At 42.7% G+C, this 113,684-nt stretch overlaps 1 protein-coding gene across 1 annotated transcript; it reads right to left on the bottom strand.

Annotated features, from left to right (window-relative positions):
* Window positions 1-11,740: 11,740 nt before the first annotated feature.
* On the bottom strand, window positions 11,741-108,412 carry RAB31 (RAB31, member RAS oncogene family). Its single transcript, XM_054017989.1, has 7 exons — window positions 108,137-108,412; window positions 62,992-63,071; window positions 57,260-57,341; window positions 32,388-32,459; window positions 31,019-31,125; window positions 25,108-25,217; window positions 11,741-15,916 (listed from the first exon to the last, which is right to left on the bottom strand). Exons 1-7 carry the CDS (start codon window positions 108,173-108,175, stop codon window positions 15,819-15,821), a joined length of 588 nt encoding a protein of 195 aa, XP_053873964.1. The 5' UTR covers window positions 108,176-108,412; the 3' UTR covers window positions 11,741-15,818.
* Between the last annotated feature and the right edge of the window lie 5,272 nt (window positions 108,413-113,684).

The raw sequence follows: 113,684 nt of genomic DNA, 5'->3' as shown, positions 1-113,684 counted from the left end.
GTATCCAGATCAGACAAGCAGTCCTAAAGTGTGGTTCTAGTCTGAGACGTGACTCTGTAAAAATTGTATTGTTGGGTTCCATATTAATTGCATCTCTATTATTTATTAATCATTCTAATTATTATTTTTTCTTGTATTATTGTAGTGCCAAGAAGCCCCAGTCATGGACAAGGACTCTGCAGTGCCAGGTAGTGTCCAAATATATCATTTTCATAACAAATTTGATATATTAACAAATAAAACTGTGTTTTTTCTAAGTGGCAGCCTTGAAAACTCACACTGGGAACTGGAAGTCAAGCTTCAGATTTTCTTCTCTGACATCTAGTAATCTGTAATGCTCATTCTGCCCTTGGTTTCACATGTCCATTGGGTCACATTCTGCTTTCATATGTAGTTAGTGCAGCTTAGTTTGATTGTCTTCAAATTATGTCCACAGTCCTCCTTAGTGCTCAAAGGGGTTGCACAGGTGCAACTAAGTACTGTATCTGCGGTGGGCCTGCACATTCCCAAGGGTCTGAGCCACATCGTGTTAAAATCAACGAGTCTTTCCATTGACTTCAATGAGCATTGGATCAGGCCTTATTTGAATGTGTAATATGGAGCTGCAGTTGGAATTCAGTTACCAGTTCTGTTGATTGTATTTGAGAATGAGTGGAATAACAACCTCTCTCCCAGAAGTATGTAGGCTCTGCAGTACTTACAGGAGAAGACAAACAAAAAAGGTAAAGAGCCCTTACTTTTGTCACTAAATTAAGCAGAGCTGTGACCTAATATATATGGGGAACAGATCCATTGAGTAAAACATACCATTAATAAAGCAACTTCTTGTGACGTTACACCCCATAATGCTTTATGGGAACATGCTTATGATTGTATATATGACATAACTGGAATATGTTTTATGCTACATATGCCATGTAACATATCTCTGTAAAGATTATGATCTACTAAACACATTCATCCTATTTGTATGCATGTATCATTTTTGTATTTGAAGTTATGAATATTGGCTATGTACTTGTTTAATTTTAAGTAGCCTCAGTGAAGCAGTTGGTCAGCTTCCTGAGAAAAAGACTATTCTCCGTAAGTGCCCAATCAAAAAACACTTAAGCCAACAATGAACTTGGAGACATCAATTCACATCTGAGCTTTCCCAGGAATGTGGCCTGGCTGGTAAGGAACTCAGTCATGCATGGACATGTGACTTGCCCAAGTCATTTGTAGCTGGATTCTACACAGGGGGAGAGAGGGGTGTTCACCCACAAGAGAAAGTCTGTTTAAACCCCTGGGAGACCCCTCCATTTTGTCTTCAGCTGGCTCAAGAGATAGCCTCTCCACCCCCAAAGGATACCTGAAAGAACCTGGAACAAAGGACAGTAACCATGGGGGTGTGAGTGATTTCTGGACCCAGACTAGAAGGAGGCTAGTCTGTAAAAGAAGCTTACTGGAAAATCTCTGAGTGTGAGATTTCATCTGTAATCACTTTCTTACTGTATTAGGCATAGGCTTGCGTGTTTTATTTTATTTTGCTTGGTAATTCACTTTGTTCTGTCTGTTATTACTTGGAACCACTTAAATCCTACCTTTTGTATTTAATAAAATCACTTTTTACTTATTAATTAACCCAGAGTATGTATTAATACGTGGAGGGACAAACAGCTGTGCATACCTCTATCAGTGTTATAGAGGGCGAACAATTTATGAGTTTATCCTGTATAAGCTTTATACAGGGTAAAACGGATTTATTTGGGGTTTGGACCCCATTGGGAGTTGGGCATCCGAGTGTTGGAGACAGGAACACTTCTTAAGCTGTTTTCAGTTAAGCCTGCAGCTGTTGGGGGACGTGGTTCAGACCTGGGTCTGGGTTTGCAGCAGACTAGTGAGTCTGGCTCAAACCAGGCAGGGCACTGAAGTCCTAAGCTGCCAGGGGAAACAGGCTCCGAGGTAGTCTCAGCACATCAGTTGGCAGTCCCAAAGGAGTTTCTGTGATCCAACCCGTCACACGTCTCACAACACTTTATGCAGTCAATATGCTGTGGGCCAAAGACAAAGTTTCTGTAATTTTCCAAATTTGGTTTGTTGCAAATGTGTTCCATGTTTGCATTTAACTAGTCATAGACTAGGCTTATAGGCATTGCATTTTTACCTGAGAGATGATTTATGAAATATTCATTCCTTTGGCAGTCAGGAAAAAAGCCTGTATAGTTCTATTGATGGGATCTTTGACAACCTTGGGTTTAATTATTTATAGAGCTACTGTGCAAGTGATACCAGTGAGAACCTGTTAGGTTGCAACATGCAATTGATACATTGTGCATAAGCGAGGGCTAGCATATTCTTCCCTGAGACTTTGTTTTGATGCGTTGCAGCGTCACAGAAAAAAAAAAACATTCCATAAGATTTATCTCTTTGTGGCCAGGCATTAGGAATGTGCACAAAGCTTTGGAACACGTATTCAGGTTAAACAACAAGGAGTTCTTGTGGCACCATAGAGACAAACACATTTATTTGGGCATAAGTTTTTGTGGGCTAAAACCCACTTCATCAGATGCAAGTGGGTTTTAGTCCACAAAAGCTTATGCTCAAATACATTTATTAGTCTCTAAGGTGCCACAAGGACTCCTCGTTGTTTTTGCTGATACAGACTAACATGGCTACCACTCTGAAACTTATTCAGGATAGCAGCCATAAACTCTGCTTCCCAGTCTACAACCATTAGTTCCCTTCATGCTCCCCTTAAACCATTTTAATCTTCACTCCCGTACATTGACTTAGTTTACTTAACATACAGTGATATACACTACGTTGTTTCTAAGCCTACATACCTCTTACACTTTTTTTAAAAAGTTGAAAGATCATTATTAAGGTTGCAAAGTCAAGCACTCATAAACTAGGAAATGCCAGAATTCAGATTGCCTAAAGCAGAGTCCCATTATTCCATTTTTTCAGAATCACTATTTAGAATAGAGCCCATACTTCTGGAGACTTTTCTCCAAAATTCCTAGATCACGATTTCAGAAGGTGTGAGTAATCATTAGTAATTCAGTGACACGGGATAAAATAAATAAATATGACATGTCTTCAGGTTTTTTCCTTTAAGTTTGTCTCCAATGAGAAACTATATTTTAAATCTCTTAGGTTCATCTTCCGGAGGGAAAATTTAGCTGGATGGAGGTTTCTGCATGTCTGTTTGGGTCACTGATTCAAATAGTTTTAATAGGGTTCAGTAACCTCTTATTTCCCCGCTATTGGTGTGAGGTGTAGGCCTTGCCAGTTTATAATTCATGAGGCTTTCCTTTGGTTGAAATCTGACTGGGGAGAATATTAAATTAAATGCCTCTTATATCCAAGAAGTGGCTCACTGGAGTGGATCACCATAATGTAACCTTCAGGGTCCCCAACTCTTTATTTGGACAGTAGCAAATCAAGTGGAATGAACCCAAGATAAAGAGCCATGAGCTTAAAACATTAAGACAACATGGGCTTTTATGCTTTTAAAGTGTAATTGTCTTGGTCCCACAAGACCCCTTAATGGGATTTGAGTAGTTAGTGAAATCCAATCAATCACTCCATTTTGCTATCAGCAGATACTAGATAACCATACTAAATTTTTCTACAGTTGCTTTACTGGGAGGCTTGGACCATCATAAGGCACCCATGAAACCCACCCTACTTACAGGGCCTGCCAGTACAGCCCCCAAAGTGGCCAGTGCTGTCTGAAGGGATTGGGGATGGGATGTGCCAGTTCAACACAGCCCTGTGCAACTTCCACCAGCAAGTCCCTAGTGGATCCTGACCACCAGCTAAAACTGCCCTTCTCAGACATTTTGATTATCACTACAAGTTTTTTTCCTTCTGCTGATAATAGCTCACCTAATAGCTCACCTTAATTAATTACCCTCGTTACAGTTGGTATGGCAACACCCATTTTTTCATGTTCTCTGTGTATATATATTTTCCTACTGTATCTTCCACTGCATGCATCTGATGAAGTGGGTTTTAGCCTACGAAACCTTATGCTCAAATAAATAAATTTGTTAGTCTCTAAGGTGCCACAAGTACTCCTTGTTCTTTTTATTCTTGATTCCAATTTCTGAACTGAAATCAGGAGGCATAGAGATCAAGAAGGAAATTATATAAAAATAAACAGACAATCTTGTAGATCAGAATCTTGCCTTTAAAAATCTACATTAGAGGGAGGCTTAATTAACCAGCATAAAAGAAAGGAGGAAAGGAAAACCTAATAGGCCAAATTGTCCTGTCTGCTATGGCTACTTTGTGGCTCAGCTAGCAGATGGAGTATTCCTGTTGCAGAGGCATAAGAAGAAGAAGCAGGTATGTCAGAGTAACTCCACTATACCTGATCCTTCACTGGGATCGTAAGCCAGTCTCTGCTGCTGCTCTCATGTCTGCTGCTGGGCTGGTAAGGTTCAAGGAGCCAGAATTGGCTTGCTGCTGCTGCTACCCTCTACAGCTTGGAGAAGGGCCAGATTTAGGGGCAGTGACCCGGGCAACCACTTGGCGTGTCAGGCTTGGGGGGTGCAGGGCTTGGGGTGCTGTTCTTGTTGTTAGTGACAAAAGAGAGAATAGAATGTTTGAAGAAAAATGTTTCAGGTATTCCGTGTCTGGATTCATTTTTTACTGACCTAGAATGTTCTGGACTGTTGTAGAATCTCATGAACCTTCCAGACTTTCTGAGAGCTACATTGTCCTCTAACTTCCTAGAGTGCAGTGTCAGCCACACCCTCGTACGTATATAAGGGGTGGGACGTCACCAGTCAGTCAGTGAGATATCAGAACGAACTGAATTGAAGTGACAGCCCAGCTGTGATATCATGAATCTTGTTTTAGTGTACAATTGCAAAAGTGTACTTGTGTTTTACAACTTGAAGAGTGTAAGTAGTGACTAACAAAGGACATATTTAATGATATGCCAGAGATATCTATCAAACCCCTATCAATACAACAATATAAAAGAAATACTGTTACTTCTTTTGCCATGCTTACCACATAATGTTTGATGACTTTCTAAGACTGTGGAACATAGACTTTTGAGCTCCCTAATACTGTGATCACAGCAATTACAGACCAATAAGTCTAATGTCAGTGCCGGGCAAATTAGTTGAAACAATAGTAAAGAATAAAATTGTCAGACACATAGAAGAACATAAATTGTTGGGCAAAAGTCAACATGGTTTCTGTAAAGGGAAATCATGTCTTACTAAACTGTTAAGAGTTCTTTGAAGGGGTCAACAAATATGTGGACATGGTGTATTTAGATTTCCAGAAAGCCTTTGACAAGGTCCCTCACCGAAGGCTCTTACATAAATTAAGTTGTCATGGGATAAAAGGGAAGATCCTTTCATGGATTGAGAACTGATTAAAAGACAGGGAACAAAGGGTAGGAATAAATGATAAATTTTCAGAATGGAGAGGGGTAACTAGTGGTGTTCCCCAAGGGTCAGTCCTAGGACCAATCCTATTCAACTTATTCATTAATGATCTGGAGAAAGGGGTAAACAGTGAGGTGGCAAAGTTTGCAGATGATACTAAACTGCTCAAAATAGTTAAGACCAAAGCAGACTGTGAAGAACTTCAAAAAGATCTCACGAAACTAAGTGATTAGGCAACAAAATGGCAAATGAAATTTAATGTGGATAAACGTAAAGTAATGCACATTGGAAAAAATAACCCCAACTATACATACAATATGATGGGGGCTAATTTAGCTACAACTAATCAGGAAAGAGATCTTGGAGTCATCGTGGATAGTTCTCTGAAGATGTCCACGCAGTATGCAGCAGCAGTCAAAAAAGCAAACAGGATGTTAGGAATCATTAAAAAGGGATAGAGAATAAGATGGAGAATATCTTATTGCCCTTATATAAATCCATGGTATGCCCGCATCTTGAATACTGCATACAGATGTGGTGTCCTCGTCTCAAAAAAGATATACTGGCATTAGAAAAGGTTCAGAGAAGGGCAACTAAAATGATTAGGGGATTGGAACGGGTTCCATATGAGGGGAGATTAAAGAGGCTAGGACTTTTCAGCTTGGAAAAGAGGAGACTAAGGGGGGATATGATAGAGGTATCTAAAATCATGAGTGGTGTGGAGAAAGTGAATAAGGAAAAGTTACTTGTTCCCATAATATAAGAACTAGGGGCCACCAAATGAAATTAATGGGCAGCAGGTTTAAAACAAATAAAAGGAAGTTCTTCACACAGCGCACAGTCAACCTGTGGAACTCCTTGCCTGAGGAGGTTGTGAAGGCTAGGACTATAACAGGGTTTAAAAGAGAACTAGATAAATTCATGGAGGTTAAGTCCATTAATGGCTATCAGCCAGGATGGGTAAGGAATCGTGTCCCTAGCCTCTGTTTGTCAGAGAGTGGAGATGGATGGGAGGAGAGAGATCACTTGATCATTACCTGTTAGATTCACTCCCTCTGGGACACCTGGCATTGGTCACTGTCGGTAGACAGGGTACTGGGCTGGATGGACCTTTGGTCTGACCAGTATGGCCATTCTTATATTCTGTCTGTTTTCCTCCATAGAAAATAAAAGATGCCCCCAAAGAAGCTTTCAGGAGCCCAGTATAGAAAGCACTATTTAATACTGGTCCACCCAATGTTGGTGCACAGTTCAATTTCTTGATGTTAGTACATTTCAGTTATTCTTAAAATTAAAAACTTTCTATAAGCTTAGAGGAAATTATTTTTTTTTATTTGCTTATATATGGCATGAATAAATACAGATTTACAGATCCTAGTGTGCAAATTTAGAGTCTTATTTGACAGGGATAAATCATACATGCAAATTGTGCATCAAAGTCATGAAATGGTCTACAAATGCAATAAAAAATAAGGTATTCAAATATTTAACAAATGGAGGGGGGTATCAAAGATGCTCCTCATCTGAGGCGCCAGTTGGTTCTAGGGCTGGCTCTGGCTTGGACATAGTTGAGAATCAGGGCCAAGGGAGTTATGCCGTACCTCCAGGTATCTTAGCACTGCTCTGAACATTTTTGGATCTGGCCCCTTAGACTTACTAGTAACTAGATCAGTTTCTGGGCAAAACAGTCATGGTAATAAACATTTTGATAAAAATGTGCCTGTTTTAAATGTTCTAAAAGTTCCATAAATGGCAAAATTTGGGAGAATTAAAAAAAAAAGTGACAAATTTTCATATAGCACATTTTCTATTATGTGAATGTTTGTGAAATCAAAAAAGCCACCTTTGCCTAAATAATGCTTTTCACTTACTTAGCACTTTTACAGCCAGGATTTAATTATGCCTCGCAGTACCATGTAGGAGGTGAGAAAATCTCCAGTATAAGGCAGGTTGAATTTGGAAATCTTTGCTTCCTGAAATGGCCTAAATAAGCGTTTCCTCTTGTGTGCTCTGGCAAGGCTTTACAAAAAAGTAAGTCATCTCCAACAGAGCTGGCAGAAACAGACTGAACAAACTCTAGATCCTGTGAAGCACCAATGACATTAGCTGACTCATCAAGCTGATTTGCTAAGTACAGTAATCACTTTTGCTGAGTTTTGAAAGCCATTGCCCTCAGATATCCTCATCCATATCTCTGACATGATGTGAAATAATGTCAGTTGACAAAGGTTCTGTTTCCAATATGGTAGCTGCTTCAGGCCCTATAATTTTTTTAAACCATGCCTATCGCACAGGGAAGGATGCAATTTTCTGCATTAGCATGCACTTTTCACTGTTCTGTGCTTCAAATAGATACCAGATAAATGCATGAAGGACATACATGCTGACACCGATAGACTCAAGTCTTTTTGATTTTACAAAGCATCCGATATTCCCTAAAAAAAAAAATCCTCCAATTTATTTTTCAGTGACGGCCATTTCGCTACTTTTAAGCCTTTATACCCTCAGTAGCCTGCACTTCAGAATACACTGCATGCTGTGGTTTCAAATCAGTCAGTGCAAATCCATTTGGCACTTATCTGTCAGGCTTTTATCCATTTGTTTTTTTTATCATTTCAACTTTGAATTTCCCCCTCTTTTTTTGCCCCAAATTTTACATTTTGCACAACACCCCTGCATTCCCTCCACATCCTCTGCTGCAAGGGACTGCCACACACAACACAGGAAGCCTTCTACAGCATCACCGTTTCTTCCTTCTTCTGCAGGTCAACACTTTGCAAGTGCAAGGGTTTTCTTTTAGCAAGTGACTTTTCCAATTTTGTCCTGCTTCCATGCAAAGCATTCCCTCTCCAGGAATTCCACCAAAAAAATCAAAACTTTGGCATTTTGAAACAAAATAACAAAACATTTCTCAAGCATTATTAACAAAAAACACTTCAGTAGGTTATGTCCTGCTGATGTTAGGAAACTAATGTGTCTGCTGAGAGCCCTTTTTCTGGACTCAAACAAAACTGGAGCATTTTGAGTTCACCTATCCACCTCACGGGGAAACCTTAACATTCCTTTTTATATTCAAAATGGTCACAAAACCATGTCATCTTCCTTTAAGAAATGTCTCGTACACTACTGAGGAATTTTTGCCACAGATAGACTTATTATGTTTTAAGTTTCAAAGACTCCAACACAGGAAGATGTGTTGGTTTAGATGGCCACATAACATCCACATTTCCCCCTTCAGAGAGGAAGTGCCCTCTCAGAACAAAGAATAATCACTGCAGCAGCAAAACCTAGGAGGCTAATGGAGTCTCTAAAAGGAATGTTGCCAGGAACATATTGCACATTGCAAAGAATATCTAGCACAATAGAAATTAAGCCTTTACTGTGAATGTATGTCTTTCTTGGGGTTTACAGCAGATCCTTAGCATTCATTTAATGTTTTTTGTGGTACATATTTACATTGTAAATTAATGATGAATGTTGGCAGGGATTACATTTGTGATATTCAGAAATAATTCTAGGCTTGCTGATGACTTGATTTCTACGGAGCCAGCAGACTGGGAAAGGATTTCGAAATGCACCATGTCACCCATGTTGCGATCATTGCTCTTTCACTCAGATACCCAATGTGTGTTTGTCAGCAAAATACTTACACGCTGAAGATCACAAGTGTAGACTTTTAATTGTACAAGTTGTTTCCACCTAAATTTCACCATGTTTAAAACACCAAAGCAGGAATTTTGACATAAACTCATTCATTCTTTAATTTCCAGAGACAAAAATTACTAAAAACAAAACGTTATGCGATTCCAACCCTATCTCAAAAATCAGGTTACTTGGACAAGCAGAATATACCCATTTTCCCCAACCCTGAACATTTAGGCATCAAAGTTGTAACTTAGCTCTGCCAATGAGTCTGGAGGGAATCAAGGAGCTCCTACAAAAATGTCCCCCTCTTAGTATGTAATCAATCCTGTGTGGCAGGAGTGCTGTACTTGAAGAGAAGAAGAAGAGTGTGGAAGTGGGGAGTCTACTAATTTATTTTCCCATTTAAACAAATCATTTTACCATAACCAAGGGGGCAACACCACTGGGCAAATAATCTTACAACTAAGTGCACTTCACTGGAAACATATTTTTTCCCTATAATATACAACAGAGTATACTCATAGTATAGCACAGTGTTTGGCGTGTGCTGTTGGAAATGAGCGGTGGGGCACAGACCTTTTAGGGCAGCTGGTGTATCCTCGCTCAGAAAACTAGTCTGGTACTTTTCAAAAGAAAAACATCCTTCTCTAAATCACCTTTATGAGCCTCAGGGATAAAAGTAATCCCTGGCCAGAGGCATGTTAGCAATATTCAGAGAAGGAAAATCCATCAAAAACTGCCAAATCACCTCAACACTCTTTTTAATTTGGCAGCAGTAATTGACCAAGGAGCTTCCACAAATCCCTCCAGCGTATTACCCTACTGGTCTACCCTGGGACATTGTATTAGACCATGTGTTAACAAACATGATGTTAAACACAATTTAGCATTAAGGAAGACTAGGACTGCTGCGTTTCTAATCTTGTCAGTTGGCTATGGTTAATCCTTAATAATTACTCCTTATTACCAAAGAACAAAAATACACCCATACCCTATCATTGTCGTTATAATGTATTACTATTCATAAAACGAGTGATTCCGAGTACTGGCTGAAACACACAGTACTGACAGGCACAGTTTGGAAAGGTACAGAGCCAACGTACTGAGCCAAACTGCGTGGTAGATTTGCAGAATCAAGAGAGTAGAAATATGAACACTTTTGCAATATGAAAAATACTTAATATGGAGAGAACATTTGAATTCAGCTTTTCAGCATTAAAAAACTAGTATATTGACAACTGTATATCCTTTTTGACTCTCACACCCTTTGTTGCCTGCCCACTAATAACATGGTTTCCAGTAAAGAATTTAATTTTTGTAGTGAAAGACAATGTCCAAATAAGGAATCAAGTCATCACTGGTCCAGAAGTTTAATAATTTACCTAAACAAAAGCAGATCTTAGTAATGATCAAGAACACGGCTATGCGCAAATATATTATTAAAACTGAGTCCTTACGAACTGACCTGCATTAAATATTAGAAAAAAGAACAGGAGTACTTGTGGCACCTTAGAGACTAACAAATTTATTAGAGCATAAGCTTTCGTGGACTACAGCCCACTTCTTCGGATGCATATAGAATGGAACATATATTGAGGAGATATATATACACACATACAGAGAGCATAAACAGGTGGGAGTTTTTTTTTTTTATAATGGAGATATCCCATCTCCTAGACCTGGAAGGGACCTTGAAAGGTCATCGAGTCCAGCCCCCTGCCTTCACTAGCAGGACCAAGTACTGATTTTGCCCCAGATCCTCAAGTGGCCCCCTCAAGGATTGAACTCACAACCCTGGGTTTAGCAGGCCAATGCTCAAACCAGTTGTCTTACCAACTCTGAGAGGCCAATTAAGTAAGAGAAAAAAAAATATTAAGAGGCATTTATACAACTACTTTTAGCCATTTTACCCTTCCACTAACGTTTTAATGCTTTTAAGAAGATTACATAGTCAAGGAGAAAATAAACATAGCCAAGGAGAAAACTATGCCTGATGCTGTGCTTTAGGTTTGCCTTTCAGGGGTATGCACGTTTCACAACCTGGTGGCAGCCTCAACAGTTTAACAGATAAGACTGAGGGGGTGGAGGTCTGAAGTAAACACAGAGTATTTCATCAGACTTATTGTTCTGATCTCTTACAAGGTCATAGCTATGAGCAGAATGACACTCCTTGCAAAAGGAGATTGAAGCTGTAGTACTTTTGAAGTACGAAATGTCTTCAAACACATAGGGGATAAAATCTGTAGTGTTCAAATGGAAATATGTTTTTTTTTTAAGTTAGTAAACTTCACAAACAAGTGTAGGGTCCCAGATCATCAAAGTCCTAGAATACAGGACTGTAATAATGTAAAGTACTACTGGTATATGCATCAAAACTGCCTAACTAGAATTAGCTAAAACATCCTGACTAGAATGCAATGAACCTTATGTCAAATCTATGATATATTTATATATTGATTGATGGATGGATGGATTGACTGTAGGGCGCTCCTGTCCTCCATGCCGCCGCCCCCTACAGGGCAGCCGGAGCGGCACAACAAACAAACAAACAAACAAAAAGCAGCCGTGCCGCCCTAGGATTGGGCAGAATGCCGCCTCGAACAATCTGCTACCCCAAGCATCAGCTTGCTCGGCTGGTGCCTGGAGTTGGCCCTGTCTGTGACTTTTTTGTTTCTGCTATTGAACCCAGAGATGTTTCAAAATCAGAAGTATTTAAAATATTTATTAGTATTAATCACTGAAGGTTAAATAAAAACAAAACTACGTTTTAGGCAAAAATCTTATTAGATGTTATACAATTAATGTGTAAACAGAAGATAAAGTATTAACAGATTGCAGCATCCCATACATGCAGCGAGTGGGTCCAGCCCAGTCAAAGCCCTTACATAAACAAACAGAGTGATAACACTTAGCGCACAACTTTACACTGACATTTGGTCACTGGATCTGGTTTAAATAATGAAGGGTAGGATAGTAACATATATAATCAAGGTCTGATTACGAATCAGAGCGCTTTCATGTACAAGCTATCTAGGCATAATAATTACCACGTACGCTGGAGAGCAACATAAAATCGGGAAATAATGATAGGTAGTTTTTGTTATTAAATAATGCAGACCTATGTTACGATGCAGCACTTCAAACTGACCTGTTGTACCACGAATAAAAATAATCAGCTAATTAATCTTGTTTTTGAGGGTATGACTTTGGTACCTACTGGTGCCAGTTAATGGATCATAATTGGTTCTCCAGATTTCCTTGTCCTGCGTGGCAAACTTATATTCAGTAATATGCCATTTAATGCTTTAAAATGGCAAGTCAACAATGTACCTACATATATCTCCCTCTTATTGCTACCTTCTATCTTCAACCTTAAATTCAGAAAGGTGAAATGATCACTAATGAAATACATACTTACAGAATACAATATGTCGTATATGTGAACCAGATATAGCAGTGAAAAAAGTACTATGTGTCACTATAACAAAATATAAAACTATATTTATATATCTACACATACACACAGCATATATGGAAACTATTCCTTAATACAATTTTTCTAAAGTACTGTAAGTAATTCATGACATACCAGAAAACATGCCACCTGCAACTGGATGATCACAGTCTTGAGCTATGGTGCATACAAAAATTCCATATAACATATTCAAATTGCAGCTTATGCTTTAGCCCAGCTACTGGCTATCCTGCTGAAACCAATCCCTTGACAAGTCCAGTCTAGCTGGCTCACACAGAAGTGCTGCATTATTATTAGAGCAGATTAGTGATAGATTCAGATCTTCTGTATAGTAGCTTTTTTTGTTTTTAAACCAGCCAGTTTTTTAAACAACAGTAGGTAAGAATTATAGTTGGTGTTGAGACTCATTGCTCTGAGTTAATTTTTGGTATTCTGTAATTTTTCCAAGTATTTAAAAAGAACGGCAACATTTCACAAACAAAAAGGGCAACCACAAAAAGCTAACATCAGGATTTATCGAACACATACGCTCCTAAACCAAGCCATAACCTCATTCCAAAATACAGAATAAAGCAACATTTCAAGACTGAAAAAACACTGGCTGTGAGGAATAACAGTTGGAAGCTACTCTTGCATCCAAAAAACCATAGGTACACTGTATACTACAGTGACCTGTTATTCTCTCATCTCTGCCTTCATACTGAAACTGACCACAGCCCAAATTCTGAAACAGTATTCATTCAAAACTTGTATTGACTTAACAGTTTTTGACTGAATAAAAACAGAATAAGGACTTCAGGATTTGGTCCCCTGAAATGTAAAAATATCTAATGTAAACCTACTTTGGAAATACTAGAATTTTGCAAGTCTGTGTCAGCCAGAAAGCTGTCTCTACAATTTCTAATTTCAAACTATTTAACATAAGAAGACTCAGATCTGTTTCTGATCCACATATAACTCAATGCTAGCTGTGAAAGCTGGTTACGCACTTTAATACAAAATCTATATCACACAGATTGGCATCGTTTGCCAGTTCTTATTTAAATCTGAGATTACAAGGCAACTGCAGAATTACCTGAAGCTTGCAGCCATCTCGAGCAGATTTTAATGGGTTTGAGATGTCATGTGAAAATGAAGTTGGCCACATTTAGGTTTATGAAAACAAGTTAAAAATCAGTTTTATGCATGACTAATATAGCACAAAATCTATAAACATTTTATTAAAAAATGAACACTTGTAAATAGCCTTGCCATCTTTCCCTAACACGTAGCTAGCTATAGACTCTGCCTTTTTATGCTTAGTAAGCAGAGCTGCCTGTAGCAAGATGAACATTAGTCCCTTAAGTAATATTAATTTGTGTTGTTGATCAGTTCAGTATTTCTTTAGCCCAGTAAATAAGTTAGCACTACAATGACTAAGGACCTGATCCAAGTCCCACTGAAGTCAATGGAAAGCTTCCCATTGACTTCAATCAGGTTTAGATCAAGCCCTAAATAATCAATACTATCCTACCACCACATTAACTCGGTAGCAGAGCCAAGCTTTAAGCAGTGGTGGAACTAAGGAGTCACTAGTGGTGCTACTTTCAATTATTCCCGTTTGCTTTAAAAGGTGGCACACATACACCTAAAAGCTACTTCGGGGTAGCAGTCACCTGCCCTCCCCCAGACTATCTCTGCCACTGCATTGACTCACAACAAAACAGTAAGAATCTGTTTTTCTTTATAAGTATGTAGGTCCAGCTACATCCTGCTGGTAAATGATATATATTCTCTCTCCTTAGTTGGAAATAATTTTTCTCTTGTGTTTACTTTTCAAATAACTCCTCCACTGTTGTATAACAAATGTGCTAAAAGGTCAAATGTTTCTAACAAGCAAAAATGTATCATGATGTAGGATGAATTTGGCTTTTGATTTCATAATTTAAATTTCTTACTCTGCTTTAGCTCATCATTAAATTTAGTGGAGAAGAGAAAAAAATAATTTATCTACTCTATCAATCACAGAACCAAAGCATTACAGATGGAACAGACCAATAGTTTTAGGTCATCTAGTCCATAACTCCAAAGACTGGATTTTTCTCTGCACTGTGTTTTCTCGTGCTTTGTTTAATCTAGTTTTAAATGTCTCAAGCAATGAGTGTTCCATACCACTCCAAACCACCTGGGGAGACAATTCCACAATTGAACACGCTGCGCCTTTAGAAAAATCTACATAATTTCTTAATTTCATGCCCATGACCTCAGACTATACCGTACTCCCTTATACCACTTTAGCAGCAGGTGGCAGGATTCATCCATTGACAGAACCCTAGAGGGAGACAAGAATGGATTTTTGCTGACTCATTGTGGCAGGTGTGACTCCATCTTGGAAATGAGGGAGGTGGGATGCCTCTTTGGGCAGAGGGCATGGTGGCTTAGCAGTGAAGTATCTGCAGAAAATCGTAGCAACAGACAGGCTTAGATTGGTGTTTGCATTTTGTTGCAATTTGTTATTATTAAGGCCTAAGTCCTGGAAAGTGTGTACATTTTGACTAAATGTACTGGATGGGGTGTAGATTCTTTCTGGACCAGAATGGGAGCTCCATCTGCTTACAACCACCCTAAATAATTCCTCTTCCTCCGTGGAAATTTCATCCTTCAGGTACATGCAGATAGCAGAAAGTATGTCTCTCAGTTGACATTTCGCCAGGCTATCCATCTCATGTTGGGCCAAATTCTGTCCCGATTTACAACTTGTAAAAACTGGGCTCTCTCTCTCATGTTGGATCCATTTTTCTAGTTCCCGACTTCAATCCATTTCTTGATGATGGTTGATCAAATTATCTGACAAAACTACAGCTCTAGAAAAGTCACAGAAAAGGAGCCTGGCTAAAAGCAAAGGCAGAGAGGTATGCAGCCCAAAGTTCCGGTTTTAAATTATATGCACTATAATGCTTAAGATTAATTTAAAACACATTGAGTCCACTCTGATGTAAGAGGAGAGATTTTACAGCAAATCTAAAGTTTCTATGTAAAAAGCCATTTTATTTAAAAAAAAAAATTAACAGTCATTGGTTTAAACAGAGAATTGGAGTAATTTGACTCAGGAATTTTGGCAGGATTCTAGGGAGGATTTTCCATCTAGGTTTTGCAAAATCCTTTCTGCTTATGATCCCTGCATTTTTATTGACACACAGTATTGAAATTATTGCTTTCAAGGCAAGGTGCCATGCCACTGAGGTTGTGAAGCCCTTTGCTCAGTGAATAAGCAAATGGCGTTTTATTTTATTTTTTTCAAGTAAATCAAAACAGGTCATTTTGGGTCAACAGCACCGTCTAGTGGTCTGTGTAGTCTGCTTTCCAAGTTTGATTGCTCCATTGTTGCCATTTTCATGAGAGTCCAAGGGTGGAATTTGTCGACCTGAAATATATGAAGAAAATACTGAATTCAATATTCTGCTGTAGCAAAACACACAGATATTAGTAAAGAATTACTAAGTTTGCACTAAAACTATGTAAGTCAGATTTGAATGTGAAACAACTGTTTTCCATGTAGCTTGTACTTTGTTTCTCTAGTTTATAATTTGGTAAGTAAAAGGAGGCTTTGTCCCATTTTTAAATATATATACTTATTGTCAATTGGTGACATTTAGAACATAAGAACAGCCATACTGGCTCAGACTAAAGGTCCATCTAGCCCAGTATCCTGTCTTCTGACAGTGGCCAATGCCAGATGCCCCAGAGGGAATGAACAGAAGAGGTAATCATCAAGTGATCCATCCCATTGCCCATTCCCAGCTTCTGGCAAACAGAGGCTAGGGATACCATCCCTGCCCATCCTGGCTAATGGCCATTGATGGTCCTATCTTCCATGAATTTATCTAGTTCTTTTTTCAACTGTGTTATAGTCTTGGCCTTCACAACATCCTCTGGCAAGGAGTTCCACAAGTTGACTGTGGGTTGTGTGAAAAAATACTTCCTTTTGTTTGTTTTAAACCTGCTGCCTATTAATTTCACTTGGCCCCTAGTTCTTGTGTTATGAGAATGAGTAAATAACACTTCCTTATTTACTTTCTTCACACCAGTCATGATTTTACAGACCTCTATCATATTCCCCCTTAGTCGTCTCTTTTCCAAGCTGAAAAGTCTGTCTTTTATATCTCTCCTCAAACGGCAGCCATTCCATACCCCTAATAATTTTGTTGACCTTTTCTGAACCTTTTCCAAGTCCAATATATCTTTTTTGAGATGGGGCAACCACATCTGCACGCAATATTCAAGATGTGGGCGTACCATGCATTTATATAGAGGCAAGCATTTGTAACACTGAAATTGTTAAACATTTACTTCAATGAGGAAAGATATTTTATTAATAACTTGTAAGAGTATTAAAAGGCACAGGTTCTGTTATCTCTCCCACTTGAACACAAATGGTCCTAGTTTAGCAAGAGTTTAAATCATCTACGTTTTCAGTGCATACGTTTATTGTACCCCAGAGCTCTCCAAAGCACAAAAGCATTGTAAACAAGCAAACATGAACCATTAATGGAAAGGTGAAACAAAACCATTCTTTTAATTGAATCCCTCCCTCTGTTTCTTGGTCCCCTCAGCTCCCCAGCAGATGGTTTTGCTTGTCTAATAAGCCCAGGCTCCCGATTCTTATTTAAACTTATTTGAATTTAACAACAACAACAAAAGTTTCAGCCCTAACTGGGGTTCGCTTTAGGTCTCCCTGTATGCCGCTTTAATTCTGCTATCACTTCTGTTTCATCGACCAGATACATACAGGTGACACAGAATATGCCCATTAAATATGCTGCAACTAACAAGCCTGGTCATTCAATGCAGGCATATCAGGAGTGACTCGTGTGAAAACTAGAGTCTAGAATTAGGGAAAGTAAGAACCTGCTGGCTTTCATGGTAGCAGGTAAGAATGTTACATGAATGAGTTTGAAAAAGGCTTCCCAAGAGGGAGATGATGACGACCTTTTGGAAACATGGAGAAAAACTAATGTACTGAGTTCATGATGTTTCTGAAGTATTTGAACTTGGTTCCAGTTGACCCTGGAGCCCTGCCAGTTTTTCTGGGAGCCTAATCCAGTTAAGAATGTTGGAATGTGTAAACTTAATTTCCATAATATACCATTAAGCAAATGTTTTCTCAATGTTTGGATCTTTGAACAACAAGTTTGAAGAGGAGAGTGTAGATGTGCAAGTTCGTTTAGAGACTGTTTCAGAAATCCACTGTAAACATTTTATTATGTTAGTTCTAACTATTTTTCAGCCCAAGCTTCACAGTACTAGTCAGTTTAAAACTGTGAGTATTCTGAACTATCACAACCAATAAGAAGCCATTGGAGGAGACTGTTGCAGGCTTCACCAAAGTCAGCAATTATTTTGTCCGGTTCAGAATAGGACACAATACTCCAAGCTGTGAATTGCCTTTATTTTATTATTGGATTTTCATACCAATATAAAATACAATAACAATTGGAAATAATACAAAAAAAGAAATTCTCTACATATGCTGCGATTGGTGCTGTAATAAATTAAAGTGCAATAAGTAGAGTAACTTTATGGAGAATGTATGTTGTTGTTGTTCTGTTAATTCAACAAAAGGCAACAAAGTTTCAAATTCCTTTTCAGTCTTGTGGTTTTGATTTTTTTTGGTATGCAACTTTTCTCATCGTCATTATTGCCAAGATTTTGTTAAATCAAGATGATACTGTTGAACTAAATATTTTTAATCTTATATAGAAACTTGCCTCTGCTCAAGGGACTTCTAGGATCTGATTGAGTTATCATGAGTAACAACGTTGAAGTCAATCGAGTTACACTAGTATAAAATTCAATGTAATGAGATAGAATCAATCTCACAATGTGAGCAACAAACTGAAGTCAGTCTCTTCTAGTATTCAGGGTATGGAGCAACAGTGTTCATCTGTGAAAACGTCTCTCCATTATATAGGGTTACCATACGTCCGGATTTTCCCGGACATGTCCGGCTTTTTGGGCTCCAAATCCCCGTCCGGGGGGGAAAGCCCAAAAAGCCGGACATGTCCGGGAAAATCGGGGGGGGGGGGGGACGGGATGGGCCGGGGGCTCCGGGGCCGGGCCGGCGGTGCGGTGCCGGGCCGGGGGCTCCAGGGCCGGGCCGGTGGGGCCGGGCCGGGGGCTCGGGGGCTCCGGCGGGGCCGGGCCGGGGGCTCGGGGGCTCCGGCGGGGGCTCGGGGGCTCCGGCGGGGCCGGCACCGGTGGCTCGGGGGCCGGGCCGGCGGTGCCAGGCTGGGCTGGGGGTTCGGGGGACGGGCCGGCAGCCAGGCTGGGGACTGGCGGTGCGGTGCCGGGAGCCTGGGGGCCGGGCCGGGGACCGCAGTGCTGGGCAGGCCGGGGGTGGTCGGCCGGGGGCCGGGCCCGGGGCCGGCACCCCAGGGCCGGGGCCAGCCTGGGCCGCGCCTCCTCCCCCCACACTCCCCCTTACCTGCTTCAGGCTTCCCGCGACTCAAATGTTCACGGGAAGCAGGGGAGGGGGCGGAGACTTTGGGGAGGGGGCGGAGTTGCGGCGGGGGTGGGGCTGGGGCCCCGTGGAGTGTCCTCCTTTGGGAGGCACAAAATATGGTAACCCTACATTATAAAATAGATGAGCTGGAGAATATGATTAGAGTCTGAAATCTGTTTGGCTGCCTTTAGAGAGAAAATAAGATATTTGGTAATCTCATAGCAGAGGCAGTAACACATAAAGAATGTTTTAGAGAGCTGGCAAAAAGATCCAGATGATTAGTAGGGGAAAGATGAGCCTTAGCTTCAAATCCAAGTCAGTGGTGACCACAAGTTTTAACTATATGAAAGATTTTTGGTGGTCTCCGTTCATTTCTTAATAGGCATAGTGTCCATATCACAAAACCCCAATTGGATCTAGTTGGCATACACTAAGAAGGATCAGCAGAGAAATCAAGAACTGAATTGGTTTACAGAATAAATTACTCTTCATCTGTTTAGGTTGCCCCTCCAGAACAGGGGTGTGAAGCACATTACATGTGTTGGGAAGCCTAAATTGATGCCATCTATGCTATAGATGTTCTGTAGATAATGTTAAGAGAGCTATGTTCTGGACTATCAATCTAGTCACTAGTCTCATGGACAAATACATTCACTGAAACAGTTTTTAAAAATGACTAAATACCATCAAACCAGGACTGCCCTGCTTGGTAATTTCTGTTCACAATATACCATCAGAAGAGATGGAACTGTTCTGTTCCTTAAACAGAAATATTAATCCAGATCACAGACCTGGTCTCCTCTCCAGGTTTCGTAGAGAAGAATACATATTACCATGATGTAACCAGTTGGCTGGAGCAAATAGATATAATGCATTACGAGTCCAGATGAAACGTACAGGTTCACAGAGAAGAAGAAATATAAATGCATTTGTCCAAGAACTCTTTGAGTTGGAACTGGAGAAATCTGGAACTCTTGTGTGCTTCTACTGGAGTGATCCAATCAACCTTAGCTTTTCTGTTGTTCACATCACTGCCATTTCTAAGTGCTCTGCTTTAAAAGTAGGTTTTGTCATTTTAATTACTGGAATATTTGGTTTATCTTTGCTAGTGTTTAGAGGATTTTTTATATGTGGAGAAGTACAGATAAAAATGCCTTCACACAAACAGCTTTATTTCATTTTTTATTTTATACACTCAAGCTAGTTTATAAACATGCACTTCTAGACACTGATGCATGAGTCTTGAGATCCTCAAGTGGGTACGGCTTGGTGCATGAAAAACTGAGGCAAACAAAGATAGTTCAGGAGCAGGAATGTTGACACAGTCAAGCCTCTGATGTGTAACTCCTCAGTTTGGCAAAGAGGGAGCATCAAATCAACTGTATTCCACTCTCAAGTGTGCCTGAATTGGGCTGGGACTGCCCAGAATGACAGTCCAGGGCCTACTCTGATAGCATTCTACAAACTAACAGGGTGAAGAGCCAGCATTCTGGGAGCCTAAGTTCAGAGGCTGTCAATGTGAGGGTGCAAGAAGCAAGAGTTGGGGAAATTAGGAGCTGGGAGGAGGGAAAGTGAAATGGTGTAGAAAGGAAAGAAACACAGTAGAACCTCAGAGATACGAACACCTCGGGAATGGAGGCTGTTCGTAACTCTGAAATGTTTGTATCCCTGAACAAAACGTTGTGGTTGTTTTTTCAAAAGTTTACATCAGAACATTGACTTAACACAGCTTTGAAACTTTGCTATGCAGAAGAAAATTCTGCTTTCCCTTTATTTTTGTAGTAGTTTATGCTTAACACAGTATTGTACTGTGTGTGCTTTTGTTTTTCCGGTCTTTTTTTATCTCTGCTGCTGCCTGATTGCATACTTCCGGTTCCAAATGAGCTGTGTGGTTGCCTGGCCAGTTCCTAACTCTGAGGTTGTACTGTATAGGGCAGGGAGCAAGAGGGAGAGAACATGGACTGGGGGACAGCAAAAGGGCCTGGGACACAGAGAAAGGGTCCCCTTTGGAGGGAGCAGCTGCACGAGTCAAATCAGTTCCCAAAGATGCTCTGTAGACCTAATAAAGTTCCTTTTTGAATCTGATACTCAGTTGTAAACAGTATTACAGTATCAGCACCAGTGTTACCTAAATAATAATACATGTAAGTTTTGAAAAATACTAAAACACAGAAATTTAAGAATGAGGCTCTCCAGAAAATTATCTACGGTTCTGCTCTTGCAAAATAAGCCCAGTAATTAGCTCCAAGTATAAATCCCTGGGTATTTGTAATAAGATTATAGATTGTAACATGGGACTGTGCAAGGCTCTGTCTGTGAAAGGCTGAAAGGTCCTTACAGTTCAATTTAAGGAAAAAAGGTTTACATCCTTGCAAAGACACGAGATCAACAGCTATTACTTCAGACAACCCATGTGTTAAACATAGGCCCTAAAATTATGGATTTTCATCACAGCCTTGGATATAAACTGTTACAGTTCTTTTACACAGAACAAAATACTAAATATTTTTTTGTTCAAACCTGTTCTGGTTCTTCCATTGTGGTCTATTGTGTTTCCTGCTCCTACTGTATTTTTGGAAATTCATAGGGTTTGGGTTTTTATTAAGTTATTGTCATTCCTCACTCCTGATTTGTGCGGCCTCTACTCTAGTTTTGTGTCTTTGTACATAGCTAGTATAGTTGACATAAATGTGTGCATGTTTTTTTGTGGGAGTTTTTATAGCTCACCTCCCTTGTACCACCTTTACAGAAACACTATGGTTTGAATGGTTAGTTCTGTTTAATAATGCTTTTCGGTGAGTGATTTCCCCTGCACATGATGCAGGAAAATGGGCTATGCACTGAAAATGTGCAGAGACAGACAGAATTCTCCCAGCTAGGCTGCAGAATAGATATGACACAGCTGTTGCAGGTTACGGCTACATGACTGCTGTGCAGGACTCAAGTGGGGCCAGAATACTTTGGAAGGCTGTTCCAGCACTTTTTAATGGTATTGCAATATTTCTGATTGCACTTCCAATACTTTCTGACACTTCTTTTAGGACTGGAGCACTGCTGCTGTAGCCCACCTCAATGGAGAAGTTTATAAGTTGTACCCCTGCGGTAGCAGGTACAATGACTAAAGTCATCTCCTTAAATAGCAAGTCTGCACTAGAGCCAGGTACAAAGCACAGCTCCATGGGAGGGAGTAAGGACCCCATGCACAGGTTCATTGTGTTCCCCCATTTAGCTGAAACACACAAGTTCAATAAGGACAACCATGGGAGGAAGGAGTGGGCAAAGAGAGGGGTCATAAAACATGTGTGTCATGGCCAGGTCCTGGGCAGCCAGACCTAGTAGTCAGAGCCAGGACCCACAGTCATGAGACAGGAGTTGACTAGGTAAGGATACCAAGAGGACAGACGCAGAAGACAAACTGGACATCAGAACCACAAGTTGGGATTAAGAGTCAGGCTAGGTCAGGATGCCAGACAGTCAGAGGCAGGAGCCACACTGGACACCAGGAACTACACATCAAATGCCAGGAAATCAAGGCACAGGAGCAGGGTGGAGCCCAATTGTTCAAACAGCTTCCTGCTCCTGCTGCTGGCTTAAGTAGGGCCAGTGGGCCAATCAGCCACTCTGGGTCACCACCAATTGGACATCAGGGGCAGAACCTCACACTGGGGCTAGACTTCATGGGTCACAGGTAAGCCCTTATCACCAGGCTGCTAGGTGGAGGGTTGGAGGGTAGTTGTTCCCATGAATCCTGCAGGCTGGGTTTGAGATCTGTAGGCCATGACAATAGGTGTTTTATCCAACAGTTTTAGCATGTTATTTATGGCAATTTACCATCTTTTGCTGTGTTCACATATATATGCGCTATCGATTCCACATCCAAATACTACAAACCTACAAACTTTCTCCTTTCTCTCTTCTGAGTTCTGGTAAGGTCACAAGTATGTCCACTGAGACAATCTTTCTATGTATCCAAAAGATTATCTAGGATATTTAATGCATATGCTTGGGTAAATAGTGCATGTTAATTTCAGTTTAACTGATTTTCCATGTCAAATATAGCCATTATTAGGGAGTTGTCATTGCTACCCGCTGTAGCATTACCTATCAAAGGGATAAACTAATTATTAATGACTAAATTATAGAACATGGGTGAGTTTTTGTATTAGTACATTCATACATACTGATAGATTATATTGGACACAGACAATCAAGCAAAATAAACTGAGTAAGGGACTGGTTCTCCAAACCAGATGAATTACAAGCTCTGTAACCTTCTGAAAGGTATAACAGGCGAAAATAATCAATTAAGATTTTCAGATACATCCTGTTCAAGTGAAATGATTGGTCAATAGCTTCTCAGGCAATGTGTAGCAGACTGTGTGATTTTCGAGGAGCAAAGAAACATTTCACACATCTATTTATCATATACTGAGTTTGTGAGAAAAAAGGAAGCAGTAATAAGGCAGTAGAGAGAGTCACGGTGGGGTAGAATATGCTTTGTACTCTGTTTTTATTCAGGAGCTGATGACACTGGAATTCTTGGAATGAAAAATTAGTATGGGGTGTTCCCCTTTCCCTTCTCGCAATGTTGATTTCTTCCCCTTTAACAATCCTGGGGAGAAAACTTGTGCTGGATCCCAATGAAAAGTGACTATTTCAACTTATCCTAGTTATCCAGGAATATGCCTCCACGTAAAAAACCAAAACAAAATGACAATTAGATCAACAGTAACCTGCCCTACAGCGGTTTATGTATGGAGGTATGATAGAGGTTAGGATTTAGATACACTGAAAGAACTACGTGGGAGATGCTTACATAGCACCTACCCAAGCTATGCCCTATTCTAGTCTAGTCAAAGTTATTGTTAGTTGTGACACATGGCTAGAAAGGGTTAAACATCCTGCTGAATAAATGACTCAAATTCAACCCCTAAAGACATGTGAGGGGATAACTTTTGTGGTTTTGTGTATTTACATATATATGGGCAGTGGTCAACAATGTAATCAACAGTCCCTGTCTATGCTATTCTGATAATTCAAAGATCAAAAGAACATCCTAGCATTTAAATGAAGTTTCAGCATGGGAAATCTCTGTACTCATCTCTCTTTGAAATGTATAGCAAATCATCAGTGAATGGTGGAGGAACAGATTGTCTTATGTTAATTCATATAGCTAAGTACTTGTGATAGACTGCCTGAGGATAAATTGCCTTATGTTAATCTTTGTAAATAACTAACATCAATGCTTAGGAAATAAGAGCCTATTGTTCCCCGAAGGATTCCAACTTGTCAAAGAAGACCTGAAATTGTATAAGAGATCCTTGGGTCCTGATCCTTTTAATCTCAGATCGGCTTAAGCTTCATCAGGGGAAGTTTGAGTCGCAAGATGAGATCCCAGTTAAGCTGGTACACCCTGGATATGATATTGGACATTGGATTATAACCTATTAACTAAATTCTAAAGGAACTCTTTGCAACTACAAAGCTCACCATCTCTGCTATGTATCTAAACCTCAAGAACTGAACTCATGTCTGTATGTATATTGAGCTTTTAACCATACTCTCTCCCATTTCTTTTTAAATAAATGTTAGTTTAGTTAATAAGGATTGGCTGTAGTGTGTATTTGGGTGAGATCTGGAATATTCATTAAACTGGGAGGTAATGTGTCTGATTCTTTGGGATTTGTAGAACCTTTTCTTTTATATGATGAAATTTTTTTTTCCCCAGAAATTTTCATCATATTTGACTTGGGAACCTGAATGGAGGCCTGAGGCTGGGTTACTTTAAGGGAACTGTGTTGTTGGTTTCTGGACAACCAGTGCGGTAATAAAGAAGCTGTTTTATGCTGGCTTGGTAAATTTAAGTATTGAAAATATCCACCAGCTTTGGGGATTATCTGCCCCATTCTTTGCAGTTCACCCTAATTGAGTGACTTCAGCTGGCCCCCACTGGGGCCCCGGTCACATTAGTTCTATATTTTCATAAGCAGTGGACACACTACTGCCTCAGGTGTTTTCCTCTTCATGGAGAAAGAAATTTTTGCATGCAGTATGGCCGATCATTTTCAAAAGGACTCCAAACAACATCCACAAGAACTTGTAAATGTACTTACTGATGCCTTGAAAGAGTTCCTCAATGTTAATAGCATTCTTTGCACTGGTTTCAACAACAATTGCACCTATAGATTCTGCATATTCTTTGGCATCCTTCATAGGTACCTCCCTAAAAAAACGTTTTCGAAAGCAAACAAATTAGTGTGTATTTATAAAAAAACAAATATTCTGAAAGACATCTCAAGTCACATTGTTCCTAGTTTCAATTGCATAAGTTTAGATCTTCTCCTGGTGTTGACATTCCTTACTTCTCAAATGATAAATATTTAAAAGTCTCAGTCCTGCTTCCACTGAAGTCCATGTGAATTTTGCCATGTAATTTAGTATGAGCAGACCCAAGATATAAAAGCACATTAAATCTTTTGCAAAATATTTCACAACAAAGGTCTTGATTCCCTTATATGTGGTGATGTAGTCTCAAAATCATAATCCTTTGTTTCCTTCCACATTCCTGTCTCTCAAAGAGCTATCCCCACTTTTCTTATACACCTCTACTCCTATATAACACTGTCCTCGAGAGCCAAAAAATCTTACTGCATTATAGGTGAAACCGCGTTATATCAAATTTGCTTTGACACCCCCCCTCCCCGAGCGCTGCTTTACTGAGTTATATCCGAATTTGTGTTATATCGGGTCGCGTTATATCGAGGTAGAGGTGTATTCAGGTGGGATTATGAGCCAGCTGCCTATGTCAGAATAATCAACTTAACCTTTTCCCACCGAAACACAACTAAAAGGATGGGGGTGTTTCAGGCAAATAGTACCAGTCTATTACAATCATATAGATTGCAGAAATTTAAAACTTCTCACAAAGCATAAAAAAAATCCTAAACACAGCCTAGATAGAAATTATTTAACATGTTTTGATTCTATAAAAAATAAAGAATACTTTTGGTGGTGGTGGAGGTTTCTATCTAGTTGTTCATGTTCAAATATCAAGATATCAATCTGGGTTGTTGATAAGGATTTTGGGGCTTGATGCCAAGACCAAGTTTTGAAAACTAATAGACTTTAAGGTCAGAAGGGACCATCATGATCATCTAGTCTGACCTCCTGCACATGGCACACCACCAAACCTCACCCACCCAGAGAAAAGAAATGATCTTTAACTGCTATCATACCCCCCCCTCACTTGACAAAGATGCATGAGAAGAGATGCATAAAACATTAGAGAATGAGCATGCAGCTCAGCTCTGGAGATTCAGCCCATAAACAGGACTGTCCAAAGTGAACACACAAACAGGATGGTTTTTGGTTATTATAAATGAAGTTGGATTGAAAGGATCACATGTTTAGCTGTTTATAAGTGGCAGGAGATTGTGGCTGATTCCAACAGAAACACGCAAGCCACTGATTCCAAACCACACTAGAAACAAGAATCTTAGGGCCAGATTCTCCAGTCCACAAAGGTTAGTTTGTGCCACATAAATGGTGCAAAGAGGCCTTAAAACAGCTGGTGACAGCCAGTGGAGAATTCCCCTTGTGTAGGGAACTCTCCACTTGGGGAAAGCTGGTGGATGCAGCTCTACCTTCTCCTATGCCAGCTCCCACAGTCATGGTGCATGGGGAGAGAGCATGGAGGAGAGGATGCTCCACTACGCTTGATTCTACACTGACATAAGGTCTGTCAGTTGCTTCTTTCTACAATGATAAATTGAGTGTCAGTATTGCGACGACTTTACTTTGACCAAAATATGAGAGCTTGTTCCTCAAGCAATTTATTCTAAGCCAAGAGGTGAGTAAACATAAACTAACAGTATTAATAGTGGGAGAAAGAGCCAAGAAACGAGCAGAGACTTAAAAGGGAGTTGAGAAGGTTTGGATTTAGGAGCCCTGGAGAGAGAATACCTGTTTTGAAAGATGTTGACTAAACTGTTTGCAGTTAAAAAAAACCTCAGCATATACAGTTTAAAGCTTCTACAAATATTTATTTAAATAGAAAATGTTTTGTATGGACAGCGTAAATAAAGGCCCTGAATGTAAAGCTTGGGATTTCCTGACCCTGCATTTGGAGTACTCCAGAGAACCAAAATTTCAGAAGATATCTCAGTTTTTAGAGAGGAAGAGAGACAAAGTAGCTCATTTATTTAAATAACATTCTGATCTGAGCTCTTTCAACAAAGATTCTGTGATTGTGTCCAGGTTATTATCCATCAACCAGAGGGTAGAAACTCCAATATAAAATATTTTTAAAAAACAAATTCACTCTAAATTCTAAAGCCAATAACAAAATTGTAGAGATTTTAATAAACATCTCCATTCTCAAAGATGATATTCCCTGGGTGCCAGAGGGAGGGAATATATTTCAGCAAAGTGCCAAACCTGTTGATGGCCACGTAATAATAATACAAAGAATAACCACATGTCTTCTGGATGTCTTGATTCTAGGTTGGCAGCTAGCACCTATATATTAGAGATCTGTAAAAAAGAAACAAAACAAAACAAAACAAACCACCACCACAGGAGGGTAACGTGGTCATTGCTAGAAGTACCAGAGGAAATTATATTGGCCTTTTGCTAGTGGAAGTCAAATCTGTTCCTCTATTTTTCCCCAGTCATTTCTCCCCTTATTAGCTCCTGTGGTAAAGGAGACAGATGAATCAAGACGAGTGGAACTTGGTTCAGCCTGTACTCTTTTGCCCCCATTCACATTTGCCATAACAATGGCTGATACTCTAGAGTCTAGCAGAACATTTCTGGCAAAGAACTGGTAAAAATTCCATAAGGATAAATAGAGCTGCCAAAAGTAATGTAGAAATAGCAGGTTGCTCGTGTGTGCCCTCATTAGTTACATTATATTTTTTAAATCCTCTTGCACAGAAGTATTTGTATTTTCTATTCAATGGAATTAATGTGATAGGTTGATACATATATTTTACCTTAAGCCATTTCCAATGAAGTAAACTTTAAGACTAAAACACCAAAGAATATACACAACTGTATAAATTACATAGTCAATCAGATTTCTGGTAGAACGGTGACAAACAATTTAATGTATAAAATATATCGTGCTGTCTACCTGTCCTCAAAAGTCCTTTTATTAGAACACCAGCAAAATAGTTCAGGAACATGCAAAGTGGGAGAAAAATGTCATTGCCTGTCAGAAAAGACTCTCAAAACCTTTCCCATATTTGTGAGCATCAGGAGAAAATATTAGTAGAGTTTGACATTTTGTGGAAATATTAGACTACATGGCCTTTAGTGAGACAAACATGCATTGCACAAGTGTAAGGAGAATCGTCACCATGAAAGCTTCCCTCCTGAGGACTGGCACTCAATAGTTCATTGCCACATGTGTGGCACTAAGCTGATTCATATCACTATAACATCATACATTGTATTTTAACATACAGTAACTCCTCGCTTAACGTTGTAGTTATGTTCCTGAAAAAATGCGACTTTAAGCGAAATGATATTAAGCGAATCCAATTTCCCCATAAGAATTAATGTAAATGGCGGGGTTAGGTTCCAGGGAAATCTTTTTCACCAGACAAAAGACTATATTATATATATACTGTATATATACACACACAGTATAAGTTTTAAACAAACAATTTAATACGGTACACAGCAATGATGATTGTGAAGCTTGGTTGAGGTGGTGAAGTTAGAGGGTGGGATATTTCCCAGGGAATGCCTTGCTGCTAAATGATGAACTAGCACTCGGATAAGCCCTCTAGGTTAATACATTGTTGTTAATGTAGCCTTCACACTCTACAAGGCAGCATAACTAGAGGGAGGGGAAACAGCATGGCAGACAGAGACAGACACACACACCCTGTGTGTGGGTGTGAGAGAGATGTGCATTGTCGCTTTAAGTACGCTGACCCCACTCTAAGTACATTGCCTTTTTAAGTAGATCAGCAAGTTGAGACAGCAGCTGCTGCTGGCAAGCTCCCTCCGTCCTGAGTCCTGTCATGTCTCCCTCATGCTCTATTGAGATGGGGTAAGCGGGGGGCAGGATTAGGGGGGAAGGGGACACCCTGACATTAGCCCCCTCTCCCCTCCCTCCTCCGCACAGCAAGCAGGAGGCTCCCGGAGCTCCAAGGCAGAGAGCAGGAGCAGCACATGGCAGTGGGGGGAGGGACAGCTGAACTGCCGGCAATTGATAGCCTGCTGGGTGGCTGCCACTGCACAGGGAGCTTAGGGAGCTGATAGTGGGGCTGCCGGTCCACCCTGGTTCCAAGCCCCCACCAGCTGACTCCAACGGGCAGCTCTTTCTGCAAGCAGTGGACAAAGCAGGCGGCTGCCACACAAGGTTATAAGGGAGCATTGCGCAACTTTAAATGAGCATGTTCTCTAATTGATCAGCAACAAAACAACGTTAACTGGGACGACTTTAAGTGAGGAGTTACCGTATTAGATTGCTCCATCTGCACTATCTGATTGTGCTTTGTAACTGAATCAACAAACTTGGGATTCCTTAATTAATCAAGCAAAGGTACTATTGAGAGTATTAAAGCAACACATTTAAATTAGTCAAAGGGGACAAACAGAAAGGACCACAAACTTCACTTTGCATTGGTATGCTAAATTTAAAAAAACCCTTTATTTCTTTCCTCATATGGAGAGACTTGCTGCTTTCTGTTATTCACACTAAGAAGCTGGAAGCCATCTATCTAATCTTAGGGGACTCAGCCAGCCTCACTGTCTTAGCACAGTGAACTATCATGTAGAGGACCAAGCCAAAATATAAACTGTGTCCTTCGCTCCCAGGTCAAGAGAAGCTGGGAGCACTGTGCAGGAGGCCCTGGGGAGAAGGAGTGCCTCATGATTCTGTGCAATAACTCCTCTAGCTGGTTCTAGAGTGACACTGAAAGCCTGTTTACAGGGCTATAGTTCTCACAAATGTCTTCATTCAACAAAGCACTTGATCACATGCTCTGGGGCTTTGCTGAATCAGGGCCCATGTAATGACTTTAAGGGGCAGAGGAATAAATGTGAAACATGATGGGCAGTGGGAGAGTCCTTGGGATGCTAAGAGGAAAATAATCTAAACAACCATGGACCTTGGTCTCACATTGTTGAAGAAAACACATCCAACACAACTCATCCCTAAAATGACAAAAAACGCATTGATCACCACAAAGATCAACAGAATCGTACAACAGAACATATTTCCCATAGCTTCGAGGGTACATGTAAACCCAAACATGAGTTGAAAATATAAACGCAAATCCATCCTTGTAACGTGCCATGAGCAGTGTGATCTTGACTCTTCTACAGAGGAATGGAGTCAGACTCTAAGGAGAGTCTTTCTCCTCACACCTAGGACATAAGTCTGTTATTTGAGGATAGTGAGAGCCCTTATGTTCTTGCAAATGTACTTTCTGCAATAAGGCTATCATCCTGCATCTGGCATTAACCCTTCATTTGATTAAAATACAGCATTTCTAGCACTCCAGCATTAATCAGGCACTTTTGAGATATGCATGCAGTATACATTGGAATTAGTTATAGTACAACAGAATGAAAAGTCCCATATTGTATCAATCAGTGTAATGTGCCAGAGCCTGCAGCATGCACAGAAACAACATTTGACATCCTGCAATTCTGGTCAAACCAGTGGAAGTGCAGCAGAAAAGGGAGTTCAGAGTAAAATATTTTGGAGGATGTGATGCTGCTGTTAGTTGAACCTGATCCTGAATAATTGAAATCGAAGGTATTTATTTCAATGGGGGCTTCCACCATGAGTAGCAGTAGGGTTGCCAGTTTTGGTTGGATATATTCCTGGAGGTTCCATCACATGACATAATCTTTAATTAAAGATTAATCCCTTAATTCCTGGAGACTCCAGGAGAATCCTGGAGTGTTGGCAACCAAACTACAGATGATAATACAAACATGGTTGTGTAAGGGAGGAAAGCAGTGCATAACAAACAGCATTCTAATACCAAATAGATCCATTACCTGAGATCAGAAAGATCACATTTGTTTCCAGCGATGGCCATGACAATGTTTTCAGGACCATGTTCTTTTAATTCTTTTACCCATTTCTTCAAAGTATGAAATGAATCCTAAACCGAATACATAAAGAAACATCTAGCAGGATCTCCTTGATTGACAGACACAGTCATTTTTTTGAAGTTACAGGAAGGGCACACAGAAAGCCCTCATGTGACAACGATTTCCAGGGACTCTCATTAAAAGGCATGATTGATGTTACTGAACCTCAGATCTAGCTCTCAACTGCATTAATCCATCAAGCCAAATTTTCTCCTCGGAAATGCATGTGCAGCTTCTGCTGAGATCAATGGGAGTTGTGCATGAATCTCTGAGGGAAAGGTATGGCCTAGCATTTGGGATATAATGTACATCCCACAATACTATGCAATACTTGAATATTAAACTTTCAAAGAATGAAAGTTGCTGCACAGAATTCTGAATAAGGATGACACAACTAAGTTCCACCTTCACAAGGTCTACAGACTTTCTGACCAACTATGAGTAATTTCAGTTAAAAATTATAACCTACGGTACTGCTATGCAGCAATGACCAGTGTCAGCTAGGGTTGCCAAATTTGGTTGACATATTCCTGTAGGTCTCATCCTGTGACATAATCTTTAATTCCTGGAGACTCAAGGACAATCCTGGAGGGTTGGCAACCCTAATGCAGCAATGGGTCATTACGCTAATGCATTGGTGAACAGAGCCAGGCCTTTAGTGCTAAAAGTAAATCATTCAATTGGCAGGAGAGAAGAAACAGATAAGCAAAATATCGCAACCATTCATCCACTAATGCCTATTCTATAACTCAGCTTCATCATCTGGGATTTCTTTCAAAATCAAAATTTTATTCTTTGAATTTTAAGAGTAGCAATTTCTCATTTTCTCAGGGCAGGGCAAAGATCTCCAGCTGGATGACATGTGAACAGGGCTACTTTATCACCTGAAAATACACTTCCATTTCAATTAATAATGTTTGAGCCAAAGATTATTTCATTGCTTTGTTTCAAAGTAAAGCAACCCCAGAAGAGTTCAGCTCTCACACTGCAAATGCAAGCTTGTAGCCATATTTTTAAAAGATTAATTTCCCGTTTGTAAAATAGTTGGATGTTTTTTAGTAGTAGAAATTAGATATGGGAAAAATCCAGGAGGTCATCTTGTCCATCTCAAAGAGGCAAATTCAGAATTTCCCCCTGCAGTACAATTTCCGGAGTTTTGTGTAGTCCATTTTTAAATGACTCAGGGAATGGCGCTTCCGCCACAACTTTGCCAATACATTAAGTCATGAACCAAACTATATATAATACAGGAATTGCAAACAGAAAGCATTACCTGTTTTGTGATATCATATACTATAACAGCTGCTGCTGATCCTCGGTAGTACATTGGTGCCAAGGAATGAAACTGTTAAAAGACCAACAAAACATCATAAATCAATTAAAGTTTTTGCATGGTGCCAGGTCACAAAGACCTGCCAAGATTGCATCATATTCTTTCATCAGAGAAAGAGTGAGCTTCTTGAATGTTTGCCCAGTTTTAGTTTCAGTCAGACCTCTAAAAAGTGCTGTTCTTTATTCTGTTGGACTCATACAATTACCACATTGGGTTCTACATATTTTTCTTGTGGTGTTTTGGGTTCTTTTGTTTTTTTGTTTTTTGAAGCATAGTACATGATCTGTGTGAAAAAGGCTTTGGGGAGAAATTCAAGTACATAAGAACAGCCATACTGGGTCAGACCAATGGTCTGTCTAGTCCAGTATTCTCTCTTCCAACAGTGGCCAATAGTAGGTGCTCCAGAGAAAATAAAATGAACAGACCAGGCAATCATCGAGTGATCCATCCCTGTTGTCCACTCCCAGCCTCTGGCAATCAGAAGCTAAAAACACACAGAGCATGGGGTTGCATCCCTAACTATCTTGGCTACAAGCCACTGATGGACCTATTCTCCAGGAACTTATTTAGTTCTTTTTTTCAACCCGGTTATACACTTGGCCTTCACAACATCCTCAGCAAGGAGTTCTACAGGTTAATTGTACGTTGTGTGAAGTACGTCCTTTTGTTTGTTTTCAATCTGCTGTCTATTAATTTTATTTGGTGACCCTGGTTCTTGTTTTATGCGAAAGAGTAAACAACACTCCCTTATTCACTTTCTCCACCCCATTCACAATTACATAGACCTCTATCATATTACCTCATAGTCATCTCTTTTCCAAAATGACAAATCCCAGTCTTTTTAATCTCTCCTCATACAGAAGCTATTCCATACCCCTAATAATTTTTGTTGTCCTTCTCTGTACCTTTTCCAATTCTAATATACACCTCTACCCCAATATAACGCTGTCCTCAGGAGCCAAAAAATCTTACTGCATTATAGGGGAAACCGCGTTATATCGAACTTGCTTTGATTCGTCGGAGTGCGGGCCGCCATCCCCACCCCCCGGAGTGCTGCTTTACCGCGTTATATCCGAATTCATGTTATATCGGGTCACGTTATATCGGGGTAGAGGTGTATCTTTTTTGAGATGAGGTGACCAGAACTGCAAGCAGTATTCCAGGTGTGAGTGTACCATGGCATTATGATATTTTCTGTCTTATTATCTATCCCTTTTCTAATGGTTCCTAACATTCTGTTAGATTTTTTGGCTGCTGCTGCACATTGAGCAGATGTTTTCAGAGAACTATCCACAATGATTCCAAAATCTTTCTTGTGTGGTGACAGTTAATTTAGATCCCATTATCTGATATGTATAGTTGGGATTATGTTTTCCAATGTGCATTACTTTGCATTTATCAACATTGAATTTCATCTGCCATTTCGTTGTCCAGTCACGCAGTTTTGTGAGACCTCTTTGTAACCCTTCACAGTCTGCTTTGGACTTAACTATCTTGAGTAATTTTGTATTGTCTGCAAACTTTGATCCATGAGAGGATTTTCTCTCTTATCCCATGACTGTTTACTTTGTTTAAGATCCTTTGGTGAGGGACCTTGTCAAAGGCTTTCTGAAAGTCCAAGTACTCTATTTCCACTGGATCATCCTTTTCCACATGTTTGTTGACTCCCTCAAAGGCATGATTTCCCTTTACAAAAGCCATGTTGACTCTTCCCCAACAAATTGTGTTCATTTATGTGTCTTGATAAATCTGTTCTTTACTACAATTTCAACCAATTTGCCTGGTGTTGAAGTTAGGCTTACCAGCCTGTGATTGCCAGCATCACCTCTGGAGTCTTTTTAAAAAAATAGTGTCACATTCTCTAGTCGTCTGGTACAGAAACTGATTTAAATTATAAGTTACATACCACAGTTAATAGTTCTGCAAATTCATATTTGAGTTTCTTCTGAACTCTTGGGTGAATACCATCTGGTCCTGGTGCCTTATTACTGTTTAATTTATCAGTTTGTTCCAAAACCTCCTCTCTTGACACCTTAATCTGGGACAGTTCCTCAGATTTGTCATCTAAAAAGAATGGTGCAGGTATGGCAATCTCCCTCACATCCTCTGTAGTGAAGACGAGGCAAAGAATTCATTTAGCTTCTCCACAATGGTCTTATCTTCTTTGAGTGCACCATTAGCACCTCGATCATCCAGTGACCTTACTGATTGTTTGGCAGGCTTCCTGCTTCTGATGTACTTAAAACATTTGTGTCTTTGAACCTTTGTCTAATTACTCTTCAACTTCTTTTTTGGCCTTCTTAATTATACTTTTACACTTGACTTGCCAGAGTTTATGCTCCTTTCTATTTCCCTCAGTAGGATTTAACTTCCAATTTTTAAAGGACCTTTTTACCTCTAACCCCATCTTTTACTTTTTTGTTTAGGCATGGTGGCACTTTTCTGGTCTTCTTACTCTGTTTGTTAATTTGGGGTATACATTTAATTTGAGCCTCTATTATGGTGTTTTTTAAAAGTTTCCATGCAGCTTGCAGGCATACGACTTTAGTGACTATATCTTTTAACTCCCATTTATCTAGCTTCCTCATTTTTGTGTAGTTCCCCTCCCTAAAGTTCAGTGCTACTGTGGTGGGCTTCTTTGGTGTCTCTCCCCCTCCCCCCCAGAATGTTAAATTTAATTAAATTATGGTTTAATTTAGATTTAAGTGCAGGATAGGACTTACACCGGCAGTTCACAAAGGTGTAAATTCCAGCTATGGCCAACAGCATTCAACCCTGGGACTAAGCATGAATAAAACATTTACAAATCATTCTTATAAAAATAATAAATCAAAATGTATAGTTTATCATAAAATTGTAAATAGCTGACATACAGTTATCTTGTACTGCATCTATATTTAGAAGATACACGTTCTTTTAAATTTAATGTCTTTTTACTACAGCTTTAATTTAAAGAACAGCTTTTTTAAAAGAAAGGAAAAATGGTTACTGTAAAACAGCTGTACAAAAACAGCTGCAGTTTTATTTGTTTACAAGAGTAAACACAAAGTAACTGCTTTAGAAATTTAAAGCTTATGCTAGTACAGAGAAAGGAAACCTTTTTGCTTATTCACCTAAGACTGATTCTTATATATAACTAAAATAATCCTACTTGAAAAATCTGTTCAGTCTTTTTAATCTCATTGTAGCTACAAAAGAATATATTAGTTACTTATCCAGCATCATCTTGCAAATTATTGCTTGTTCACTCTCCCAGGTGAGTAATTTTTTTGACATGCAAGTAAGACACCATTAATTTTTTCATGATCAACATTCATCACGGTCAAGAGCAGACAAGCCAATTTTGTGCCTTGGCTGGAAAATTTGCAAGGTTAATATAATACAAAGGTGTATATAGAACTTTAAAAACACATAAGAGGACAAGAAGATCTGATTTTTCCAGTTACCTGTGTCTTGTACCATTTACACTTATAAAACGGAGTAGAGAGGAAGTATTGTCCAGTGGTTCAGGTACAGGCCTCGCCTGTGAACGACCTAGGTTCAATTCTGTAAAATGGGGAGAAGAGCACTTTCCTACCTCACAGGGGTGTTGTGAGGATAAATAAGTTAAAGATTGCAAAGCGCTTTGAGATCTATTGATGAAAATCGCTATATAAGAAATAAGCACTATTAGCAGGATAGATGGGAATTTTTTGTTGAATATTTTTTTTCAAATGCCAATTTGTCAAAACCAAAACTTTTTGCAGGAACATATTGGGTTTCATACAAAGGTTTCTCAGGTTCAGCATAATATTTCTTGGTGGGGGTGGGGGGGGACGGAGGTGGAAAGAGAGATGGTGAGAGAAATCCTAAAATAGCAAATAGCCCAGTGGCTTAGGGGTTCTCGCACATTCCAGGGGAGTGTCCTAATCACTGGGCTATTGGCTATTTTGGGGTGGGTGGGGCTCTGGGTTTTTTGTTTTTGTGTGTGTGAAAAAAAAAGCCTCAAAAGGTCTCAGTTTCATTTAGATGCAGAACAAAAACAAATTTTTATTTTTTCCACAAATGGAACTCCTGTTTTCCAGCCAGCCCTAGTGCAGAATTGACGTAAAATTTTGATTTGGTCCGTTTTTATATTCTCTTTGCACAGTTGTAAACAACTACACCATGTTCAAGGCAGTGGAGGATCAGGCCCAAACTCTGTGCCCCAAAGATTTTCTAATCTGATACAACATACAGGTGTCTGGAGGGAAGATGACAGTAACCGATGAGGGTGCTGTATGGTCTTCTACAGATTGGATTATTTGTTTTCATGTTTTCTGTATCTCCCCTCCACAGTTTTCTTGAAACTGCTGCAGAATTTCCAGTCTGTTTATTTTTTCCCCATGAAAAAACACTAGAGCATCTCAGAAACTAGGGGGCCTTGTTGCAGAATGTAGGACCAGCTTGACAGAGAATACACAAGGCCTTGTTGGTCTGAATCCCTGTGGAAAATCTACATGTCTGTATACATGCTGATTCATTTTTTCTAAATAACAATATATGCATAAGCTTGGAAACAGTTCTTGGTTAGTAGTCAATACACTAGTTCCAGAAGCCAGGTAGTTAATCTCAAGTGTTTAGCATTCCAGAAAATTAGCCCAGGAGACACAGCAGGAACCCGGATCATCTTCTTCTTTCATAAGTGTCACAAGTCAGTATCTAAGTTGTTCCACCACCTAACTGCTACATTATCAGAGGTAGCAAGGTGTTGCCATCCACCCTCCTATCTTCTAATTGTGCACTCCTCCACCACATGTTTGACGGTCTGCATTGCTGCCTCATGGTCACATTGTGAAAACAAGGATGAGCCAAATTTCTGCATTGTAGCAGCCACTGTGGCATTCCAGTCAGCAGCTCATTAAGCCTAATCCAGGAGGACATGTTTACTGTCTTTTCATGGCGATCCCTGTGTGAGTGGAACGAAGTGAAATGAAAGTCGATAAAATGCAGAACACAGGCTCAGGTTCTAAGCGACAATCAGCCCAAAAGAACTGCTCTCCAATGAGATCCCTTTCAATGCAGACCTTAGCACTGGGGCCTGTTCTCAAGATCCTGCATATTAATATTGAGGGATATTGGTGATGAAAAGGGATATCCTCATCCATCTAGCTATAAACTTTGAAACACACGTAATCTTGCTTCAGGAGACACACTTCACCACCAACATGCATCTTTCAGTTGCAGGAATCCCTGTCATGGCTCATCACCATCACAAGCAGTATGGGATGGCATCTTAACTTAACTTAATTATTATGTTAGAGAAGGGCTGGCTGCTCTCACCGTATCGACCTCTGGTCCAAATGGCATTGTAGAATAGAATGCTATAGAAGGTGATCTATTGTGAGAACTTCAATTCCCGCCATGTCAGTTGGGGATACTCTGACAACAACTCAGATGGACAGAGTCTGATGGAGTGAGCATCAGTCGCTGACCTACAACTCCTCTATGACACAAAGCAAAGGCCAAGCTTTCACAGTAGCAGATGGCCAACAGGCTTTTCATCTAGCATCGCCTTTTCATCTCATGGGCAACCACCACCAGTGATCATAGAGGAGAAGGTGCTTGAAGCTTTTTCAAAAACAACAAGGAGTCTGGTGGCACCTTAAAGACTAACAGATTTATTTGGGCATAAGCTTTCGTGAGTAAAAACCTCACTTCTTCGTTTTTACTCACGAAAGCTTATGCCCAAATAAATCTGTTAGTCTTTAAGGTGCCACCAGACTCCTTGTTGTTTTTGTAGATACAGACTAACACGGCTACCCCCTGAAGCTTTTTCAAAGACTCACCTCTGGCTGTCTTTGATCACCATAGGCCTGTGGATATCAATAACAAATAGTATACAGAAAACCCCGTGGAATTTTCAGAAAGCTCGGTAGGAGGTCTTTCAAGCAGAACTAGAAATGTCTGTCAACAAACTAGTTGAGCTGGACTCGACATGACCAGCCAAGATAAATTATTCCTATCAAGTTTTCTGCAAATTAATTCAGGTAGCTGCTAAGAAATCAATCTGTAGAAGCTATCACCGACAGCATACACCTGGTTGGTCATCAGAAGCAGTTAAGCTCTACCAGGAATTTAAATCTGCTGGTAATGAACAGGAGGCTGTTAGTAAGAATAAGGAATTCATTCAACTGCTGGATCAAACCCAGTGCGCTTGATGGATAGAGACAGTCACAAACATGGTCTTTACTTGTTCTAGCTGGAAAGCTTAGCACACCATCAAAAGACTTTCTGGAGATTCCAGCCTCAGCAAAAAGGAGTTTCCAGTCACTGCAAATGTTATCACATCCCAACCAGTGGCTAATGGCCACGCACAGAACTTGGATAAATCTTTCAGTTGTGCAATCAAAACTGAGGTTACAGAAAGGTGGCATGCTCTAGTGTGGATTCAAACTTGAGGCTCCTTTTTCAGACAAAGAGCTGGACACAGCCATAATGCTTTTGAAAATGGAAAGGCTCCAGGTCTGAATTATAATCATATAGAGGTCCTACTTCACTTAGGCCCAAAAGCTGGCTGCTTTGGTTCTTCAACCAATATTCCCAGGACAACTGCATCCTAAAATTCTGGCACAGGGCATAGGTCATAGCCATTCTGAAACCAGGAAAACCTATGGCCTGGGAGAGTCTCCAGGATCGACCAGTTGATCACGATCAACCGGTTGGTGACCACTGATTTACAGCATCAAAAGCACTCTTCAGTCTTCACCCCGACCTAAAAACTCCTGCCCAGGTTTCTTTCAGGTCAGCCAACATGCTTTCAGGGTATGTCGACACTGCAATTAGACAAAGGTGACCAGCCAGCTGACTCAGGCTTGTGGGGCTCCAACAAAAGAACTGTTTAATTGCAGTATAGATGTTCAGGCTTGGGCTGCAGCCCAAGCTCTGGGACCCTCCTGCCATGCAAGATACTAGAGCCTGGGCTCCAGCCCAAGTCCAAACAGCTATATTGCAATTAAACAGCCCCTTAGCCCAAGTCAGCTGGCATGGGCCAGTCCTGAGTTTTTAATTGCAGTGTAGATATAGCCTAAAGGAGCAGCTTAGAGTTTTTTGTCTCTCCTCAGTTTCTTTGTGTTCTGCCATTACAATCTCTCTCTCTCTCTCTTACACACACACACACACACACACACACACACATATACACACACACCCTACCCAAAACAATACTTGGCAACAGCTCCTGGGTAGGTTCACATACTCTTTGTCTCAGGTAGGACTTATGCTAACAGTTATGTTAATTGAAAGGTGAGTCCACACCTATCAGTTCACAATCCCATAACAAGGTTTCACCTAGTTCATAACAATATAAACAAAGCCTCAAAATTTGTTTGTTCTTTAAGAGATGGGGCCCCTCTGTTCTCATCTTTTACTTCAAAAATACCAGGAAAGTCAAGGCTGGTCTTCCCTAGTTTCACTGGAGGACTTCTTGCAGAGGTCTTGTGTGTGTTGTGGACTGCCATACCTTCATCAAAAGAGTTGAAGGTTTAACAAAGACATCTTTTGTCTCAAAAGCTCATTAGGCTTTTGGTTAACTAAAAATCCCTTCCCCATTCAATCACTCAGTCTCTTGTGATGTCATCATTTCACTAGTTCTACAGTCACCACAGAGTCTTCAAGTGTAGACAACACCTGAATTCCTAAATGTAAAAAACAAGAACCCTTCCCCACCCCTTTTTTTGTTGGTTTGTTTTTGCAATAAACTATTTCAGCCTTCTTTGTACATCCAAATAAAGTAAAAAAGGTCACAAGCCCAAACTTTTTTCTCTGCAGGTCACACTGAAAAGAGTATTAATAGCTCTTTCATCTGTTAGATGCCACTTTTTAATAAAAAATAATAATAAGTGGGTTTCAAATTAGAAGGTAAGTGCTCTAGTGTATATTTTAGCCATCAGCATTTGGGAAGTGAACTATCAATGGTGGACGTAAAACAATTCACCTATATCTGAATAAGAAATTCATTGAGACACTCAAACCTATTTATTCACTAGGCCAGTGTTAGGAAACTGACCATTCTATACCTTCACAATTATTTTAGTATACATCTCTGCTGGGAAGATCTTCTTAATGTGAATCTGCAGTGATTTTTGCTACTGCCTTAACTACAGAAAAATTCACTTAATCAGACTCTAAGGAAGTTACAAAAATTGCCATTTTGAAAAGACTCCTGGAAAATGTTTTGAAAATACCATTTATATGAATTAGTCAATGGTATAATCATGATATTTTAATGATAAAGGTGGCTTGATAAAATATACCTTGCAACTGGAGACACAGTGTATAGCAGGAAGTTTCCACTATTAAGGTAAATTCATTCATTTAATATTCCCATTTCTTGCAAGGCTGAGTTCTCCAAAAGTGCCACAGAAGCACACATTGCCTCTGAAATTCCCACTCCTATATTCCAGTTGTGACCTTCTAGTCTTAAGAACTTCCAGGCTTGCCAGCTTTACCAGCTCACAATATGGTTATTTCCTTCATTATTTTATACTAATATTTTTTAGACATAAAGCATTTTAAAAAAAGAAAAACAGTAGCCTAGATTTAAAAAAAACACAAGCTTAAGTTTTAGGATCCTAAATATCTATTTAGGCACATTTTAAGTGATCTAGTGTTCTAGTATTTTTTGAAAATAAGGTCATGTATTGGATTTAGAAGCCTAATTTTAAACTCCTATTTGAAAATCTTGCCTGGTGATTTTACCATGTTTCACATTAGCTCAAGTTATTAAAATAGCACACTTTATTATAGTTTCCCAAGATCAGTGAGAGAAAGCTACATTTAAACCATTTCATTAAGAATCTGAAATGGGCTAGTAATCTTATCATCATAATCACAGCACAGAATACTCTAACAGATGAAAAGAAAATTAATCTAAACTTATTTTGTCGCTGCTTTCAAATCACCTTATAAAAGTGTTATAAAAACACTATGGCATAGTACCGCTAATGAGACTCAACTACTAGGAAACCAAGATTCCCTCTCTCAACAAATTAACAGAATGTGCTTTTCTCCATTAGAAAACATGGAAAGACACCTTGTAACAATAAATAAATCAATAAAGTAAAAAAATGGTTCTTTGGAAAAAATCTTCATTATTTTATGCAATAATGGACCTTTTAAAAAGTGTAAATATTTTATCAGAAGCACTGATTTTGAAAGCTTACAAATATATATATTCAGTATTATGCAAATGATTATTTTTGTGTTTTTCTAATAGTAACCTTTCCAGAAATGACTTTTTAAAAGTCTTCTTGGATCTTCTCCTAGCTTAATTACCGAAATGAAATACTCATGCCAAATTAAGTATGAGAATACAGAATACTAATGTGCAACCTGCCAAGGACAGAGACAGAGGCCCAAAATGAGTGACAGGAAAAATAGTAGTGCATGAAGCTTTAAATCATGTGGGATTAACTATTGGAAATTAGCATTTTTATAGCCATGATTTCATGATTCTGCATTTCTGATTCTAATAATTTACCATAAAGTTGAAACCTACAAGGGGCCGCATCCTGCAATGCATTAGGGTAGCTTTATCTCTGCTCCTTTGGTGGAAAGCTGCCCCAAAGACAGTATGACCAGTGAGGCCACTCTAGCTATAGGCAAGCCAGACATCTGCCTAGAATGGGAGATTTGGCCATGATGAAGGGGTGACTGGGCCAAACCTGAGTGGTGCTGTGACTCTGTGCACCAGATCACAACACTACTCTCTTAAATTTGGCCCAGCTGCTCTTCTGCCATGCCTAAGGCTGCAGATTGCCTTGAGCAGCCTCTGTTAACCAGTCATCAGAGGCTCTCCTCCAGTGGCACAGAGCTGCTATACTGGTTCCTACACCACCACCCCTTCTCCCATGGAGTGGCTAGGGAAAAGGGGAGTGGCCAATGGTTTCCTACACTCTGGCTGCAGGTCTGGCCCCTGGTGTGTTGGCAATTTGTATAATTTAGGGCATCACTATCGCGGCTCTAACTTGTACAGTGCAGATCAGCCCAGAATAAGGGAAGAGCAAAGGTGGCTTTCCTAAATCCCATAAAAGCTTTGGTGCATATCCTGAGCAGTGATTAAAAAAAGCTCAGTAAGTGAGTACAACGGTAGCTTTGTAGTGCTCCTTCAGTCTCTCCATTATCCCTCAGCTTCTTCCATGCTAAATGTCAGTGAGGTGCTGACTCCACTAACAACAATTCCAAGCATCCCTATGGACCATTTTAATATTTATTTATAGGCATTTCTATTGCAATCTTCACTGTAGTATCTTCACTGCAATGTGGTAGCTGGGGGACAGAAGCATAGGGCCAGATTCTCCAGTGTGACTAATTTATAGATTCACAGATTATAAAACCAGAAGAGGCCATTGTGATCATCTAGTCTAATCTCTTGTATAACACAGGCCATAGGACTTCCTTGAATTAATTCCTGTTTGAACTGCAGCATATTACATATGAACTGCCGTATCTAGTGAGGTCTCACAAGGGTCAGTCCTGGGTCTGGCCCTGTTCAATCTTTTCATTAATAACTTAGATAACCGAATGGAGAATAAACATATAAAATTTTCAGATGACACCAAGTTGGGAGAGGTGGCAAGCACTTTGGAAGACAGGATTAGAATTCAAAACAACCTTGTCAAATTGGAGAATTGGTCTGAATTCAACAAGATGAAACTCAATAAAGACAAGAGAAAAGTACTTCACTGAGGAAGGAAAGACCAAATGCACAACTACAAAATGGGGAATAACTGGCTCAGCCGTAGTGCTGCTGAAAAGGATCTGAAAGTTATAGTGGATCACAAATTAAATGAGTCAACAATGTGATGCAGTTGCAAAAAAGACTAATATCATTATGGGGTGTATTGTATAACTGTCCCACTCTACCAAGGAGCCAGAACTCTCAGCACTGGTAAGGCCTCAAAGAGTACTGTTTCCAATTCTGGGAGCAACACTTTAGGAAAGATGTGGATAAATTGGAGAGAGTCCAAAGGAGAGCAACAAAAATGATAAAAGGTTTAGAAAACCTGACCTAGGAGGAAAAGTTAAAAAAACTGGGCATGTGTGGCCTTGAGAAAAGACAACTGAGGCAGGGGACCTGGTGACAGTCTTCAAATATGTTAATGGTTGTTATTAAGGGGATGGTGATCAATTGTTCTTCACTGAAGGTATGACTAAAAATAATGGGCAGCAGTGGAGATATGGGTTAGATATTAGGAAAAACTTTCCTATTGTAAGGGCAGTTAAGCTCTGGAATAGGCTTCCAAGCAGGGCCAGCTCCAGGGTTTTTGCCGCTCCCAAGCAGCCAAAAAAAAAAGAAGCTGCGATCGTGATCTGTGGCGGCAATTCAACGGAAGGTCCTTCGCTCCGAGCGGGAGTGAGGGACCGTTCGCCGAATTGCTGCTGAATAGCTGGACCTGCCGCCCCTCTCCGGAGTGGCGGCCCCAAGCACCTGCTTGCCAAGCTGGTGCCTGGAGCCGGCCCTGCTTCCAAGGGAGGTTGTGGAATCCCCGTCATTGGAGGTCTTTAAGAACAAGTTGGACCTGTTCAGGATGGTCTAGGAGGTTTAATTCATCTTGATTCAGTGCAGGGAGCTAGGCTGGATGACCTCTCAAGGTTCCTTACAGCTCTACACTTCTATGATTCGATATCTTCTAGAAAAACATTCAGTTTGATTTTAAGATTTCCACTGATGGAGAATCTACCACAACCATTGGTAAATTGTTCCAATGGTTAATTGCCCAAACTGTTAAAATGTTGCACCTTATTTCTAGTCTGAAATTATCTAGAGTAGACTAAAGAGCCTTTTATCAATCACCATCACATTACTATTCCCCGTGTAGGCACTTATAGACTGTGATCAAGTCACCCCTTAATCTTGTCTTTGTTAAACTGAACAGACTGAGCTCCTTGAGTCTATCACTAAGATATGTTTTCAAGTCCTTTAATCATTCTCATTGCTCTTCTGGGAGCTCTCTTTAATGTATCAATGTCCTTGAATTGTAACACCAGACCTGGACACAGTATTCCAGTAGCAGTTGCATGAATGCCAAATACAGAGATAATTCTGTCTATAGAGTTGGTGTATCCAGCCTGTGCCAGGGGAATTCTTCTGTACTACACAGCCAAAGTAGAGACTCCTATGCCACCCCTTGTTGACTGGGAAATGGCAGAGCAAAAGAGGCATGGCTGGAATGTCCCCTACTCTGCACTAATTCTGAACGGCCATTTCGGACTTTTACAGCCATTAACAACCTATGTAGCATAGAACAGCACTCAGCTTTCCCTTACTGATGACAGTGTAAGTGGCAGGTGCAACTTGTGAATCACACCGTGGATAATGTGGGAGATACAAGTGGCACTTTGGGCGGAGAGGCCCTGGAGGAAAAACCCTAGCAACAACCACACAGAGTCAGCAGGAGTCAGTCAGCATTTCCACACAACTTCCAACAGCTGCTAACTGGAAGGGGGCAGCAGAAGAACTTGCCACCCCATTATAAACTGCATTATTATACGTCAGGCAGTAGGTGATCATTCCTTTGGTCTATGTTGCATCTAAGGGTACGTCTATACCCAGCCGCTAGTTCGGCGGCTGGCAATCGAACTTCTGGGTTCGACTTATCGCGTCTTGTCTGGACGCGATAAGTCGAACCCGGAAGTGCTCGCCGTCGACTGCGGTACTCCAGCTAGACGAGAGGAGTACTGCGGAGTCAACGGGGGAGCCTGCCTGCCGCGTGTGGACTGAGGTAAGATCAAACTAAGGTACTTCGAACTTCAGCTACGTTATTCACGTAGCTGAAGTTGCGTACCTTAGTTCGATTTGGGGGGTTAGTGTAGACCAAGCCTAAGACCAAACAGAGGAACTGGAAGCAAACTAAAAGGGGCTAAATTCAGCAGGTGCCCTTTCAAGCATTTGCAAATGTCTCTAGAATCACAGGTTGAGTATCTCAAGCCTAGATTTTCCTTTTCATTCTTGTCAACTTATTCTCTGAATACTTATGTCTTACCCAAGGGGGCTAAGCCAGACCCCTTAGCTATACTTCAGACATTGCCCAGATCGGTTTATTAGAGCAGTGTCTTGTCTTCTCTGATGCTATGGCCCACCACAGAAATACTGCACAAGTTTAAAATCTTAGGTGTTGGAGAGGAGTTATGGAAGAGAAATAGAAACAATAAGTAGATTATCCTGAAGTGTAAGCTTCTCACACAGACATTGTAGGGATAGGAAATTCCTAACATTCTCAGCTGGCAAAGAGTGAATGGAAAATGTTATGCATGCATGCCATTCACAGATATGATTTAGCATTTTATAACCTTGAGTAGTTTTCTCTACATACAACACAGGGCTGTAATTCTAGTACTAAGGAAACTTTTAAAAATAGTTGCATGTATCAGTATTTTACAAACATTTGAAAATCAGCAGATGTCACTCCCACAAGTATTACTCATCTTCTTCTGGACCCAAAGTTCAACAGGACAGAAAAAAATATTTAAGAAATCTTTATAGGTGATTGGTAGTCTATCAAACCAGTCCAGCATTTTCTTTTCTCTTATTGATTTGTCAAAATAGACTGAAAAAGCCTCTTATTCACTCATATACATTGCCTCCAAAAGATGAGAGTTCTTGCAGTAAAAGAAAAAATATACAAGCATTTTAGGAGAGCCCCTAGGGGATATTTAAAATAAGCAGAAAACAAAGCTTTGAAATATTATAGAAATGACATGGTGTTCAGCCCTTATCAAGATCAGTCATTAAGTGAAACATCTAATGACATTAAATTTTGATTCTGAATTATTGTTCTTTGGTAATCTGCATGTGAGGTTTTTTGGTTTTATTTAAGTTTAATGAAAATATATATATATATATACACCCACACACTTCAAGGTAGTTACCTGGCTTTATGATCAGTCTTACAATGCTAAATGCCATGTTGTCTTTATTTGCTTATTTATTTTGATGACATTCCCTCCTCTCCCCCACCCCAACAAAATAAAATAAATAAATAAATAACATGAAATTGTGACAGAACTCATCTGTTGTCCTACCTTAGCAGCAGCTGTTAGAAGTCTGCATAAATCTGTATACTTGCTATGGCAGATATGGCTTGTTAACAATTAACAATATGCAAAGTGTACAAAAGGTGAGAGCTGCTTTCTAGAGAAAGGACAGAAAAGGTCCTAGTCCAAAGCCCTAGGGGCAGCCTAGTTCAGGTTATGTCTTCACTGAAGAGTTAACTTGAGTTATCTACATTTGAGTTAGGCCATCTTGCGTGAGAGTGGTCACGACATAGCACTAAAGCTAAACAAATTGGCTTAACATCACAGATTGTGTTAGCAGCTGACAAGTGCTCACTTGAGCTTTAGCCTATACCCCCAGACAACTTGAGTTTAAAGGACCACAGTGCTCAAGTTAAGGGGTTTGCATGAGCATGGAATTCAAGTTAGGGGCAACACTTCAGTTATAACTTGAGTTAATTCTGCAATGAAGACAAGCCCTTAGATGATTATTATGTTTGAGTTACCAATAAAGCTAAAGTCCAGGAATGGGGCAAGTCTGAACTCTAACTCAAGGTCTGTGTATTCTGAGGATAAGTTATTAACTAGGGCCCAGATCTTTATTTAAACATTGATTTCAATGGGAGTTAGATTTATACTTTCCAGGCTCTGGCGGAGCAAGAACCCTGTCGCCAAAACCCTGTTGCTGTAAAGGAGTGCAAGAGACACTATCTGATTCTCTGTTCAGAAGAAAGCCAGAAGTGTCTCAGCAGGTGGGAAAGAAGTCAAATGAGCTAGTGAAAGTCTGTAGTTTAGTGCATAGTGCTGCATTATTAGGAAGGCAACTGAGTGAAAGCAAGGTTCTAGCTCAGGGGTCGGCAATGTTTGGCATGCGGCTCGCCAGGGTAAGCACCCTGGCGGGCCGGGCCAGTTTATTTACCTGCTGATGCGGCAGGTTCGGCCGATCGTGGCCCCGACTCGCCCCCATTGGCGAGGGATGTGCTGGCCGCGGCTTCCCGCCGCCCCCATTGGCCCAGGACGGCGAACCGAAACGTTGCCGACCCCTGTTCTAGCTTCTTATTCTCTATTCTTATTCTTCTAGCAGGCAAAAGGGAGGAGGACTGGAAAGGTACAGTTTCTCTCCAACACCCCCTACTGGATGTCTATGAGCAGGCAGTGAAATCAGGGAATAGAATTTTGCTAAGTGATGGGAGCAACCAGTAGCTAGAAGTTGAAGCTAGACAAATTCAACCTGGAAATAAGGTGTACATTTTTAATAGTGAGGTTAATTAACCCCTGGAACAATTTACCAAGGTCTTGGTGGATTCTCCGTCACTGGCAACTTTTAAATCAAGATTGGACATTTTTCTAAAAAGATCTGCTCTAGGAATTATTTGGGGGAAGTTCTTTGTCTTAAATTATACAGGAGGTCAGACTAGATAATCACAATGGTCCCTTCTGGCCCTGGAATCTATGCACACAGTGTGAATAGCGACTTGTGGGTGGGGGAGAGAGTGGAGAAGAGGTCCCTGTGAGTGAAGGGGTGAGTAAAAGCTACATCCATTTGTATTGGTCTTTTTAGCCACTTATGAAGTTATTGCATATGGAATTATGAAAAATCCCTGAGCATGAATTCTAGCTGGGCTTAAACACCTGGATGCCCTTTTACTAAAAAACAGTAGCAAAAAAGTGTAGGCATGCATTTCCTTGTCTTGGAAACATAGCCTTCTGGCTGTCACAATATTCGTCAGGCTGGCAAAATGGAAAATTGGCAGCAGCCCAAGGCATACAGACAAAAACATTGTAATTAGAAACTACTTATGGCATCACAGACTGAAATACACACTAATAAAAACATCCTTAGCTAACTTGTGAGGAGATTGTTTGTAGGGGGGCAATCTTTGCTCATGCTAACAAAACTGTCATGAATTTTAGCCATGCAGTTCAGGGCAGCAATGTAAGTTTGATGAAAAGCACTAGAAAAAAAGACAAGATGGAGGGAAAGTGACACTCTGGAAAGTGGAATAAATGGGATGATTTGACAACATGTGATCACAAAGAAACTGGGACATCAGAGATTGATACTTAAGCAGGGAGAAGTAAAGGGATGTTTTTAAACGTGCTGCTGAGGTTTCAAATCCTCCTCACTAGAAAGGGAAGGATGGCTCAACAGCTCTCCTTTTTTCTGACAAAACAACCTACGCTCTCCTCAATAAGTGGTACTAGAAAGTCATGCAGCGCTGCCAGACGTCTCTCTAGAGGCTCAGCGCATCCACTGTACAACAAACTGAGAATTCATTCCCACCCCCATCAAGGCAGGAAGTCTGCTTCTGAACCCCCATTTGCTAACATATCATCATCATCATACTGCAAAAAATGGTTGTGGGCTTTTATTAAAAAATTGTATATTAAAAATGCAAATTTAGGAATTGGAATTTTCCCCAAGAATTTTCCATCTATGGTTACTTATGCAGACTCCTTTTATTTTTTTAAATCCACTTAAGGAATTAGGGGCAGAGCTGTGTTGTCAGTACTCAGTCCAAGCTCTGTGGCAGGTTGTTATATGTTAGGCATGGAAATTTCTCATTTTGTTTGTTTTTCCATCTTTTTTCTAAGCTGCTTTGTTCTGACTACACCATTCTCTCCTCCTCCCTCCGCCCCTGAAGAAATGCAGAGATAAACCTTCTTTCCTCTAAGGCAGCTGCTTTGATTGGTCCGGGGTTCTGAAAAGGGAAACTACAGATGCTTTTCACACTTTGTGCTTCAAAGCTGCAGAAGTGGAATGTGAAGCAGTCACTCCGCACTCCTGTCAAATGAGGAGTTAACAGTAACTCAGGCTCTCACAGGCCCTGCAGGGTGGGGCTACGAAAGTAATTGCTTCAGGAACAGGAAGAGAGATGTCTGGGCAAAGGCTGCAAGTACAGCTTGTTAAAATTTTCCAACAGAAAATGCCCTTTTGTCCAATTCAAAACTTGCCACAGGAATGTGTTTATTCTGATGAAATTTTTGTTTTGAAAAAAAAATGAGATATTTTGATAAGGTTGGATCTTATTGGAATGGAGCATTTTGATTTTTCATTGAAATGACTTTGTTTTAAAAATGTTTTATATTATAATTTATATTCTAAAATATACATTTGTAAAAACTGAAATTGTAATGAAACATTTCAACTTCAATTGACCCAAAATGAAATTTTTCAAAAAATTTGCTTTGTGGGAAAGTTTGAAATTTGGCAATTTGTTCTGATTTGGAACTAACACAAATTTTGAAGTTGCAGAATTTCCTGCTAAAAGGAAATTCTGGTTCCCACATAGCTGTAGCTGTGAGTCTGAGTTAAAAGACCCTGTGTTTTAGGGAAATAGCTTTTGTTACGTGTTGACTTTTTCAGTGATCTAGTTTTCTGTGACCAAGCTCTGGCTGGCCAGCCTGTGGGGTGACTGTGCTGAACTGCTTCTCCTGCTTACAGGCCAGTTTTTCATACACACTACGGCCAAAGTTTCCAAAAGTTTGAGCAGATACAAACAGTCATTTGGATGCCCATCTAGTGCCTCAGGTGGGTGCTGGGTACCCAACAAATGTTTAAGTTGGTTTTTACCATATCCAAGTTTCCCGAGTTTCTAGTGCTCAGTAGGATTTCCTAAAGCAGGGATCGGCAACCTTTGGCACGCGGCTCGCCAGGATAAGCATCCTGGCAGGCCGGGCCAGTTTAACTGCCGCGTCCACAGGCCAATGGGGGCGGCGGGAAGCGGCAGCCAGCACATCCCTCGGCCTGCACCGCTTTCTGCTGCCCCCATTGGCCTGGGATGGTGAACCACAGCCAGTGGCAGCCACGATCAGGCGAACCTGCAGATGCGGCAGGTAAAGAAACCAGCCCGGCCCACCAGCGTGCTTACTCTGGCGAGCCACGTGCCAAAGGTTGCTGATCCTTGTCCTAAAGCAGCCATACAAGCATCCTGGCTTGGAAATTACTACTAGGTGCTAATGTTATTACACATGACAAAATTGCATCTGCTAATGAGGTCTGGACACCTAGTGGTGAACAGTCCAAATGCAGGCTAGTTTTAGACAGCATGATGGGAAGAAGATGGGAGAGGATGAGGAGGCAAGAGGACAGGGTAACCACATAGCAAGTGTGAAAAATCGGGACAGGGGCAATTGGTGCCTATATACAACAAAGCACTGAATAACGGGACTGTCCCTATAAAATTGGGACATCTGGTCATTTTACAAGAGGAAGCCCAAACATTGATTCAAATGTCACTGGAGGATCAAAGGCAGAGAAGGAAAGAAGTTGGAGAAGTACAGAAGAAGGACAGAAGGACAGAAACAGGGAACTGCTCCTGAAGATGTTATGGAGGAACAGGCCTGCTGTTTGCTCCTTTAAGATGTGCTACATTTTCTGTAAACTCTAAGGAAGCAAATTAATCTATGTTATGTTCATATTTTTAGTTTAGGCTTTTCAGTGGCCTGATATAGCCAGAACTAGTGCTCAGACAACTTGGGCACAGCCAAATGCCAGCTCTAATTAGCCCTACAGACTTGAGCCCCTGGCGGAGTGCCTGCATGACTATTTGAGTCTGCCCAAGTTTTGAAAATGTTTTGACTTGAAGCTCTCTGTACCAGTTTCTCCATCTGTTAAATAGAGATATTACTTATGCCTTATTGTAAAGAACAGTGAGATGGATGGATGAGGAACAACTAAGTATGGTTGTTATTATTAGCTCCTGTCAGAACTATTGTCTGTTGGTCTTAACTGTCACTTTAGCTGAACCCCCCAGCAGGGCTTTGTTCTGCAGTCATACGCATTTCTGACTGCAGGCACTGGAGGGGTGGGGGAGAAGGAACTCAATCCTTCTGTCTGTTAGAGGGACTGGGGGTGTCCTCCCCCTCCTGCCACTATTTGCTCTGCTAGGGGGAGAAGAGTTAAGTGCAGCTGCTTCTATTCCTGCCTTGCCCTGAAATCTTCAGGGGGATCCATAAGTGCTGGAACTAGGGGTGCTGCCGCACCTCCTGGCTTGAAGTGGTTTCCATCATATACAGGGTTTACAGTTTGGTTCAATGGCTCTCAGCACCCCCACTATACAAATTGTTCCAGCACGCCTGCAGGATGTTGGGACAGTCCATCTTCTTGTACTCTTTCCCCTATTTATATCCGCATGGGAAAAGGCATGGTGGCTTTGGAGGTTGCATGGATTGGAGTGGAAGGCAGGGTGAATAGACCTCTGATTAGAGTCAGATAGAGTGAACCAAGTGCTGATCATTCTGCTTTCTTTGAAACCAGGGTGAGAGAGAAAGCAGCAGAAGAGCTTTCCGTATCAGGGCGTAGACGTGGCAGCAGTTTGGGCAGCTGTGGAACTGCAGAAGGCACCAAGCCCTGATTATAACACACATTTGTTCCCACATTTGGACTTACATTTAGAAGAATTAAGCCAAACCAAAACACTGTTGAGAAAAATATGTAAGTAATTTTGTTGCAGAGAACAGGAAGTGAGCTTGAACACAGATGCAGTTAGATGCAGCGTGATAGGAAAAGTGCATGCTAAATGCCTTATGATGCAATTTAAAAAAAAAAAAGCAAGATACCTGCGTGGAGGAGTTTACCATCTAGTTTCAGACATGCTACAACACAGGGGACAATAAAGAAGATGGGGGAGAAAGATCAGGAATGACACCAGCAAAATTATGCAGTTACTCATTTAGGACAGGCATACATCATGATGGAACAATGGATTGTGTTGTTTGGGGGTTTATCAGCTGTGACAGAGTCAGACTTGACAGCTCTAAAAGAGTAGCTAAAGGCAGGCATATTAATGTTAGAATAGTTAAAGCTCTTTTCCCTATGAACTGAAAGAGGTTACCTCAAGTTAATCATGGACACCTGAATCCAATTAAGGCAGCCTCTGACCTTTGAAAACCTCTTCCAGTGAAAGAGAGGAGAAGCAAACTGCAAAAGGGTTGTGTGCCGTAAGGGGAAAAGGCTTCTCCTAGGTAAAGAGCTGTTTTTTCTATAAAGGAAATCTTGTGTTTATTTCTGTTTGGGGAGGGGGCCTTGCATCCCAGCGTAACTGGGCCCAGAGTGGGCAACTGATTATCAGTAAGGCTGCAAGTTTGTCATGGAGGTCACAGAAGACACGGATTCCGTGACTTTCCGTTACCTCAGTGACTTTTGCAGCAGCCAGTGAGCCTGGCTCAGGAGCAGCTCAGGCAGCCCCTGTGCTAGGCACATTGGCTGCTGCTGGGGCAGTCTCGGGCCCCCGCAGCAGAGTCTGGGTGTGGGAGAGGGCTGAGGCAGGGTCTGGGTGGCGCTTACCTGGGAAGCTCCAGGGAAGTGGCGACATCTCCCTCGCTCAGCTGCTAGGCAGAGGCATGGCCAGGCAGCTCTGCGTGCTGCCTCCGCCCAGAGCCCCGCCCTCACAACTCCCACTGGTTGGGAGGCAGCCAATGGGAGCTGTGGGGGCGGTGCAGGCAGAGGCAGCGTGCAGGGCTGTCTGGCCACACCTCCACCTAGCAGCTGAGCAAGGAGGATGTTGCCACTTCCGGGGAGCCCCCAGATAAACACTGCCTAGAGCCTGCCTCACTCCGTCCCGTGCCCCAACCCCCTGCCCCCTCCCACATCCAAACTCTGCTGCTGGGGGGGGAAAGGCGCGGAGCCAGATAGGGAGCTTGCCAGCCCCGCCACCCACACCCTCCCACCAGCACCAGCAGGGGTCCTGGGCCATGCACCGCTGCCCGTGGCCGTCCTCCCCACCCCCAGCACCCAGGCCATCCTCCCCCAGCACCCGTGGGGCCCCCAGGCAGCCTCCCCCACAAGTTTTATTCACTAGTATTTTTGGTAAAAGTCATGGACAGGCCACGGGCCATGAATTTTTGTTTACTGCCGTGACTTGTCCGTAACTTTTACTAAAAATACCCATGACTGAAATGTAGCCTTAGTTATCAGCATTGGAGGCACTACTCCAGGAGAGTTAGGAAACATATTTTTTGTTGTTTAAAGAACCGGATAGGGCCAACCCTAGGGCCTACCCTGTAAATATCGTAAATAAACCAACATTAAGAATCAAACCTCTGAAGCAGGTGTGATTTACTCCAGGCCCCTTCTCCGCCCCCAATGCCAGAGGGAGAGACATTGAGTTTTGACCCGATGAAAAGTGTGTTGCCACATGTGGCATCAGAGGTGGGATTTGGCACAGCAGACTATCCCAGAATCCATTCTGGAGAATGGATGACACGATGAGGGTGCTGGTGCAGGGCACTGCAGCACAACAGGATGCTACCAGAGTCCAGGTGGCTGCACAGCAGGAGTCTGTACAAATATAGCAGGAGACAAACTAACTGCTGATAAACTAGGCAACATGGGACCAAGCCATCCAACAGGAAGTAGTGTGAGACAGCCAATGCCCTGACTGCTACAAGAGGTGGCCATGATGGAACTCGATCCTTAAAGGCTAGCAGCTACCTACAAAAGATGACAAGTGACCTCAAGGCATATCTCCTCATGTTTGGAAGAACAGCCCTGTGACATTCCTGGCCTCACTCCCTTACTGTGTGGAGAGGACCAGAAGCCCTATTATGAGATGGTAATGGAAATATCCAAGGAGATTCTGATAGATCAAGAGATTCCCTTTGTATCAAAGTTGATGAAGGAGCTGTGTGTGATGCATTGAATACTGGCCCTGTGCACTTCAGTTTACTATCCGGACTGATGGCCTGGTCAAATGCTTCAGCAGAACACTGAAGAGCATGATATAGAAAGTAGCAAGTCAAGATGGGAAAAACTGGGATACCTTGCTAGTCTACCCAATGATTGCTATAAGGGAAGTACCCCGTAGGGTGACCAGATACAAAATTTGTTAGTCTCTAAGGTGCCACAAGTACTCCTGTTCTTCTTTTTGCAGATACAAAGTGTGAAATATCAGGACCGGGGGAGGGGGTGATAGGTTACCTAAATAAGACAATACACCCCTAATATCAGGACATCTGGTCACCCTAGTTATATGGTCACTATCCCTGTGGCATATTGGACATTGCCAAGGAGAATTGGGAGGAACAGTCTAATCAAGGAACCAATGTCACTGAACATGTCATGCAGATGCAGGACAGAATATCCCAAGTCATCCCAGTAGTGCAGGAACATATGGAAAAAGACACAGAAGGCCCAACAAGCCATTATAATTGACAAGCAAGGGCTTAGAAATTCCAGACTTCTGATCAGGTAAAGGTGTTGGTGCCCACGATGGAAAGCAAGCAATTGGCCATATGGCAGGAGCCATACAAAGTAATAGAGGCCAAAGCAGGAGCAAACCATCAACCTATTCAAGCCCTGGCAACACACAGAAACTTATATGGTCACCCTAGAAACACTACTGCGGGAAAATAAGCCGCGGGAATGAGTCAAAATATCTCCAGAGTTACCCCTGTACAGCTTCTAGAAGTTGTCAAGATGATTGAATGAAACCAAGATTTGTTTTCAGAGAAGCCAGCCAGAACCACAGAAGCACATCACAAATCCAGGAGTGAATGTGAAGCTTAAACCATACGGGATCCCTGAGGATAAAAGGGAGGAAATCAGTACAGAAATTAAGAAGATGTTGGAGCAGAGAGCCAAAGTTTTCCATAATTACTGGTCCAGCCCAATCATTCTGGTTGGCAGATGGTACCACGAGGTTCTACAATGATTTCTGAAAATTAAATGAGTTGTCCCAGTTTGTTTCCTACCCCATACCTCAGACAGATGAGCTCATAGACCAGTTGGGAAAAGCAAGATTCTTGTCTACCCTCAACCTGTCCAAAGGCTATTGGCAAATCCCTCAAGCAGAGGGTGCCAAAGAGGAGACTGCTTTTTCTACACCAGAAGGCTTAGACCAGTACAGGTTTCTCCATTTTGGATTGCATGGGGCACCAGAAACCTTCCAACACCTCACTGATAAGCTATTACGCCCATGTGCCAGGTATGCAGCCACTTACTTGCACAATGTGATCATACACAGCCAAGACTGCGGAACAGATCTGAAAAAGGCTGAAGCAGTACTGGATACCCTGAGAAAAATGGATCTCATAGCTAACCCATCCAAATGTGCAATAGGGCTAGCTAAAGCCAAATACCTTGGGTACATCACAAGGAGAAGCGTAGTGAAACCCCAGATGAACAAGTTAAAGGTGATAAAAAGTTGGCCTCAGACAGTAAGGAAGAAGCAGGTCAGAGTGTTGTAGGAATAGTGAGAGTCTACAGATAATTTATTCCCCACTTCATTACCAGGATGCAAGAAATTGTATGCATAAAGGTAGCATGCAAAAGGGCAAGGAGACAACTTTAGGCAGACAAACAGGACATCAAGGCTTAAACTGGCATTATTAGCAGAGCAGAGAAGGCAATGGGATAGTGTGATAAGAAGCTAGGAGCTTGATCAGTTTTCTTACACCAGTATAAATCCACTAGGCCAAATCCTGCTGCACAAAACCCTTCTTCAGCTTGCTTCCCATACCTCTTATGTGTCATTCTGACAGTGCAAAGGGGGCATTCAGTGAAGCCAGCTTAACGGACTACCTGGATTTTGGCCCAGTATAGGGGAATTCTCAGGAGTCAGACCTGGCATACACAAAATACCCCCTTTTCACAACCCTCTCGGTAGTGGTTGTGTCAAGTATGACCAGACACTCAACGGCATTTTTCTGTTTGTGTTTGTACATAATGTGAAAACTTTGGAATGCTGCATCCCATCAAATTCCAAAACTTCAAGGGAAGTTCTAAACATCAATAGGCAGAATTCTACTGATTTTGGTGAAAACTAGAAAACAGGAAGGAGAAAATGTGGGACAGGTGGAGCCCTGGCATCTGGTTAGCAGAAGGAGCACAGCTTCACCCACCATTGTCATAGTCTATAAATCAAAGAACTGGTTGATGACAGCCATTAACGCCATCCAGCATAACAACACCCCTCATTCTCAGCTCTGATAAAGGCCCCAATACAGTTTTAAAATGCTGACACCCTGAATGATTTATCTCCCAGGCAGAAAGAAAAGAAACAATAGTGGCGGGAAATGGGGGTTGGGGGCACAGAATGGGAGGGAAGAATGGGGGTTGTTGGCATACATATGTGCTGGAACTAGGGATGCTGCCACACCCCTTGGCTTGAAGTGGTTTCCATCATATGCAGGGTTTACAGTTTGATTCAATGTATCTCAGCATCCCCACTATACAAATTGTTCCAGCACCCCTGCTGGCATGTGGGGAAGAGTAAATGGGGAGCACACACACAACCCCTGCCATGTGGCAGAGGGGGAATGAGGGAAAACACACAAAGCCCCTGCCTTGGGGGAAATGGATAATGCAGGGGCATGCAAGAAAGGGGGAAATGGAGGCCATACAGAGCTCTGGGCATGTGGTAGATGGGAGAATGGTGGGGATGAAGGGAGGCGTTGCAGGGAGTCCCTCAAATAGAGGGGGATAGGATGGCACACAGGGAGTTGTGGCTGTGGTGTGTTCAACTGCGCTCAAACTATGTGACCCTCTAGAATAGGAGATCAGAATCAGCCCATAAATCAATATACAGACAGAAGCAGAGTTCCACAGGGCTTTGTAGAAGAGGGCAGAGAATTGAAACTTGATCCAGTGGTCTCTGCTTTTAGGCAAGTCATTTAACCTGCTTGTCTCTGTTTTCCCATCTGTGAAATGGGAATAGTAATACTTAGTTACTGAGACATACTTCACAAGGTAATGTGAGAATTCATTAAACATGTTTGTTAAAGACCTGTGAAGATGAAAAGTGGCATATAAGTATTAAATATTATTTTTACAGAACATATCACACAGTGATACTCACCCGCTCCTGACCAGCTGTATCCCAGATCAGAAATTTATGAAGCTCATTCCCACAAGGAACAGTTTTAGTCATGAAGGATGCACTGAAATGAGAAGTACCAACTGTTTGTTATTCAGATCTAAACCCACTGTGAGGTTAACAAATGAAATTCACCAGACCAATATTCCAAATATATCAACTCTAGACTTTGGGCAGGTTTGTTTGGTTAGGCCAGGCCACTTAGGGTGGGGAAAAAGTCATTTTCTGGTACAGCGTCCATTCAATAGTATCCCCTGGATTTATTTATGTTTATGCAAATTAGGATTTCTCTTTTCCTCTGGTGAGGTTTAGAGGGATCCTTCTGGTTAGGCTCAAGAGCACCGGCACCATATGTGCCTGGGGCCCATAGCTCCTTTCTTCTCTGTGCACATGCCTGTCCATTGGGCAGCTGGCACTTCAGGTTCTTTTTGTTGTTGTTGCTGATCCTGGTGAACATCCTCTTGCAAGGAGTGGGATAAGTGTACATGTTATCACCCCACCAAGCAGTGAATGAGTGATTTCATATGCTAGTGTAGAAGACAGGAAAAGTAAGTGACTAGCAACAAAACAACGGAACAGACTATACACAAAGTGTTGCCAAAAGTACAATGTAAACAAACCAAAAAGTCCCGCCCCCGCATCCCCTCCAATCTTGGGCATAACAATGTTAGTTGTTACTTCTAACAATAATAGGTAGAATTTTTTCAGAGGGAAATATGATTTTTCAAAATTGTATCCCTTTAAAAAAGAATGCTAGACATTTATAGGTTTGCTCTGTACAACAGTGTTTGAGCTGAAGGAGGCCTGAAAGAAATTGCCCAGGCTCTGGTAGAATTGTGTTTCTTTCTAGACACTGCAGAACCATTCCTGCAAAGATAACTTTTATCCCTGACATATAAAGAGGCATCTGATAGGATGTGTTTTGCATTAGAAATACACCGGATTACATCACATGGCATGTGTTTTCGAAACATTTTCTAGGAAAGATACACCAGAGGTTCCCTGGATAGCCATCTGTAAATTGCTCAATTCAAACAGTGTTCCATTGGATACAAAAAGATTAAGTAACACAGGAAGAGCAGTATTTTCTTTGGTTATTTTGTGGGTGTATGTTTCCAACTATCATTTTTTTATTATGCAACACTTTATAGCTTTGAAAACAGGAAGTTCAGAACACCAGCAGCTACAGGAGGTCACTAGAATTGTGGATTTAGAACATTAGTTCATCTGGCCAAAAAAAAAAAAAAAAAAACCTTACCTACGTAGTAGTCCTACTTAGAAAACATAAGGCAACAAAACATATTAGCAATATTTAACTCAGTACACTAATGTGACAAAGTTTTTTTTTTCCAAATATACAATCTTTTCCCCCTAAACGTGACAATTATGAAAAGTTTCTATTTTCTTCTCATATGGGTAGAATATCTTTACTTTGATAAAGAATTGACAGTGCTTTAGAACTAAAGGACCACTAGGTTCCCATTAATTTCATCACTATGAGCAAATGTCTTCCTAATCAATACCGCCAGTGATGATGTTCTTCCTTGCCCCCTCCTCTCTGCCCAGTTTCCTCCATTTGTTAAATTCAGTCGTCCAAAACTGTATTGGAATCTGGTCATAAAATCCGCAGCTGGGACTCCAATTGTGCATCCAAAGGCAAAGGTCAACATGTTACAGCTGAAAGCTTTTAGCCACCTCAACATCAAACACAAATAAAGCTTACTCTTCATAAGGAATTTAAAGTAGAATAATTACAAAACAAGAGCAACTGTTCACACCCAAATAATTCGTTCATGGACAAGGTATATTAGCTTCCTCTGCCCTAGAGAAGTCAAGTGTCTTCAACATTTTCCAACTGATGCAGGGCTGAGGATTTGGCCATAAGTGTTGGAAAGAAGAGATCTCTGAATTAAACTCAGTTAAATGACTGACAGGAGCTAGCTTGTGATGCTTTGGATTTAGAAGCTCTGCAGTTTCTGTGAAAAATAGCTTTCAGAGTAGCAGCCGTGTTAGTCTGTATCCGCAAAAAAAACAGGAGTACTTGTGGCACCTTAGAGACTAACAAATTTATTAGAGCATAAACTTTCGTGGGCTACAGCCCACTTCTTCGGATGCATATAGAGTGGAACATATATTGAGGAGATAGATATACACACATACAGAGAGCATGAACAGGTGGGAGTTGTCTTACTAACTCTGAGAGGCCAATTAAGCAAGAGAAAAAAAACTTTAGAAGTGATAATCAAGATAGCCCAGTACAGACAGTTTGATAAGAAGTGTGAGAATACTTACAAGGGGAGATAGATTCAATGTTTGTAATGGCTCAGCCATTCCCAGTCCTTATTCAATCCTGAGTTGATTGTATCTAGTTTGCATATCAATTCCAGCTCAGCAGTCTCTCGTTGGAGTCTGTTTTTGAAGTTTTTCTGTTGTAAGATAGCCACCCGCAGGTCTGTCATTGAATGGCCAGAAAGGTTAAAGTGTTCTCCCACTGGTTTTTGAGTATGATGATTCCTGATGTCAGATTTGTGTCCATTAATTCTTTTGTGTAGAGACTGTCCGATTTGGCCAATGTACATGGCAGAGGGGCATTGCTGGCACATGATGGCATATATCACATTGGTAGATGTGCAGGTGAACGAGCCCCTGATGGTATGGCTGATGTGATTAGGTCCTATGATGATGTCACTTGAATAGATATGTGGACAGAGTTGGCATCGGGGTTTGTTACAAGGATAGGTTCCTGGGTCAGTGTTTTTGTTCAGTGATGTGTGCTTGCTGGTGAGTATTTGCTTTAGGTTGAGGGGTTGTCTGTAAGCGAGGACAGGTCTGTCTCCCAGGATCTGTGAGAGTAAAGGATCATCTTTCAGGATAGGTTGTAGATCTCTGATGATGCGCTGGAGAGGTTTTAGTTGGGGGCTGAAGGTGACAGCTAGTGGTGTTCTGTTATTTTCTTTGTTGGGCCTGTCTTGTAGGAGGTGACTTCTGGGTACTCGTCTGGCTCTGTCAATCTGTTTTTTCACTTCAGCAGATGGGTATTGTAGTTTTAAGAATGCTTGATAGAGATCTTGTAGGTGCTTGTCTCTATCTGAGGGATTTGAGCAAATGCGGTTATATCTTAAGAGCTTAGCTGTAGACAATGGATCGTGTGGTGTGTCCTGGATGGAAGCTGGAGGCATGTAGGTAAGTGTAGCGGTCAGTAGGTTTCCGGTATAGGGTGGTATTTATGTGACCATCGCTTATTAGCACAGTAGTGTCAAGGAAATGGACCGCTTGTGTGGATTGAGCTAGGCTGAGGTTGATGGTGGGATGGAAATTATTGAAATCATGGTGGAATTCCTCAAGGGCTTCTTTTCCATGGATCCAGATGATGAAGATGTCATCAATGTAGTGCAAGTAGAGTAGGGGCGTTAGGGGACGAGAACTAAGGAAGCGTTGTTCTAAGTCAGCCATAAAAATGTTGGCATACTGTGGGGCCATGCGGGTACCCATAGCAGTGCCGCTGACTTGAAGGTATATATTGTCCCCAAATGTGAAATAGTTGTAGGTGAGGACAAAGTCACAAAGTTCAGCCACCAGGTTAGCTGTGACATTATCGGGGATACTGTTCCTGATAGCTTGTAGTCCATCTTTGTGTGGAATATTGGTGTAGAGGGCTTCTACGTCCATAGTGGCCAGGATGGTGTTTTCTGGAAGATCACCGATGGACTGTAGTTTCCTCAGGAAGTCAGTGGTGTCTCGAAGATAGCTGGGAGTGCTGGTAGCGTAGGATCTGAGGAGGGAGTCCACATAACCAGACAAGCCTGATGTTAGGGTGCCAATGCTTCAGATGATGGGGCGTCCAGGATTTCCAGGTTTATGGATCTTGGGTAGCAAATAGAATACCCCTGGTTGGGGTTCTAGGCATGTGTCTGTACAGATTTGTTCCTGTGCTTTGTCAGGGAGTTTTTTTAGCAGATGGTGTAGTTTCTTTAGGTAATCCTCAGTGGGATCAGAGGATAATGGCCTGTAGAATGTGGTGTTAGAGAGCTGTCTAGCAGCCTCTTGGTCATATTCCAATTTATTCATGATGACGACAGCACCTCCTTTGTCAGCCTTTTTGATTATGATGTCAGGGTTGTTTCTGAGGCTGTAGATGGCGTTGTGTTCTGCATGGCTGAGGTTATGGGGCAAGTGATGTTGCTTTTCCACAATTTCAGCCTTTGCACGTTGATGGAAGCAATCTATGTAGAAATCCAGTCTGTTGTTTCGACCATCCGGAGGAGTCCACACAGAATCCTTTTCCTTTCCAAATGCAAGCAAATGGACATCATACCAAAAGGACTAAAGGTAAAAAATCCATTACAATCTACATATCACACAGACTATGCTGAGAGACTGTGTCACACACTCTCAAAGAAACTGTGAAACCACCTGATCAGCATCCTATACAGCAAACAGGGAAAGATTAAGAATGAGCTCTCAAAACTGGATACTCTCATAAAAAATCAACCTTCCACACAAACTTCCTCATGGATAGACTTTACAAGACAAACTTTGCCTCTCTACAAAGGAAAAAGGACACTAAACTATCTAAACTGCTACATGCCACAAGGAGCCACAACAGTAGTTCCCTTAACCCACCCAGCAATACTGTTAATCTTTCCAGATACACTCTTAGCCCAGCAGAAGAGTCTGTCCTATCTCGGGGCCTCTCCTTTTGTCCCTCCAGACCCACGAACATGATACAGTTCTGTGACCTAGAATCCTACTTTCAACGTCTCCGTCTCAAAGAATATTTCCAACATACTTCTGAACAGCATACTAACCCACAGAATCCCCCCTACCAGCACTACAAAAAAAAAGGATTCTGCGTGTACTCCTCCGGGCAGTCGAAGACATCATTTGAAACTAGAAGCTCTTGACAAGTAAAAAGGAAATTCACACAGTGCAATACAGGGACCTAAGAGGCTGTTGGTGAGGGATGGGTGCTACCATGAAGAAGAGGATGACTTAAAAGGAGAGTGGTAACAGAGAAATTAATTTATCTGAATTTATTGGGTCCACGACTCCTAGAATAGGAAACAACAGCTCAGGTTCTGTTCATTTACATTGGTGCAAATATAATTAAATATGGAGTTATTTTAGAAGAGCAGAATTTGGCCTCACGTCCTATCCTGCTTTCCATAAGAACTGAACAATCTGGTCCTGACTTACTCAGGTTTCCTAGTCACTCTAGCACATTGAAAGGGGACATTTAGTGGCATATGTATCATCACCCAGAGAGTAGACTCAAACCTAGCATTATTTATATTATCTCATAGTTGTACTCAGAGCTTAACAGAGGGTAAAAAGCTTCCAATCATGAGTCTGTACAATACAAAACACAGAGTAGTATGTGTGGGCGTGTCAGCTTCACAAATCAGGTGACTGTTCAGTAGTTGTTGAGAGGGAAGAAAGAAGCTTTCTGACTATTAATGGCGAGGCTATTCTAAATGTAAGGAATAACATGAGCAGAGAGCGAGGCAAGAAGGCACACACACACAAAAAGAAAAAAAAGAGAGAAGTTATGGAGTGTGGAGAGCAGAACAGGGCATCAAAGAAGTGAGGGGGAAATGTAGGGGAGTTATGCATAGTCTTGAACATAGGGAAGAGAAGACACTTTAGATAGAAGTAAGATGATGATTTTGGCAGCAGTGAAACATTTCAAGGAAAAGATTAGACAGGGTACTTACCCAATAGTAGGGCTAATATTGTGATCAAAATGATCCTGGACAAATCGACAAACTATACTTGATTTCCCAACCCCAGTATCCTGCAAATGAAAGAAAGAACAATAATAAATTCACAAGGTACAGATATCTGAACTTCAGTAGAAAAATTCACTGATCAGGTGGTAATATGAATTATGATTCTGCCTTTTTTTTTTTAACACACAAAAAAAGAACAAACTTACCCTACAGGCAAGTAGAGCAGATTAAGTGTTTAAAAAGAAAATAGTTCATTAACTATTTTTGTAAGTGTCACCATCATAACTGGAGTTATTCATTTAACTCTTCTGCATTTCTAAAATTCCATCCTTTTACAACCTCACAACTCTTTTTTTTGGCAGGGGCGGGGGAGGGAGTTTACATTAATAAATTGTCACTGATTATAAAAGTTTAAATTTAGCTATTTACTCATTCAAAATAAAATAAAAAACCACTGCATGTTAAAATCCATAGTTATTTTGCTGAGCAAAACCAACTTCCAGAAAATTAGTTTTGTGTGTGTTTGTTGTAAGGATGGACCAAGTAAGTATGCTTCCAAAATAAATAGCTAACAAAGTCTTTTCATTATGAGATAAATAAGAGCCTTTCTCAGCATTTATAGAATGTCTCAGGTGCTTTTAATAAGGTATGAAGCCAAGGACTGAGTGACGTTAACCACCCAAGATATGCAATAATCCCCTAGAAATGCACTTGTAGGATGCATTATGGAGTCTATGAAACTGAACGTATTAATAAAAACAGAAGGACAAATGCCTCAGTGGTTGCTGTCTGCATTGCTATGTGGGAGAGCCTGCTTTCATTACTGGTACCAGTCTCATTCTTCCCTGTCAGTAGGGATAAGTACTAGGAGTACTGCATACGAAGCATATTCAGAACCTCTGGATAAAATAGGGAAGGAAAGAAGTTCCTTGCACTATACCGCGGCAAGTCTTCCAGCCAAAAATGCATTTTCCAGTACTTCTTGACCACTCCATAGAACCTTAAAAGTACAGAGAGATGTAAGTAAATAGGGGGATTCCTTGGGTTCCAGTAGAAATGTACAGGGCTTCTTCTAGACGTTGAAAAGGTATCAATCCAGACCCTTCCATTTACTGAATGGACATTAACAATGAGAGCCTAGGCCCAATCCAACTCATTAAAATGTCAGTGGAAAGACTCCCACTGAGTACACTGAAATTGAATCAGTCCCATGATCAATAAGTTCAATTTGTGTCTAGATTTCTAAAACCATTTAATATATTTTAAAATTGACAGGTTTCCAAATTGAGGCAGGGCAACACTATTGGCACCATACAAATAATACAGAAAACTCGGCTGTGTCTTTTCTGTAATCATTTTTCCAGACCTTAAACTTTTTCAAAGATGGAAAAAACAAATCCACGTATTTAGACTCCCTCTCCCTTGTTTAAATAAAACTGTAATAATCAAGGGTGGGAAAACCTTTCTTACTAGAAAACCATCATTTAAACTCTCATCTCTAATTCAAGGCTGTCCTTACTTAGTCTGCTTCCAAGTCATAATAAATATTCACTCAGCACAGATGGTTGTTTATCTGCAATGTGCAATCGATACACAAAGGTCAAGAGAGAGCAACAGTATTTAAAACCAGCCTAGCAAATTCCAATCAATAGCCACAACAAACATTGCGGCTATTCCCAAAATTCGCCTTCATTATCAATTCCATCTGACGTTCCTGCACAGTCACCAAACCCAGGACAGCACAGCACATTTTAAGAAGTCTTCTGTGGCAACACTGAATAATATAATTATTCCAGATTTTAACCATGCTTTAGAAAACCAAAACGAGCTCAGAGGAATTGCATTTCCCTTTTGTGGAAAAGTTGCTTCTGCTCCAGAGTTTAAAATTAGACACCATCACAGTGACCTGATGCCATCTCAGTGCCATACATATTTATTTCCAGCTGCCTTAATAGGCCAGTAGCAAGTGCAATTACAGCCCAAAAAAAGAGAGGGATTTGGTCTTTGGCAGGACTGTGGCATCTACAAGCTGAATTTGAAGCTTACCTCATTTTGCTAGAAGATGCTAATTCTTTGACCAATTTTAAAGTCTTAGATTTTCCCCACTTCTCAGACATTTACATTAACCAAGCTTTAGCAGTTTCTATTTCTCTTACATCCTTCACAGCAATTGCAGCTAAACCTAGATATATGCCAGCCACCCAGCCTGCATTCAAGTAGCCTCCAGCTTAAAGGCACTCGCTGTCAGTCTGTACCCTTGTGACTGCTTTGACTAGCCCTCAGAATATATTTAGAGCAGTATTTGTGGGGGAGGAGAATAAAATGCTGACCATCATTCAATAGCTAGTTTTAAAACTATCTGGACAATTGTTAATATATTCTCCTGCACCTGTCAAATGGGGCACCCTCCTGCTCCACCACAACTGGAAAGTGGATTGGGATGTGTGAACATTCCATACAACACTCTGGAAAACTAGTAGAAATAGTTTATTGCAAATCAGAGTCAATCAAGTTTACTAAACATAGAGTAGCCATCGCCTTTCAGACAAACCTTGCAGGATTGTTGCAATGAAGCAGGTGGGAGGAGTCCCAGCTTGTGACGGCATCTGCTGCTTATCGGCAAGTAATACATGCATTCCATTAAAATAGTCTCAATACTAGAGCTGTAGAAAATACTTCTGCTACCATCTGCTTTAGGACTTTGCCCTGCTGTATTGCTCTTCTGTCTGTAAACCTTGTTCCCTCAAATCTGGTGATGTTCCTTGTTTTGCCACGAGGGAAAGACCCTAAACAGGATTTATTCAAGCAGGTAACACCAACAACCTTATTCTTCAGTTCACTGAGCTCTGCACTTCGCTGATTTTCATAACTCATGTAATCTGGTTCTTTTGTTTTAGTTAGACTGTGCTGATATACATATTAAAACATACCACACACACCAGATGGCAAATCATCAGCTGGTGGAAACTGCCATAGCTCTATTGACTTGGATGGAGCTAGGACAATTTACAGCAGCTGAGCATTTGCCCCCAGGAATCAAGCTGCACTCTAAGGAATGGAGTCTGTACTTACCCAGAAGTCGTCATCCCTGTAAAATAGGGGAGCTATGATGGGGGGAAGAGGGGAGGCAACTTTTTCTTTAAAATAATCACACAAAAAATGCAACTCCATGTGACAAGGGATCCAGGACATAAAGTCTGTTCTAATTAAAGGGATATTTGACACATGCCTGGGGTGCGGTGCAGAATTTATATATTCTCATTTTAACAAGTTATGCTTTAGAAAGGATATTAGGTGCATGGCTCATGGGACTAGTGACATGTTTTGCTTTCTATCTTGCTTCCTTTTCACATACTTAGTCATCACTAGTCTCCCAAGCATAAACTCATCCATAATATCAATATAAACTGAGATGTACAGAGATACGCAAACAGGACAAGGGAAAGGTTCAACAGCATCAAGTGAACCTCTGAATGTTCAATGGGAGAAGTACCCAGAGTTCAGAATTTTATCCACGTCTCCCTCTGATTTGCAAAACTGATCTGGAAATCTCATGAGACAGACCAGTTTTTATTTTATACAAAATGTGGATAGTTCCTGGCTGCTACCCTCCCATACTGAACACACTTCAACTTGACTCACAGAACTCGGCTCCCTCAAAGCTCAAGGCGTGCTCCCAGCTGCTGAGCAGACGTACCCTGAAGCTCACACATACACAGAGCATCACACAATCTGGCTCCTCTATGCTCACATCACTGTAAAGGAGAATGCTGGAAATATACAACCTCAAGTAGGATTACTGGATTTTAGCAGCCAATTTACAAACTAACAGGAATTTACACATAAATTGCTTATAATATATCACAAGTATAAGATTAGAGAAAGTAAGAGTCCAATATATTTCTAAAGTCACATTCCAAGGACGGACAGCTGATTGGTGTAACCATCCACTGTTCTAAGTCTCTATACATAGGCAAGGAAAGTTAAGGAAATAGAGGAAGTCGGTTTTTTTTTTTTTTTTTTTTTAAGTTTAAATTTGGAGGGATATGGGTTTGTTTTTTTTAAAACATAAATCTAAGCCTCTATCCTGCATACGTTTAAGAATGTGAGTAGCCCAAGGAGTTCAGCTGGACTAGGGAGTTACTCACTTGCATAACTGGGTCCTTATTATTTAACCTTTATATCGCAGTAGCATCCAGAGACCTCAGCCAGGTGAGGGGCCTAGTGTGCTGGGCACTTTACAAACATATACTGTGAAGAGCCTAAAGAATTTACCTTAATTATTCTTCTTGAAATGGTACAAGCACCAAACTCACAAAGAAACTACACATATGACTGCTCACTAAACAGCAGTCTTATAATTATGCAAGATGCAGTAGCAATTGTTTTATTCTTGACTACACAGTATCTTTCCAAGCAATGGGTGGGGTTTTTATATATACAGAATCCTATTAAGATGAATTATGTAAGAATCCATTTAGGACTATGGGATTTTGCAAACAAATACACAAGAATACCTCACAATATTTTACATAAAAGAACGTGCATGATAAGAACACACACTGAAAAAACAGCTTGCTTTGGAACCACAGGAGATCCTGTGACTAACTTCCCATTTTGGTTAAAAAACAAAAAAAGCTTTATATATGGGTGTGACTGCGGTGCAACCTGGACTGTGGTACCACTGAGTCCTCCAAAACCGACTAGCCTGGGATATCCCTCACACTGTGATGTTGATGGCAAGCTACAAACTTCTGGCAAGTACTGCACTTACACAGACATCCACAGGCAGGGATACATCCAACTGAGTTACATAAATGATCTCCTAGCCATTCATGAACCATCAATAGGGAGGCTCCAGCCAATTCCCCACAGCGCCCCAGCCTTGCACTGGTCAGAAGCAGGGGCAGCGGATTTGTCCTAACAGTGGAGGGGCCCCAGGCCTGCCCCTCCTCTTCCCCCGAGGCCCCACCCCCTGCAGCCAACCTGGAAGCCAGAGTGGGGCTGGGGAGCCATGGACCCACCTGCCCTGGGTGGTGGTGGGGTGAGAGTGGCCCCCAGTCTATGTCTCTGCCCTCTGGGTGCCTCGTCCAGGGCAGGTGGAGGGTCTGTAGCTCCCCACAGCTGTCTGCGCAGCTCTTACCCCAACCCGGCTCCAGCTTCCGGCCTGGCCTGTGGGCTCGGCCTCAGGGGCCAAAGAGCCACATCCGGGCCATAGTAAGAGCCACCCAGGCAGCTATGGGGAGCCACAGACCCTCCATCTTCCCTGGAAGTCAGGGACACAGGCTAGGGGCTGCTCTCCGGCCCCCATTTCGGGCAGGTGGAAGGCCCACAGCTGCCTGGGTTCCTGGGCCAATCTTACCTGGGCCAGGCTCCAGCTTCCAGCCAGGCTGAGGGAAGAGAAGGAGCAGGAGGCTGGGCCCATGGCAAAAAGTGGATGGGCCAGGCCAATCCACTTTCAAAAGTGGGAAGGCCATGGCCCCTTGGCGCCTCTTATTCTAGGACCCTTGGTCAGAAGCCTGACCAGTGTAAGTTCATTACCTAGTTTGCCACACCAACAAAACGGTAGTGGATGTGCAACAGCCCTTGTTAACCTGAGCTGAGATTTCCTAATCCCTTCAACCAAAACTCACTGGTTTAGATAAAATAGAAAACAGATTTACTAACTACAGAAAGATAGATTTTAAGTGATTATAAGTGGTAGACATAAAGGTCAGAGTAAACATGCTTTCTAAATCCAAAACTTTTAGTTTAAGCAAGAGTTTAATCATACAGCTTTTCTCACCCAGACAGATGGTATAAGGAAGTTACAGTTCCTTAATATAAGGCTGAGACTACCTTCCAGCCTGGGATCACCCTTCCCCATTTCAAAGTCTTTGTCCTCCAGATGTTCTTCCAGGTGTTGTATTGGGGGAGGGGAGTGGATGTGATATCATCGCTGGGCCTGTCTCCTCTTTTATATTTTCTTCCAGCTTGCTGGAAAGATCTTTGCTGTGATGTGGGGAATCAGGCACTCCCCATTGGTCAAGCTAGGGTTGCCAACTGTCTAATTGCACAAACCCAAACCCTGCCCCAACCCCTCCCCAAGGCCACTCTCCTGCCCAGCCCCTTCTCCGAGATGTCGCCCCCGCTCACTCCATCCCCCCTCCCTTCATTGCTCGCTCTCCCCCACCCTCACTCACTTTCACCAGGCTGGGGCAGGGGGTTGGCATGTGGGAAGGGATTTGGGGTGCAGGCTCTGGGAGGGTGTTTGGTGTCGGAGAGGGCTTGGGTGCAAGAAAGGGCTCAGGGCTGGGGTAGGGGTTTGGGGTGTGGGAGGGGGTGTGAGAGAGGGCTCAGGGATGGGGCAGGGAGGTGGGGTGTAGGAGGGGGTGTAAGAGATGGCTCAGGGATGGGGCAGGGAGTTGGGTGCGGGAGGGGATGAGGGGTGCAGGCTCCAGTCATCAGCGCTTATCTCAGGCGGCTCCCAGAAGTGGCCAGCACATCCAGCTCCTAGGGTTCAGGGGCAGCCAGGCAGCTTTGCGCGCTGCCCCTGCCTGCAGGCACCACTCCCGCAGGTCCCATTGGCCGCGAAGCTGCAGAGTTGGTGTTCAGGGCAGGAGCAGCATACAGAGAGCCCCTGACCGCCCCTGAGCCGGATGTGCCAGATGCTACCGAGAGCCACACGGAGCTAGGGCAGGTAGAGAGCCTGCCTTAGTCCCACTGCGCTACTGACTGGACTTTTGGCCTATTAAAAAAATCGCTTGGATTGCTTTCAATAGCAACCAAGAGATTGAGGCTGATTCCGGCAGACTCCCAGCAATCCGGGAGGGTTGGCAACTCTAGGTCGAGCAGTCTCCATTGCACATGTTCTCTCCGAGAAGTGTCTGGGATGGCCGTTGGGAGAGTGGATTCCCTTTAATGGGCCGTCAGCACATGTCTGGCTAGTCCTTCGTTACAACTGAAAGCTTGGCTGTCTAACATATTTCGGTAACACATATAATGCTTTATAACGTCACATATAAAGATAGCCCATACAATCCAACAGAATATTAATGTTCAACAGATCAAAACTTTTAAAACAAATACTCAAAATGCATACTTTGTACAAAACACATAATACACCTCTACCCCGATATAACGCTGTCCTCGGGAGCCCAAAAATCTTACCGCGTTATAGGTGAAAGCACGTTATATTGAACTTGCTTTGATCTGCCGGAGCGCGCAGCCCCGCCTCTCCGGAGTGCTGCTTTACCGTGTTATATCCGAATTCGTGTTATATCGGGTCACGTTATATCGAGGTAGAGGTGTAATTACATGACAGTGGTGAATACGAGGGTTCCAGGGTGCTACTTTGAGGTACAGCGTGCCACAAGATTTGTAGGGACAAATTCTGCACTGGGTAGATGACCCGTGCCTCCTGACAGTGGGAGGGCACAACCCCGGAACAGCTCAAGTCATGCCCCTCCTTGTAGCAACTCTCCCTTTCCAGAAAGCAGCCCCACCCCACCCTTCTGGGAAAGCAGCAGCCCCTCTGTGCAGCTCCAAGCTGTTCCTCTGCTTCTCCCAGCAGAGATAAAGCAGCGGCACCTCCAAGCAGCTCCCAGCTGTTCCTCTGCTCCTGCCTCTGCCTTTCCCTGCCCAGTGCAGCTCGCTGACTCAGCTGCTCTGAAGGGAGGGAGCCCTGCCGCACCATGTGATGAGCAATCTGTGCGGGAGAGGGGGCATGAGACCCTGCATCCCTCCCACATACACACACACACATATCACCTCTGTTTTAACTTGGGGCATAATTTGGCCCTACAAATTAAATCTAGCAAATTTCAGTTTGAAAAAGCTGAAGTACCAAACCCTGAAAAATCAGAGGATGTTAACGCCTAGTAACCGTTACTAATAGCAGCATATACAGAGTACATATACAGCAGCTATTTTTCAGCATTAGTAATACTTTGAAATGAGAGAGCACTTCAAAGCTCTTTACAAATACTGAGCCAAATTCAGTGTCTGACCCAATTTGCATTGAAGTTAATAGGATTCTTTCTATTGATTTCTACAGGAGTTGGATCATACCCTCAAGGAGAGTCTGTGCTGGTGTTCCCTGGACGAGGCACCTCAGTGGATTAAAGTCCAGCCAGTGACACAGTTACAATGGCACAAGGAGTGTTTCTCCTCCTCTCCATCAGGAGGCTTGCAGCCAACCAGCTCAGCCCTACAAGCAGGAGGCACTGGCTATCAGCAGCTGGGATGGGAGATGATCATTCCTAGTGGTCCAAGCTGGAGCAGTCATGACTAGTGGTCAGAGGCAGAATCAGGCATCCAGGGCAGGGGTGGAACAAGGCTGGAGCAGGACTGGGAGCAGAGCACAACATGAGCAGATCTCAGAGCAGGCTAATGCCTGGGGAGTTTGTTGCCACCATCAGACAGGAGACAGTTCCAAGCCCTGGAGTAGCCTTGAGCAGACTGAGCTGCTGGTCCTCCTGTGGTGCTCATATACCCATTCTGGGAGTCACATGACCAGCTCCTGGCTTGTGGATTGGCTGGGAGCCTACCACACGAGTGACTCATCACCTTACATTGGCCAAGGAAAGAGTGTGGCTAATGTACGCAGGTGATGAACTGATTCAGTGCATCCCTTAGCCAGACTCTATTGGTGTAGCTCCCATCGCACCCAAAGTAGAAATTAGCATTGCCCACCCCAGTCAAAACCTTGAGGTAGTACAGCCATCTGCCCTCCTACTTTGGGGGTACAATGGACCAGGCTAGCAGAGACAGGTGCAAAATATACCTATCTGCATCAGCAGTGGTTGTGGCAAATGTGGTCTGTTAATGAATCTGTTAATGAAGTATTGTTACCGTATTCAGACACAAAGAGATTGAGTGACTTGTCAATGTCACAGAGCGAGGACACGATTCTGCTCCCACTGACAGCATTCTCATTGATTTCAATGGGAGCCAGATTGGGCCCATACCTCAGTTAGAATTCAAGAGTTCCTTGTTTTCAGTCTCATGTTTATGCCATTAGGCAAATATCTTGGCTGTTTCAATACAGACTGACAATTAACAGAGCCACTTAGTCTATTCTGTAGACTGCTTAAGGCAAATTCTCTTTTTTGTCACACCAGTTGAGCTTCATTCACCAATGTGACAGAAAGGGAGTGTTGGCCCTCTCTTTTTAACCGGTAAAATTTCATCTATTTAGGTAAGATTTTTCTTATCTAAAGCAAATATTAAAAAGTCTGAAATTGTCAAAAGAAAAAACCCATTTTTTGCCATCCATAATTTCAAAACAATTTACATGATTTTTAAATTGAAACAAAAACTGCCTCTGGACAGGCAACCTGTATGCCAAGCTTCCAATATGGAAGGACAGTATTTAACCTTCTGGGGGGAAAAAATCAATGATTTTTTTCAAAAATGGAAATGTTGAGAGACCTTTCATTCTAGCTGCTCTACCAGCTGCTGTTGTATAATACAGCTAGACCAGACTTGGCAGTTGAGCTTTTGCACATCAAAATATCTGCTCTTTCTACTGTGGAATTTGGCTGTACTTTAGCCTATGATTTATAGCTTCTATTTCAACCCCTAAGCCATTCCCATTAGCTCATGTCAGCATTTTAATGGTCTCTGGCATATAAAAATTCACACTAGTTGTAACTATGTAGAGTGCAATCACACTGTAATATTGGTGGCTGATTAGCAGCTTATTAGCTACAAGCAAGCAAATTGTCATGCCGCATCAGAAAGCATTAGTAGATTTTTCCAGAAATCCATCTTAAGCTCTGGTCAAGGCTGGTTTCCATATCAAACACAGCTTCCTATCCAGCGTCTGGCACTCAGTATTCTTGAGTCACTCACTCTGCATCCTGTTTGCAAAGATGCCCATCCATCACCAAACAGCAGCTGAGGGGAGTGTCAGGAACAGGGCTACCTTTTCTCTCACGAAGCTGCTATATCTTCTAACTCCCCCTCCCAAATGATAATAAAATAAAGCTTTTTTATTTGCTGCCTGCCTTAGTACTTTATGCCTGACATTAGCAGTAATGTTTAATCGTTACCCAGATGAGCGGAAATGGGCAGCATTGCAATTTTTTCCACGTTTTACTAATACACTTGTGCTCCTGCAGCAACTTTGGAAGGCTCTAGTAGGAAGCTTGAAGAGCATTTGAACCTGACTGGATGTTTATCAGTTGTGTAAAGATACATGGAAGAATCATACACTACAGACTCCTGACCACAATTTTTTAATCCAAGAATCATTCTGCCCAGTAAACTTGCGCTAGCCTTAAACACAGCCTCTCTCTGTTCAAACAATTTTGTTTTACTGGTTGGTCTGAAGGCTCTGCTGGAGGCATAACTTACCACCCTCCAGGAGATTCAACTGGTGTGTTCTGGAACCGTCCCAGAGAGAATGCGGTCATTAGCAGTAGTGCTTAGTGAGAATTAGAAATAGCTTTTGCTGCATTCGAAGTGCTTCCATCTGCAGCTGTGTCAAATCAGCAAATACCACTACAGATTAAATGGACAGGTGAAAATCCAAGAGCAACCTTTAGACTGACTTGCTGGCTTTCACCTGACTCACGAAGGTACAAGGAGTCTATGCCCTTAAGCTGAGTCTGCAGTCATGAGGAGAAGCTATCCTGAGGTGCCCTAACTCTTCGCTTCTACAGTCAAAGGAACATATAATTTCAAAGTGAGGGTTATTTTTATTTATTTTTTAAAAGTTCATTTTTCCATCTGGCCCAGTGTGGATGCAAAGGACAGTAAGAGGTATGTGGTGCTCTTTTCAGATAAGATTTTATTTTTGAGTGGCTTCTGTGAAACAGACAAGAATCTACTCACTGAGCAGCACCTCCCACTCTCTGACTCTGGGAGTGGGGCAATCTCTGCATTCCACAGTGGAGGATGATCTTTTATCTCTATAGCTATCTCTCACATAGAACTGTAACTACTCAGCATGTCCTTCCCTCTTTATAAAAAACAACCATCTTTATACTTTGACAGAATTTCTTCCAAATAAGAGTTCTTTTTTCTGGAATTGGCACTTTACTTTATTCATTATCCCTGGCATTCTGCAGAACTTGTTCATGCGTGGCATTGTATTCTTGCTATGTAGAGTGCCGCGTGAGATTAGGCACGGTCTTACACCATCAATGCTGTGCAAAAGTTGCTGCGTAGTTCTCTGGGACAGTTGGCTGCAAGCGAGGCAGTGGAAACAGTGCCTGCTTAATGGCCTGTTAAATGCACAGTTGTGTACTCTCCTATGTAAGAGGGATTTACCAAAAGCCGTTTGATGCATCAAAAATTATGAAAAATTTGGCACATGCCTTCTCTCCCAGGATTTCATGTCTAGCTGGTATGTGATAATGCTCCCTTCTAATACTGGCATTTATTCCTTGTGGTCAAAGTACAAGCACAGTGATCCAGATTTGATTCTGTGTCAATGATGATGTTCTTATTCTGCAGGTTCCTCACTTTTTCAATTACATCTCCTGATAAGAAACACTGCAATTCTTTCTGTAGTCTGTCCATCAGCACCACACGTACATTCTTGGCTGCATGTATGATATGTTGTACGTCTTTGTTTACAGTCATTTAGTATATAATATTACTTTCCCTATCCTTCAACTATGTCTGTATATTTCTTCAGTAAAGCTGTGATGGTTTGAGTCAATTCTTCCGTAGTAAAACCACGTATATATCATTTTCAATTGCTGGCCTGATTCCAGGCCTAAAATAGGTGTTCTATGCCCTGTAATAGTTACAAAGCCAAGCCTACTTCTCTCTCATGTTGCAGAGTGAAATGACATATTTTCCCTGTAGAAATAGGAACTGCAATTCTTGCTTTCAAGCACATTTGTCTGCCTCATCATCTGTCCAGCTGTACCAGAGGGAGGAAGGATGGTCTTGTGGTTAAGAAGTCAGTGGCTTGAGACTTGAAAAAGCTGGGTTAAATCCCTGACTCAGCTACAGAGTTTCTGTATGACTGTGCTCTTAACCTCTCCTGTGTCTCAGTTCCCTACATGTTAAATGAGGATTATAAATATCTGTCAGGGATGTTGAGAGACTAAAATCCATTAATAATAGTAAAATGTTCTGCTTCTACAGTGATGAGGACCATATATGAGCCTAAATCAGAGATGGGCAAACTATGGTCCACAGCTGGTCTGTGGGACTGTCCTATCCAGCCCTTGAGCTCCTGGCCAAGGAGGCTAGCCCCTCCCCCACTGCCTCAGCTTGCCATGCTGCCAGCACTCTGGCTCCCTGTAGTAATGTGCTACTTACGGAGCACCAGGACTGGCAACTGTACGTAGTACACCATAAGTAGCACATTCCTGTGGGGAGCAATTTAATACACTATACCAGCCCTCCCTACAGTTTTGGAACCCTGATGTGGCCCTCAAGCCAAAAAGTTTGCCCACCCCTGGTCTAAATACACAGCTGGGGAGTCAGCATCCAAGGCCATTTTGTAAGCCATTGGTGTTCATTTGAAATAGAACAGCTTTTGTCTACTGGTGCAGTTGCTGTATGGATTCAATGCACATTGGTTTTCTTTGCTTGGTTTGTTTTTCTTTTACAGTACTTGCATTGGTTAGCAAAATGGTCACACTTAGAGCAAATCGGGCATTTTTGCCTGAGTGCTGGATAGTGTCTATATGCATGTCCACATCTCTAGATCTCACACAGTCATCTAGGCTGGACATCTGTTACAAAGTTTTGGCACCCTTACTTGTGTGATTATTCAACATGTAGTTTCCTTTCACATACAATCTGCACATCCCACTATGTGAGTAAACTCATGCATGTATAGTTTCTTGACTATCTTCTTTACTTAGAACAAGCATGGATAATTTGGTCTGTTCTGCCATGTTGCAGGTCTGTATGGTTTATTTTGTAAAGTTAACAATCTCTCAGGAAATGCTCACAGATCTTCCCATCACTATATACTTTTCATTAGTTAGGAAATCTCTTGAGGGACAATAACTTCAAGTATGACATTCGTTAATACTTTTGTGTGTCTTTTGCTCTCCCATAGGGAAAAATAATCTCTCCTTCTTCCAGGGAATATGGCAATGTTATTTATCACCATCTCATTGTTATATATTAAAGTAATGTCCAGAGACCTCAAGCATGATTGGGGCCCCATTTTATTAGGAATGGTATAAGCAAATATGAAGACCCACTCCCTGACACTAAGAACTTAAAAACTAGTAACATACAAAAGGTGGGAAGAAAGGAATATAATCTAGTATCTATGCATTTTATATCCGTATATACATTTACAATGTTTTCTGAAAATTATAAATATAAAAAAATAAATACCAGCAGTACCCATCTTCTTCTCAAGCCACTAAGCCTTAAACTGTTCTGACATCCTATTGCAATCTGTAATGTCTATGGGAGAAAGATGGAAGCTATTGGAAATGTCTGGGTCTGTGCAACAGCTAATATTAAAAATAAATTCCTTTCCTAGCAGCGCTCATTGCAGGGTATGCAGAGATGGACATATCAAGCAAAAATGCTTCCGAGGTTACCTCACATTGTCCTAAAATCTTAACTGAGGCATCAGTTTCAAGATGTCCATTCTTACTAGCTGCATTACATGTATGGCGGACATCTGGAGTTGCTCTCCCATAGGGAAAAATAATCTCTCCTTCTTCCTGGGAATATGGCAATGTTATTTATCACCATCTCATTATTATATATTAAAGTAATGTCCAGAGCATTTCAGACCAGCTTTACCTGTAAAGCCATTTTAAAGCCTTCCACATGTAAAATAAAGACCAGTCAAAAGAGAACTGTGATAGATGGAGGGGACATGGCCTATGGACTGATGCCCTGGCTACTTCAACAAACTTCTTCGAAATATCTCAAAACTGGCAACAATATAAAATACGGATATTAAAAAAAAATTCACAACTTAGCACTGCAGCTTGTTTGTGGATTTAAGTTTAGACTTGAAATTAGACGAAGGTTTCTAACCATCAGAGGAGTGAAGTTCTGGAACAGCCTTCCAAGGGGAGTACTGGGGGCAAAAAACATCTGGCTTCAAGACTAAGCTTGATAAGTTTATGGAGGGGATGGTATAATGAGTTAGCCTAATTTTGGCAATTAATTGGTCTTTGACTATTAGCGGTAAATATGCCCAATGGCTTGTGATGGGATGTTAGATAGGGTGGGATCTGAGTTACTACAGAGAATTCTTTCCTGGGTGTCTGGCTGGTGAGTCTTGCCCACATGCTCGGGGTTTGGCTGATCGCCATATGTGGGATCGGGAGGAATTTTCCTCCGGGGCAGATTGGCAGAGGCTCTGGAGGGTTTTTGCCTTCCTCTGCAGCGTGGGGCATGGGTCATTTGCTGGAAGATTCTCTGCACTTTGAAGTCTTTAAACCATGATTTGAGGACTTCAAATGGCTCAGACACAGGTTTGATACAGGAGTGGGTGGGTGAGATTCTGTGGCCTGCGTCATGCAGGAGGTCAGACTAGATGATCATAATGGTCCCTTCTGACCTTAAAGTTTATGATTCTATGATTCTATTTAACGCCTTTGGAATGTCCCAAGTAAGCAATTTATAAAACTCCCACATTTAGGCCAAAAAACAAAATCAATTTTATATTTCTCTGAGCACTGCAACACACTGTAGAAAATGCCAGTTATCCAAATTGTTTTGCTAAGCTGTGTGTGTGGACTCTAGAGACAACAGTCTGCAATCAATATTCTTTAACATTATTTACAAGCGATTGCATATTTCCAGGTAATTTGCTGGAACTTCTTCTTACACTTTTCCCTTCCCACCCAGCCACACATACTGCAAATTCAGTGTGATAACTATCCCTGCAAGAGAACTAAAGAGTTTTAAATTGAAAATAAAGAGCAGAATCTTAGTCATACTATGGCCTGGTTTTGTGATTTCACAAGGTTATGCAGAGAACACCTGTATTATTTACTAGATCCAGTTTCTTACTTCCTGAGCCAGCCTGGGTTAGGAGTGGTGCAGAGAAAAAGTACTTAGTCTTGTGTCTGATGGGAGAACAGAGTTTCATGGGGAGTTGTGACCCTTTAACCTAGCAGCTCCCAGACTGTGGTTCTTGGAGAGCTGGCTGGTGCACCTTGTTTCACGCTGCTTCTAGAGATGCAAAAGAGAACCTGGAACCCTGTAGTAATAACAGGAAATGAGGAGGCATCAACCTAGCTGCCTCTATTAGTGACCGCTATTCTATAGGATGTAGACGATAAGAAAAAGGAGTCTCACTCAGGGACTGGGGTTACCAGCTACCTGTGAGAAAAGAAAATACTGTTGCTACCCATCAAATATCAGCTGTCCAGGGCCTTGCAGGTCAGCTTTCCATCAGAAGAGAAAGTAGTGACATGAAATCTGGGTATATTCTTAGCCCAACCTGTTTATTTCGCACTATATACACCAGTCCTTGAACAGAGGTGGTCACAAACAACACACAGGCAATCCTCTCTTTCAGACAAAACACCAGCACCTGATTCCCAGTGAGCAACTCTGCCTCAAGAATTGACTCTAGTTAGAGATGAAGGCACAGAGCTAACTCCTGCTGCTTGCCACAGTGGCCTGCAAAAGAAACTCCATCAGAAAGCTATCAACAATGCAGCACTTCTGCAAAGACTGGACAGTGCTTCCCCACTAATAAAAAACTGTTAACTGTGTATTAGCACTCCCTCATGACTCCTGCCATAATAGCACAAAGAATGGAGGAAATGAGACAGCTAGACAATACATCCAGGATAGCAGGGTGAGAAAAGGGACCGGTAACATACAGTGTATTCAGGAGAAAAGGAAGCCAAGTGTCAGGGAAGCATATACATAGAGATCGCAGGAAAAGGGGACAAAGTGGTAGGGAAGCATGAACAGGGAGATAAAGGAAGGAGAGGATCGGGCCAGATGTAAGGTGAAGATGAAAATAAAAGTACAAGGAGAGCGTGCAATTAACTTTTTCCAGAAAGGACAAATCACTCATTGTCTACAAGACAGCTAAAAACGCTGACTTTCCTAACTATTTTTCCATGTGAGCACAGAGACTTTATGTGACTGTGAATAGCACCTGGTGGTTGTGGAGGGATGTCACACATCCCCAATCATAAATTTGCTGACTGGAGGGTTGCTCTGCGTGTCAACACAATCACAGAGGGAAACAAAACCAAAATGTAACAATGTTGTACACTTGCTGCACTTTGTGGAATCACGTGCACAAAAGAATCAGATCCTTTTGGTTCGTCATCTGAGCTCTTCTCTACAAAGCAGGTCCCTGTTGACATACAGAGATGTACCAGTCAAGAGAGCGAACATGAAAAGTTTCTTTGTTATCGAAGGTCTGATAAACAAGTGGAAAGTATATAATTCAGAACTTTATAAAAACCAAGTTCCCTCCTGTCTTCTCAAACTCACCTCCTCATTTAACCTGCAACCCTGGATTAGCTCTCCCACTCGCTCTACACTGCTGAAGTCCCCATCCGACCACCACCTTGTCTCTTCCAACATTGCTCACCTGCCTCCTCCTTTTCCCCAATCCCTCTGTTACTTCTAATCCATCAACATTCACTGCTCTAAAACCCCTCTTCTCTTCTGTCTCCTCCATTGTCTCAGTCAGTGCATCTCTCCACTCCACGTACTCCATCACCCTGGAGTCCTTTAACCCTTTCGCTCATTGCAAGGTCTGCCCAGCGAAACCTCAGCCAGAGCTCGCCCCCTACCGACTTTCCTGTGCTCTTGCTCTCTTGCAACTGAGTGTCTTTGATGGACGTCTCAATGAAAATAACTATACTGGTCTTAGTTAAAAGGTGGTGAGTCTTCCCCCCAATGATGTAATACAGGGGTCTCAAACACACGGCCCACGGGGTTATTTTCTGCGGCCCGCGAGTACCTCGCGGCCCCCCCACCCTCCCCCAGCGTTTACCTAGAGCGGCTCCGGCCCGACACGCACCGGGGGTAGAGCAGGCAGGGCAGGCTGCTCCGGGAAGCGCCCGGATTGTGGGGAAGGAGGGGCACATGGGTCTGTGTGTTGCTGTTGCTTCAGGCAGCGTCCCCAGCAGCTCCCATTGGTTGTGGTTCCCCGTTCCCGGCCAATGGGAGCTGCTGGGGGTGGTGCCTGAAGCAACAGCAACACACAGACCCTTTTGCCCCCCCCCCTCCCCCAGGTTCCAGCCGCTTCCCGGAGCAGTGCGGGGGCCTGCCCTGCCCCCGGTGCGTGCCGGGCCAGATCCCGCCCGCCGAACTCCTCCTGCAGCCGAACCCCCTGCCTGAGCCCCCTGCCGCACCCTGCACCCCGACCCCCTGCCCTGAACCCCTTGCCGCACCCCGCACCCCTCTTGCACCCCAACCCCCTGCCCTGAGCCCCCTGAATCTGCACACAAAAAACCCTACATAAATACATTACAATTATTTGGACATGTACATGTGCATATTTATTTGTTTTTCCTGAAGTTAATTAAGTCTTTTACGAAAATTTGTCTGAGCAGCCACCAACAAGAGTTGATGGCCGCACTCTGAGGCCACCAAGGAATGCAATCCTTTTCTGCAGAGACCCTCTCATGTCAGACCCTAAGCATCAAGCTGAGTTATTTCTGTCGACCCATGCTGAAAGTGGTTCCTTTTAGTTCCATCCCAGGTTACAAGATGAGTTAGAACAGAGGTTCTCAAACTTTTGTACTGGTGACCCTTTTCACATAACAAGCCTCTGAGTGTGACCCCCCCCCCTTATCAATTAAAAACACTTTTTAATGTATTTAACACCATTATAAATATTGGAGGCAAAGCGGGGTTTGGGGTGGAATGAGCTGGGCCGACAGCTCACGATCTCCCATGTAATAACCTCGCGACCCCCTGAGGAGTCCCGACCCCCAGTTTGAGAACCCCTGAGTTAGAATGACTCTCTCAGGCAGAGGGAATTAAATTTGGAGACAGGGGTGTTCCTTCCGGGAGAAAGCTTAGGTGAAAAGAGACAGAATGGTATTCTCTCTGGAGCTACCAACATTGCTCTTTAAATTGACCAGGATCTATTCTTCCACTCATCCTTAGCATCTAAGTCTATTACATGCAGTCTCCCTGAAAGAGGCCCACCTCATGCTACCCAGGAATCAAGAGTCTCTGTTGCTTATAACAAATGCAGAGGCTTATAACATCCAGAGGATGTTGTGAAGGCCAAGACCATAACAGGGTTCAAAAAAGAACTAGATAAATTCATGGAGGATAGGTCCATCAATGGTTATTAGCCAGGATGGGCAGGAATGGTATCCCTAGCCTCTGTTTGCCAGAAGCTGGGAATGAGTGACAGGGGATGGATCACTTGATGATTACCTGTTCTGTTCATTCCCTCTGGGGCATCTGGCACTGGCCACTCTCGGAAGACAGAATACTGGGCTAGATGGACCTTTGGTCTGACCCCGTAGGGCCATTCTTATGTTCTTATGTATTCTGCCTGGTTTGGCCAAGTGTGACTTCCAGACCAATAAGGAGATCAAAGTTCTGCTCTTTGTTTTTAGTTGAAAACCTCCAGTCTCTTATAGTTGTCCTTACTACACTGAGGGCCAAATCCTGATGTCCTTAATAAGTAACTATTCAGTCTCTACTAGTGCTCAGAAACAGTCAGTGCATGCCCATACACCACACCCAGACCTCTCAGAAGCTACTATCTTGTTCTCCAGACTCTCAGCTTTCATGAAAAAAGGAAGTCTGTAGTTGTTATCGTTGCAAAGAAAACCCAAAAAATATTAACAACATGTAACCATTGCAGGGATGTCCATGTGAATCGTCAGAAAGCCTAAAATACTAGCCCTAAGAGGTGTGAAAATCTCAGTGAGGAGTTAACTCAGATGTCCAATGATGATGATTTAAATGTCCACATTATTAACTATTTAATTTCTCATATAAGAAAGGAGAGGGAGAGTTACAGATCTGCACAATTCTCTGTGAATGACTTCTCATTTTGGTGCCACAAATGGGTGGTGTTTGGGTGAGCTCCATCATTTATTTCTACTCCCAAAACAAGTAGGAGCCAAGCCCCAGGAGCTAAGTAGAGCCCATAGGTATATTCAAACCCCCAGAAGGGGAAGCCACCTTCAAGCTCGGAGAGCACATACCTATATAATCATATTCTGAACATCTCTACAATCTACTGCAAGCAGCATCTTACTCTTGCAACTCACCTGGTGAGAGTTATTTGCATGGGCAGAGCTTGAAAGAGTACCACCATCTTAGTCCCCAAAATCTCACCCTGTGGATCTTATTCAGGCCAACTCCCATTAAATTCAATGAGAGTTCATGTGAATAACCATTGAGTAAAACTGCTGAAGAACTTCAGTATTTGGTCCTGAATTTGAAAACTGTAAGGAAAGAAAATGTGCTGTGAAGCAACTTGCAAGCTACCTCACATTTTCAATGTTAATTAATATTGATTGTAGTTTATTATCTCTCCAGTGTGTGCGCACACACAGTCTGATGAAGTGGGCATTCACCCACGAAAGCTTATGCTCCAATACTTCTGTTAGTCTTAAAGGTGCCACAGGACCCTCTGTTGCTTTTTACAGTCTCTTTTTACAGCTACCCTTCTGTTATTTAGTTAATTGGCATTTGTTACAGTGATCACAGAAACTAAATTAAGTTTTTGGCCTAAATACATACACAATATGAGTCTTTCAGGTTAGCAAAGCCATTAAAACACATTAAGGAACACCACCATCCTGACAAATGTTTAACTTTTGTCCTGACTTGCAGTCTGACAAGAGTTTTTCCTAAAGTGCACCACTTTAAATCCTTCATTGTCAAATCTCATAATCATGGGCCAAATTTTTAAGCTGTAGGCTCCTAAGTTTCACCTGCTAAATAAAAATTTTGAGTAAACACCTGCTCTCTGCACAAAACAGCTTTGGTGTATGAAAACTGATATGAAAAATTGAGGGCTTTTACATGCAATTACTTAATCAATATGTATACATTATTATTAATTATTATTATTATTTAACATTTATATCAGGTAGTCCCCAGAGGCCCCTTTTAGGATCAAAGCCCCATTGGTTAGGCTCTGCACAGACACATATGAAGACATTGTCCCTGCTTCGAAGAGCAAAGTGGGTTTTTCACAGTAAACTCCATGCACATTTTGTAAGTGCAACATTTGAAAATTGGACACTTTATGTTCAATTAACTTTAAATAATTCAATATAAAAACTGCAGTTGAGCACTTGCCATCAATTATTTGATTGATATTTCAATATTGAACAAAAGGGGAAAATCCATATCATTAAAAGTTATTCAAGTGCTATTCGAAAATGAAAGACCAGATTCTCTTCTGCACCAAGATACGCAGGTGGGGGCGGGGAGCATCACAGAGAGGTTATTTAAAAGGATTTCCCTTTAAAAACAGAACTGGTTATGGCACCCTGATTCTCAAGCTACTCAAGCCCCAGCCCTGACATGAGTTAGTGGAGTACTTAGGATATGTCTACTCTTGGAGCTAGGGATGTGTTTCTCATGTGACTTCTCACTTTGGTTCCACAAATGGGTGGTGTTTGACATATTCGCACAGAGATACTTGTGCTAGTCCTCACTGAACCAGCACACAAAAAATAGTAGTGTAGCTGCGGTAGCACAGGCAGTGGCAATCAGAAACACAGGCTCACTGCCCCAAGTACAATCCCACCCAGAACCCCCAAGTATGTACTCGGGTGGCTAGGCTAAGCCACGGCCTGGGCTTGGGCTAGCCACCCAAGTACATACACATACACATGGCTCCACTGTTATTAGTACACTAGCTTAATGAGAGCTAGCGCATGTACATCCACTCAAGCTGGGAATCACACCCCTAGCTCCAAGTGCAGACATACCCTTATCCCTAAGGGACCATGCACCAGCTCAGAACTGCCTGAGGGAAATGGTCTTTTCCCACCTCCATCAGACTCCCTCCCTTCCTGACATTCTCTTTGCTAAGCAGGTGGTGAGGTTGGCTCCTCCAGCTTTCCACTAGAGGAGTATTTCCCTGTCCTGGAGGAATTCTCTTCTGGCCACATGCAGCCAGATTCCAGCCCCCTTGTGCTGCTCCGGAAGCACCTAGAGGATGGAACAGGGGCTGAGAATTTGGTCCATGGTTTCATGCCAAAGCTCCTATCCTAATTTACATATGTGAATCATAAAAAGCAAACTGTATGCAATGGTAATATGGATAATTTTGTTCATATTTTCTGAAGACAAATTATCTCTTGGGCTGAGCCTTGGGTGGTTAACGTAGAACCCAAAGTGATTTCTTTTCAGCTGATCTATCAACCCCTGAAATCCAGAGTCCATAATGGAAAAAATACAACAAATACAACCAGTGGAGGTGCTTGAGCTGGAATCCTCTTGCTACTGCTGTAAATGGGAAGGAGCTGCTGGTAGGACATACTCTGTGAAGGTTCCATGACCTTGGTGATAGCTCCCCCTCACTTGGTCTGCCAGAACCTGGATTTATTATCCTCCCAGACACACTGCTAAACCTGCCTTTTTCTTAGGCTCTAGGGGAGGGAGTTGGCTCAGCCTTAGAGGGGGTTGGATTTATTTCATTATCCACCTATTAGTTGGTGGATATTTATCTGTGTCAAGGTGAGATGAGCAGTCCTTGATATTGTGTATTTTAATTTACAGAATGGATACCCAGAGCAGGCAATGGGCACTTAGAGGTTACGCTGAATCTAAATAAATGTTAGGGATTAAGGTTAATCAAGCGTAATGGTTTTCTGCAGTAATTATAACAAAGTTCATTTATAACTTCGGGCTCTCAATTTTTTACCGACTTCAATAGGAACGGAGAGAGTTCAGCACCTTGCAGAATGGGTCCCATAGTGAAACAGAATTATGTTTTTAAGGGGAAATACCTCTAAATAAAAAGAGAGGGAGGGGGTACCTTCCAAACTACTACAGCTAGCACAAAAATAATCAGATGTTGGACAATTGAATATTTGACTCACAGAACAAAGTTTGAATATTCCCAGCCAGCATTTCTCTTTTGAGCTCTGAAACAAGACATGACCAACTGAAGATCAAAAGTAAAAAGACTTTACAGATCTCATTTTAAATACACTGGGCTGTAATTTCAAATGGCAATGCTAAAACATTTAATTTAGTACAATTAGGAATCTCAGCTCAAAAGACACATTTGCCCAAGCTAGAACAAAAAGTGGATTGGCCCTCACTCCAAAGCAGAATAGGCTCAATCCTGCAAAGTGCTGAGCAATCTGGCCTGATCCAGCACAGCAGTAAAGCCAATAGGACAAGTCATGCACTTGAAGTGTTTTCTTGGAGTGGGGCAGGAAAGCTGAGCACCATGCAGGATCGAGCCCAAAGTTGTTGCTGTCCACAAGCAAGAGGGGGCGTGGACTGACAGGGACAAGTATCCTGGACAGTATCTCGAGGGGCCCATAACCTTCTACCAGAATTCCTCTTTCTGTACCAAACCTGTGTGTACTGCAGAGTCCTACGACAAAATGTTCTCGGCTACTCAAAAGATACAGCTTGATTTTAATGCAATATAAACATCATGTCTGAATGTTTAATTACTGCAAATAATCTCCCTTGATTTTATTTTTCCTTTCCCTTTATCCTTGTTTCACTCATTTTCTTCTTTCCTTCTAATGTATATCTTGATGTGTCTTTGTTTATTCAGTGTCTCAGTCTTATTTTTCCTTAATATTCCTCCCTCTGTTCTACTGTTCTGATACTTGGCCCTGTGATGTTTTTTCTCTCCTTTCCCTCTATTCTCTCACGCTTTCTCTCCAGGCACTCAATCTTTATGTACATCCATTCCCCTCAATCTTTTGCTCCTTCTTTTCTCTTTTCTTCTCTTCCTCACTCATTCCCACAGTTCCCCCCCACCTACCTTCCACATTCTGTCTCCAATAACTTTTCTCCCTTTCCCATCATTCTTTCTCACTTTGCCTCTATAACTATCCTCATTTTCTGCTTATGTTACCATCACATCCAATTTCCCGCCATCCATTTCTCACCTCAAACCATCGTGCCAAAGCAGGGTCAGACCAGGTGTACACTACAGAGTTAGGTCAACATAGGCAGCTTACGTCAACTTAATTCTGTAAGAGTTTACACAACAGCATTGCTCCCGCAGATGTAAGTCCCCCACTACATCAACCTAATAGCTCCAGCTCCACAAGAGGCGTAGAGCTTAGGTTGATGTAGTTAGGGTGACACCATGGCTGTGTAGACACTGCGGTACTGACTGGTGACGTAACTCTCAGCTGGGAGCCTGGCTGCCCAGCCCTCAGAGCCTGCACTGTCGGCTCCATGCCAAGCTCCCAGCTATGAGCACAGCTGCCTGGCACTCAGAGCCCGGGCCGTCAGCTCCACGCTGAGCTCCCAGCTGGGAGCCTGGCTGCCCAGCACTGAGAGCCTGGCTGCCCAGCACTGAGAGGCTCTCAGTCCTCCACACTGCCCCACTTAAGTCAGTGCAGACTGGCCCGCTGAGCAAACAGATCACAGAGTCAATTCTGCAACTTCTAGAATATTTTCAACTTCATTTTGAGTGAAGTCAGTATAGGATCTCCAAGAACCAAAGTCCAAGATAATATTTCTTTTCACTTACACAGAAACTTTCATCTAAGGATGTCAAACATTTAATAAATAATAATAATAATAATAATAAATAATAATAATGTCACACAACACATGTAGGCAAATATTATAGCCAGTTAACTGATGGAGAAAATGAAGCAGGTTAAGACCAAAATATTCTAAAATATCCACTAATGTTGAGTGCCTCAGTTCTGGGGGCCCAACATGACACACTTGGGGCCTGATTTTAAGAGGTGAGATGCACCACTCATTTTTGATAATTCTGGCCTAAGTGACTTGCCTGAAATAACAGCAAATCAATGGCACGTGAAAAACAAAACCCAGGAGTCTTATCTCCCAGTCCTGTTCTTTAATGTTTAGAATGTTCTCTCTCTGTACAGGAGCAGAATTTCACACCAAGAAGCATCAAAGAATTTAAGACTACATTGTTCCACTCCCTTCCAAGACACAAATGTTACATTAAAAATTAAAGGGACACAGACAAGATTGTTAGGTCTTCAAATTAACATACCGTATTATTTGCTAGGTACTGGAAGTCAGACCTTTACAGACACCTATAATTTGTACTTCTCAAAGATCTTTGTTGTTGCCTTAAAATACCTTAATGTTATGTGTATCTATTCCAAACGAACTGGAGTTCTTGTTCTTGTTATCTCCTATCCTAAAGCCCAAGTAAAATGGGATACACAATATATTGGGTAATTAGAGGTTGTTGTGGATGTTTTAATTTAACTCTGCAACAAAGATCAGTTTAAAAAGATGTCTCAGAAGATTCAACCAATATAAGGCCCACAATATGAGGCATCTATCAAAATTAGTTTTAAGGCCCAACAACCTGGACACTGTGTCTTAAAAAGAAAAGTATACACTCCCAACCAGAAATTTTAATCTTGAGTTCTGAATATATGTTTTAAATCCACCACCCATATGTTGTTATAAACACTGTCCCATTCAGTTACTGTGCTGTTCTTACTATGAAATGCAAAGGCTAGGTTCTCAAACTCTTAATTTATATGTTATGCTCAAGTGTTTTGCTGAGCAGGGATTACTCTAGGGCAGGGGTAGGCAACCTATGGCACGTGTGATGAAGGCGGCACGTGAGCTGATTTTCAGTGGCACTCACACTGCCCATGTCCTGGACACTGGTCTGGGGGGCTCTGCATTTTAATTTAATTTTAAATGAAGCTTCTTAAACATTTTAAAAACCTTATTTACTTTACATAACAACAATAGTTTAGTTATATATTATAGACTTATAGAAAGAGACCTTCTAAAAACGTTAAAATGTATTACTGGCACACGAAACCTTAAATTAGAGTGAATAAATGAAGATTCAGCACACCACTCCTGAAAGGTTGCCAAATCCTTACTCATGTGCTTAAAGTTAAGCACATGCTTAAGTACTTTGCTCAGTTGGGGCTTTAATGTTCCACTCCTATACCAGCATTTAGCAAAAACATTTCTTCATCAACACTAGTGAAAATAAATGGTTAGTTTCTAACATAGGGTTTTATACAATAGCTATTTTTGTACTTGGCTCTCTTTCTTGTGCCCATGCATGCTGTTATGCAATGGGACACAGGACACTCCTGCAGAAAAAACAAGTTCCATGCTCAGTAGACAGAACAATTGGTAGAGAAGGTCCTTAAACATCACACATTACTCTGTGTTGCTGGAGTCATGAAGGTTAAAGAAGTTAAATGTGGAACACAAACCATTAGTCCATCAACAGGAGGGACTTCAAACAGAAACATTGAGTAGGAGTTTCCTTGTAAGTGGCCACAATAACTCTCTCCATTCAAGGGGGGGATGGAAAAAGCTGACCTATGCATACTGTAGTGGGGAAATATTGTTTGTGGTATGTTGAAGAACTGTTAAAATGAAGATTATCAGCATAATGTTGCAAAGGGAATTATATGCCATCTAAGGGCTGATTGCCTAAATTAAAGCTTGTGCAGTGGGAGGGCTTCATGTGCACGTCACACTTACTGAAATATATTCCAAATGTTGTTTTTATGACTCTTACAAAACATCACCTTGGACTTCATGTACTTTTAAAAAATAGACTACTTGTCTAATAAGGGAAATTAGTTCTTTCTGGGCAGATCCTCCCCTTCTTTCCTCATTCCCAGATTCCCTGCAGATGTATGCAGCATCCCTACCAAGCCACAGTCTGGAACTGTGCCCTGGTGCATTGTAAGTGATTCACATCAACAGACAACAGTTTTGTGAAATTAACTGAGTATTTCATGCAAGGATTTCCATAATATTTACTTCTCTGCATGGCAGAGGGCTCTCGCTTGGTATGCATAAACACCTCCCATATTCCTACTTTAAAACAGTGCTAGATCATAAACCACTTTCCTCCAACAATGGGGATAGAAAGGACAGCTTCTTCACTGATGAACAGTACACCTCACAGCCAGCATGAGAGTCAACAAATCTATACTGAAAACAGGACAGAGACCATTTTTCTTAATCAAATACTTAAGATATACTGAAATACCAAAAGCCAAACTCATCCTTGGTATAACTTCGCTTACTTCAAAGGAGATACATCAAAGATGAATTTGGCCCCACTATTGGGTATGATCCTGCACCAGGGCAATGGCTGATTTTTATTGCTTTGATGGCACATAGCAGCGGTAAAGCCAGCATAACCAGTCATCTGAGGATTCCTGATGTATAAAGGAATGCTCAGGTAATACAGCCCCAGGAGCAAGGAGTAGGCATATCCAGGGAATCTAGGCCAGGCAATTCTTAGTGGCTGCAATGGTCCCTTGCAGGCCAGTATAACACAAAGAAATCTTAAAAGTTGCTCCGTCTACTCTATGCCAGGGACTGACCTGGTACAGAATAGGTCTCAGTATTGGAGAGGTGCAGTGGGAGGACATATTGGTGGTTTAAGGCTACATTCAAACCCCCGCCTCCCACCAAGCTGAGCTGACTATAGCTGGAACACAGGCTGGTATCTACGCCATTGTGTCTGAATTATACCTGTTTAATTCTGTAGCAAACATAAATTCATAGGGCAAAAAGTGCAATATATGACACCTACTTTAAGGCTCTTTTACATCAATCTGACAGTATACTGGGGCCTTAGCGTGAATGAGAATCCGGCCCAGAGTGTTTTTAGTTATATGTGCAATCATACTAGAGGCAGATGTTTTATCATAAGAGCCATTTTCTGCAAATGAATTTGATAGTCAGCTGTAGTTGTGGATGGCAAGCAATGTCAAGGCCTACTGAGACACTCAATGACATCAGCAACATCGTGTCATTCTGCTGACAAAGAAAAAAGCCAGCAACTTTGGAACATAACTTGTTTGACAGCAGGAATTTACGTGCATTTAATATTCACTTCCATGTGCTGCACTGGTAAGTAGTTTTGCAGCCCAAAGAGAAGCAATAAAATCCTACATAGTATACCACCCCCTCTAAGAAATAAAAAAACCCAGTCTAGCACTTACATTTAAAAATAGCTATAACAAAATCAGAGTCATTTGTTCAGCTGATCAATGTGCAGCTTACTTTTGTGTCACTACCACCGGTGGCTCCAGCCTTCCCCTGAGCCTTGCAATTGTAGATTTAGACAATTTTCTTTGCTTATATCGGGCTGTGTGATGAATCAGCCTGTTGTCCAATTTTACCAATTGCATCCTTTAACGCAATCGATATTTTTTTCTTCTGATATTCAAAATTGTTTAAAGCACAATGGGGAGAGCTTATAAAATGTTTCAGCGGTATAGGCCTTAGAAATCTCTCTCTACTGTTATAAGTTAAGAAGTTGAGGGAAAAGGAGGAAAAACAGCACTGATTAGTTCTGCTTCTTTATTGCCCTGTACCTTGTGCAGTTATTTACACCATGCAAAGTGGGTGTAAAATGTTACTACTGTATATCAGAATGGCAGGGTTTTAGTCTCATTTACATTAAAGTCCATTTACATGGCTAAAGCAGTGTAAAAGAACTTGAAAGGGCTAGAAAGGGCATTTACACATTTACACCCACTATACGCTGCCTTTGCACTGCGTGTAAAGTGGCTGTAGTGAACATGAGAGATCCAGCCCTGACAATGTGCTGGGCACTGGAGAATCACAGTGTCCGAAAACCAGGCAGAGATGAGGAAAAGATGTCCAATCTGTGTGATTAGCAGCGGACAGGCAGGGCCGGTGCAAAGATATTTTGTACTCTAGGCGAAACTTCCACCTTGCGCCCTCCCCCAACCCCTTGCACATCGGTTCATTGAGGGGCAAATCCCAACGAGCCTTTATAGACCCCAGGGGCCAGCCTGCTCAGGGTCCAGCCGTGCCCAGGGGCTGCTCCCCAGACCAGGTTCCCCTCTCCCCCCCCCGAACTCTGCTGGAGGGTGCACAGCCCCTTCCCCCCCCCCGCAAGCCTTCCCCACCCCACCCCGGCAGCCCCCGCCCCGAGTCCACTCACTGGCTTTGCCAGGCTTGGGCCGCTGCAGCAGCTCGGCAGGGAGGAACCGCCTTCCAGAGGCACCGGAGAGCCAGAGTGTCCCGCTTGCAGTGGCAGTGAGCTCCAGCCATGGAGGAGCTGCCGCAGCGCAGGGGGGGCAGCAGCCCTGCAAAGGCGTTGGCACCCATCCACTCCCTCCCACTTCCCACCCCCTGACTGACCCCCTCATAACCCCAACCCCCCCTGCTCCTTGTTCCCTGACTGCCCCCTCCTGGGAACCCTGCCCCTGCCCCTGCCTGCCCCCTAGAACTCCACCCCCTACCTAAGCCTCCCTGTTCCTTGTCCCCTTACTGCCCTCTCCTGAGACCCCCACACCCTAACTTCCCCCCTAGGACCCTACCCCCTACCTGTCCCCTGGCTGCCCCAACCCTTATCCACACCCCTGCCCCCAGACAGACCCCCGGGACTCCCATGCCCCATCCAACCACTCCCCGCCCCCTGACAGGACCCCTAGAACTCCTGACTCATCTAACCTTCCCCCACCCCCGCTCCGTCCCCTGACTGCTCCGATCCCGCTCCACACCCCTGCCTCCTGACAGGCCCCCCCCCAGAACTCCCGACCCATCCAACCTTCCCCCTGCTCCCTGACTGCCCCCTGGGACTCCCCTTCCATGCCCATGCCGCTCAAGCCGCTGGCTCCACGTGGAGCCAAACCAAACAGGCGCACAGCCCTTCTCCTGCAGAATGCTGAGGCAGCGGGAGGGGCAGCAGCAGCTCACATGCCCAGGAGCCGCAGAGCCCGAGCGCGGTGAGGGGAGAGCCGGGGAGGACACGGGGGCCGCTGGCCACATGCATCTGCTGCAGCCTGCAGGAGCCCCCGGGGGGGCGCCGGGCCGCAGCCTGGGCAGGAGGGGAGGGGGGTGCGGCTGCTCCCCGCTAGCGGGGCCACCACCTTTGCAGGGCTGCTGCCCCCCTGCGCCGCGCCGGCTCCTCCATGGCTGGGGCTCACCGCCGCCCCAAGCAGGAGGCTCTGGCTCTCCGGTGCCTCTGGAAGGCAGCTCCTCCCTGCTGAGCCAGGGCACTGCTTTTTGCTTTTACCCCCAACCACTTGGCGCCCTAGGCGACCGCATAGTTCGCCTAGTGGTTGCACCGGCCCTACGGACAGGGGAAGTTCCTTCTTTCTCTCTCATCACCCTTCTTTGGCTATTCAATGATGTTATAAAACTTGAGCAGATGTTTTAAATCTGCTCTAAAGTTTAGTAAGCAACCAAATGGCAGTTATACAGATTAGGATGTGCATGTTAAGAGCTAGACTGAGCACTGTTTTACAGTGGCTTCCGCCAATGTAAATCTTGGCATAGGCCTTTGGTGGTGGAAAGTCCATCACAGGAGAATGCAATTTCTCTTCTCTCAGAGGGCAGGGTCACAAGAGTCCAAATGCCAAGGGATGAGCTGTTTCAACTTTCAATGCGTAGTCTTAGCAGCCTCTGTCAGCAGCCACTAAGGAAAATTTAAGATGCCTTCCACTACCCACTGCCAACTTCAGTGGACATGCTCACTGGACTATTCATTAAAACATTACACTGGTCTAGGAGGCCTGTTCATAGGACAATCATTTCAGTCATGTCATGTAAAGTAATTTACCTCTCATGGTGATTGAAGCAATATTCTATTTTCTGTGTAGTGTACCTTTAAATGTAAGAACTCTGCCTCACATTCAACTCGCGCAGTGGTCCCCAAACTGTGAGGCAAAGGTTCGGGGGGCATGCGGTAGGGGCCTGGGCCAGCCCCTATGAGGGTCGGGGAGGGAGCACCACCCAGTCCTGCTTCACCTGCAGCCCAGCTCTGGCCCCAGCCGCAGCTCCACTCCGCCCCTTGCTCCACCCCCAGCCCAGCTCCAGCCAAAGTCAAAGCTCCACTCTGACCTCAGCGCAGCTGTGCCTTCATTCCCTCTCCGCCCCCAGGCCTCTAGCCCCAGCTCTGGCATCAGCCCAAGCGCCTCTGCTGGGCCAACTGTGCTGTAATGGAGCAGGGGGGTGGGGGCACAGACAGATTCCATTACTGGTAAGTAGGGTTGCCAACTTTGTAATATTTAAAAACTGGACACTCCAGCAGGAGTGCTGGAACCTCCCCTTCCCCACTCCTTCCCCACAAGGACTAGGGTTGCCAACTCTCCCGGTTTCAGTGCAGCAGCAGGGCTAAGGCAGACACCCTTACCTGCCTTGGGTCGATGCCCCTCCCAGAAGCAGCCAGCACCGTCCTTGCAGCCCCTAGGGGAGAGGGTCTCCGCGCACTGCCCCCACCTGCCCGAGTGCCAACTCCGCAGCTCACATTGGCCGGGAATTCGAGGTCGCACCCTGCACCCAAACTCCTTCCCAGAGCCCACACCCTGAACCCCCTCCTGCACCCCAACCCCCTGCCCAAGCCCAGAGACCACACCCAGACGTCCTTCACAGAACCCGACCCCTCACCCTATCCTGCACCCAAACTCCCTCCCAGAACCTGCACCCCGCACCTCCTCCCACACTCCAACCCCCTATCCCACCCTGGTGAATGAGGGTGGGGGAGAGTGAGCAATGGAGGGAGGGGGGATGGAAGGAGTGGGGAGCATGGCCTCAGAGAAGGGGCAGGACAGGGGCATGGCCTCAGGGAGGGGGCAGGGCAGGGGGCAGGGCAAGGGTCTTTGGGTTTGTGCGATTAGACTGTTGGCAACCCTACCAAGGACCTGTCCCTCCCCCGCCAAGACCCGCCCCCCTTTTCACTCCACTTTCCCCCTCCCTCTGTCGCTCACTGCTTTTCCTCTCTCCCCCACTCCCTGCCCCAGTCAGGAGGGACTCTCCTGCAGAGCCGGGGCTGGGAGCTGCAGCTGCCCAATGCAGATACCCTGTTTCCCCGAAAATAAGACAGTGTCTTATATTAATTTTTGCTCCCAAAGATGCGCTAGGTCTTATTTTCAGGGGATGTCTTATTTTTCAGAAATGAAAAATGCCTTATTATCGGTGGATGCCTTATTATCGGGGAGGTCTTATTATCGGGGGGATGCCTTATATTACAACGAGAGGCAAAACTGTAAGTAGGCCTTATTTTCGGAGGATGTCTTATTTTCGGGGAAACAGGGTAGGAGGTGGCCAAGGCTGAGTAGGGGTTGGCACAGGTGATGACTCGGCGCTTCCCCGCCTCCCCTGACCGCAGAAACCAGACTTTTGGGTGTCCAGTCGGTAGATCTGACCAGACACCATCAGGCTCTCTTTTCAACCAGACTTTCCGATTGAAAACCAGACACACCTAGCCAACCTACTGGTAAGCGGGGGCATAACAGGAAAAGTTTTGGCACCACTGTGCTAGTGGGTAGTGCTGTGAGAAGATTTGAGATGGAGGAGCTTGTTGAGTGAAACACAGGTACTATTCTCCTTTCTCTCTCATGGAGATTTTATATTGGTTATTTGTCTGTTGTTTTCCTAAATCTAAAATAAGTCATCTAGGCCAACAATGAAAACCTGGCCCCACTAAAGTCAATGTCCTGAAAGTGCATGTTTTGCATACCATAATTGTATTAAAATCTTTTTCATCTTAAAAATTAGACTTTCTTCTGTCAAAGCCTGAAATTGAACCTCTCCTTTCAACCACAATGCTGAATTTCAAATACAAGAATAAGTCAGGTTCTTCTTCAGTAAACATAAACATAAACCTAGTTATTACACATCTCAGCTACATCCAAGCAGAGTGGATTTCACCTACATTATAATGGGCTTGAGGTGCTACCAAGTTTAACGAAACTTGTCACACAGCAGACTACATCCCAGTTTGCCATGAACGTAATGTTAGTGTAGACAAGCTCTTAGAGAAGAAAGCAAAATCAAGCTTGCTGGAACACTTAATCATATTTGCTTAGCAAAATTATGTCAGTTGACAAGACACCTTGGATATATTTTAAAGGAAGTTTAGTAGGAATTCCCATTGCATTTATAATTCAGATCCTACAGTGTTTTTGCATTTTGTATATAGAATATTTTGTACTCCTATAGCACTTTTCACCCACAGATAAAAAGCTGTTGAATACTTTGGGGGTGAGAGGACTATAAAAAATGGAAAAGGGAGACCAGATGATGCTAAATTATTCAAATACAAAGACATAATTCCAAAGAGTGGGGTTTTACTAACATATCTTAGAGTATTAATTGCAAATCTCCTTGGATTTATGTTGATGAAATTAAATCATTGCCTTTAAAGGTCAGCTAGACAGGGAAGCACATTATTCCTCTGAGCCCAACTGTAAGGTTAAGTGTGTTTTATATCCTCTCTATCATAGAGTTATTTGGGAAAAGTAAAAGGCACAAATCCTATGGCATGATTGGACAAACCCCCACATCAGACCAGAGCAAACAGGGGTGTCCATAAGAGCACCCAATGCCAGATGGTAAGGGGCTCCCTGGTATGTAACAGTAAGTTTTAGCTGCCCTGACCAGCTCAATACACCTCACACACTGCTGTGATTATATTTATTTAAAAGGTGTCTTATAATATATCATTTGAAAACTAATAACACAATAGTCATTAATATCACTATGAAATGTATGTAACAACACTGTATGCAAAATTATGGATAGTCTCTGACACAGGTGCTGATTTTCCAAAGTGCCGTGGGGTGCTGCTCAACCCCCGCTCTGCCCCAGGCCCTGCCCCCACTCCACCCCTTCCCCCAAGGCCCCTCACACACCCCGCCTCTTCCTACCCCCTCCCCCAAGCATGCTGCATACTCTCTTCTCCCCCCTCCCTCCTGCACTCAGCGAAACAGCTGTCTGCGGCAGGTGGGAGGCGTGGAAAGGGAGGGGGAGGTGCTGATCCATGGGGCCGCCCAGGGGGCCCTGGGGGCAAGTGGAGGGGAGCTGACAGGGGAGCTGCCAGCGGGTGCTCAGCACCCACCATTTTTTCCCTGTGGGTGCTCCAGCCCCAGAGCACCCCCAGAGTCAGTCCCTATGCTCTCTGATGTTGTGGAGTCTGGAAACAGACAAATGAGGCAAAATAGTTTTCCAGACAAAGGAGAAAGGTGAATACCTCTTTGGCTCAACTGTAAATTGAACCAGGTGTGACCAGGGATAGGGACAATGGGCTATTCATTTGCTTGGAGATTGCAGAAAGATCATTTGCATTGTAAAATCACAGGAGACGGCAAAATTAACATGACATTGGCTCCCTGATGGACACAGAAAGCTGAGCCCCAGGAGGGTTTCCTGACTTTTATAGATAAAGATAGGGTGACCAGATGTCCCGATTTTATAGGGACAGTCCCGATTTTTGGGTCTTTTTCTTATATAGGCTCCTATTACCCCCAACCCGCTGTCCCGGTTTTTCATGTTTGTTGTCTGGTCACCCTAGATAAAGATAAACTTTGGGGATATAAGGAACTGCTGAAAGACTCTGGGGTATCTATCACCTGAGAGAACAAAGAAGCCAGCGTTCTGTATCTATGAAAGATGGGTCCTCCTGCTGCAACAGGTTGGAGAATGCTGACAACTTGGTGTAAGAAACTATGTTAGGTAAAGCTATATCTTCCTAGAATTAAATTTTAGGCACTGTACAGCATGTGATTTTTGTTTTGTTTGTAACCCTTTCATATTTCTTTCCCTTTTTAAAAAAAATAATTTAAATCTATGTTCTTTGTTAATAAATTTATTCTAAGTTTTACTGCAAACCACCCCAAGTGCTGTGTATTAGGGTGGGGTGTATCACCCCAGATGAGCTAACAAGCTGTTAAGTGTACTGGCTCTTTGGAGGAAGCAAACTTGATGTTACCTCTGTGAGTGCCCAGTAAGAGGGACTGGATACTCCAAGGAAGACTCAAGACTGGAAGGGTTGTTGGGGTCACCCTGCAAGGAATAACTGGGCTGGAGGAAGCTCAGGGTGAGAACTTTGTGCTGTGGACATGCTGCCAGTGTCGGGGCTTTGAGCCAAAGCTGCACAGCCTTAAGGCACCCAGTTTTACAGAGCAGGTGTGACAGAACCCCTTACTGGTCTGGGTGAACCCGCAAAGCATCACAGGGGTTAGGGTGACCAGATGTCCTGATTTTATAGGGACAGTCCTGATATTCGGGGCTTTTTCTTATATGGGCACCTATTACCCCCCACACTCTGTCCCGATTTTTCATGATTGCTCTCTGGTCACCCTAACAGGGGTTAACGAACTGTACTGTAGATAGGAGCTGACACTGGCACCACCTTGCAACACCAGCAAGCAATATGAAGCTTGGAGGGGAGGAGGCTACAACTGGAGGGAATACAAGGAGGAAGCAAGGGCTGCCCTGATAGAAGGACCAGGGGTTTGAAGCAGCAAAGACCTAAGGGATGGACTACAAAGTCGTGAGTTTGGGAACAGCCAAAGGTGGGGAGAATGCTTGGACTGGACTTTGTTGTCTTACTACTAATTTGTTTGTTAAGGAAGTCAAACACCAGGTTGGGTTTGAGCTTTAATCCTACTAAGACATGTGGGCTGTGTCTGGGATCTGTCTTCACTTCAGTTAGCCCTGGTGATTGGCACTCGGGTTAGCCTAGCCCAGGTGTGACAGGCTACACAGCAAAAGCCCTGAGTTACTGTATCCTTAGCAGTGCTGCACTCGCGTGTGTGTGCTGCTGGACTTCTGGGGGCACAACCAGTAAAGTGAGTCACTGGTTGATCCTTTCCCAGTGAACTGGAGCACATGGGAATTCTGGGTGGTCAGATAAATTCCTCCTGGGAATCCAACAGCAGCATGCTCCCTTCACAATATTCACCCGGTAAAGGTCTTTGCCTTAAAGCCCCAATCCAGCTATGATTAAACAGCCCCTTATTTACAGTTAAAAATGAACAAAATGTTAACTTCTTTCTTCCCATTGGTTTAGAATTAACATGTCTAATTCCCGTGGGTTGTGCCCTTGTCGCTGGCTAACTAAGCAAACACATTTATTGCATACATTGCAATTATCTGGCCACTTGATCACTAATAAGAATAGGCAACAGCTTCCTGGAAGAAATTTTCATTAACATGTAAATGATTTTTCACTCCTTTGTGCAGTGAATGCAGAAGTTTGAATAGGAAAATACACCCTTAAATGTACACCTATTCACTGATAAAATTTTAAAGGAGGAAAAAATGATTCTAAACATTATGGCCATAAAGGTCCTGATTTGAACCAATCATGTGCACCTCAGGGCTTGCATACATGCAAACTTAAATGTAGCGTAAAGAATCCTAATTTGTGCTTGAATGTGTATGTGCAAAGCAAGGGTTGCACACCATATGCATGGGTGTCTGCATGTCCAACTTGCCCATGGTGCAAGGTCCAAAGCACCCATGCAACCCTTGCTTTGCACATGCACATACTGATACATTTGCACAAATTAGCATTTACCTGCACATATATGAGTTTGCACATGTTCAAGCCCTGATGTGTGCATGAACGTTTGAAAAGGTCGAGAGCACACTGCTTAGATTCCATTTTAAGGAGAAAAACAACACAAAACACCCTATCAATGAGGCAGTCCTGCTTAATGTTAGCCGTGTCTTTTAGAGATCTACTCTTTCTCTGTAAGCTGCCTTTTGTAGGTTTTTCTTTTTTTCTCCCTCCCCTCCAGCCCCAAACATTTAACTATGTTTTAAAGAAAATAATTAAACCAGGACTGAATGATGGACAGATCTTTCTACAATTATAAAGATATGTCCTTAGAAAAAAATATTTTCCTTTCTGGTTGCCCTTACAGGAAAAAGTATTATTGAATTGTAAGGATAAATCACACAAATCAAAAGCTCTTGATCTGTAAATGTGAAGAGTGGCTTTGGTTTTTCAAAGTCAGTCAGCTGGTGACCATCTGACATAATGGTCAAGAGAATTTACAGGACAGTTTCTTACAGGGAATGCTTCAGTTTGCTCCATTAAATTTTCCTGAGCATGAGTTTCCTTAGCAAAGTCATAGATGACATGCAAGCAGTGTCTAGAAAATGGAGTTTACTATTGATTCCAATTCCTCCTTTTGATGGAAAGATGGAATCTAGTTGTTTCTGAATTACTAAGAAAGAAAAGTAACAGATTCTGAGAAGATGGAAAGGTACAACAGCAAAAACGCACCATCACTTTGCAATAATCGGGAAACCAAAATGTAGTAATATGATTTAGCATGCAGAATAACCACAACTTGCATACAATTTATTTATTATAACCCCATCACATGGCAGGCCCTCAGCTAGTAAACAAGTATAATCAACAGCTCAGAAATGCATGTTAAGCACTGAGCATCACACAGTTCTGTGAACAACAAACTGCTGCACAAAGGAATCCCTTTTCTAGTCTGGTTACTGGTAAGTAGTCAAATATCTTGGGGCCCACTTCTGCCTTCTGTTATGCTGGTACAAACCTAGAGCTTGTCCACACTTACAGAACTACAGGTGCAGCTGTGCCACTGTAACGCTTAGTGAGGATGCTATGTACACCAAACGGAGAGCTTCTCCCATTGGCGTAGATACTCCACCTCCCCGAGAGGCGCTGTCTACACCAGGAGTTAGGTCAGTATAACTGCACGCTCAAGGGGATGGATTTTACACATCCCTGAGTGACAATTATAATTGACATAAGTTTGTAGTTGTAGACCAGGGTCTAGTGCAGGGATCAGCAACCTTTGGCACACGGCCCGTCAGGGAAATCCACTGGCGGGCCGGGACGGTTTCTTTACCTGCAGCGTCTGCAGTTTCGGCCGATCGCAGCTACCACTGGTCAAGGTTCGCCATTCCAGGCCAATGGGAGCTGCGGGAAGCGGCGGCCAGCACATCCCTCAGCCTGCACCGCTTCATGCAGCCCCTATTGGCCTGGAACGGCAAACCGCGGCCAGTGGGAGCTGTGATCGGCCAAACCTGCAGACGCTGCAGGTAAACAAACCGTCACAGTCCGCCAGCGGATTTCCCTGACGGGCCATGGACCAAAGGTTGCCGATCCCTGGCCTAGTGTGTTCAGTCAGGTTGCACAGGTGTAACTGAGAGCAGAATGTGGCCTGTTTATTTTTTCCTAGAAGGATGTTTCAAGTCATAATGTAACTGAGTCATTTTACTAAATAATCCTCCCAAACATTAGGAAGAATAAATAATAATAAAAAGTGTTGAAAACTGTTCAGAAAAGCATTTAAGACAGACAATTCTGGATTCTGTAGCATTCTGGGTTTAGCAGATCCATTGTTCAATGTCCAACACTACACTGTCACGAACATTTGAATCTGACCCTTTATAAAAATGTTTCATCTGGCTTATTAAAAAGGAAAAAAGCTAACTTACGCTTCTAAACGTACCATATTTGTTTACCAAAACAAAAGAAATAAATTACATTTCTCAGTCAATATCGAACTGATTTTTCTAGGCAGTTGTTGTTGGGTTGTGGTTCCCACACACACAATATATAAGTCAAAATTCCACAGTTTTCTGCTATTTCTAACATGTGAATGGTGAAGGAGGAAAACAGGAATATGGAAATTTAGACCTACATGTAGCCTTGATTTTTTTTTTAATTATTTTTAATAATAAGATGAGTGCATGGGTGGCACGTGGACTGCTGGCTGGGGGAAGATAACCCCCAGCCCCGCCCCTTCCACCTGAGGCCCCGTCCCTTCTCTCCCCCCACCCGCAGCCCAGAGGGCCCTCCCCCCCCCCGCAGCCACTAGCTCCAGCCCCGGAGCAGCCCCAGCTCGCCAGTGGCATGGCCCCAGTCCCCCCATCCCCAGAGTGCTTGGAGGGCGGGTGACGCGGCCCCAGTCCTCCCATCCCTGAAGGGCAGTGCCAGCCCCAGCCCCAGCCTGAGCCCGAGCCGGGGCCACTGTCCAGGGGAACTGGAAAGAGTGGCCAGAGTAGGAAGCAGGAGGGAGCCTGGGGGCGGAGCATGGATGGGGCCACACCTGGCTGTTTGGGAAGCCACAGCCTTCCCCAGCCTATGATACCCGCCACCCATGGATGAGCGAACAAAAGTTAGTGATGTATCACTGACTGGAAAATAGCCTGTCAGTGATTCAGTCTCTCTCGTTCACTCATCTTGCTATTCAGTAAATAAATAAAAAACTTAATGAAATCTACATTTAGCTAATAGACATAATCTTGCAATCCTTTCACTTCCACTCGTCTTCTGCACCCATCCGTTACATTTTGTTCCTCTTTACGCCACAAAACTACAATATATTATGTGTGGATGGACCCCTGCACCCATCTGGAGCCCCATTGACGTCGTTGGGACCCCATGTCAGCATAAAGATCCGCCTCCATAGAGCAAATTGCAGGATTGGATCCTCAGATTGTAAACTCTTTCCGGCAAGGACTCTTTTATTTAATGTTTGTACAGTGCCTAGCACAATGGGGCCCCATCCTGACAAAGACCACTGGGCTACCATTGTACAAATAATAGCTTAGGGTTGCCAGGTGTCCAGTTTTCAAGCGGAACATCCGGTCAAAAAGGGAAACTGGCAGCGTCCAGTCAGCTTTGTCTGGTTACCTGCAGTAACCGGCCTCCGCCACTAACAGGTGGGAAAAAGCAGCAGTTGCTGCTGGAGCCTGGAGGAGCGGCTCTGCTTAACAGCTGCTGCTCTTCCCTCCCCCCAGCCTGATAGCGAGAAGTGGCTGTCTCCCTGACTGGGCTCCAAAGGAGGTACTGGCGCTGTCCAGGGGGGAGGGAGGAATCGAGTAACCTGTCTGCCCCCCACGGCCCCATTGTGCCCCGATTTCCTCACCCCAGCCCCTCGCTCCAGGGATGACCCCCACCACCTCACTGTGCCCTGATTTCCTCACCCTGGCCCCTCACTCCAGGGATGGACCCCCCTTCCCCACTCTGCCCCGATTTCCCCACCCCAGCCCCTGGCTCCAGGGCTGGATCCCCCCCCACCCCACTGTGCCCCGATTTCCCCACCCCGGCCCCTTGCTCCAATGACGGCAACCCTATAACATAACAGTTTTTAGAGGCAGGTCAGATTTAATATGTTCTGTTGTTTTTTAAACACTAGTGTAATTTAAAGATATTCAGAGAGACACTTGCAATTAACGGCCAAGTTAAAAGGTATATTAAATGTTTCAAGTTTTTACAGAAAGATTTTGCTACAGAAAATGGCTTCGCATTCTATTGCAGTCCAGGCCCTATTTTTCCCCTGTTTATCATGTCATCATGCCTGGCATGCCAGAGAGATTTTATCCTTACTAAAATTAACGTGTTCCAGATTACCTACATTATCAAAGAATTCTGACCACTTTTCTATAGTCTGCATGTGTTTACACTGGAAGTTGATACACCTGTACAGTTCTGTACATGCAACACATGCCCAGACATAACGTAAAAACTTGGTAAATAAAGAAAGCAGAGGAGCAGGTAGGTCACAGCAGATAAAAACCAATAAGCGACCTCCTGAAGCCCCACCAGGGCAAGCTAACAGTTTCCTTAAAATGTAACAAGTCAAGGAGCACAGCCTCAGTCCAAAGGCTGGAAACCTTGTTAGTAGTTGCCACACAGCAGTTATGTCAGAACTTGGCAAGAAGCTATACCTCAGTCCTACAGGCTGCAGAAAGAAGAGTAGCGCTCCAAAGTGCAAGCATTCACGATTTACTCAGCACCTGTGCAGAATGGAAGTACTTATGGGGGCAAAGACAGGGCATGACCACGGCATACATGCTTACGTGCAACCCAGTATTTGCAAAATATGTGTGCCAAGGCTATTTTACATTATTCATACTGCTATCCAGGAGTAATAGCGTATTCAGCTGTAATAGCTCTACTTAGAAGGAAGCAAAAGAAGAGGCAGGCATGGGGCCACTCAGACTGAAATGTCCCCAAAAGTTCTAAGAAAACAAGATAATTGACAGCTAGCTGCTCAATACCTTGCAATGTCCTTGAAAGCCCACCAGCAAGCACAACCTGCTTCCCCTCAAATTATTTCTCCTCACTGAATCATGAGTAACAGAGCACCACCCCATGGCTGGAAGTTGAGGCTAGACAAATTCAGATTGGAAATAAGGCATAAATTTTTAACAGTGAGGGTAATTAACCACTGGAACAATTACCAAGCATTACCTGGCAATCTTTAAATCGAGACTGGATGTTTCTCTAAAAGATCTGCTCCAGGAATTATTTTGGGACGTTCTATGGCCTGTGCTGCACAGTCAGTCAGACTAGATAATCATAAAGGCTACTTCTGGCCAGGAATCTATGCTCAGCAAGGAAGGATACCAAGCAGTTTAGAGCCTAATCCTAAAATTAACCTATGTAAAAATTTGGGTTAGATTAGGACAGGTTTGCCCTGAGGTTCCCTTTCATCACTCTTCTGTTCGTGTCTCATGTTTCTCACTCCATTAGACACAACATGGGGGCCCATCCTCCAGTAGCATGTAGTCTTAAAATGTTGTCTAAAGCACTGGTTCTCAGTCTTTTTGGGCTCAGGACCAATTTGTAAATGTTTATGGCCTGTCCCAACCCAGTAAATAGTGTGGGGGTGAACGCCCTGCCTGGGGTGGTTACATTTGAGTCCTGCCTTCCGGGTTGCTGGGGGGTGGGGGAGAGGAGTCCTGTCCGGCACTCACCCCACAGTGGCAGCTCTTGCAGCTACTATGCAGGGGGGCTGGCTGGGCTTGGCTCTTGGCTCTGGGAGTTGCAACCTCTGGGATTGCAGCGCTGCTCACATTTGGCCCTGCCCCCTTGATTGGACCAAAGTTGTGAGAGTGGAGTTGTGACCTGGTTCATGGGGTTGCAGTGCCACTCACTCAAATTTGGCCCACCTGGACTCCTGTTATCATGATGGCTGGGCCAAACCTGAGTGGCACTGGGCTCCCAGAGGTTGTGGTGCCTGGAGCAGGGAGGTGAGCCCAGTCAGCCCTGTGAGACAGGAGCTGCTACGCGACCCTTTGAAACATTCTGGCAACCCAGTTTTGGGTCCCACAGGTTGAGAAACCCTGGTCTAAAGGTTTCTCATAAAAGAAGGGAGATTTCTCCTGTCACCTTACAGTACTGCACCGCACACTTTCCTGAGCTTAATGGGGTGGATACTGCAAGAAATCAAGCCTTTTCCTTCTATCCATGTGTTTTAAAAACAATGAGCTACTCACTTTTGATGAGTAAATGGTGAAATATAGCCTGGATCCCCAAATCTGAGTTTCAGTACATTCACATCAAGAACATTGGGCCAGATTCTCTCCTGTGCCAAGATGCGCTCAGTGCAGGAGGACTGGGGCATCAAGGAACCAATCACAGGTCTCCATTTCTCGTACAGTGGCTCCAGTCCCAGCCATGGAATGCTGCCGTAGTTCCCAATAGCTGGCTGTTGTCCCTAATGGTCAGCTGAGAGTGGTGGATGGTTCTGGTCTCTCCCACAACACACACCTTCTACACTGGGGTGGAGAGTTTTCAAACTGTGCAGGAGCTGGTTTTGCTCTATACCAGCTGAAAGTTCCCAATAGGGAATTGTCAGCTGGGCAGCTACAGACAGATTTCAGACGCTTTGCACTGCGCCGGTTTGTATGCTGTAATGGGAACTGGTTTGGGATAGGACAAGAGAGGTTTTCTTCCATAGTCTGATTGAGAAATGAAATCTAGAGCTATTTTCACAAATGGAGGAGGGAGACGGGTTCAAAATCTGACTTGATGCTGCCAGGATTTCAGTTTCTTGCAATTTCTATAAGGATTTGCCTGTTTTATAGGATTTAGGCCCCTCAGATTTTATTACCAGGTGGCCTACTGGGTACATTGCTGCTGGACCTATCCCATTTCATAACATGTATGAAACCAGATCCTAGGAACTATTAAAAAGATAACTCTAAGGTTCCTTTTGTTAGATCTTCAGGCTCTATTTTGGATTGGCATCCTGCAGAGTCCTCTTTTAAGTAGACCAAAAGATTAATGGATGAACTTGTTCTCACTGGCAGGCACTCAACTGGCCAATTCTGGAAATCTGTCTCTGCTCTTAGCCAGTGGATGTGTCAGATGAAGGCTTTTGAAGTCTTGGAAAAATTGACTGCCAGCCTCCATGGTAAATCAGCAGTGAATGGTTTTGTAGAACTAACATGTATTAAGACTCAGGAGGGAACCTCCTCTCAGTAACTACAAGGCTAATGTAACTGTAGTTCTTCATGTTTTCTTAAGTGTTTCCTCTGCTACCCTAAGTTATGGCTAAGAAGTGAAAAAATTATTTAAGTTATATCTGTTCTGTATGTTCTTCTCCTTGTTCACCTTAGAACAAACAAAACAACAACAAAAATCCTACCGAACTCTTACATTTAATGTTACAAAATAGCAATAAATTTACTGCAAGAGGAATGTCATTTCGTAAGACTGCTTCTGCCTCTATAAACAACAAGATTACAGGATTTGCTGTTTGTGGGGAAAAAGAAGCATCTACTTGTTCTAACACAGACTTCTCAAGTTTGAGCAAACTGCGTTTACTTTTGCATCTATACAATTTTAAAGATGAATGCAGAGATTTTCATTGGCGAGGGAAGAATGTTTATTGCCACTACTTTGGGCAAAACTCTTCAGTGTCTACTTTGTACTGGTGTAAATGCCAACACCAAGGCACTGAAGAATTTGGCTAGCGAGTGTTTTTTAAAGTGGCAACTCATTTATAGGTTTCAGAGTAGCAGCCGTGTTAGTCTGTATCCGCAAAAAGAACAGGAGTACTTGTGGCATCTTAGAGACTAACAAATTTATTAGAGCGTAAGCTTTCGTGGACTACAGCCCACTTCTTCGGATGCATATAGCATATAGCATCCGAAGAAGTGGGTTGTAGCCCACGAAAGCTCACGCTCTAATAAATTTGTTAGTCTCTAAGGTGCCACAAGTACTCCTGTTCTTTTAACTCATTTATATTGCATTAAAATAGTTCACTGTACATATCTAAGTTTATAAAGCTATTCTTGGTTTCATGGGGATATGATATAAAATCTTTGTATCCATACATATGACTTATTCTGTTTTTAAAACTTACGTGAAACACTATGACAGAGACTCTCAAAAGCTCTGAATTTTTACATGCTGTGCTTAACTAATATTCACAAAGTAATTTCATCAGCACATTTTAATGCAAAGTTATTTTTGTGAATGGCAGAGAGTAGATCCAAATCACAAACCTAAGCACATTATTGTTTCAAATGCAGAAAGAGAAGACGCAAAAAGAAATTACTATTACACAGAATGAAACTTCTGTTATGAGTTCATTAGACCAAGTTTTAGTAACTCCACTGAAGTCAAGGTACAAAGCACACAGCAAACGCCACGAAAAATCTTTGTAGGGGTATTTGAAACAAGCAATTACATGGGGTAAATTAATGGAGATACCCTATCTCCTAGAACTGGAAGGGACCTTGAAAGGTCATTGAGTCCAGCCCCCTGCCTTCACTAGCAGGACCAAGTACTGATTTTGCCCCAGATCCCTAAGTGGCCCCCTCAAGGATTGAACTCACAACCCTGGGTTTAGTAGGCTATCCCTCCCCCCTTCTCTAAGGTACAGAGATTTTGAAAAATCTTGTTAACCCTTGCTAACATTGGTTCAGTTAGACAAATGGTAATAATGACAAGCCATTTGTCAAAAGTTTCTCTAGTGTAAGCAAGAGTTGGAAGAGGCATTCTTCTGTAAGAATTCCTTATCCATCCTAGTTTGTTGCAACAGAAGTTCTAAGAACACCCCATGAGTGTGTTGTGAAAGTAAATCAGATGCTGTGAGGTGTCCCACAAGAATCGTTTAGATTAGGTAGATAGTATATGGCAGTGGTTCTCAAACTGTTGTACTGGTGACCCCTTGCACACAGCAAGCCTCTGAGTGCGACCCCCCCTTATAAATTAAAAACACTTTTTTTATATTTAACGCTATTATAAATTCTGGAAGTGAAGTGGGGTTTGGGGTGAAGGCTGACAGCTCGCAACCCCTCCAGGTAATAACCTCATAACCCCCTGAGGGGTCACAACCCCCAGTTTGAGAACCCCTGGTATAGGGCAAGTATTAAGGACTGGATAATCAAGAGGTTCAAAGGAACATTGTCAAAAGTAACAGATTCCAGCAACATTTTAGGTTTTGCTCTTATATATGAAATTCACTTTTAAAACTTCAATGGTAATAATAGTTTGGATTTAAAAATTCCCCTTCACTGTTTGCTGCCCAAACATGCAGCCTTGGCTAGTAGTTAAGAACCAGAAAGTGAAAATCATTAGAAACAAAAATTAACATGGACTAATGATAGGTAAGTGAAAGACAAAAGATAAACAAAACGCAGTGAAATTCTTTCACTTCAAATGATCTATGAAATTTTATGATTAAAAAAAAACAGAGCGAGAGAGGGGTTAACCTCCATGGCTCTATAAACAGCATCTCGTTTCAACAGCCAAGTGTATCTCCTTTTGGAAAGAAAAAATCCCACCCAGGAACCTGGTATGTTGTATACCAAATTTCAGTCTGAAGGAATTTACCACAGCCAGGTAATAAAACCCTCAAAAAGGGAGAGACAAGCACTTTTTCAGCTGAGTGGGATCTATTATTTAGCTGGTATGATCTCTGTGTACCACAAAGCTTCCTTCCACTTAATGCACTAGTATCCTGTAGCTGTGCATTGAACTCTGGAGCATTAAAAGTTCGATAATAAACACAGCCCCCGCCCGATCCATGTTTGGAGAGACACTTAGCGCGGGACAGTGGAGGGCAAAGGTCCAGACACAGCGGTCCATAGGTTTGGGGTGTGCAGCAGGCCCTTGTCCCAGCTGGAACTGGTGTCTTCCAGGAAACAGAACATTCAGTCCCCCACCTGGCGCAGAAGGGAACTGAAGGGGGTGGGGGAGCAGTGGAGCGAGACCACAGACAATCTGGAGGAAAAAATGCCCAGCTGCCCACATCCTTAGCACAACAACTTCCCCGCAAATGCCTTTTCCCGGCGCACAGCCCAAGAGGGGAAACGGGCGGGCCCCAGCAGCTCCCTTTATCGCGGGCTCAGCCAAGCCAGGGACAAAGAAAGTCCGTCTGCAAGGAACTCGGCGCAAACTTCCCGGGGCGCCTCGCAGGGCAGCCTGGTGTCTCTCTCTCTCGTGAGCCTGTGCTGGGGGGACCTCCGGCGGCCTCTGCCCTTTGGCAAGCGGTGTCACCCCCTGCCCAAGCCGAGCCCCTCCACCCGCCCGGCGCACGCCGTTACTCACTCCAAGCAGACACACTTTCAGTTCTCGTATCGCCATCATCTGCTTGGGGAGAAGCCGCTTCGCATCGTCCGGCGGAGTTACTCCCCGGCCGGCTCTCCCGAACAGGGAACGGAAAAGCAGCTGCGGCGCTTTCTGGGCAGCCCCCGCAGCCTGAGCCGCCACCGGTCACATGAGCACAGTCCCAGCTCCTCCTCGTCCTTTTTGGTGCTTTCCTCCCCCAAAGCCAACACACACAAATCTCTCCACTTCAGCAGATTGGAGGAGCGGCGGTTTCTCTCTTTGGGACTCTGCTGCTGTGCTCCCTGCGGGCACTAGGACCCCCCGCTGCCCGGCAATGCTAGCCAAGCGCTCAGATTAGCGGGGCCAGGAATGCCCTCGCCTCGTCCCCAGCCACTGCGCACCGCGCGGGTTCGACTAGCCATGTGGCTGTCCCAAAATGCGAGGGTGAATTTAGGGGCAGAGGTGCAAAAATGATGGGGGAGAGATTACAAATGCATGCAGCAAAATCGTCCTGTACAGGACTTAGAGTGTCTGAGTAATGAATCCCAAATACACTGTCTCCCTCGACAGTGACTGAGACTTGGTGGGCAGATGATCTGCAAATGACAAGGCCCTCAGATTAGGGACAACAGGAGTAGGCGAGGTGTAAGAATAGAATAAAATATGGTTTTTAATCACTGGAGGGGAAAGCTTTTTGTGTGTTTGGTTTTTGCAGAACAAAACTTTTGTAGCGGAGAGATTTTTGTTCTGTTACCCCCTTCTCTCCTGTCTCTTGTTTCACCAAGGGTTCTCAATCAGTAATGCCACATAGGTTCCAGCACAGCAAACAGTTAGATGGATGGTTCATTTTAAGATAACTTTTGCATTGTGCAAAAAAATGACAATGTAATTAATGTAATCTACTTTTTGGCCCCAAAAGTAAGCCCCATTCCTTCTTGGGATTCTCTTAAGAACATAAGAACGGCCATACTGGGTCTGACCAAAGGTCCATCTAGCCCAGTATCTTGTCTTCTGACAGTGGCCAATGCCAGATGCTTCAGAGGGAATGAACAGAACAGGCAATCATCCAGTGATCCATGCCGTCACCCATGTCTTCTGGCAAAGAGAGGCTAGGGACACCATCCCTGCCCATCCTGGCTAATAACCATTGATGGACCTATCCTCCATAAACGTATCTAATTCTTTTTTGAACCCTGTTATAGCCTTGGCTTTCACAATGTCCTCTGACAAAGAGTTCCACAGGTTGTGCGTTGTATGAAGAAATACTTCCTTTTGTTTGTTTTAAACCTGATGCCTATTAATTTCATTTGGTGATTCCTAGTTCTTACGTTATGAGAAGGAATAAATAACACTTCCTTATTTACTTTCTCCACTCAAGTCATGATTTAGAGACCTCTATCATATCCTCTCCTTTTCTAAAAGTGGCTCTTTTAGCATAAACTGTTCCTCAGAAACAGTAATCTATTGTTACCAGAACAATCAGTAGGAATAACCCTAGGGGTATTGTATAAATATTTACTGCCATGAGAATAATAATCAGTAAGGCTCCCACCCTGCAAAGAATTACAAATGTGCTTAACTGTACATATTGTGGGCTGGTCTACCTGCAAAAGCTGTACCATTTAACTTAAATTCTTTTTTTAAATTGGTTCAGTTAAATCTGTTCAAATCTGTGAGTGAGCACACAAATCAGTTGAAACCTCTGAATTTCACTTGGTATAAAATGGTGAACATTTTCACATTTAAAAACAATGCCACCACTTTCACACAACCCTGGTAATATGTAAATGATTACTTTTGATATCTGATCATCATCAGTTCTATCCTTGACTATCTGTTTTGATAATAATAATGCAACACTAAAGATTAAATTAAAATATATCAAAATCAGGCCAATCTACTTAGGGACAAAAAGAGAGAGAGAAAAAATAACACATACAGACCTGGGCTTAAGGATTAAGAACAGCTAATGACATTCCCCCTTCCAGGAATTGGCATAACCTCTGTGTTTGTCTGCATGCAAGGAGCTGTGGTCAGGGAAACATTTTTGAGAAATTTGTCATGTTTCAGTGTTTTTAAATATCTGGTCAAAGCTGAAGGAAAACAAGTCTATTACAACCCTAAAGGTTTACTTTTTCCTTCTGTGGCAGCTTACTTTGATTAATAATTACAAGCTTTCCAGTGTTTTAAAATAATGTCTTGCCTTGCTTCTTTATACACTACTATATTTTGCTTTTTGCATATTACATGAAAAAGCGACTCAGCTTTTCAGAGGTATTTCTTAAGCATTTCAAATAATCTGCCTTCTCCTTCTGAAATCCTTTACTTCAGTTTCCATTGACTAGTAGGGGCCAATTCTCTTTTCATTTACCTGGTTTTACACCAGTATAATTCCACTGATTTCATCTGAAGCATTCCTGATTTACACAGGTGTGAGAGAACTAGACCATTGGAGTTGGACTCAAGCCACAAGGTTTTGATCTGGCTCCAGATGTGAGGGCATGGGGGGATATTTGGTTTTGGAAGGTTGATTCAGGCCAATCTCCTGTGTCTATATTCAATATAGTGCTAGCTATTGGGGGAGGGTAGAACTGATTAACAGCAGCAAGCCCCTCAGAAGGGAGAAAGGATAGTCTTGTGATTAGGGACAAGACTGAGAGTCAAGAAATCTGTATTCTTTTCCTGAATTTACCACAGACTTGCTGTGTGACCTTGGACAAAACACTTAACTGCTCTGTGCCTTAGTTTCTCCATCTGTAAAATAAGAATAATGATATTTCTCTAACTCACAGGGATGGTGTGAGAATGACTTGACACTTGTGAGGCACTCACTAGGGCCCCTAATTTCTCTCTTTTGTGGGTGACAAATGCAGATATAAATCCAGTCTTATGTCCATTCAGCTCCCTAAACTGCTGTGGTCCATCCCAGTTCCTTGATGAGTCACCTCCTGTCTCCCACTGCTGCTTTCCTTCCCAGTCCCTGTCAAGTGTCTTCCTGGCACAAAAAAGTTCTCCCTCATCATCACTGGTGAGTTAAGTTCCCAGGCCATCCTGCTAAATGCTGCCTTCCCAGCTCTTGTTCCCAACACATAGAACAGGAGGCAAGTTAACTCATTACCTGTAGTAAGAAGTGTTTTTAAATATGTATTTCCAAGGACAAATAAAATACACAAATGCACAATATAATGACTTTGCTAGAAATATTAAAGATGTGGTCCCTAGAAAATACCAAATCTATTAAATGGAGAGCAGCAGCAACAGAACAAGCAGTTCAGGTCAGCAGAAACAGGGGAATAAGAGCAGCTTGTGGTTCAGACTATATAGCCTATTAAAAATCCAGTGGTTAAGCTATAGTTTATAACCTAGAGGCGTTTTCTTTTACATTTTTAAATTTTCCTGCAGATTAAAAACAGATTGTCCTCATCCTGAGTCCCAAGCCTCTTGTACTGTGAGTACTACAGAAGCACAGTGCAGACATGGAAGAAATCTAAGGGCCTAATTCTCCTTTCATTTACACAGGTTTGAAACATGCAATTCTCTTAACTTCTGTTACTCCTGATTTTCCCAGTATGAAAGGGGAATTAGGCCCAGTAACCCCGTGACTCTTCCATGAAACACTGGTGCAATGACCAGCTCCAACCTACCAAAATTTACTTTTCTTTTAGAATCATATCATATTCCAGTATCACTGTCGCTCATTGCACAGAAATAACATATATGGCCCAATCACTCCGTCCACCAGGAAAACCCAGGGGAAAGGACTAGAGAGGAGGAAGCATCTGCAAACATTCTTCAGGGGAGAAGGATCGTGACCTTCAAGGAGCTATCCTTTATCCACTGCCTCAGAAACATTTGGAGGTGATGGGGAGCATATCCAGGGCCCTAGAAATTTCTCCACTCCTACTGTTCTTTTGTGCTGTCCTGAGACCCCCTGAACCTGCTGGGCAGCTCCCCCTCAAGTAAGGAAAGACTTTCTTAGGCAAAGCAGTGATATTGCTGAAAATCCAGTTTTTTCTTTTTTTAAATAAAATCCAATGAAGATGCTTCATGCTACTGACTAAAAGGTTTGTGCAGTTCTCAAAGCTGGGGATTTTTTGCTTTTGTAAATGCTGTGCTTGTGAAAAGTGCCAAATTCACAAACTAAAGACTGTTACCCTCTGTTAAGCCACAGAACAGGTAATACTTTTAATGCTGCAGGGGTAGTTCAGTCTCCATTCCGTCCTTGGGCTCTCCAGACAAGTGTGCCAATTAACGTTAATTATTGTGTTGATTTCTGTGACTTGGGCATCATAGGCCAAATTCATAGCTGATGTACCCCAATCACGTTAGTGAATGAATATAGCCCCATGTTTGTTAGGAACTGGACTGACACAAACAACTTATTTCACTTAGTCCATTAAACAACCATTAAGTTGTTTCAACCTCTACTGATGTGGGCTGAATTCAAAACGATAGCCTCGTGTTGAAAGGCTATCCAATTATCAATACTCTTTGCTGTATAATCTAAATAAAAATACTTATGCTGGCCACTTTTCTCAAGTTACACTCACTACAAAGTGCATGTGTACATGCATGCTTGTAATGTAAAGAGCAAAACAAGCAGAGAAGTTGCTGAGATTTAATGTAGCCATACATATTTCAAATCAGGAGTCTCATTAAAAGTGAGCATTCAAGGTTGCAGCCCCAGATTTCTCTGTTGCTATTTTTCCTTCCTAAAGCGGTCCTCAGCCTACTCTTATTGAACAGTATTTGAAATGTCACATCAATGATTAATCTCAAGAGAGTGCATCAAGCATATGTGGGTGGTTTACTCTCTGGCATGGCTGGCATGCTTTCTGCCCCTCCCCTTGCCCAGCTCATGATGTAGCTGCTTTTGTAGCATAACATTCTGTGAGGCAGTGCTTAGGAAGGGGAACTTCTGCAGACTCCAGGCCCTGGGATTGGGGTGGTGTGGGAAACACAGTTATATGCAAGTATTCTGTCAAGCCTTGCAGCAGTGACAAAACAAAAACATCTGTCCATCTTTCAATCTACCCAAAAAGCAGCCCAATGAAAATCCGATAGGAAACTACAGATGATTCCACTGAACAGTATCTCAGTAACTTTCTAGAAGTAAATTTCTCAGGATAGTATATTAAAGTAGTTTTAACTGAGAAGCCAGCCCACACCAAGAGCTTTATTTTTGATGTAGAAACCTGTGTTTATTGCCAAGTGAAAGGAAAGCAGCCACAGTTCCTCCTTTTAATTAAACTAAACATTGTAAAATATGAAAATGGCATAAAAATAAGGCTAAAAGTTTTATTCTCAAAGAATCTTCTATTGTGTATACTTCCAAGTAAAAATAACAGATTTCTTTTATGGACCGCCAATTTGGGTACTACCAAGTAGGGCTTTAGCTTCAAAGTAGTTTGGAGGTGGTAAGTCAGTAAATGCATGTTTATGTGTGGTTTTCTATAGAAGCATGTGGATGAGAAATTTCTCCACAACTACTTCCTAAAAGGAATCTTCCAAATACATTTCAGCTGGGGCTGTTGATTATTCACAGTTA

The sequence above is a fragment of the Malaclemys terrapin genome, chromosome 2 (assembly GCF_027887155.1).
Source record: "Malaclemys terrapin pileata isolate rMalTer1 chromosome 2, rMalTer1.hap1, whole genome shotgun sequence".
NCBI classification, from domain to species: domain Eukaryota; kingdom Metazoa; phylum Chordata; order Testudines; family Emydidae; genus Malaclemys; species Malaclemys terrapin.
This window is presented reverse-complemented; position numbering and strand designations above follow the sequence as displayed.

Coding starts and splice junctions, on each gene's coding strand:
- RAB31 (XM_054017989.1), bottom strand. CDS start 108,175: ATGATGGCGATACGAGAACTGAAAGTGTGTCTGCTTGGA. Junction 31,126..32,387: donor TATATGATATCACAAAACAG/GTAATGCTTTCT, acceptor TATTCGGTTTAG/GATTCATTTCATACTTTGAA. Junction 15,917..25,107: donor GGAACTCTTTCAAGGCATCA/GTAAGTACATTT, acceptor CATATATTTCAG/GTCGACAAATTCCACCCTTG.